Source organism: Lytechinus variegatus, chromosome 12, assembly GCF_018143015.1.
Source record: "Lytechinus variegatus isolate NC3 chromosome 12, Lvar_3.0, whole genome shotgun sequence".
NCBI lineage: Eukaryota > Metazoa > Echinodermata > Echinoidea > Temnopleuroida > Toxopneustidae > Lytechinus > Lytechinus variegatus.
Window position 1 is genome coordinate 12,968,761 of NC_054751.1, and position 144,179 is coordinate 13,112,939.

General features: G+C 36.4%; 5 protein-coding genes across 12 annotated transcripts; 2 read left to right on the forward strand and 3 right to left on the reverse strand.

Annotated features, from left to right (window-relative positions):
• Positions 1 to 1,287: 1,287 nt before the first annotated feature.
• On the reverse strand, positions 1,288 to 39,177 carry LOC121424671 (bromodomain-containing protein 8-like). 7 transcript variants are annotated; one of them, XM_041620410.1, is made up of 16 exons: positions 39,137 to 39,177; positions 27,934 to 28,120; positions 27,486 to 27,535; positions 26,641 to 26,844; positions 25,612 to 25,685; positions 23,876 to 24,027; positions 23,409 to 23,549; positions 22,960 to 23,068; positions 19,383 to 19,513; positions 18,771 to 18,902; positions 14,408 to 14,602; positions 13,721 to 13,902; positions 12,789 to 12,860; positions 4,341 to 4,587; positions 3,518 to 3,616; positions 1,288 to 2,311 (listed from the first exon to the last, which is right to left on the reverse strand). In XM_041620410.1, exons 2-16 carry the CDS (start codon positions 28,087 to 28,089, stop codon positions 2,225 to 2,227), a joined length of 2,031 nt encoding a protein of 676 aa, XP_041476344.1. In that variant the 5' UTR covers positions 28,090 to 28,120; positions 39,137 to 39,177; the 3' UTR covers positions 1,288 to 2,224. The 7 variants fall into 7 exon arrangements, with proteins under 7 accessions (XP_041476344.1, XP_041476346.1, XP_041476348.1 ...); XM_041620412.1 differs by lacking the exon at positions 39,137 to 39,177 and adding an exon at positions 32,204 to 32,341 and having other exon boundaries at positions 23,876 to 24,024; XM_041620414.1 differs by lacking the exon at positions 39,137 to 39,177 and adding an exon at positions 32,204 to 32,341 and having other exon boundaries at positions 19,383 to 19,468.
• Positions 29,080 to 54,319, forward strand: LOC121424674. The gene is made up of 4 exons (XM_041620417.1): positions 29,080 to 29,400; positions 30,255 to 30,669; positions 51,527 to 51,706; positions 52,318 to 54,319. Exons 2-4 carry the CDS (start codon positions 30,414 to 30,416, stop codon positions 52,605 to 52,607), a joined length of 726 nt encoding a protein of 241 aa, XP_041476351.1. The 5' UTR covers positions 29,080 to 29,400; positions 30,255 to 30,413; the 3' UTR covers positions 52,608 to 54,319.
• LOC121424672 (clarin-1-like) lies at positions 41,927 to 45,918 on the forward strand. Its single transcript, XM_041620416.1, has 3 exons — positions 41,927 to 42,836; positions 44,515 to 44,694; positions 45,258 to 45,918. The coding sequence occupies exons 1-3, from the start codon at positions 42,539 to 42,541 to the stop codon at positions 45,548 to 45,550; spliced, it is 771 nt and encodes a 256-aa protein (XP_041476350.1). The 5' UTR covers positions 41,927 to 42,538; the 3' UTR covers positions 45,551 to 45,918.
• A 4,887-nt stretch (positions 54,320 to 59,206) lies between the features above and the next one.
• LOC121424818 (M-phase inducer phosphatase 2-like) lies at positions 59,207 to 89,008 on the reverse strand. Its single transcript, XM_041620615.1, has 14 exons — positions 88,663 to 89,008; positions 85,867 to 86,085; positions 85,155 to 85,252; positions 71,828 to 71,879; positions 70,847 to 70,891; positions 70,141 to 70,372; positions 68,585 to 68,746; positions 67,884 to 68,006; positions 65,840 to 65,960; positions 64,917 to 65,152; positions 61,708 to 61,842; positions 61,150 to 61,311; positions 60,206 to 60,457; positions 59,207 to 59,841 (listed from the first exon to the last, which is right to left on the reverse strand). The coding sequence occupies exons 2-14, from the start codon at positions 85,989 to 85,991 to the stop codon at positions 59,707 to 59,709; spliced, it is 1,878 nt and encodes a 625-aa protein (XP_041476549.1). The 5' UTR covers positions 85,992 to 86,085; positions 88,663 to 89,008; the 3' UTR covers positions 59,207 to 59,706.
• Positions 89,009 to 97,059: 8,051 nt separating this feature from the next.
• On the reverse strand, positions 97,060 to 127,615 carry LOC121425404. 2 transcript variants are annotated; one of them, XM_041621449.1, is made up of 4 exons: positions 127,337 to 127,603; positions 117,529 to 117,677; positions 116,747 to 117,187; positions 97,060 to 98,511 (listed from the first exon to the last, which is right to left on the reverse strand). In XM_041621449.1, exons 2-4 carry the CDS (start codon positions 117,634 to 117,636, stop codon positions 98,263 to 98,265), a joined length of 798 nt encoding a protein of 265 aa, XP_041477383.1. In that variant the 5' UTR covers positions 117,637 to 117,677; positions 127,337 to 127,603; the 3' UTR covers positions 97,060 to 98,262. The 2 variants fall into 2 exon arrangements, with proteins under 2 accessions (XP_041477383.1, XP_041477384.1); XM_041621450.1 differs by having other exon boundaries at positions 98,352 to 98,506; positions 127,337 to 127,615.
• Between the last annotated feature and the right edge of the window lie 16,564 nt (positions 127,616 to 144,179).

A 144,179-nucleotide genomic window follows, 5' to 3' on the forward strand; every position in this document is an offset into this window, starting at 1 on the left:
TAACGCGTAGTATTGCAAGTGCGCGCAACGCAACCCTGCCAAATAAGGAAAGAAGCACTTAAGTGACTTTTCAGAATACCAAAATGCTAATTGACCGCTAATTGAGCTTTCAGAATACCGCCCCTGGTAATGAGGATTAATGCCTATCATGCCTCCTTACTCATACATTTGTTTTCTTGAAAATTCAGTGTGCTTTTCTTCATTTACTAAGGACATTGTTCAAATTTCCTATAGAAAATATGACAATGATGGATTTCCATAGAATTAAAGTTGAATGGATCATTTATAACCCTCCATAAGATGGGACCCAGTGCTCCATAACACAAAGCTAAGCAATTGATTATAATACAGATTTTAAAATTGATCGTATTACCAGTGTACAATAAACTGTGAACATCACTTATGATCAGTTGCTTAGCTGTGTGTTTACAGGACTCGGGATGGATAGCTAGTAAGAGAGAGATGAGATGGGAGGGAGATTGGGTGTGCACAGAGTGACAATGCAAGGAGAAGAATGAAAAATGAAATGAGTCCCATACAGCAAAACAAATGATAAAAGGACAAAAAGAAGTCGTGAACATTCTCACTTTTAATACAAAAGAACACAAACTTTATACCAAGGTGATGTACGAACTGATGCAATCAATACTAGTACAAAGAATTATTCAACATGATCAATGTACCAGAGTACAGATCGATTTCTATTTGGCCGCTGATGGCTTGTTACAGGGCCCTGGTGTCGATAATACAAAGCATAAAAAAAAATGATTGTAAAACTTTTCTTCTTATAGCAATTATTACAGTTACCACAGTGTACAGCCAAATTTAAGATCAATTGTGTGGTCAGTCCCTAAGCCTTGAGCAGGACCTAGATCCCAATTCTATTGTGATCACACAATTACATGAATAATCAATATTTCTTTTGATGAATTAAGATGGTGCTGTCACATCTAGGTCCCAGAAAATCAATATAAATGACTCATTCTCTAACACATGAATACCCCATTAAGCACCTACTTCAAATGATTCAACCAACGAGCTCCTGGTTCCCTATTATATATCTTACCAAGCAATGTGACATTTCTTTGTATGCTTGAAAGCACATGAAGATATTTAATGATCATGTGCTATATTACAAATACTGCATTGAGAAAGTTTAGAAAGTTTTAATGCACATTTGTAAAAGATGAAGATGATATGATTGTGCCATTGATCTATTATGACTATTCTGAGGCATTTATCTATAATCATAAAATAAAAAGGGCAGTGCGTTTTTTGACTATGGAACGGGTATATCAATCAATAGAAGCAACACAATAATGATGTTACCCCTAGGAATACAGATCCGATTAGATTGTTAAATAGTGTCCAGCCAAGTCACAGAGGAAGGTGATATAAATTCAAATGGATAGACAATAACAACTTTGTTCTTTTAAACTTGTGATCGCTTTACTCGATTTACTCTTCAGAAAACATAACATGCTTTCCATAATATATTCTTCAACTGCATCTCTAATGAGAGAGGAGATATCTTGGAGAAAGAAAACAAAATCATTCTTTCCTTTGAAGAAGGAAAGGGGGGATGAGTGTGATTTGTACCAAGATTCCAACAGATAGCGATGCACCGGTACATTTGCTATGATTCCAGGGGAATACCACATCCTTGAAGTTTGTACAGGAGCCTTTGGGAGAGGCCATCTCGTCCCGCCTTCCCCCCCCCAAAAAAAAAGAAGAGAAATCATTGCCTATGAACCAGTCACTTTTCATAACCAATCAAAGCTCTGTGCATACGGGACTGTTGAAGTATATATACTGCCTGCTTCGCTCATTCTCATGAAGATGGCACATAAATATGTGCTGAAACATTGAGTGTGGATGGTCCTTCTCACGACCAAATATATGCACACGAAATATAAATGTACGATGAAACTTCTACATTGAACGACAAAGCAGTTGCTAAATAGATCTTCTGAAGTAAATACTGAAGTATTAGGGATAATGTGAGAGATACATTGATAAATGAATGGTAGAGTGTCCATGTACAGACATTAATAAATTTGAATAATCTTCAACTCCTGTCCTTCACTTTCACTACATTTGTCTCCAAGTGAGATGTAGATGACCTATTTGTTTTCTTTCCTCATTTGACATTTCCACCATATTCACAGAAATAGTTGCTTCTTCAAGAAGAAGCAGATTGTGTCCATATGAGGTAAAAAAATGTCTAATATTCATCAGCTCTCGTCCTCCTCTTCTTCCCACTTGTCTCCTGGTGATCAGTTGAACTACGCCTTGCTTTACCTTCCTCATCCTACATTAAAAAAAACAAATGAGAGAGAAAAAAAAGAAAGACTTTTAAAGGACAAGTCAACCCCAACAAAAGGTGATTTGAAAATTTCATCAAAATCAGATGTGAAATAAGAAAGTTTTACAATTAAAAGTTTTGCTTAATTTCACAAAACAGTTACATGTATATGCACGTCCTGGTCGGTGGTCGGTATGCAAATGAAAAGACTGATGACATCACCCACTCACTATATCTTTTGTATTTTATTATATGAATATCATAATTCATATATCCTACATGAATTAAATCCTGTGTGCTATTTGGTTTAAATTGCATCATGTGACCAAACATATTCTCATTATTTCGCAATGATGATGAAAATGAAATGCCCACTGAAGAAAATTTACTATTCCTTGATGTCACAGATCATGCAATCTCTTGGACACGCCGGTCAGCGAGGTATCTATATTGGATAAGTCCCATAAAGGAACGATGCAGGCACTAATCTGCATTCTGCTGGTTTCGGGAAAAGAAGGTCAGTCAGCGCAAAGTGGAGGGAGGGGGTGGAGGGGATAGCAGCGAGTGCAAGACTAATCCCGCCATCCCCATTCATTAGGGACAAATAAGGATTTAAAACTTTGGACTACTTTACCACTGTTAAGTGACATGACATGACAAATTGTAAAATGAAGAATATTCAACAAAGTTAAACATATTTTTACAGAAAGAAAAAAACAGGAATCCGCAACTTTTTTCCAAGAAAACTGTTGATTTACTTGGCATGTGACACTTTCCTTTTATAAGCAAAACACAGCATTCAGATCAATAAGCATTCTACAGTATAATAATTAACTCTTCTCTTAAAAGCCTTATACTCAAACACAGAAAATGAATAAAAAATTATATTGATGCGTGCTTTCCATAGTTGAGGAAAGTTTCAATGAATAAGCCTCTTGATAATAGAAACTAGATATAACAATGTTAAGAGGACTGTCTCCATCCATGAAATTTTCAAATCATCCAGGTTTCTGATTATGAACACTATCCTGAGCAGAACAATCTCTATTGCTTGTAATGAATTGAAGACTATTTCACACAAAAGGTAGGTTTCATAATTTGGATTATTTCAAGAACTTAATTTTCCTTTCTATTTTATATAAAAATGATAAACAGTTCTCTCCAGGGCTACCATACATATTGAAACTATGAAACTATGAATATGCTACTAACCTTTGTGCCGACATCTGACCTCCTAGCCATGGTATCTCTTCCTCTTAAAACCTTAGAAGAGTCTGGTTGCTGTACCATTAATTGGGTTGAAATGAATTCCTGTTGAAAAAAAAAGAAATCATTTAAAATAAAATGGTAATAGTTCAAGTGTTAACCAGGAACTGGTTTTGTATAATTCATTCACATTTCAAGGATACATGGCAAGTTTTACAATTAGCACTTTACTTATCGTAAAAATGGTGTGCATATTCTATTTTTTTTTTCAATTACAGGTAACTGTCTAGATTGAAAGTCTACAATCTCATTTTGTTATAAATATTGGAGGCTTTCACCATGAGGAATTCACATTCAACATATTCTTATCAAAACATTCAACATTTTCAATTTTCTCACCTTTATAAAGCTAATGACATTCTGCATACTGACTGCCATGTTGTGTACATCATGGTCTGAACTATTACACATGATTGCATTCTGAAATGTAATTACTCCTCACTCACCTCTATAAAGCCAATGACATCATTCTGCATACTGACTGCCATGTTGTGTACAACATGGTCTGAGCTATTATACATGATTGCATTCTGAAACATGATTACTCCTCACTCACCTCTATAAAGCTAATGACATCATTCTGCATACTGACTGCCATATTGTGTACAACATGGTCTGAACTATTACACATGATTGCATTCTGAAACATGATTACTCCTCACTCACCTCTATAAAGCTAATGACATCATACTGACTGCCATATTGTGTACATCATGGTCTGAACTATTATACATGATTGCATTCTGAAACATGATTACTCCTCACTCACCTCTATAAAGCTAATGACATCATTCTGCATACTGACTGCCATGTTGTGTACATCATGGTCTGAGCTATTATACATGATTGCATTCTGAAACATGATCAAGATGTTTCGATGGAAGGCCTCCGTTGTCCGGATTGTTCCATTCTCTATCTTCTTCTTGATAGTGATAAGGTCCATTGGCTGGTGAACGATACTGCAGTAACCTGGGGCAATGTCCTCTGTAACAGGGTGGAGGAACACACTAGCGTACCTATACAAAATGGAGGAACAGATGATCAGAGAACACATGTAATCATATACTGTACATATACAGTTAACCTGCTTTTGCAACCAACTGTCTGCAAAAAACCACAAGTTCGATTTCTTTTGAAAAGTAATCTCTATTGAAAGGTGACGTGACATTTGCTCCTGCGACATTTGGTCCATTCTATCTGATAGGATATTGGGTTAGAGTTAGGATTGTAATCTAGTTTTTTGTTCAGAATAATGCAAATATGAGTAGGGTTTATTTAGTTTTTTGAGAATTGGTTTATGTTTGGATTAACATGCATATTTTCCTTTGGAGCAATTGTCGCCGGAGCAAATGTCATGGAACCCTATTGAAACATAACTTGCAGAAAGAACATTTGCTCATAATTTTTTTTTCTCCCTTTAGTAGTCCATATATACCATGCTATGAAAATTTTTCCACTATAAATTCCACACACTAAATGAATCACTAACTTCAACCCTTGATTAAACACTATACCTTACCCTAAACCTCACTCCAACCCAACATTAGACCCTACTGAAACCCTAACCCTACATGTTAGATGAAACAAAGCCCTGAACAATTGTCACAGGAGCAAATGTCGTGTCAGTGTATGGTGTTACATATAGCTGCTTGTGCAGCTGCATGCGACTTTACATACAATTCTATGCACAACTAGTACATGTTCAACAAGTGCCAAGCCGCTACACAGGGATATATCGTAATGCGCATGAAAGGATCATCTGTCGTGCGAATAATCATTTGCAACTGACAAAAACAACTTTATGGAGCACCCACCAGCTTCATTGTACTTATGAATATTGATTTGAAGATAGTCATGTATGATTACTGTTTATATGGATTCATAATGAGAGATAGCATTACAATTTAATTTGTTGTGAATTGCATGGAAAGTGGAGTGAAGGACTAATAAAATAAACAATATCATTCTAATTTATAAATTTTTCATTGTCTGATTTCACCCTTTGAACCCGAAAAGCCAGAATACTGGCTTCAAGTCACATGATTAAAAAAGAAAGGGTTAAAGATATCAGATGACCATTAAAAAATTACTTCATTTTACAGAATTCAGTTGATAACTTCAGTTTATTATTTTGTTGACTATTAACTTTCATTTATAAGGTTTTAGCATAAAAAAATGACCCAAAATATGCTACCCTACCAAGGGGCCTAGTGCGATAATACAAGGTGAGTCGTATACGGACTATGCGTAAGTTGAATTTTACTTCAATCAAAGTAGTGATTTTGAGACAAATTTGAGATTATCGTTAGCACAGGAAGCTACACAACACCAGCCGGACCAGGTAGATTACTAGCGGAGTAAGGTGCCGCTTACATGGCTGGGCTCAAATCATGAGAATAGAAGATCATTGATTTCAAATGTCAATTCCTTAATTTTGCCTATAATCTTTATATATGCAATTACTTCATGGTTCAAAGAGTTAATCACATCTTACTACTAACTGTGGACACCCCCTTCACATATTTTGCCTTTGTACCATGAACACAAACTTTTCTGGATTTATTTTTAAAGAACTAAAGACAAAAATGTGGAGCACAGTTGTAAAGGAGATTCTTGATTATATGATGATACATAATTTGCATTTTCGGGTAATTAAATACAGGATTTAACATTATGGTCCTAATCATCAGTAGGAAAATATAAAAAGTGTATCTCACTTTGGAATGAATGCTTGTAATTGTAGTGATGTTTTGGATTCAACAACTTTTCTGACAAGAGCAGCAAACGCTTAAGGTTAAATTGCTAAATCTAAAGTTATCAGCGAAGTGTTTTGAAACAGATGTTTATAAACAGTCAATGGAAACTTTCCTCAGAGGGACAATTTTATACAGGTGCTATCTGGTTGATAGCATTGGCAAATCAGCAGAAATTCAACAACAATGTCTTACAACCATTTGGAAAGACTTATGACTGTCCTCAGGCGCGGATCCATGGGGGGGGCCGAGGGGGCCTTGGCCCCCCCCCTTGGCTAAAAAAAAAGAGAGAGGGAAAGAAAGAGAAAAAAAGGGAAGAGGGGAAAGAAAAGAAGAAAAAGAAGGGAAGAAAAAAAGAGAGGAAAAGAGGGGAAAGAAAAAAGGAAAAGAGAGAGAGGAGAGGGGGGAAAAGAAGAGGGGGGAAGAGAGTGGAAAAGGAGAAAAAAAGGAAAGAGAGGAAGAGGGAAGAAAGAAGAGGGGAAAAAAGAGAAGGGAAAGAAAAGAGGAAAAGAAGAGGGGAAAGAAAGAGAGAAGAAGAGGGGAAAGAAAGAGAAAAAAAGAAGAGGGGGAAGGAAGCGAAGAAAAAGGGAGGGGGAGGGAGAAGAAAAAAAGAGGAAGGGGGAAAGAGAGAGGAAAGGAGAAAAAAAGGAAAGAGAGGAAGAGGGAAGAAAGAAAAGGGGAAAAAAGAGAGGGGAAAGAAAAGAGGAAAAGAAGAGGGGAAAGAAAGAGAAAAAAGAGGAATGGGGGAAGGAAGAGAAGAAAAGGGAGGGGAGGGGGAGAAAAAAAAGAGGAAGAGGGTGAAAAGAGAGAGGAAGAGGGGAAAAGGAGAAAGAGGAAGAGGGAAGAAAGAAGAGAAGAAAAAAGAAAGAGAGAAAGGGAGAAAGGGGAAAGAAGAGAAGAAAAGGTGAGAGGAAGAGGGGAAGGACGAGAAGAAAAAAAAGAGGAAGAAGAGGAAAGAAAATGATGTTTGAACCAAAAGGGCGCTGAAATGATGTTCGAAGGAATGTCAAAATGCTGTTCGAACTGGGGGCAGAATTGATGTTTGAACGGGGGGGGGGGGGGGGGGGGGGCCAAATCGTATTCGAACTAGGGGAGCCAAATTGATGTTAGACCTACATGTAGGGGCGCCGAATTGATATTCGAACTAGGAGGGCGCCGAAATGATGTTCGAAGGTTAAAATGATATTCGACCTGGGGGCCGAATTGATGTTCGAACGGAAGGGGGCGAAGTGATGATCGACCTACATGTAGGGGCGCCGAATTGATATTCGAACTAGGAGGGCGCCAAAATGATGTTCGAAGGGATGTTAAAATGATGTTCGAACTAGGGGCGCCAAATTAATACTCAAACTGGGAGGGGGGCGCCACTTGATACTCAAACTAGGGAGGGGCCGCCGGATTGATGTTTTCAACTGGGGGGGGGGCGCAAAATTGATACTCGAGCTAGGGGGGGGCCAAATGGTATTCGAACTAGGGGCGCCAAATTGATGTTAGACCTACATGTAGGGGCGCCGACTTGATATTCGAACTAGGAGGGCGCCGAAATGATGTTCGAAGGGACGTTAAAATGATGTTCGACCTGGGGGCCGAATTGATGTTCGAACGGGGGGGGGGGGGGGGGCGAAGTGATGATCGACCTACATGTATGGGCGCCGAATTGATATTCGAACTAGGAGGGCGCCGAAATGATGTTCGAAGGGATGTTAATGTTCTAACTGGGGGCGCCAAATTAATACTCGAACTGGGGAGGGGGGCGCCACTTGATACTCAAACTAGGGGGGGGGGCCGCCGAATTGATGTTTCCAACTAGGGGGGGGGCGCAAAATTGATACTCGAGCTAGGGGGGGGGTGATATTCGAATTAGGGAAGACAAATTGAGTTCGTAGGGATGTTCGAACTGGGGGCCGAATTAGGGGCGCCGAAATGATGTTCGAAGTGGGGGCGCCAAATTCATACTCGAACTATTCAATTCAATTCTTTTATTTCATTTCCATTCAAAACATAATACAAAGTAATATAAAACAATACAAATCAAATACAATTTTACAGAAGGGCATACTTACTTACTTACTAGGGAGGGGGGCCGGATCGATGTTCTAGGTAGGGGGGCGCCAAATTCATACTCAAACTAGGGGGCGCCGAATTGATGTTCAAACTTGGGGGGCGCAAAATTGATACTCGAGCTAGGGAGGTGAAATGATATTCGAACTATGGAAGGCAAATTGGGTTCGAAGGGATGCTAAAATGATGTTCGAACTGGGGGCCGAATTGATGTTCGAACGGGGGGGGGGGCAAATTGATGATCGACCTACATGTAGGGGCGCCGAACTGATATTCGAACTGCCGCCTTGTTGTTGGCTCATTGTTCCATATATTGAAAGTTTGAAATGCCTTGGCCTTGAGGTTTCTAGGCCTTGGGTTTCCATGCCTTGGGTTTCCATGCCTTGGCCTTGGGGATTAAAGCCTTGGTCTTGGGTATTAAAGCCTTGGCCTTGGAGGTTTGAGCCTTGACTTACAACACTGATGGATATATTGACAGATATTATTTACAGAAATTTTGAAGTTTACTTGCACACACTAAGAAATAAATGTTCAGAATTGAACCCCGAAAGGTTGATGCAAAATCAGCACCCTATGGGTTCAAAAATTCAAAAATTGAACCCCTGATTTGGGGTTCAAAAGTTGAACCCTGCGGTTGGGGTTCATTTCTGCACCCTGCGGGTTCAAAATTGCACCCCTAGGGGTTCAATTTGAAATTTAGGGGTGCAGTTTTGAACCCCAACCGCAGTGTTCAATTTTTAAACATAATCAGGGCCTACTCTGATGAGAATAAAACGAAATTGAAAGCATCAAATGGTTAAAATAGAAATCGATCGAGTTTCCCGCTCGCATTGATTATTTTTTAAAGTGATATTACATTTATTCATGAACACATCATTTTAAAACCATTATTCAATTGCCTCTTCTTCATGCATAGGCGGATCCAGGTGGGGACCCGAGGGGCCCGGACCCCCCTATGGGTAGAGCAAAAAAAAGGTGGGAAAGAAAGAAAAAAGAAGGAAAAGAAAAGAGAAAAAAAGGAAAGGAGAAAGACGAATTAATAAAATAAGATGAGAGGAAGACTTGGACAAAATATTTCATGTCACTATATAAAATTTTCGCTCGCGCTTAGCGCTCGCATTGCCTGTTAAGTGATCCACATATCTTGTTCAACACGGAGCTTAAATATCAAGTTTGGAAGTCAATATACAAAACATATTTCTCCTTGGAAATCGAACTTTCATTAATTTTTGTGATTTGTATATTGATTTTTAAAAAGTGCTCTGTAAAAATGTCAGTTTTATGGTCTGAATATTAACATTTTCCAATTGCGCTGCGCGTTCGCGAATTGTGATGTATCAGGTACCTATTATTTTCATGTATTCCATAAAGTTTTCAAAATATCCCTTTTCAGGTCTGATTGTCAAAACGAAAACGCATCAGCTAGCGCTGCTATGCTTGCATTTTTGATTGGCGGGTTATGTATGTCTCAATATTGATTGTCTAACAAACTACTTAAAATCCCCTTTTCATGACAGTTTATCAAAAATTTCGGCTCGCGATTTGCGCTCGCATTAATGGTTAAAAATATATCAACTAATTAATGATGCATCCTATTCATAAATAAAAAGGTGCTTGAAAAGTTCAGTGTTCAGGCCATAATATCATCAGATTCCGCACCCTCATTATGCATTAATACTAATATATCAATTTAATAATTAAATTGTCACTTTTGTTTTATCTCGCGCTTAGCAAGATGAATAGGAAGATATATAGTCATCATATTCATATGATAACATGTCCTAAGGAAGTCAAGTTCCTATGTCTCAAAATTAAAGTAATAATGAAACATATCAGCTCTTTATCAAGTGCGATTTATATCCACCTTACAAGTTTCCTACAAAGTGTTTGAAATATCAGATCGGAATATCAAATATTTTAAGCTCGCGCTTCGCGCTCGCTTTTATTTTCATGATAAAAGATTGTTTAGAATGCCTAGATTCTAGGTCTAAATCTAAAACACGCGCGCGCATTTTCATTCAGTTATCCAGTTTCAGATCACTATATCAAAAAATTCTGCTCGCCCTTTGTGCTCGTATTATTAATGTAGGAAGATCCCCTTTTTCATCCCTTTCATGATTCACAAAACATGAAAAGAGTATCCCGTTCAAGGTCGAAATCTCGATTTTTTTTATGCTCGCGCTTCGCGCTCGCATAATTTGATTGTGAAATATGTAATGTCTTCATTGCTAAATGCAAGCAGTCCTTAAAAGGCACTTTTCGATCAGTTCAAAACGTATATAAACATTTTCTACTCGCGCTTTGCGCTCGCATTATTAATGTAGGAAGATCCCCTCTTTTTCATGATTTAGGAAACATGAATAGAGTGTCCCGTTCTAGGTCTAAATCTAGAATTTTCCGCTCGCACTTTGCGCTCGCATAAAATTGTTTAGTTATACTGTATAGCTATCCTGTTCATGATTACAAAAACTGATTAAAGTTTTCCATTCTTTATGTAGAAATGTCAAAAATTTTCAGCTCGCGCTTCGCGCTCGCATTATTTGATTGTTGAAATATATAACGTCTTCATGGCTAACTGTATGCAATCTTTAACAGGACTGTTAGGACTAGCTTTCCGATCAGTTCAAAACGTTTATCAAAAATTTCTACTCGCGCTTCGCGTTCGCAGTAATTATTGCAGGCACATCTTTTTTCAGAATGTTCAAATTTTAAGAAAAAATAAATACAATTTCAAAAAAATTGCTCGCGCTTCGCGCAGGCATTATAAAATAAGGATTATGATAGTATACATTTATGTTGATTTAAAGAATAAAGCTAAGAAGTGACTTATAGGACTACCCCCTTCAAAGAAACAAACTAAAAAAAAAAAAACATCTTCGAGCGGCCGATCGGGGAAAATATGGCTGAAAAAAATTCAGAAGGCTGGATCCGCCCCTGATTCATGTGCCTATGAAATAAGATAATTTAACATGCATTTAAGGCACTTAATTATGATTGCCTGGGGGAGGGAGGGGCTGACATTTTTCCGAAAATTACACAGGGGAGCCAAAATCAGGTCGAATTTGGGCCCCCCTCCCTACAAAATCCTGGATCTGCGCCTGACTGTCCTACAAACCACTAGCAATTGTTTCCGGAAAACATGTACAAAATTTCTTTGTAACATTACAAGAAAAACTTACAATGACAACGAAAACTGCTGAAGAACTTCCTTGCATCCTCTCAACAAATATTTCAATACATATCAAGAACCCTAACATTTCAAGTATTTGCCTCTCAGTAAGACAACCCACTTGGATTATCAATTGTAAACAGGTGCACTCATAGTGTAGCAGGTTTCACAGAACATCATGTACAGTTGAAGTCAGGTTTACATACACCCAGAAATTAAAAGAAAAAATGACACTAGCCAAACATAAATTTTACTGTATCTTATACGATATGTGTGCTATCATGACAAATTTGATATCAAACAAATGAGTATGTCATGCCCCTTCACCACATTGCTTTGTCATCAGGAGCTGGAAAATATTTAGGTATTATTTTCCCCAAAAAATCTTCATATTTCAGACAAATTTAAAATAAAAACTTGACAAAAACCTTTCATCTTTGTGCTCATTACTTCTCAATACAAACATTCCAGATTACACTTTTTTTTATCAGTGGTGACATATCATGATAGAAAATGTAAAATAATTCATAGATGTGACATTTATACATTTCTATGAAACGATGTTTGAAAATATAATAACAAACAACAGAATACATTCGGCACAAATATCACTCTTTTTCTTTAAAGTAAAATCCATCCGAAATATACTTAAACTTTTGGCCTCAACTGTATCTTTCTTGGGCTAATATTACCATCCAAGACTTTGGGTGGTCCTTCTCAAGACCAACATTCACCCAAGATAGACATGGTGTTCTGTGAAACCTGTTACACTATTCTTCTTCACCATGGAAACCTTCAGAAGTTAGGTGCACTCATGCATGGGTGAACTTGTAAAAAGACAATGGAATTGAATCCAGCCAGCTGGATCATGATGCATGTGGTGAAGGGACTGACATCATTTTCAATCAATAGTTTCCCAATAAAGGAATTTGCTATCTCTAATCTCACTACTGACAGTAACCCATTGAATCCTAATACTACTGAATACTAATCAAAAGTGTTTCCCAAGAAATGCATTTATAATCCCTAATCTCACTACTGATATTAACCAATTGAATACCGAGTTCAGCAATTCCATTTGATTTTGTACAGAAAGTACTCATTCCACTAGGCAATGTGTTACTATGTGCATGCGGATGCAAAATCAATACTCTATATTCTCTAGCTTTTCATCCAACTGTAAAGAAAATTTAAAACTACAGGTAAACAAAATGTTTGTGAAAAATTAACTTACTTGTGGCTTGCAGCAGCCCTCCATACCAACATAATGGCCTTCCTCCACAGTCTATAGGCATGGTCCTCTTCACTACGATGTGAAATGAATGATTATAATAGCGTATATGTAATATCCACATTGATGTACATTTTATTGCATGCAACATTTTTTTATAATACATGACCATGCACTCTCATTTACTGCATTTGGGATACATTCATTTACTGGCATTAGTGCACATAATCCTGTACAGTGCAAGATAAAACCATGCATCCTTTATAAGTTTATACTACAACATCTTTCAAATACAATACTACCAGTTATCCAAAACAAATTTGTATTTTGAGTCTCTTAATCTGTTTTATATTCATAGACAAGCTCAACAACAAGAGGTTGTCATTTTCTGGAAAGTTTACTGTATGAGCCAGGATTAAAAATTAACATCTACATGGATTTTCATAATTTTTTTGCCCATTCAGAATATTGACTTCTTTATTTTCATGATGCTGGTGTTGTTTTATGTGCAGCAATGGCAAAATGCAGAAATTGATAAGTTTAGCAATGTTGGACATGAATAACCTAACCTTTTTTGTCTTTGTTTACTCGAGTGGGAAGTTAAATTAAGTACCAATCACAGCATACACATGGAGGAAGACACTGACCACTTTTAGTGAAAAACAATGGTGTCACTTTACTCACAAACAACACTGCCCAACTTTGGCAAAACGAAGCAAGTGACACATCAGTCAAATTTTATTTATTGTTTCTGAAACACCCTATGTATGTTGCAAGTTCAGGCCAAATTTGGGGAAGAAATGATCGTTCTATGGAAAGATATTGAAGTAAATATGCTGTTAAATTGCAGTGACGAACACACATTGCTCATTTACAATAAATGATACTTTTGAAACTTGCTTCCTTTTGCCAAAGTACGGCAGAATAGCACATACCTATGTGGCACAGAAGATGGACTGTTTGGTAATGAATCACTATAGAGGGAGGTCTGCAAATTGGCAACAGATGCATCATCACTCTCTGATGGTCTATCGTGATCTTCAGAATCAGCAGCATCACTCCTAGTCTCGTCTTTGAGATCATCAAAACTCATCACTGTGTCTTCGTCATCATCGTCCTACAGGAAACAAAACCATAAAAAAACACTTTTGATCTTGTGGTATACAGTTTAGTGACCACACAACATCATGATTAATGAAAATGCTTTTGTTTGAATATACATGGATATCATCCTACTTTTGTAGTGTTTCGTTTGCATGAAAGAGTATTTAACCCAATCCCGCGATTTTCCAAGCACCTAATCAAGTATTTAATCAAAGGTAGTATTTCAATGAGACTTAAAAGTAAATCCACTATAAAAAGTAAATTTCAGAATTGGAGGAGGGCACAGAATCTTTTGACATGCAAATAAAAGGTCCCAATGGCAACTAAATTTTGTAAAATATGACTAGCAGTTTTAGCCATTTATATCAAAATTGATAGTTTTGTGCATTCTAAATATGATGCTACTTCACAATGAATTTGTGAAATAGTCACATAAAAAATGAAGAACAAATTAAGATGCAAAGCCAGGCAATTTATTCACCGATACGTGTATTTTTGGCAGAATTCTCTGAACAAACCTGTCTAGTCTTTGTCCTAGTACTCTTCCTGGATGCGTTGCTAGGACGACCCCTCCCTCTCTTCTTCTCTATCTTGCCCTGAGTTCCTGGCGATACAGGCTCCATGTCAAGAGGTTCATGGTGAGATCGAAGGAGCTTGCCTCCTCCAGACTCAGCTTTACGAACTTCAGGATCCGGTTTACTCTCTTCCAAGAGCTGCAGGAATGATAGGGAGATTGTGATAAAAAAACCCTCTCTATTCTATATTGGATTAGGAGGAACAAGGGAAATTATACTTTAATGGGATAAGTTGGCCATCATTTCATATAGACTTGCAATCATGATAACTTTGCCATTCTTATAACGACCATGGTAACCTTAACTTTGTTTGGCTGTTGGGCTCTGTTACCACGAGAGTCACAATAACGGCAATACTACCTAAGTTGCAAATCTTTATGAAATGGGCCCATATTTCAAGATGAGGGGCCTGTAACACAAAGCTTAGCAATGATCGTAGAACATTTTTCTATGATTGATTGCATTGACTACAATGTACAATCAATCGTGAAAATCAAGCATATGATTTATCGCTAACTTTTGTGTTACAGAACCAGGAGTGGTGCTGATCAAGAAGACAAAAGGAAGTTAAGAGATATGAAACAGCATGTTGACTACATTCTAGTTATGACCATCACCCCCTTTCAGACTTTATCACCAATCACAATGGAGAGCACTATTGGTTATCAGGGTATTGGGATAAAATGGAAATATACTCTAATTGCTTTGCTTTATTTCTGTAACTTCTATGCCTGATCTAGAAGTGGATACTTTTTAATATGATGAAATAAACACAGAACAAAATGGAAATTTCAACAACGTGAAATATGTTAGAAATATTATAATAAAGCTGAAATATAGTGGATGGCTGGAAATATCAATACTGAATTAGTACAAAAATGAATAACAATATAAAAAGTTAGAGAAATTTGAGAAATTCATTGGTTTTTAACTTCAGGAGTGAATCAACGAAAATGATATGTTAAAATGATAAAGTGTAAAACATTGCAAATAACAATTTATCGAAATGTAATAAAAATACAGATTGCTTTGAGGAGTTTCTATAAATATGACTGAAAAACCAGCAGTCATTATTTGCTTCAAACTGCATCCAGCATGAAGTCACTGAAAATGCAAATGGCACAGGCATTACCTTCAAAATTGAGGAAAGATTTATCAAAATGAAAAAGATCTGTGCTGATACCCTGGAGGTATTTATTGATATTTATTTTCTCTTTATAGTGAATGTTAGTATCAATTAGGCAAATCTAACAGTTTTTTTTTCAAATGCATACAAGTTTGCATGAATATCACATCTGAAATTTACTGGCCAATATATCAAATAACACACAATACATGTAAGGGTTATAACATAGTAAATGAATGTAATGGTAATCTATATACTAGTATATTACTAGGGTGTAATGTTTGTTTACTTGTACAAGTAACTTAACCCTAATAAGACTGGGGGGGGGGGCTAAATCAGTCCCCCCTCATAATTTTTTGTGAAAAATCCGCCGCGCATTTTTTTTAAAAACTGCATTGCTCGCTGACTTTTTACTTTCAAGTCTCGCACAAGTTTTGAGGCCGAAATTGTGACCCCGGGTATGCGGTTCCGAAATTACGCAACATTTTGTAAGTGCATGCAGACCCCAAATTGCTAAAAGAGAGAGCGGAAACCGGGAAACCCCGGTGTAGTGGTCCACCTGCATTCCCCCAGATCAGTTATATCGGGAGGAGAGACCTGTGGGTCATAGTGTTTCAGTTCGCTTTTCGCCTCCCAGGCACAGGTGACACAAAACAAATAATAATAAAAAACATGAAATTGTGTACAAATCCAATGCAAATAGTGTTTTGAGCCAAAATTCATAAATGTATCATTATTTTTCCTTTAAGTAATTAAAATAAATTGATTTCATCTTGTTTATGGTCAAACTGATAAAGTCCCCAACAATTAACTTTGAAAAAAAACAATAAAAAACAAAAAGTTGAAAAACACAAAAATAAATAAGAAATTTCGAAAACAATAAAATACATAGGAAAATAAATGGGAGGTTGAAATTTTTTAAAAGTAAATTTGATCAGATCCCAATAAAGTCTCTGTGAACCAAAAATTAACATTTTAGGGGCATTATTCATTTAATTAGAGCAAACTGTTGATTTTACACATATATTAGCATAATTATTTGGCAATGAGATTTTTTTTCAGAATTTGATCTTATAGTTTTGTTGATTATGCCATGGGTAACTCGCGTGCTAATTTTTGTCGCGATCGCGCGATTGATGGCCAAGATCATAAGATAAGGGGGGGGGTCTGATTCAGCCCCCCCCCCCCCCGTCTTCTTAGGTGTCAAAATAGCCCAGTTTATTTAGGTTAAGTTTTGAAATAGATGCACATGCTGAATATATATGGTGAATACGAGTCTTCAAACAACGGGCAAGAAAATACTCAAGAATTTTAAAATATGAAATTAAAAACTTATAATGATTTGATAAAAAAAAAATCCCCTGCAAATGTTGTGCCTTCCTCAACAAATGCATGTCTAACAATTTGGGGGGATTTTTTTTTTGGGGGGGGGGATATCAACTTTTGATGAGATAAAAAAAATCACCATGTTACCAGAAAAACTGCCCATCCAAAGAATACTGTGTATAAATTGTTCCTTGCTCTGCAAATTGCAATTTATGGCCAAGAGCATGCATCGTTTTGTAGATTCTTTTGAGGGAGTGCAGAAGATGTCTCCCTTAGCTTGCACGCAGAGACCCTGATTGAAACTTTGATCAACAAGTGGGTCTTAAAGGACAAGTCCACCCCAACAAAAACTTGATTTGAATAAAAAGAGAAAAATTCAACAAACACAACACTGAAAATTTCATCAAAATCGGATGTAAAATAAAAAAGTTATGGCATTTTAAAGTTTCGCTTATTTTCAACAAAATAGTTATATGAACGAGCCAGTTACATCCAAATGAGAGAGTTGATGACATCACTCACTCACTATTTCTTTTGTATTTTATTACATGAAATATTTTTATTTTCTCGTCATTGTCATGTAAAATGAAGCTTAATTCCTTCCTAAACACATGGAATTCCATTATTTTAACATTTTGTGCTTCAGGCAAGGAGGTCCTAATTGTCAAATTCGTAAAAATTGAAATATTGTATAATTCAAACAATAAAAAACAAAAGAAATAGTGAGTAAGTGAAATCATCGACTCTCTCATTTGGATGTAACTGGCTCGTTCATATAACTATTTTGTTGAAAATAAGCGAAAATTTTTAATGTCATAACTTTCTTATTTTACATCCGATTTTGATGAAATTTTCAGCATTGTGCTTGTATAATTTTTCTCTATTGATTCAAATCACTATTTTTCTGAGGTGGACTTGACCTTTAAGTACAAAAGACTAGCACATTTTGAATTTGATGTTTCAATTTCAGGACCTTCAGTACACAAGACATTGTAAGCTGTGTATTCAGACCACTTAAGTTATTTTAATAAGAAGGTTTTGCACATCAGACTCTGCCTCCCACGATGGAAATTTTCACTCTTACTTGATTATCAACAAACTAGATTTTTTTTCTAATAAAATATATGCACATGAGGACATTAGCTGAAGATCACTATCAGCCTGTCAAATATAATTTGCTCTAGGTATAAAGAATGTTTTTCCCAAAACCTAACCTGAATCATCTTGCACATTGGGCTCAAAGAGCTGGGCAATTTCATGCCTAAATTGGAGTACATCTTTCAGGGACCTGTCTTACAACAGAGTCTTAAGGTATCTTGATCTTGCAAAGGGCAAGCATTTAGGTCTTTGAATGTTTGTACATCAGATCAGTTACATACCTTATAAGTTTTTATATTCTTAAAATTAACAACCATGTACAGATACATAATAACTCATATCTTACAATCTACATGTAAATAATAACAGAGAATTGGCCAGAAAAAACCTGTACAATCTCCCAGTTTTTTGGGGGTGACTTCTGGCACCAAAATGCTGTACAGTATAATATAAACTGGGATCCACTTTGCACCACTGTGGATATATATATTGCATTTTGGGAATATTTCAGTTGTTTTCACTAAATTCATAATGTGCCATTACTGAGCGCAAGCAACAGTGTTGCAATGAGGCCCATTCCATAGTATCCTAGAAGTACATGTACAATTATTAGTTGATTACACTATGAATGAAATGCATAACCAGGAAAAATGTAGTATATAATGTGGTATTAGAAGTTAATAACAATGAAAATTGAGATGTTTTGATTAGGCATGTGAATGATAATTTGAAATATCTTGGTTGTTGGCCCCTAACCTCTGTAGTTGTCTTATCTCCAGCTGCTTTCGCTGAAGGCTCCTCTGTCAGCTTTTCTTGTGCAACTTCGACAATATCTTTTTGGACGTCTTTTTGAACATCTTCTTTCGTTTCATTTTCCTTTTTCTTTTTAAAAAAGTGAAGGATACGACCAAGTAAAGGAATGTCAATAGGGATAATTATTTTCAACGACATATCACAAAACATGCTTACACTTCTGGCATGAGCTATCAAATTTTGAATGCATTTTATTTTTCATGCCTTGAATGAGTCATAAACTGAATCAGTCAATAATTTGAGTGGATTCTGCTAAATGCACATTATAGCATAACCTCTCTGCAATTGGGACGAGTGTCAAGTCTTAGCAATTGCAATCCATACAGAGCATACACAATGTTGGGCAACATCTATGAAATGCCATTAAGAATGAATGTTGCAATGTATTTATTAATTCCTTTTTTATATTCAATAACAGTTCCAATGAATGAAACAATTTTCAATCAATCATTTGTAAGTATACGCTCATAGCACAGTAAGCACACACACACACAACTTTTTTTCAAAGTAATATAATACATGAAATGCTTTTATAAAATATCTAAACATACACACCTCTGGCAGAATCTCCTCCCCTTCATCTACAATGGACTCGTCTGCTGCAGCATCTGCTCCTTCTCTGTCTGGGGTTGTTCCACTTTCTGACAGGGGGGATGGGAGAAGAAGCTTAGAAAGGGTAGGGGTGTCTGTGGGATGGGGGTAGTGGGCCAATGAATAATGGGATTAGTGTGTTGATCAATGATAAAGCAGTGGTGCTGACTGAGTACAAAGCGAGCTACATATCTCACAGTTTTATCTCATTTTCGTTTCCGTCAAGTGCTCAAAACTCAAAAGATGTGGATTAAAACCAATCAACAAGTGAATATTATCCAGCAGGGTTTCAAATACAATCAGTGTCTATTAAAGCATGACCCATTAGCAGTCCTGATATGGATGAAAGGCTAATAAGTCAAGTGGGCAATTTCCACAAGCTTAGCCTTTTCGCAAATTTTTTCTCCATCATTTTCTTCCCTTCAAGAACATGTACCAAGGCCAAGATCATTTGAGAGAAATTAAACTTTTCATAAGATCAAGAGTATTGAGAGTGATCATTTCGGGGGAGTGTTTCATCAACATTTTCATCTGACAAGTTGTCAGATCTGACATCTTTCTCTGATGTTGATTGGCTGAGAGGTACTGTTACTATGGTAACTCTCAGATAAAATGGGACTTGTCGGATAAAACGTCCGACAAGTCCTTTCATGAAATGCTCATCTGGTCGATCCCTAATAAAGTGGTTGGATGTGAATACTTTATGGAATTGCTCTAATACCGCCATCCACGAGTAATAAACAAGATTGCAGTTTATATTTCTTAGCTTTCAGCTAAAAAGAGATATAATTGGCAGTATAATCCATAAGTCTTGTGAATTCAGCACTTGATGCAAATGATATTTGTCTATACTGTGAATAAACAGTGATGTTACACACAAAGGAAAAATCACACACACATCTACACACACACACACATATACATTCATACAAACAGGGGATTAAATAACTACTTGATGAAAATGTGGCATGACATATACTACAGAAGAAAGAGGAAAAAGTTACTTGTGCTGATTGAAAAAATATATAATCCACACTATAGCTTTCAAAAACCAAACCAAAGAAACCCAAAACAATCTTAGCTTTTATTATATTACCGGTATACTTACTTTAAGGAAAGTTGTCATTAATATTATTCATATTTTGTTAGGCCTTAACTTGCAGTACAATTTTCCTTAATGATTTCAAATAATCACTGCAAATTGCACTGGTATTCACAAGAAAAATGTCTAATTATCTTGAAAATGAAGTCCTGTGATGAGGGAGAAATGATGATGAAGAATTAATATCCAATTCACCACCTTTACCCCATACAAAACCTTGCATAAATTTCTCTTTTGCTAATTGATCTATTTGCTATTGATTATCAGAAATTTTGAGAGTGTCATGAATATTGTTTTCATATAAAACACACTTGTACAGGAACACAAAGTACCTTATTCACTGCTACATACCTCTTATTGCATTTTACATTACATTTTTTTAAATTTCAACCTCCAATTTTAGCAAGGGAAGGCACACAGAAGAAATATGTGAGCAAGGGCATCAAAAGTACAGTCCGAGACTTCTCTTATCCGGTCTCCCCTTATCCGGATCTCTCTCTTTTATCCGGACACACACTTGCCAAGATTTTTTTTCAATTCAATCTAGTATGTGAGTAAATTAGATTGCAATCTAAACTCAATCCTATACGCAAACTCCCTTTGATTACATACATTTTCCAATATAGTCTACCTAAAACAACATTATTTTTCATGAAAATATCTCACCCAAATCACCAAAAGAACTTAGGCATGATAATTTTCCAGGAAATTGGGGCGCAGTGCAAACATTTCATCACGTTCTCTTTTTGTTTCCCGGGAAAAACAACACATGTCTCGCTAGCTAACGCTAGGCCTCAATACGGACAGCGCCATCTATCATGTTTAAGCCTACAGTCAGTATAACAATGGCTGACATTGCGAAACTGCGCTTAGCCACGATGATCTAATTGTAGAACTTAGTTTCTTCGAGTCATTCATTCTCTTTATTTTGAGGTATCCTCGATTTATATCTCAATTATTTGAGCAGGTAAATTTTCCAACAGTTTTTGCCACACTGCAGTGAATACTGTCTGTGTATGCCCACTACATATATGTAAATAGATTACATGCAGCTACTCGCGCTGAGGCAGCTGCGTGTATTTAATATTGGGTCTCCCAGATCCGGATAGGTGCTGGTCCCAACGTGTCCGGATAAGAGAGGTCGGACTGTGTGTCACACGTAGCCATTTTCACCACTTTATTTAAACACTACATAAATTTACGTCAGAAAAGGAAATGTAATAAAGAAAGAATGGTTTCATAAAATGTATGTTATAGTCTATTGCATGTTGTAAGCAATGATTCTTGACAATACATGAACTTCAAATACTAAATTATCCCCCATGCCGGTCGAACTTATCCCGGCTCTTGGCATACAAAATAATTTAGTATTCATTGTTCATATTATCCAGTATAGTACTGTGCATGACTATGAACTATTTATATACTTTGGGATTGCATATTTACACATACTTTAAAAAAAAAAGCAAAATGGGGATAGCATGTGCATGTAAATATAAATACTCTTGAAATAGAAATGTATGAAAAATCAAATCTAAGCTGGGGATATTGAATATGAAAGTGCATCATAGTTGGCAGTTAGCATGTGAATTTATGCTTTGTATAATAGATGGGGCTATGTTCATACAGTATGCCTGAAAAGTCTTAACAGAATATCAGAATTGCAAAAGTCTCACATGAAATGTACACAACGCAAACTGACTACCTCAATATATATTTTGTAAAGCTTCAACAAATATGATTCCTGGAAATGATTTATACATTGATGAAATGAATTAGACTTTTATTTAAGTATATACAGTTTCTTTGATGTGCAAGAAAGACACTGCATGTACAAGTTTAATGAAATCGCACAAGGGGAATATAAATTACCATTGACCATGAAATATAAGTTACCATTGACCAGGAAAGCAATTTCACACAGGTGCATGATACTCTCCTCTGTAGAAATTTTACATTTTCTTACACATTGATTCTTTGATATTAAAATAAATTTACACTGAATAATGCATATATTAGATAAAGTTTGTGTTAAGTAATACAATGAAAAGTTTCTGATTAACAGTAAAAACAGTCAAGAGTTTAGATTTTCAAGTATGGTTTTCATACAAAGAACTGATCACTTTGAGAATTTAAGATTTATCTACTTTCTCTGGTTTAATGGTAACATTTAAAATCAAGAATAAAGATTTAGAAGTGCAAATACAATCACATGTTAATATGTTAAATAAGAATGTATCAAACTCTGGTTAAAGCAGATATAAATATATCTAAAAAAATAAATATATAAATAAATAATCTTGCACCACTTTACAAAACAAGACATGACTACATTAAAATTTACATTCAAATTATGACATTGCTCAAATTGCAAGGGGGGGGGGTCATAATTAACATTAATATTCTAGAAGTTAAAACAGAATGATTGAAAAGACAAACCTTTGACTTTGGTTGTTGTGAGCTGTTTCTGTTTCTCTGGTTCCTTAGGGGGTGTGGTCTTACTGCTATCTGAGAAAATATGGGTGAATTCATCTATTGTAACAGCCTCCTGGAAGAAAAAAAATGTGATGGTATACGATTGGTTAGATCATTAATCATCATGAACATCATCATTACCATCTCCACCACCACCACCACAGACAACATCATGCATCATCACCATCATCGTCGTCATCATCATCATCATCATCATCATCACCATCATCATCACCATCATCATCACCATCATCATCATCATCATCATCATCACCACCACCACCACCACCATGATCATTATCATCACGATCAATCACTAACATCACCACAACTATCTATCATCATTATCACTGACACAACAACTATTAACATCACTAACATAACATTATCTGTATAAAATGGAATCAATTTACCGATGCTTGACCACCATCTTTCTTAGCCTTCTTCTCTTCTTCCTCTTGAGTGGTGAGTAGTGATGAGAGTAATGCAGGCTGAGACTGGTCATCATCAGGTATTCCTTGCTCCACATCTATGCTAGGGGCAGCTTCTGAACTCTGTTGCCCCACGGACAAGATTTAAAAAAAAAAGTTATGGAATGCAGTGTGTCTCTCTTGATAGGGGAAATTTGCAAAATGCTGTAAACTATTGGAGGATACTCTAAAGAGAAATAGATGGTGCACATATCACCACAGACAAATTAATGATAAAAGATGGTGATATAAATTCATCTAGGGTGAATCTTCTTCCTCTTCAAAATATGAGATTTTTTCTAGAAATCAGGACAAATTGTAAGCATAGAGAAATTACAAAAGGAAAAATATGTATTAGCTATTAAATATGTAGTAATACTAATTATGTTCATTAAGTCACCCCTACTTACTTCCACTGAGATGATTGGCTCTGATTCCACGGTAGGCTCCTCCTCCTCTGTAGGAGTGGTTGTGGTCTGAGGCTTTGAAGGCGTGGCCTTTGGAGGTCGTATGGGAGGACGTTTCTTGTTGGGGGACTGTAAACTGGCTTTCAATTTGGCTGCTTCAAAAACGGAAAGGAACATTGATTGTTTATCATCACCATATTATCTGGAGCTCATTTTCAAAAAGCCATTATCAAAGTCAATATAAACAAGTGGAATGCCTCTGGCTGTCTCACCTGCACCACGCAGTTCAATATAGCAGCAGTGCTGACTTTGAATACTACTCTAACTCGCACAAGATGTTCAGTGATACATGGTTACTCTTATGTCCACTTTTTATGAACTAGACCAATAAACTTACAGAGATATGATGGTTATTCAACAAAAAACCCCAACATGGCCAAAGTTCATTGACCTTACATGACCTGTGACCTTGATCATGTGACCTGAAACTTGCACAGGATGTTCAGTGATACTTGATTACTCTTATGTACAAGTTTCATGAATCAGATCCATAAACTTTCAAAGTTATGATGGTAATTCAACAGATACACCCAGTTCGGCCAAAGTTCATTGACCTTTGACCTTGGTCATGTGACCTGAAACGTGCACAGGATGTTCAGAGATACTTGATTACTATAATATCCAAGTTTAATGAACTAGACCAATAAACTTTCAAAGTTATGATGGTAATTCAACAGATACCCCCAATTCGGCCAAAGTTCATTGACCCTAAATGACCTTTGACCTTAATCATGAGACCTGAAACTTGCACAAAATGTTCAGTGATGCTTGATTACTATTATGTCCAAGTTTCATGAATCAGATCCATAAACTTTCAAAGTTATGATGGGAATTCAACAGATATCCGCAATTCGGCCAAAGTTCATTGACCCTAAATGACCTTTGACCTTGGTCATGTGACGTGAAACTCGTGCAGGATGTTCAGTGATACTTGATTAACCTTATGTCCAAGTTTCATGAACTAGGTCCTTATATTTTCTAAGTTATGATGACATTTCAAAAACTTAACCTCAGGTTAAGATTTCGATGTTGATCCCTCCAACATGGTCTAAGTTCATTGACCCTAAATGACCTTTGACCTTGGTCATGTGACATGAAACTCTGATAGGATGTTCAGTAATACTTGATTAACCTTATGGTCAAGTTTTATTAACTAGGTCCATATACTTTCTAAGTTATGACGTCATTTCAAAAACTTAACCTCAGGTTAAGATTTGATGTTGACGCCGCCGCCGCCGTCGGAAAAGCGGCGCCTATAGTCTCACTCTGCTTCGCAGGTGAGACAAAAACCAAGTTATCGATGAGACCTTGAAAATTTCCTCTTCATGTTTTGACAAAGTGTAACACAATGTCAATAATAGTAATACCAAACTTTTTTAAAACTATAGCTAGGCCAATGCACCTTCACAATCGAAGTAAGAAACAAAAGTCAAGAGGCTCATTAAAGAAGACATGCAATCGATGCAACTCCAAAACTTAAAGAAAATGATTGATTTTCAACCAATAAGAAGCACACATTCGAGACTTGCGCATCTTGTAAGTTGTGTTTAAACACAACTTTTGCTGCAATGGCTCCCTGATGTGCCAAAAAAAATCTGCAGCAACATATGTGACTTATTCATGTATCTGATAAGAAACAACTCACATGCAACAACTATCATTACCCCTATTCATCTTACCTGCTACTGCTGCAGCCTTTGCCTCTGCTGCTAACCTCTTGTTTTCTAAAGCTTCTTCTTCTAGACGCTTCTTTCTACAATCAACCACGAAACATGATAATGATTATTATATACTCAGGATAGAAAATTGATTTTAACACAAAATTAAAGTCAAATCTGCAATTACCAACCACATGTACAGAAGGATAACCATACATGTACAATGTATATAACCGTATAATTATTGCATGTTGGTTTCCTGTATATAGTTTTCCCCATTGAAACATCTTTATAGGAACCTGTCAATAAAGACAACCTATTCTTAAAGACCATTCTATTTGTCTTCCTTTGGTGATTTTTATAAACTGGATGATATTTCATTAATAATTTTTGCCTGACAAGTCGTCAGATCAGACAACTTTCCTTTATTCTGATTGACTGAGAAGCAATGATATTTTGGCTATCGGATAAAACGGGACTTGTCAGATAAAATTTCCAACAAGTAATTTCATGAAACGCGCTCTACATTTCATTGTACACTGTACATGTATATCATTTGCCTATCACAGGTCCGGACATATCCCACTGACTATACATGTACATAAAAGAGTAGCTGAGGATTTGGCATGCCATATCTAACCAAGCCTGATGAGAAACAAGGTTCTATCACTCCTCAGAATAATTTTCCGAATAAGAGATGAGGTTTGATCAGCCTCAATGAATAGTACATATTGTGCTACTTGCAACATATACAATGGCCTATCTTGACGGTCCTAATCAGGAATAGAGCTAAGCAGTGGCGGACCGTGACCAGAGAAGACAGAGCAATGGAGGGGCACGGCATTGTTCACAAACAATACAGTGCCCCTCCAATGATTGTCTCCTCTGGGTCAAGGTCCGCCACTGGAGCTAAGTAACGACAGGAGTTCAAACCCAAAACGATGCATGAAAAACATTTTTCTAAAGACTCCAAAATCTGATAACAGGCAAGCAAAAATCCTCTGGTCCGGCCTCAATTCCATTCCTGGTTCTGACCACATCACTACTTACTCCTGTATTTCCGCCCATATCTTCGGAAGCTGGTCATCCAACTGACCGCTCTGTATGTTGTGAATCTCTTCTTGAAGCTGCTTGAACTTCCTACGATCATCTGAGATCTGATGCCTTAGTTCTTCGATCCTTTCCTGGGTCATACGGCGGACCACAAGGTCAACAGGGGTCTCCACCTCTCCCTTATCACCACTCCTCTTCCTCCTGGTGGATGAAAAAGATGAGGAAAGAGTTCATCAGGAAATTATGAAAGAAATTATGAAAAAGGAAAGAGTTCATCAGGAAATTATGAGAGTTTAAAAGGGAGCAGGAAAGAAGTTACAGTATTATGCACTTGGGACACTCAATATATGAAATATAAAAGAGCTATTCTGATTGGTTCTTGGTCAGTGTTCTGAGCACAATGAATATGCATGCAAAAATGTTCTTGATTGGCCATTGTGATTCAAAACATTTGTGTTATTGGAGCCACGGAGACTTCACAAACATCCCCCTCAACCCAACAATCAAAACACATTACACAAGCCCTTGCTATGAATAAATAAATTTAAATTTTGAAATAAAGAAGGTTTATCATGCTTTAGTGTAATTCAATAAAGTATGCATAAAACATGACCACCTATTTTGAGGACCTTTCTGAAATGTCTCCATTACCCAGTCCATATGAAAGGTAGTAATGCTATTGAAATATCATAGCATGAGCAATTTGAAAAGTAAAGTAAGAATATGGACATGTGGAACTGCCCCTTATCTTTGGAAGATGATCCTTTCAAATCTTTGATAGCTAGTCAGGAGCTAGGATTTATCATGTTACCATCAAGGTATTTTCATAATGTTGCACTTACTTGGGTGTATCCACTGCCTCCAACATTGCTGAATATTGTATAGCACAATTCTAGAAATGGAAAATGATATGAAATATCAGAAACAAAGAAGGAAAACATTTTCTTCAATGACATTGCAAACTTTTTACATTCTTGATACATTTTCTTCAATGACATTGCAAACTTTTTACATTCTTGATACATTTTCAGTGATAGCAAGTTAGGTTAGTTAGGAATAAATGCATTTGTAATATTTTAAGGTTGGCAGCAAATAAGAATACCCTACTGAAGACTTCAACTTAACCATCTCCAAGACTAGTTAGCAAGGCATCAATGGGTATGGCTTTCAAAGGCCTTGGATTAATTCATTAAAGCCCTACTACTTCATACTATTACTACAACTACTGCCACCACCGCCACCACTACTAAGTACAACAACTATACAATACTTCTATAATGTCTTGAATACCTTTTGTGAGAACCAGTCCGATGGTCTGTTAGGTTCCATAAAGGGTTTGATAGCTCTGCTCACCGACACCCAGTTTTGATCTCCGCTGCGCATCACTGATGAAGCTAAACATAGCTTCTCTCGAATACTCCATTGCTCCATCGGTGTTGTAGCCATGGTGGGTGATTATACAGGTTTATCATTCATCCTGGAGACAAAAAGGAGAGGGGGAAAAATAATCAGAATTTGTCAAATGCCCAGTGACGTCAAACTTACACAGGAATTTTGGGCATATTTGCTCCATTAAATTCCCCCCAGAGCCCAGGAAAACTACCCTCCCCCCACGATTCCCCACCAGGTCCAATGCCAACTGTAATACAATGTATCATAGATGTAATTTAGGCTCTTGAGCCTCCTGATCGGGGGGATGGGGGGCAATTGGAATACATTTTTTAGAAGTCTGTGACAAATATCAGGCTATTCATACATTAGACAGGAATAACCGTCATTTCTGGGGATTTATTCAACAATTTCTGACATTTTACTATAATCCCCATTCATGTATTGGTGAGTGAGCCAACGCAGTTCAGCGGAACAACCAAAATACAGAGACTGAAGCTTTTGGTCTATTCCTACATGTACCTGAATGCGGATATTAATCTCTATTTAAAGCTCTTTTAGTAGTCATACATGTAAGATGGTAAACAAATTAAATATTCAATTAATAGGATGAACACTAACCCTAAACAAATAAAGGCAAGAGGTTATAAAACCCAAACTAGCCTTAGAAGAAGAGAAGTCATGCACACAAATATACATGTTCTAGCAGGAATAATATCATTCAAAACCTGTTCATCATGAGAGTTGCCCAATCAATTTTACCAGTTGAACATCACAGCATCATAACACCTTGGACAGAGGACCCATCAGTTCATCCAAAAAGTGGTGCAGAAATACAATATGAATGCCAATAATTCCTAGCACCATCAACGATGGAACTGATAAAATAGTCCAAGATCAGAGTCCAACATAAAAGAACACAATGTAATAAATTAAAGTAAGTACTTACATGTATTTTTATTATTTGATTATCACCTGATATTAAAATGGAATGTGAAGGAATGTATACTGAATACATAATAGAGGGCAGCCAGGATTCATATCTTCTCTACAGTATTCCTATTACAAGCAAGGTGCTTTCCATTTCATGTTTACTCCATTGATTAAACATATGATAATCAAACAAGGGGGCAAAGTCTTTTGCAAACACCCATTCCCATTGTGCTAAAGTCCATGCCATATTGAATATCACACCCAAGCAATTAAAAAAATTGAACACAATTCCTAATCTCTAATCATTCTTTCAAGGAAAAGAATCGTGCTCTACAAACTGGGGGAAATGTCACTTTAATGTGATGGAAAGGGGAATACTAGCTATGGAACATGTCTTTATCATTTTATAAACCTGTAATTTCTTCATTCTGTAAGGTAAGTTATTATTCAGTCTTCAATTTTATGTTACATGTAAGTGGATAAAGCGTTAAAAATTTGTGCACACCATGCATAAAAAGAATGATTTAATCTGTTATAACAGGTGTAACGCTTAAATTGTTGTTGTAGAATGCTTGGATAAAGGTTTATGTTAATGATTGACTGGCTTACAATATAGCATGTTTCTGTGCTAATAGATGGGCCTACTTTACAATGCAAATATTTAAGAAAGTTACAAGGGCACATGTAATATGTTCATAGTTATGAAATTTGGTGCTTCTCTAATTTGAGAAAAATTAAAATGAAACAAGTACTACATATGATTTAATACTTAATTACTCTGTTTGTTAGTTTTTGCTTTTAATCAAATGGACATCATCTGTGACATATTCTGATATTAAAGAAACTCATAAAATGAATACATTTTAATCATACTGTAAGTAAAAAAATGATATATTCATGAACTTTGATTAGAGTATAGAGGCAGGATTCTTTTGATTTGCACATGAAATCATGATTTTTTGAGCAATCATGGGTCTGACATGACTTAAATTTTTTTTTATGTAACTCCCAATCTGAGCACAAGAAAGAAAGTACTTTAGTAAAAAGTCAAGGTGCAATCTTTTCAATCTGAAGATTTCTCCTGCAAATCCGGACTCTATTTCCTTGATAACTTTCCTTGCTTGTCTGCAAGTTTTCCAAATTTTTAAGTCTTTTTATCACTACATGTAAAATGTAATCCGACTCCCTTTAGATTCATTTGCAGTTTTGCATAATCCTTTTGATATTTCGAACATGCAAGTTTTTCTCACACTAATGTTTGTTTCCCTTCCTCTCCCATTTTATTGCAGTTACAACCTGGGATCTAAAATCTACTTTTAATCGAGAGCTGCAGGACTCTAATAAGTAGCAGAATATAACATGTCTTGAGCATTAAAAAAACGCAACATTACAGAGAACGGTAGTTAGAGGCTTTGACAGCCCTATGAACTGAAAAACCTGAAACAACAATGGTTAAAAAAAGTATAGTAACTCTCTACGTGGTGGCATCGTCGTCTTCACTGGTCATTTTAGCATTTTCGTTGACATCGCTCTTCTCACCGAACTGGTCCGTGTGTACAGCCATCAGAAATGCCACTGGTGCACCTGATGATGTGAAGGATCCACCAAATGACCCTTTCTCGGGACTCGTCACATTTGGGGTCATATACGGGCACAAACAATTCAACTATGGGTATGGAGCACGGGATAGACAATCTTTTCTTGGTAAGATATTGAGCTTGAAGTCATATTGTGTATATTAAACTTTATCAACAAATTTGATGAAGTGAATGGGGTTGGGGGGGGTGAATTCTCATCATACTGAATGATGTAAATACCCGTATAATACCAACATACACTGCATGGAATTATACATGTATGAATTGGCATCCATACCAATCTAACAAGTGGAATGCCTCTGCTAGTCTCACCTGTATTACGCGTTTCAATATAGCAGCAGTGATGACTTTGAAAAACAACTACTGAATAACTATTCACAAAAAACAACATTAAAATACTTGTTTCATTGACCCTAAATGACCTTGACCTTGGCCATGTGACCAGAAACTTGCTGGATGTTCAGTAATACTTAATTACTCTTATGTCCAAGTTTCATGAATTGGGTCCATATACTTCCTCAGTTATAATGACATTTTGTTAAATGACCCTTGACCTTGACTAAGACACACAATGTTAATCTAGTATCATTTTACACTAATGTCTAGGTTTCGTATTAAGCTAGATCCATAAACTTTCAAACTTATGATGGCAATTCTACAAATGCCCCAACATGGCCAAAGTTCATTGACCCTAAATGACCTTTGACCTTGGTCATGAGACCTGAAACTCTATCAGGATGTTTAGTAATACTTGATTACCCTTACATGTATATCCAAGTTTCACAGACAGGGTCCATATACTTCATTAGTTATGATGACACTTTGTCAAATGACCTTTGACCTTGACTAAGACACACATTATTCATACTAGCATCATTTAGAATATAATAATCATCTAACAAAATTTCATTTAGTTTGACTAAACACTTTTAAAGGACATATGGACCTGTTAGTCTGCTTCACTCAAGTTGGTCTGAATGTGCAGTCTAAAATGTCTTGTGTACTGAAAGAATTATACTTCCATGTGTAAGTTTAGTGGCAATTGGATTTTTTTCTCAGCCATTAATTCTATAGCGCCCAGCCCTGCTAGCGCCTCTATTGGTATGCCCTTTTTAAAAGTAAACTTTGAATATTCATCTTACAAATTTAGTGACTGGATATCAGAATGATGCCTTGAAAAAAAAATTATCCTGACTTTTTCAAACCAACCTATAAAGTGGATTTAAATGATGAGTTCCTGTAAAATCGTCAAACTCAACACACTGCTTTTTATTTCATTCCAACAAGAAAGCAATTTCAGGGCATACATAATCTAAAATAAACTGAAATAGCGACTTATTTTGGGGTAAATTTATCATTTATAATTTATAGGTATTCCAAGAAACGGAAAAAAATGTATTTGACAAAAAAAGAGTATACAAAAAAAATTGTCTTAATTTAACAATCGCCAGTCTAGTGTAGTGATATCGGTGAAAAAACAGGTGAAATGACTCTACTTGAAAACTTGGTAATTCACCCCTTTTAAAGTTGAATTAAGAAGACCATTCCAAATATTGAGATATTTACCTTAATAGCAACCTTACAACCCCCCCCCCAAACACTAAGATTTACATTTTTCAAAGAGCTACCGTACCACATACCTTTCTTGCTGTCTTTAACTCACTTGCGAATTGCATTTGTATGTGTGACGGTGACCTCTAGCGTAATTAAATATAGAATACAACTTGGAAGGCCGAGAAGAAAAGTACGTTTGATTCAAGATTGTTCTGTGGAATGAGCTATAAGTGGAAATGATACAGAGAATACAAAAATGGAGTCAAAGACAAAAGGAAAGAAGAAAAAGACGCAAGGGGATCGCTGCATGGACGGGGTCGACATACCAGACCAGACCCCACTACAGTACACTCAATGCCTGGGTGTTGTGTGTATTATTGTATAGGCGTGCAGTGCGTGCAGAGCTGAGCTACATGTAGCCACCCAAATTACTTTCCAGCTACTCACTTGATGGAACATCGTGATAAAATAAATGAGAAATAGTGAAAATATCATTCAATAACTCACTGTTTGCAATCTTACATCATGATCTAAGAGTTCATGATAGTTATTCATTCATACTGTTTTTTATACAGGGAAAGTAAAGATTTGTACATATGATTCCTATTTGTTTGATTTGAGTTGCTTTGTAAAAATATTGTAAAATCATCTTACATCATGATTTAAGAGTTCATGATAAATTGTAAAATCATCTTTCTCTCTCTGCATAGCATTTCTGTATTACATCCTGGCACCTCTTGTACTAAATTCCCCTCGGGGATGTCACACTCAGAGTGATTTTTCTGTACACTTGTCTCTCGGGCTCTGACAGGTGGCTAATTTCATAGACTTTCAAAACGAAATATCCCCATTACAAATATTGCTGTGATTCTCATAAGGGAGGTGGGGGGCACATAACTTTGTATGAATGACATATTTTTTTTTTACATCCAAATAATGACTATGAATCTCAAAAGTTGGAACGGGCCAGAAATGCTCACCCCCCCCCCCCCCGGGATCTGCCACTGATTCCAATCTATAATGACTTTTCTCTGCAATACTGATGCTTTGAAATCAAGATACAGGTACGGAAGATTGATATATTGTAATATAAATTATGAACGTCTGACAAAAAGATAACCAACCGATCACCTGACCGATCAGCTGACCAGTACGCGAATCACATCGGAGTTGATCAGTCCTCACAGCGTTTGGAACGCCCACCAAGAATTCAAGAAAAAATACTGAAAATGTAAGTTTAACCTCAATCCATTAAATCTTAAACGACTTAAAAGTTTACTTATGATGTTTAGAACTAATTTATACCAAAACTGTTACCATCCAATTTGTATTAAGGCGTACATTTTCCAAAGTCCTTGGATGAAAATAGAAACGGCAATGTCTAACCGGTTTTATCACTTATGTCGCCTATGAGGTCCATTCATGTAATGTTTGGACCTCATTGGTACTAGGACTCCGGTACTACGAGTGGTCTCTGTCACTTGTTCACTGCTACCATTCTGCCTCTGGAGAATCTAAAGGTAGGACTATGGTATACCAATGCTGTATTGGGCACACACTTGAAAAAATATTTAAAATTTCCATACAGTTGCAATTTATTTTTCATTAGTGGGAATAATTTTTATATTCACCACAGCGCTCAAAAACTTGAATTTTGGGCATATTTTTGTGTACGCCCTCTATTGGTGGAAAGTAATATGGCAAGAAAATTTTCATTTTTCAATCTCTATTTTTAATTAAAGGTATTGTTTAACTTTGTGAGCAGCCGATTTAAAAAATTCTCAAACCAAGATGAAACATGTGTTCAAGGGCATGTATTAGAACTAATAAATCCTGAAAACGACCATTATTGAGAATGACAAGCTAAAACTACAAGGCAAACCCTGATTTTGTAAATGGGTGTCTTATAGACGACTAAATAGTACACATACGTGTATGGGATAAAATTAAGATCGTGTTTCCGGTCACTTGATATTTCAATTTTTGAAGCACTAAATAATTATTTTTGAACACAATTTTTTCTGGGCTTCATTTTTGTAACATATCACAGACACAGGTGACAAATGTGACCTTCTAGTTCTAGCTCAGATTTTTAAAAAGTCAAACGAATGTTAACCAATCACTTTTAGAAAAAAATAATAATAAAAAAAATTTACATAAGATATTAACTAGAGCCAAGTTATATGATTATATGATGAATAGTTGTGATGAAAACTGACAGTGTAAGAAAATCAAGCATTTGTCCCATAGAAAAGGAGAAAATAAGCCCAAAATTACCACCCTTATTTTGCCACACATGGAGATGTAACTGAGAACAAGGTTATATCATAACCCACCCATGGGTTCAAAGCATCTCGCGTGCGAAGGAATATCAGTCGTATGCACGCGACTCACACGACACAGTTAGTTTGCTGGGCTTTTGCCCACATAAAATATTACTTAAAATTTCATATATCACATTCTGCAATGACACTTACCGAATCATTTAGATCCTTCCGTGACTTCTCCTTGAAGTTTCTTTTAAAAAACATGTATATTTTCTTGATCTTTAGTGAAGATTTTACGGAGATGAAATCTGCTCAGCACGGATATCAATTTTCGCCTAAAGAGGGAGCGCGATTTATATTCATATCAAAGACATGACAAGGGAAAGACTAGGCACCTACACTACTTCTACACGCAAATCGACGCAAGGCATTACGCAAAGTCCGTGAAGTGTCAAATCTTTTCATTTACATATAGACTTTGGGATACCGTATACGTATTATTGACGGGGGGGTTCTTATTTTTATTTAGCAACCAGTCAATTTGACTATTTTCGCCATAGTATATATTATATTATTAGGTGATCTGTCAATCGACAGATCAACTATTAATTTCGTACGAATTTTCTTTTTTATTTATTCTTTTTTATTTTTCCACCCTTTTCTTGTTAGCGTAAAATCTCAAAATCTACATCATCAACTTTCTTCAAAATATCATCAGGTATGGGGACTTATCATGTCATCTGTATGAAACAAGTTCAAGGTCAAAAGGTCATCATGACGTCATCTAGACGCCATTTTGTAAAATCACATTATCAATCATATCTTCATTATCAATTATCAAAAATTAACAATATTTACATCACATTAAATTCAGGTCAAGGGTCAACTGCCCATGTCATCAAAGGTCATGTAAAGGTCACGACGTACGCGTACGCGCGCGTCAAAATTTTAAAATGCTCAAAATCACTTTTTGACCAAAACAGAGTACGAATCAGGTCATTTTAAGCATTTCAAAAATTTGCACGCGCGCACGGTTACGCGCGCGTTCTCGCGCGTAACGGCACTATAAAACATAGGATTGCCATTTTTTTTTATCAATGCACCGATAATATAATTCTGAACAATTTGATACCTTGATCAACCTTCTACGACAAGTAATAAAGGAATTGGCCTCCATCAAAGTTTACAGCACGCGCGCGCGCGCGCACTAACCATAGACAATATATGTGCAAAAACATGCCTATACAAAATTCATTATAGCTTTTAAAGTAGTCCGTTGACCCCCTTTTTTTTTTCATATTCGAATAGAGTATGGATGGGAGATGTGATTTCATGTCGCATTTGACCTGAAATTTTATCATGACGTCATCAAAATGGCGTCGGAACTCAAAATTCCCATTTTGCTACTTATGACGTCATTATAATTATGCAAATTTGACTTTAACTCTGTAAATATTGGTCAATTTTCGCTCAGTTTTCAATATGTTGTAGCTGAGGACATACTCTTTCTAATTTGATGCCTTTATTCACTTTTAAAGGAACTGATCATCCTGAAAAACTGCAAGTTATAGAGGCATGTCATTTTCGCTCATTTTGTGTGCAATCTCTATGGGAAATGACTTTTTCTCAAAACCGGATTCTACATTTCTCTGTTTCACAAGCCATATCACTATTTTATTTAAACGAATTTCTTTGAGCTTTGAGTATGTTGTAGCTGAGATTCTAAGCTATCAGAAGTGTTGCATTTATTTTTCGATCAGATGCCTGGATAATCCTTTTATTTTACTTGCAAAATTGGATTAGAGATCCTCTTAATTTGCTTATGTGTAGAGAGCTTGGCAATAAACCTGTCAAAAGTGGTCAGTATTGATCGTAAACAGCACACTCACCTTTGACCTGTGACTCACTATGAAGTCTCTGATATCTTACCTAGCTCTCTCTCTTTTCCCCTCTCTCTCTGCCCTATCTCTGCTTTTTTTTTACATCACAAGACGGATGAAAACTACAACTTTCCTTTCTGATACATTTATCAAAGTTTTCTTCTCGAGTAAACATGAGTTTTGTGAACGTCGTCAACTTAATACTTTTGTGGGTTTCTATCTCACTTGGAGCAAACGTCATAGCCTACATTGTATCTTCCACCTCATCTCATATACAAGTTTTGTACTACCGTTTTTTCTGTTATTCACCAAGAGAAAAATCCAAAAGAACGTTTGTGCTAGCCAAGTCAGTTTTCTTATAACATCTGTGTGGTTTTGTCACAACTTTTGTGTCAAATATTAGGATCGTACAATAATTGGAACATTATATTGGAGGATTTCTACTTGGATTTGTCTACATGCCTTAAGTCGGTAAGGTGCTTGGATATTGTCATTCAATCATATAACCAACGCCCGGCCGTTTCAGTATAAAAGTTAAAATATTGCATATCTGTCACATAACTTTCCCTTTTCTCGATTTTCAAGTTATCAACACATTCTTTTCAGAATGACAGAGTTAGTTTTCATCATGATGATCACATTACATGTAGATTGTATTCATGATTGATGAGAATCAGAGACAGATCACCTAATTCGTCCTCGTGATGAATTAAAATTCTAGTTAACGTTTGTTTTCTTAAAATGGAAAAAAGTCAAATTCAAATATTTATTTCTTTTAACGTTCGTTAAAGCTGCTGGTTTCTTTTCAGGCACGTACCGTATATTATTTTCATTTTTTTTATTAGTCATCTTTTTAAATTCATTGCAAATAAGTGTTATCATCACCAATAATAATCTTTAATTATGTTTTTGAAGGTATTTCATTCATTGATGCCCATAATTAGTAAATTAATTATAAGGATTGCCATTCAAAGAATTTAGATACAGCTATAAAATTACCGAGGAGCTGAATCAAGGTTGTGAAATTATTAGCGCCACCAACGGGCTTCCTTGTATTTCCGTGGAAGAGACAAGCGAAGTCACTTTCGAGGCCGACGTAAGCGAAATTTGCTTTTTTTTAATGATTATGATTTTAAAATAATTTCCTATTTGTTGCCTTCATTGCTACTTACCCGCAAGAGCCCCGGTGCGTAGCGAGAAGGAGTTTCGTCAAATATTACTTCAGCAATGAAGCGATGTTTGCCAACTACTTCGAAATACAGGGTCAAACACGGTCTATTGTAGTACGAGGTTAGTACATACTAACCTCGTACAATGTGCGAGTGATCATAACCTTGTTCATTGAATGAGTGGTCTCTCTGTCTCTGTTTGACGCCACTCATGGTTTCAAATCGTCTCGTGTATGAAGGATTCATATGCACCTGGTGCACGCGAATCTTTCACACCCTTTTTACAAAAATAACTATGACTTTACATCATAGCTAAGAATTCTACTTGTTCTATAACACTTACCGAACCATATGGATCATTCGTTGAATTCTCTTTGCTGTTTTTTAAAATAAAATAAGAGCATTTTTCGTGATCTTCACGTAGATAACTTCTGCTCAGCGTGGTTATCAATTTTTGCCTAAAGAGGGCGCGCGATATTATTCACCAAGCCGGTAGGCACTTAAGAACCAAGTTTGAAAGGATACTCGTAAAATTATGTCACTCTCTCCGATGAATATTCATTAGATCGTGGTCGTGCGTGTTCAATACACACTGAGTGCATGCATGCAGAGAGTTTGTATTGAACACGCACGACCACGATCTAATGAATATTCACACTGAGTGCATGCATGCAGAGAGTTTGTATTGAACACGCACGACCACGATCTAATGAATATTCATCGCGACAGTGATGTAATTTTACGAGTGTCCTTTCAAACTTGGTTCTTAAGTGCCTACCGTACCTTTGTTTACGGTCTTGCAAGCTAGCTGCATTCTAGGCGATCAGCATTATTTTCTTGCTCGTTCAATCCACTTTCATCATCATCTTGTCAAAAGATGGCGTACTTTACCAATAAGTATATACATGAGATGCAACCTGTTGATTTTTGGTACAATTTCCTATTATGCGCTGACGACTTGAATTGAGAATGTTCGATACGAAAAATTGCTTTTTGCTTGTTGTTTGCGTACTTTCCACCGCAGTATTAAGGACGGATCGAACGGAGTATCCTGGTTGAGACTTGGAGGTAAGCGATAAAAACACTTTTATAAACAATTTCCAATTCATTTTTAAAACAAACTTAAATTATTAAAATAATAATACGATAGTGGAGAAATACTGAAACGTTTGGCGTTTTTCATTCCCTCACATTCGTGTGATGAATGAAAACGTCAAAGTCCACTATGAAACCACATGCGTTGTGCGAGGTTAGTATTACTAACCTCGCATGTTGTGTGAGTGGTCTGACGCTGACTCTGTAATAATTCTTCGCCACGCGGAGTTCAGCAGAGCGCTAGCGCGACACAACCAATAAAAGTTAAAACAGTCTGAAGCTTTTTTTGGTCTAGTCAGTGATATGACATTAATTTCCAGATTTTCAACACCATTCTAATACTAATACAAAACTTAAAATCACAAAAGTTCCAAACTGCCAACCAAGCTAACGATTGACACTGAACTGCCAACTTACAAACTTAAAAGTATTCATATGGGACTGAAGACAAGAACCAACGTTAGTTCCTTGGTTGGTTTCACAGAAATTGTAAAGGAAATACCATTCATTTTTTATCAACGTCCATAGAAATCTTTTTAATATCTTGAAAACACATTTTATCAAAATTAAATGAAAAAATAGTAATAGGCTAATAGCAATATATTTACCATATACTGTGTGAATGGGGGCCGCCATTATCTCTGACTCTGTCTCTGTCGTTGAATCTGATCGCTCGCTAGCATAGCGCGCGCGCGGTATAGGTAGTTATCAACAAGTGTGCCTTCACGCAAAGACTAGCACATACAAAACTTGCTGTTAAAATGTCATTGTCATTGTCAATACTGAGCGAGAGAGCCTTCGGTAACACATGGCATGAGTAAGCTGCACATTCAGACCCTTAACTCGAGTGAAGGGTTAGCCCAGCAGAGCTACCAGCAGGGCCGGGCCGCGGAACGGTTTTCAAAAGGGGGGGGGGGGGGGGGGTTCTGACCATGCAAAAAATCACAATTGTAATTTGTATGGTAATTTTTACATTTTTGTACATGATTTTGGAAAAAATGGGGGGGGGGGGCTAAAGCGCCCCTCCCCAGCACCCGCTTCCGCGGCCCCTGACTAACGCGGGCTCCTCGAACTTTCTTTCTTTCTTTCTTTCTTTCTTTCTTTAATGAATAAATATTTGATTCCAATGAAATTTTAATGTGATATAGCTTTATCATAAACGAATCAAAACATTCTTTAAATACACCGTTTCGTAAATATGGGGGGGGGGGGGTCATCTATCTGGTGGAAGCGGGCATAAGTGGTACAAAAATATTTTGCTTACAGTATTCTTCAAAATAAGAGTAAGGGCACTCATCTGTACCATTTTATCCATTTATAGTATAGGGGACTTTGAGACACATTTATAGTAAAAGTAATAAAAGTATTTAAAAAACGAATTTTTCTTTAAAAAAATTGAATGTTGCATCATCTCCCAATATAATCACAAATTATTATACGAAAATCTTTCATTTTCATATGCAACATTGTGATATTTCAACGTTTTTGGAAGTTTCATAGTATGGCCTGTCATAATGCCTATGATCATTTCATAAATTATGGCACCCCCATTCCGATAATCATGATTCCATTTTTGATTTCATTCTCATCTCACCTTTAACCAGTGAGCAAATTAATCAGTTTTCATTGATCAAAACTAGACTGTTTAATCCCTATTTGCTCTTTTTATATATTTTTTTGTTTTCATTCTTCTAAAGTCATAATATACCCTTATCGTCCCCTGTAATCAATCCTTATTATTTTAAACGACTGAAGCAACTTCTGTAAGGCTCGCTAACTATACGCTAATTACCCCGAATTTTCTCCCATAATTACACTCTCTTGAAAGATGATTTGGTAATCCTTCTGTCTTCCAACTATGGAAAATTTGCTCGCTCTCTCGCATTTTGGATACTAACTGTAATCCAGTAGTTTATGTCACAACAAATCCATTAAAATATAGCCATAAAAACATCGCAGTTATATACCCCTGTACCACTTGAAAGTGGTTTTGGGGCAAAATTATTATTTTTTTCTACATGCTGAAAAGTTGCTCGCTCGCTATCATAATGCTCATTATCCAATTAATGCACCTAATGAAAAACATTTTTTTTTCATCATGTCTTCCAACTACTGTACTGAAAATTTGCTAGCTCGCTTCGCTCGCTCGCATTTTTTGTATTAACTTTAGTTCAGAAGTTTAAAACACAACAAATTCATTACCGTTGAAAATAAAAATCGTAAGAGGTCTAGCTTCTTACGGAAAGATAAAAAAGGATTATGTACACGATATGATACCCCCGTACATATAGCCCTGCAGATGTGGGGGTGTCCCCCATTTTTTTCCAGGTCAATAATATACTATCACCCCCAACCCCACTGCTTGGACAGGATTACGCCAAGCAGTGGTAGAGTGTGAGTCATATAGCTATGTGAGCAGGGGCTGCGAATTGCCACCAAAGCCTATTTTCATTTATCAAGTAGTAAAGAAGAAAAACTTGAGGTGAAAATGAAGAAAGGGACCGAGTGAGATAAAAGGTAGAAAGAATAAATAAAAAAATAGTGTAATAACAAGTACGGCCTATTATACCACTTGTGATCAATCGCCCCCCCCCCTCCCTCCCTCTCCCACGTAGTACACTGGCGTCATCCTAGGTGGGATTCATGATCTGAGAGAATTCTATATCTAATTAGAAACCAACATAAAAGCCCGGGGGGGGGGGCACTTACATTGACGAGTGGATACCATGCGCGACCAAAAAACACGTAAAAAGGATGTCTTTTTCACGATAGGGCACGTTACGTACGTAACGTGATAAGGGTGTCAAAAACACAAAAATAATGAAAAAAGGGTATCTACTTCGCTTGGAAAATTACGTGTTTAGGATGGAATTTGTTGGGATGATAAAAGAAAATGAAAATGTTTTATAATAAAGGATGTCCTTTTTGCCCCAACACTTCGTGTTTAGAGTCCGATTTGCGCGAGGTGTAGAAGCTAGGTGAGGTCGTACTAAACTAAATAAGGTAAAGCCGACGACCGAAGGACCCGTAATAATAAAACATTCCTGTACTTGTTTAGGGGTTCATTTCAGGGAATATTTGCCAAGAATATCGTTTTGTTTCCAATACTTGTAAAGGATAGGGTTTCACACGCCAATACTTGTTAAGGGGTGCATTTTTAGAATATGGAAATTACGTGTTTAGGGTGCTTTTCGAGACCCCATGGTCGCGCATGGTATCCACTCGTGAATGGAAGTGCCCCCCCCCCCTGGCATAAAAGTTATTGAACGATTTTTTAACCTTCAATTATCCTATCACACCCCATGCCAAGAATGGAAGAGTCTTAATTCCTTCACGGTCATAAAACCGCCACAGTCCAATAACTTTTATTGTCCAACTTTTTTTCTGTTCGCACGCCTACTCCCTTTATTCGTTTACCTGCCCGTAGGCACAGTATGCGTTATGGATCTATCTTTGATATTAATTTTGTCAAGTTCTTCATCGAGAGTTGTGATCAGATTGTTAGATGAAGTATTTTATATGCCTCCATCATTATTCAGCATTTGAGTGTGATTATCTTGGACGAGGAAGGTGCAGTCTGAAAGGATTGATATAAAAAAAAATCCTAAAAGAGTGCAACGTCGACCCCGATACGCGCAAAATACCCAACTCTAAAACTGGACACACTTCAATCCATTTTACGAATATGAAATTATGTTTATGTCGACATTTCCAGTGCTTTAATTTGAACATGAGACAACCGGATCTCTAATAAGGACTGAGTATATACATTATTAATCTGAAAATCTACTACCAGATAGAATTAATATTCTTCAATAAAGAGTTGAAACCTATGCAGCCTGAAGTTGGACAGATCTCGAACTTGTGGTGTCAAATTTGCAAACATTTCGCGCCGGATAGCAGGTGAACTACACTTATGCGGAAGTAATAACGCAGTATACTTTTAGTGGGTCAGTTTCATTATATACTGAAGTGGATTTTTATGTTCTGTAGTAAAAATTTTCATCAAAATGTGTCAATCGATATTAAAGCGAAGAGCTACCCTATTCTTCTTGGTGACTTGTGGAAGTATTGCCTGCATGATCTTATTGGGGATTGCTCTCGGTACAACCAGCTGGGTTAGGGCTTATCTTACTCGTGATATCACTATCTTCAATACCTCACAACCTCTAAGGGGGTTTCTGGGTTCGAATCCCATCGAAGACGATGATCCTGGGGCGTTCAATGGCGTATCCTTCTTTGGACTCTTCTATGGATGCAAGAAATTCAATTATGGACTGGGAGGACGAAAATACGAATGCTTTTCAAGTAAGTTAAATTCAATCTACTTTAATCGCCGATTTAGTTTATCAAGAGATAAACCTTATTGATTTTAACAAGTTATCACACAATCGGGCTTAGGGGTAATGATAGGCAGAGTGGTGAGGAAAAAGGGTGTTTCTCTGTCTATTACAAGTTGGATCAATAAATTCGATCCTCCTGTTAGTTCTTTGCCTCAAAGTCTACTTTTTCGGTACTCCTTTCGTTTATCTCGATGCATACCCACTTTGATTTCAACTCATTTCAATTTCTTCTAAATAGAATTTTTAATGCATATTTCTGTCGATCTGATTGTACTGATATTGTATGTTAATTTACTCAATAGGTGGGAAATAGTTGAATTCCATTGAATTTCTCATTTTTTCGTTTCGATATTTATGTTCATTATTTAAAAAAAAAAAACATCCTCAAAACATGCATGATTATGTGATGTACTACATGCCTATAATACGCACTGTACATCAAGGAAAAGGGGCAATATTTATGAAAGAAAAGAAAATCATCTCACAATTTCTTGCTATGGAAAAAATACTTCAAATGCCATTTAACTGTGAAAGTAACGAACGTTTGGTCTTGTGAAATATTGTATCGGTTGTATTATCCACATTGTACATAACACTGTGTTATATATATAGGCCTAAAAATATTCTTTTGAAAACACTAAGGTAGGAAAAATAATAGATGTCTAAAGTAGACATGATGATAGCCTATATTTGTTAAGGTCATCTGTCACACCAAACTCTTTCTATCATTAGGGTCCTTGACAGTTAAAGTTGATTGATCGTTGGTCAAAAAATCTTGTATTTTTTTTCAAAGTTTCTCTTGACTTGTTCCACTTGAGTTTTCGTTTCGTTTCCACCCTTTCCAAACTGTAGCCTCCATTGTATTCTATGGTATGTTGGCATACACACTCGTAATAATAAATGCTTTAACAATGGCGCTACTCAAGTGTCAATATAGTGGCTTGTGAAACCTTGGGATCATAATGCCCCAAAGTGAAAATAACAAAAAAGTTGCCGTCGCCTTTGTATTCATGCCTCAATTGTGCTCTGGCAGCATACAGTGTGACGTTGCGGCCATCTAGAAAGAAGTGGAGACAGAGTCTGCTGGGCTAACTATAATAAACCATGGATCTACAACCCCCACCCCCCCCCTTACTAGAAATCGTACATGGCAGGGGTTATGGGCATGGGCACAAATTGAAATAATGCATGACAAATTATACGTTAAATCACAAGTTAAAGTGGCCGAATATTTCGAGCAAGTGGTGGATCAAATTTTTGCATCCCCGATATTAACCGCTTATTATTGTTGAAACTGTAAATTTCAATGTGTACGTGTGTGTGTGTTGACTTGAGTTGTGTAGAAAATAACCATTGATGTGGCAGTTGCGGGCACTTTTTTTAAATGAAATAATCACTGACATTATTTTAGTGTTTTAATGGTCTGTTTGATATTAATTTGTTTTATTCTTTTCCTAACTCTCATCATAAAACAAATGATCAACAACAATTTATGGATACATATTAAATAATAATGTGATGACGATCCCTTTTACATTATTATAGCCATTCCCTGCGATGTTTTTGTTTTACAAAATTTAGTTTTCTGTCTGCTTTCTCTCTGGGACTCCAGTTATAAAACTTTATATATATATTTTCACCAGTTTTCAGCGAACACGCTACAGTCTACAACACGAGTATGGTGATCGTTGTCATCATCTTCCTCATCCCTGCTGCCATCTTCGCTCTCATCTCAACCATCTTCGGACTCGTCAACATCTTGACCGTTCCCATAGATACCTTACACGGACCAATCGGCCTCTACATCTGGAATCTGATAGGAGGTTTGTTTATTATACCCTTATATCTTTTGGTGGATTTTTTTTTCATTCTCATTTATCTCCACTCCAGAATAATATGTCTATGGGAGCTAGGGAAGGGGGGGGGGTGTTTTTAGTGACTTGTAACCCCCCTAAAAATAATAAAGATGAAATAAAATGCTGGATGGAATGGATGTAGTTCCAGACGCAGAGCAAAGCTGGTATTTCTGTTATTGTGAGATTTTTGTTGTTTTTGTTATTGGGGATGGGGGTGGGAGAAATCATTCTAGCCGACATTGACCATTATGCCAATTTTCCTTCCCAATACGTTTGAAGGAGGCATATTATGGTATGAACGCATCTCGTAATAAAGCTTGGTTTCCTCTTCCCCAGCTCCCTCCGGGCCTTACTCTCCCTCAAATTGGTCTTTGTGTATACCCCCTATCCTTCATCCACACCCCTCAATTTCAACGATTTCAACTAATCCATGTGGGGGTTCAGTATAAAGAATACAACGAATCAAATCTTTGAAATCCTTTAACCATGTTTGTGATCTTTGTGTTTATTTGTTTGTTTACATTATTTAGTTCTGTGCAGTGCGATATCCATCATCGTCTATCTAGTCATCTACATCACTCAAATCCGCTTTCAAGTGCTCAACCGTACCGATCGACAACCTCCTCATAACTTTAACACCAGTCGGGTCGACTTCGGATTCTCCTTCTGGCTCGTTGTCGCAACCTTCATCATCTTCTGTGTCAACATCCTTCTCGTCTTCCTCGCCCAGCTGGTGGAGAACCCGCACCTCCTCAGCAGCAAGAAGAAGAAAATGAATGTGAGCGGGAAGGGAGGCGACATCGGACTGGGCATCATGTACTGATAACAAAAAGTGACTGAATTCTTCGTTGATGCAAGTCGAATATGCTTGCAAAGCGCATGACGGATTCAAGAACACAGTAAATCTATTGAAAATACCCGCCTGCCAAATGACAATGAACATCTCGGAGGTCTTTGTCGAAATTGAACAGCACTTTGGTCGTATGTTCCGGAGGTGACGAAAAATGGCAAACGCGTCGCTTTATCAAGAGTGCGGGATGAAAATGCTGTTTTGATTCACTAGTTTTCGACAAAGACTTATTGGTTGTTCATTGTCATGAAGGGAAATTTGACAATATGTTCTTGAGTCCTTCGTGCGTTGTAGAAGTGAAATGTCCCTGATATCATCGAGAGCGATGTTGTGTGCCCCGACGTTGCATAAAAATGGACATTAGTGGGTTTTTAATGTCTACATGTCATACAGGATAACATTGTTTCACATAATGACCAAATCCTAAGATGGAGGGAAGGGGTTTGTAATGTTTTTAGATCTATATGAAGAGCAATAGATGATTGAATCCATAAATGATAACATTGTTGGCTCAGTCGGTAACGCGTCTGCCCGTCGAACCAAAGATCGTGGGTTCGAGTCCACCCCGGGCGGATGACTGAAGCCAGTGCGTTGTGTGTAAACGTCTCTCCCATGTTTCATAGATGCAGGCTATGTTACAATGGAAAACACTCCGTCCCTCGGATAGGACGTTAAATGGAGGCCCCGTGTAGAGGAGAGTCACCACCTTTGCACGTTAAGAACCCACTGCACTATTCGTATAAGAGTAGGGGGAAACCCCGGTGTAGTGGTCCACCTGCATTCCCCCCAGTCAGTTATATCGGGAGGAGAGACCTGCGGGTCATAGTGATTCAGTTCGCTTTTCGCCTCCCAGGCACAGGTGACGCCAAACAAATAATAATAATAATAATAATACGCATGTAAAAAGGAATCAAACGGCTTCTTAAATTTAATTTAACTCAGGAAATTGGAGTAGGAGGGACATTTTCATTTTATATTGGGCTGAAGAGAGTTTGAGATGGTTGTCTTGGAAATGATATTGAATGTGGATAATTAGATGACCAATTTGAAAATTAGAAATTGTAAAATAAATTTATCAACTCACACATAAAAACATTATTGTTTATCAGTCTATTAGTAAACATACAGGGCAAATTTCTTAGTTCATATTCACGTGGATTAATGTCATGTATGTATTATTTTGATTATGTAAGAGACTATATTATTCGAATTGACACTTTTCTCGAATGTTGCTGCTTATATAGACTGAATTATATTCGAAATTGTATGACATTTTATCTAACTTTATTTTCATTCACGTATATAAAACACAGTACTAAATGCAATGCTTCTTTAGTAAGTATTGAGATGCAAGCTAGCCTGATTACATCTTAACTTAGCCATTATATTCGTTATCATTACCTATTAGCCTTAATCTTGTCCATGCTTAGATATCTAAGATAACAAACAGTATAAGGATTGTTTATGCATTTTCTATTGCTCTGGCTGCGGGTACTGTACACAGTGTAGTACTGTGTAGTTCACACAATTATTGTCAGTGATAAATTGGACAGAATTACTAAAGTAAGACTGCAGCCCTCGCAGTACCTTTTTTTTTATATAGTTGTTTAAGAGTAAATATAATCGAGATTATAATTATTTTATTTTTATGTCACAACTAACAAGTTCAACATATTCCTATCAAATTCTATCGTGATTATTTTCTCTTTACAAAATATATAAATGAAGCAGAGTTAAGGATTAAAATAATCAAAATCTTAAAGGCTTAAAAAAATTTGTTTCGGGACTGGTTCAATTATTCATATTTTTTGTTAAAAGTGGCCGTTGTATGCACGAAAACACACGAAATAATATAGATAAAATATCACCGTTATTAATCAATGTAACTATACCATTTACACATTTAAAGGGCTCATGTTTTGGGATAGAACCTTTAACTGTTGTAAAACCGTGCTGTAAATAAAATTTATACGATAATACAAGTAATATTTGTCATTAGTGCATTATTTTGAAAGGATGTAGAAGATTATAAATACGTTGAAATTAATTTGATTCAAGTGATACTATTGTACATTTTAACAGCCTTACTTGGTTGAATTGCGTTTGTTTACAAATTGCTCTATATAATTGTGTCTAACAATTACATATTTGCACTGTAATGCGAAAGAAATTACCACTATAAATATACAGTTGAGAATAACTAGAATATTATATAACTTAAAAACTCGCAATATTGAGGGATCACATAAAAAAAATTGGTGTACGTGTGGGATGATGTCTATGATGTAAAACTTGTAGTAATATGCGATGGTGATAAAATTCAAAGGACGAAAGTGGTGATTATCTCCTTTTCCAATAATTCAAAGCTATAATAGGGGTCTAATATAATTAAGTTCATAACGGATTTGACTTCAAAATGACTTCAAGTTATTTGATGTTTCTGAGGTTTTTATTGCCCTTTTCACGTCCTTCATTAATATTTATACCATAGGCCTATATCATCTTATCATTTTGCCCATGGCAGTATTGCCGCTAGCCATTAATTACACACCATTCTAATCCAGACTGTTGGCTTATACGACAATCAATATATATTACTCCCATGTATTTAGTTATTTGCCCATTCTTAAAAGGTTGTTATTTGTTCGCACAAAGCGGCTGAAAAGAGAGTGAAACTTGGGCCCGCTGAGCTGTGAAAGAAAACCTTTAGTTCATACTGATTGCAATCAATGGATGCATGAGATACGAGGCGATGGTACCGTGCTAATGACTGGTATCTAATGATACGGTCGATAAGAGAAGTTATATACCACGGACACATAAAAGAAACCCAAAGTTTGTATAAAAGTTGTTCTCTTTATTCATGGATAACATCAGAACCCTTTTGGAGTTTAAATTATGCGAACGGATAATTCCACATCAGATAGATTAAAAAAAATAGGCTTACCGTTTGTAAAATTCCAGTAGTGATAATATCAAAAGTCTTTTTTTTTTTGGGGGGGGGGGTTATGGACAGGGAAATTTAATTACATTAAAAGAACAGAATATATCATAGAAACGGAAATAGTATTCAAATGGAGGCAAGTGACTCCCCAAATTTTTTCAATATTATTTTTTCCTTTACATTCATTGAATTCTTTAATGCAGTTTTCTTCGGTTTTATTTTTTAACACCTAAACGATTCGACTCTGTTTAAAAGAAATATATTCGTGCTGTTGTTGTTTCAGACGGGATGGTCCAGGATTCGTATTCTTTATGTGACACCACAATCTTCATCATATCATATTATTATCTTCTTAAGAGTGCGATACTCATCTGCCTTCAGAGGCGTCGATCCTGGGGCAGGGGGCGATCGCCCCACCAATGAAAATATTTGGGGGGCAAACATATCATTTTGCCCCCAATAATTCCGGATATGCATTAAAAAAAACAAGATTGTAATGTTCAACAAGCGAGATTGAAATACACAACTCGTTCTTTATTTAAAATCGTGCTCAAAATGTCCGCTTTTCAGATTGGAATATAAAAATTTTCAGCTCTCGCTTCGCGCTCGCATCATTTCTGTAGCAAAACCCATACTTTTTATGATTAAATAGGTGAATGTAAATGTCCCGTTTTCAGTTATAAGCCTCAAAAGAACTCCTGCTTCGATTTGCAATCATCTTTTCTTGGATATAAATCTTGTTCTTTATCAAAAACGTCCATTAAACTGTCAGTTTTTAAAATCGAAATATAAACATTTTCATCTTGCGCTTCGCGCTCGCATATATTCTTCTTTTAGATACAAATCTTAATCATTGGTACCAAAAATGCTTAGAATAGGACCTATCAAGTTTTCAGGTCAGAATATAAAGAAATTTCAGCTCACTCTCGGCACTCGTACTATCTGTGTAATGAGATATGTATCCTCTTCATGAGTTACTACAAACAGTCCTAAACAGGCACGCTTTTCCTGTCAGTATACTTAAAAAAAATCATCCTCGCGCTTCGCGCTCGCATCAATTTGTTGGTGAGATAGGTGTCTGTGTCTCATAAGTCATCTACATATATATATATATATATATATATATATATATATATATATATATGTATATATATATGTGTGTGTGTGTGGGTGTTTTGTACGATCGAGCGCCTTTGGAACGTTAATGATTTTGCCCCTCCCCCATCTGAAAAATGGATCGACGCCCTTGTCTGCCTTGAACAAACAAGGGAGTTCCAAGAACAAACCATGAACAGAGGCAATGAAGTGTATCTGAATCCCCTGTTTAATGTAGTACACAACTGATCCGTTACGAATTTAGCTCTGTATAATGAAGTCGAATCTAGAAAGGCCCTATACTGATGTTTTACCATTACTAACAGTTAAAGCCTGTGTATAGCTTTGGTAAAGGGTCAATAATGTGATTGATAATCGAATATCATCTAATATGACAGTCTTACTGAAGCGTAGAGACCATTAGATATTTTTCCAACTGCACTTCTCTGAGAAAATTTCAAATATTCAAATCTTGGACAAGGCCCTATATAGGGCCTTGATCTTGGATATATAGCGCCCTCCCTCGGCGATGCTTGTTTTAAATTTAAAAAATGGGCATTCAAGCACTTATCTTATAAATTTAGTGATTAGATATCCAAAAGTTACAGACAAAGAACATATCTTGAAAGTTTCAGCTCATTCCATGATTTGGAATAGGATTTAATTGAAAGACAAAAACACACAGATATTTTAATTTGATCGGGTGACCCGATCAAGTTAAATTTCCATGTAAAATCGCAAAATTTATCCTGTAAAACACATTTTCATTTCATATCCTCCACATCATAACTGTTATAGGGCATATCCATTCATATTAGCTAGCAATGAATTGGAATAGTGATAGGTGCATTTTGGTGGATTTACCAAAACTATACACAAGCTTTAAGACCACTAGTTAGGGGCCAAAAAAGTAAAAAGTAAAGGCCATATAGATGTTTTTTCTTTCTTCTTTTTAAAATACTTTGTAAGTTTGCACCTCATTCAGAGAAAGGAAAACAGGTATATTTGCAATCAATCAATCAATCAATCAAAGGGACAATGAAATACCAAAAGACCATTTTGCGATTAAATCAATGAAAATAAGATCAGTGAAAATGTTACTGAGAGAATTATAAAAAATATATCGTTTAAATTCAACATAAGAAAGGGAACCGATGCTAGACGAGAAGGGGATCGAGAAAAATATTAAGAGGAAAGAGATAGGGGGTGTGATGAGAGAAAGGGTACATGGGGGTGGGGGGGGGGGGGCGAAGATGGAAGGGCATTATACCAGCAACATTTCTTTTGTATGGTGTTTTATGGTACAGGAGTGATCAACATTGCCTATATCAGGCCTATCATCAAATACAAATATAATATGAAATCTGATAAATTGCTCTATTAGATGAAATGATTTCCAAATGTTGTCAGTTAGAAATAGAGCATAACTTAGTTTCTATCTTACCTGATCCGCAAAAATTAAACGGAATTCAACGAGTCAGTGATGGCTTGAAGATTGAGCACATCACACTCCCCGAATAAGCTTTCCATCCTGTTCGATAATCCTTACCTCATGCAAAAGCAACATGTGACGTTCAAGTCTACCAGAAATACAGAAGCAAATAAAGGAATAAGGATTTTTTTTTAAACAGAGAAATAATATTCTATTTTGAAACAAACAATCAATTAAAGAATGCTCAACTTTTGGCACATCAAAATGATAAGATTGATTGAATACGTGTGGTCTTTTGTTTAGGCCTATGCATTCAAATTAAATTTCTGCATTTTTTCCTCAAAGCCCACAGAACGATCGACGATGCCATGCAAATATCACGAACAACATGGTTCGTGGCAGGTCCGTTGTCCTATAAACCTGCCAAGACCCATCTCTGAATCCCCTCTTGTTTTCATCTTCCATGTCTTCCATCCAGTTTTCCAGGAGTACGATGGTGTATTCGAAACAAGCTACGTGATCGTATCCCTCGTCTTCATGGTATCAACCGTGATCTTCGCTGGCGTGTCTCTGTTCTTCGGAGTCATCAATGCCAAGATGGTTCCAATAGAAACCATACATGGACGACCAGGACTCTTCTTATGGAATGGTATTGGATGTAAGTCTCAAGTTTTTACAAAGTCCCCCTGCAAAAAAATACATCTGCCTGTATTCCTTATTCCTTTCTCCTCCCCACCCTTTCAACAAACCTTCCTCCATCTACCTCCGAAATTCATCATGGAACATTGCCTGTCCAAACCATTATCTCCTCTAATCTCCTTTATTTCCACACTTCTCCATCTCTCCCGCAGCCGCACCCCATTTCACCCCTCTTTCTTATAAAATATCTTCAAAATAACTAAACGTTTCAAGTTCAAAGACAAAGGTGGAGTCAAAAGGCAAAGGCTCGTAAGATGTTATATCAAAATCACTTGAAATTGAATTTAGTCCACATTGCTATCAATATGTCAGGCACTAGCGTACCTAAGGGGGGGGGGGCAGGGGGCAGACTGCTCCCCTGACGAGTCACAACTCATACAGGAGTCGTAACCCTGCCCCCCCCGACGAGAAAATAGACGTATGCCCCCTCTTTTGAACTTAGAGACCCTTTTTTATTTGCTTATCAAATTTTCGCGGATGAAATATGGTCAAAAAAATTTGCTCCCCTTTTGGAAAATTTTAGGTACGCCGCTGATGTTAGGTAATACAATTTTTTGGTTTTGTTTTCAGTGTTCTCTGGCCTAATTTCGACTAGCATCTTCGCTGTCCTCTACGCCAACGAGCTGAAATTCGAATGTCTAAGCGAAGCGGACCGTGAAGACAGGTTCTCCACTCATCGTGCCATCCTGGGCTACTCATTTTGGTTTCTCGTCGTCTGCGATGTCCTCTTCCTCGTCAACCTCCTCCTCGTCTACATCACCCAGCTTATCGACGAGCCCCCAAAGTTTCTCAAACGACGTCGAACAGCCGATATCAACGTCGAACCACCCATTGAGCTTAAAGATGGGATAATGTATTAGATCATTCTGCCTCCTCCCGGTGGAGTCATCATGAAGGAACTTCTCCAATGTTATTATTTGAAAGAGTATGTTTTAGGAAACAGTTACCATAGGAAGTGCGTCTCAGCCAATCAAATTCTTCGAGGAAAGAGGTAAGATCTGAAAGCTTGTCAAAACACAAATGTTTGGTGAAACACTTTCCTGATCGATCAAATGGTCCAGTATCAAACTTGTGACATTGAGCTTCGTATACTATCCAGAAATTGCCCACGATTTTTTGTTCCAATTATTAACATTTTGGAGAATCTTAACATTTTTTTACAACCACAACTTGAGTTTATCACAGTCAACAGGCCGACACAGTTACAATGGTTTCAATGACTGTTATAGCAAGAACCATTTAAATTTTTATAATTATTATACTCAGAAAAAAATTGTGCTGAATATCGTGAAGTTTATAACAAAAAAACTTTTACTTTCTCGTTTTGGTGATTCTCTATATTCTTTCAGAGTCGCTCCCCGATAACTTAGTCCAACTTAGATCATTTAGACAAATTATATCTGATATCTAACATACAAACAAGGCTCTAAACACCGGGCGTTACACACGAACGGGTACCATGTGCCTAAAGAAAAGCAGGTATGAAATGGGAAGTAAGCAGGTATGAAATGGGAAGTTAGCAGGGCCTGAAATGAAGCAAAAGCTGCGAAGACTGGCACCCCTGCTATAACATCCAGAGACTGTCCTGGACAGTTCTGGATAAATTTGTCAAAGTTTGGGTATTGTCATGTTTATTGGAATAATTGGTGGATCAATGGATCATGCTAAATGATAAATATTGTACATTTCCATGTTAAAAAAATAGGGGAAAGTTGTTTGTACTTTGTATTAAGTATCTCGAAGCTGTAGGGCGAAGATTGCATGAGTTGCAACAATTATTGAAATTGGCAAGGCCAATAGTGGCTGAATTAAATGCATTCATTATGAGAGAAGTGGTAGGAAATTAGTTTGGACATCCAGTATGGATTCTAATACGTGCCTTTCTAATAATGACAGCGTAATGGACAATAACCAAGCGAAAGTTCCATCACAAATAACTGAAAAAAGTTACAATGCATGATTGCTACACACAATTTAAGTGTACAAAATATTGACACAAAAATATGAGGGTAAGGTTACTCCCACTATCCTGAATAAATGATTTATGGAACTGCGTTAGTAATAAGTGTGTGTAATTATTCTAATGTTGTGTATTATGTTTTATAAGACAGTGATGTGGGTCCATGGTATCTGATAAACCATCCTCATCTTAAAACCATGACTGGTCAATAGCACTGGTCATTAGCACATTTTCCTGTTATAGCTAAAATAAATGACTGGTCACATGACAGATTTCAGCCAATCATTTGATTAGGGTTCATGTAAACATTTTATAAAATCATCTTGCCAGGTGGTGGGGAGAAGATAACTAATAGCATATAGCTGAAGTGTTGTCTCTCTCAAAAGAAAAAGAGCAAAATGGAAGGAAATTATATATAAGATAATGGTAATCATTTACATATATATTATTTACCCAGGGTAACTTCTTGACCATTTATATGCTGATTTTCTGTCCAAGAATAAAAAGAGAACATTGTATAGTGTCATTTGCTGAATTGATCTGTGTGAGAAATCTGTTTAATAAGAGTATAGTTTAATGCTTAATAAATGGAAATTAAAACCTATTCACTACTTATTTTGTTGTTGTTGATAGCTGTACTAAGGCTCATAGCAGAAAGAGTTGCAATCAAACATCGAACACAATTCCATAAAAATCAGAGATTTTTCCACCAATCAAATGCATGCATTCAGGTTCAACACTTGATACCCCCTGCAACGTCAGGCCCCTGGGACCCTGTTTCATAAAGACTTGTTATAATAACAAGTGCTCAATTGTTATAACAAGTCTAATATCAGCCAATCAAATTGATTGATATCAGTGGCTTTAATCTGTAATTGAAAATTCAATATTATAAAAAATTTTATGAAATGGGCCCCAGGTCATAAATAACACCAGGGCCCATTGTAGAAAGAGTTGCAATCAACCACAACTCTAAAAATCAAGCGTAACTTGATTTTCAACCAATCAAGCATTTGGGACTTGCGACTGATTTTTTTACTTGCGTTTAAACGCAACTCTTTCTGCAACGGATCCCAGGGATATGAATGTAATATTTTGAAACATCCTTACACAGTCAAAAGCCACTAAAAAATTAAGAAATGCAATTCATGTCTTTTTTATGAGGTTTATTACCATTCACACAACAATAATAAAAATATTTCTATTATGATATGAGTTGTACAAGCCTATGACTGGAAAATAATCCTGTACTTGTCATACGATATAAGTCACTTGCTCTATACAATATTCATCTCAAATTTATTGGCACATCTTAAATAATACAGATATACACTCAAGAATATTACATGAATACAGCTTTTTATAACAAAACCCCCTAAAATTCCTGAGGTATATTTTCCACTTCTTGTAGACATTTTCTTGGTGATCAAATATATTCATTCATCCAAAGGTATGGTTTCAAACTTTGTACTATCACTAGTCTGGTTGCAATGTCAGGCAACTATTTGCCAACCTCCATGTTTGCATACAGAGCTTTCTATGCAATATTCAATTTAATAAAAGGAAAATCTTTCAAATACAGGTTAACTTTGCATAAGTCAATCGTCCTTAAGTGAAATATTTGCCACAGTCAAAGCAAGTTTTTCAGTCAAGATGATTAAAAACATCTCTTACATACCTCTTGTAGGTTGAATTTCTCCTCAGTTAAACAGATTTCTGTGGTCCAAACAGATTTGACCTGTGCAAAGTTACCTGTACTTAGACACTGGACTGTTCATCTAGAATATATCTATATAAAGGTAGCAACATCTCATGATTTGTGATTCTGTGTCCATAATCCAATTAATACCTGTATATCTTCAATGGCAAAAATCTAAATGCTACTTTTGGTCCACCAAATTGGACCATCCATCGCACTCCTCTTTCTGATATAAAGTTATCTGATGCCAACATAGAACTATTGATAAGTAGAATTTGGCTATCCCAGTTCAATTTCGATACCAGCACAATATGGTGTATATCGCTATGTCGGGTCAGCACATAACAAAAGTATACACACCACGTTGTGGCCAAGCAATTAAGTTTGTCCACTTATTTAATACTAATATTCTATTCTTGTATAGCACATATGCTGTCAATCATCTCCAAGCAAATCCGACTTTAGATATTATTACACTGGCTTTAGATGATTTTGTGCCAATAGTGTGCAACAAATCAGGTTTTTACTTGAAGTACTGTGGCTTTCAGATTCACTGCATTGATACATTGAAGCTTGAAGCTACTAACATAGTAACTCGGACTAGCTCCATGATTAAAGATTGATGACAAATTGACGAGGCAAGATGAGTGAGGACAACAATTTCATACCTGAAATATTCCTATGTTAAAACAGGAAAGTCTTTCAAGTTCTCTATCCATGTGGCAAATTGCAAAAAAGAGCAGGATATATATTTTTCTAGTCTGGAAAAAAAATGACAATTTTGCCAGACATAACAAGTAAAGCACATGTCTGTTGTCAAGACTAAAAAAAATCATTGTAATTCGATTTCCAGTGACAATATACCATTAGATACAAAAATTCACATTAATTTGATAGCAGACAACTGATATAATTCAAAACAGAGTCGGTGTTACCTATTTGACAGTATGGATTGAAATTAGTAATAGCATTCTTTTTTTTTCTTTATGGATGACATACATGTATAAAGGGGATACACACTTTCCTGGTATTATCTCAATCATACTAATAGAATTGTATGAACATGGCAGTGGTATATAACACAACACACACCATTAAAAAAACCCACTCATCTCTTTATGTCTTCTAAAATCATTGCGCAAATTAATATTTTGGATAATAAAATATTTAATTTCATCGCTCTAAATTGACCCCTCCACATTGAAACAGCCAATTGACTTTAACGGGATTTCATCCACTGTAACATTTGCTTTACCTTAAAACAGGCTCTCCCCATCATTCCAAATTTCCATTACTGAAACCTAATGTTCTGTTATTCTTTTGATTAGATGATTGGCTTCTGACTACTTTACTATTTCTAAACCTTACTTAGAATAGAATTCCCCCCGAACTCAGAAATTTGAATAAGTGCTCATTTTATATGTAATTGAAAGGTAAAGGGAGATAACTTGTCTTTAATGTGAGAGCGCCGAGTTTTAAAACACATGAAATAATTCCATTTCGAAGTCATCCTTGGGGTCTGTAGACTTAATCCAAATATGGACGTTTTCAATAAAATCAAAACAGAAGTTTATTTATAAAATATACCCATTCTGTACCAAAAAGACTACATACAATGATTCCTCACATCAAAGAAACCCCCTACTTCAAACAGACCCAACAATAATGATAAAAATAATAAAAATAACAAAGAATGTGCTGCATAGGGTTGCAATCTAACATTGAGTCTATACAAGCCAAGAACAATGCCGGAGTATTATTATCAGGTTTTCACGTGCAGACCGGACAAGGGGATTTCAAACACTGCATTTGTTAAGTAACTGACCCTACAAGAACAACCCAACATGGGTTATACAAGAGATGAGAATCTTGGGCATCTTTTGTAACAATTAATTTTTTTTAAGGCAGCACAAATCCATGTACATCCCACACGAATAAGAATTCCATAGCGAGTTTGTAATTGTGACAATATATAAAGCTGCTAATTTTGCCAGTTTGTGGACCAAATTAAAACAATACCATTACCAGTGCATCCTATTGACACAATTAAATATCAAAAATTCAATATTCTATACAATGTTTACATAGGAACATAATTTATTGCTATTTACACACCTACACATATTGCATACTCTTTTTACTCTTAAAAATATTCACAATTATATTAATCTTTTGTACAATATGATAGTGGCAGAGCAAATGAGAGAAAATTAGTGGAGAAATTAGAATAATGACAAACATAATTTAAATTAAAATCAATGACATAAACATAATTATCAAAACTTGAATAGTGGTTTCATAATACAGTTAAGTTTAAAATTAAAAAAAAAAATGAAAGAAATCATATCAAAACCACTCATCATGATCGATTAAGAATGCTTGGAATAATAGAATATACAATTTAAAATAAACATTGATGGAATTCAAAATAAACCATTAATGAGAGTCCTGATCAATTTTTCTAAAGTTCTTTTATCAAGAGCAAAATCGAAACCAGAGGGTTATGTCATCCATGATATGAAACACAGAGGGAAGAAAATCAAATTCATATCGTACAATGGCAGCTTTGGTTTTTTCAATGTCAATTTCCTTTTCTTTTCTCTCATTTTGTTTTGTCTTTTTCCTGTCCTCTGTAATTTGAACTGTAGATATATTAGCAATGGTCAACTAATCACAGTTAGAAATATTTACAGCTAACATGATGTGGAACATTAAACAAAAATCACAACTACTGAAATTAATGAATATAATTATTGAAAAACAATAACAAAGTTCAAACCACATCAAACAATATGTAGCCACAAACGTGAATAGACATATACAATAATTATGAAAAAATAAATCCATGTTTTCTCTAGAGGTTAAATCCAAAATTAAGATTTGTTTTCTTCTCAAATCCAAAAAAGAAAAGAAAATAAAACTCTGTATTTTTTACTATTCTGAGCTAGGAATCGCTGAAATTAAAGTAAGATTAAATTTTCTCAAAAATTAGTCAAAACGATGACTTAAACTAGACTAGCTTATATTTTGTGATTTTGACACAAAAAATACCTGAAAAGGGATATAACATTTTGGTAATGAATATTAATATCAGCCCTTGCTTTACCAGAAAAAAAGAGAGTATACTACCAATTAGGGATTTAAAATATTCCTGATATGTATATATCAATTAAATTCCATAGTTCTCTTGACTTCTTCGGGATAATAGCTCCCATATAAAACCAACACATAAAGCTATAACCTATAAAAAAACTATTCTAAAAATATATAAAACTATAGCCTTTACCTTACATTATTCTGAAAACTCCCCCTACATTACCACCCTTATCTAGGGTCATGTAGGAAAGGCAAAGATATCTTAAATCATGACATATCAAGAGACAGCTGGGGTGGTATTCTCAACATTGTCTTTTAATCAGTAAAAGGAAAAATAATGACACATTTATGTATTTTGGCTAAAAAAACTATCTGCATTGGATTAGTAAAAGAATTCACATTTTTGAGCAATTTTTGGTCTGCATGCGCTTACAAAATATTGCATAATTACAGAACCGCTTACCTGGGAGCAGCAATTTTGGTCTCAAAAGTTACGTGAGACTTGAAAGTAAAAAGTCAGTGAGGGACAAGATAAAAAAAAAATTCGCGGCAGATTTATTGCAAAAAATGTTGAGGGGGGTGGGCTGATTCAGCCCTCCCCCCTCAACATTTTTCGCAATAAATCTGCCACGCAAATTAGGATTGAGGGCAGAATAAATTTTGAAAATTATCTTCTTAATATAAAAGGTAAAAAAAAACACTTCTTAACACATTACATTCCAACAAATTATTGCTAGTTCAGAATAGTGGGGAATATTGTGAATTACAATAGGATCTTATACTTACAGTTGTAAATATATCAATTATGGTGGGTTATAACGCATAGGAATAGGAAAGTATAGGAAAACAATTCACTTCCTTACCCGTAATATTTGATTTCCCTATTGCATACTTCATATAAAGGGGTAAAAAAAAAACAGGGAGAGGATAAGAATGCAAAATTGTATTAAGACAAGAGATCACACACATATCTGCATGAAAGCAGTACCTTTAAAGATCCATCTATATCCTTTAACTCTCTTGATCTGATCTCAAGAGGGCGACATACAGGTACGAAGAGAGACTGGGAGCTTATGTTAGGTCTTGCTCCTCTCCATTCATGACTTTGACCAGGCACTCTACACAGAGTTCATCAAAGTTCATTAAGGGTGATGGATTGTGGCTCACTATCCTGATTTCATCTCAAGAGGGCGACAGACCGATGTTAGAAGAGAGACTGGGAGCGTATCTTCAGTCTACTCCTCTCCGTCCATGACTTTGACCGAGCCCTGAAGTATCGGAGTTCTTCAAGGTGATCATCGTGGTTCATTGGGGTGTAGGTTCGGGGTTCACAAAATTCCTGCAAAATCCAATGTACATGTATTCACAATAACATATATCGTAACGATTTCGAAAGACATGATAATTTCAACATTTCTTGTTCCTGCTCATGTTCAATGATAAAATCGATGAATAAAACTCATATTCATTAAAAGATTTGAATGAATGAATGTGACAATTCCTGTGAGTGAGATTGTTTGTCTGAACACGTTTTTTATTTTTTCATGTTTGTAATATTCGTATTTACATTGTAGGGCCTCCAAGGAGAACACAACAGTAGTATACCATTACCAGTTAGTAATGGAGCCAGCCTACTAAAAGAATACTTATAAATAAAATAAAATCAATCAATCTAAATTCAATCTTTGAAGAAGAGTACGTACTGTGCTGTGTTCATAGAAAGCCTTGTAACCTTCATTGAGTAGATAGAGCTCAGGATAATAGAGAGCCGGATAGTTCTCAAGGTTTGCTGAACGGTCCTGAGTACGGAGGAAACGAAGCATCTTGGGACCTCGTTGAGATGAAAACTCACAATGAAAGACAAAGACCCGTCTCCTGTTGTGCGGGAGCGGTGGTAGAGGGTTCTCAAGGAACTTCTTCTTCAGTTCTGACTCTTCATAGATATTGATTGCACCCTGAAATAAATCAAGTTCAGACTGAACATTTTAGAGGTTAACGATTACACTTGGGCCCCATTACATAAATGAGGCAGAAGCTTTTATATTTTGTTCAGATTTTTTTCTTTAAAAAAAAATGAATTTTTGTATTAATCATTTTTCTTATTTATATTTATTCATTCACTTATTAATTTTTTTAATTCATTTTTTATTATTCATTTATTCATTTCTTTTTTTGGGGGGGAACTAAAAATCTCTATCCAATAAAAGTGTTAAATTCAAACTTAAGTTTATGGTGTGCTCAAACTCATGTCTTACACGTCACTCAGTCTACACTGCTGGCATAATTAACGAGCCTGACATTTTATACAAAATCTGTGAAGCAAGCCTTTGTGTTCGGCGAACTTCTGTTCAGTTTAGCAGGTTCGCTAAAGCCTACGACATGTATTACCGTTTTCATGAACACACACAAAAAAAACTGCCTAGTGAATTGGGTTGTTGCAGATACTTGTATTACTAGAATTTCCCATGCCAACATTCATCTATAAACTGTTAAGGTAGACTATTACAAAACTATGAGAACAGCTTTATTACATCATTGAGCATTTTCACCATGAAAGATACCATTGTATTTCAAAGTTACCATTTCAAGTACATCAATCTCAAATTGTGACACATGTAATGGAGACTGGAGTCATTTCTTCACTCACCTTTATATGTCCTCCATTGAATTCATATGGATATCTACAGTCAATGACATGACATTCACCAATCTCCTGGCTGTATTCTGACCTGAGTAGGCAATTCATTGTCTCTGGACTAATACACTTTAGATCCTTCTGTTTGCCTGTAACCAATGGTAGACAGCAAGCCTGCAAGAGCAATAAACAATTGAAATATCCATGTCAGCTTTTTATCCATGCATATATGGGATCCCATTAGGAAGAGGGGAGGGGGTGTGAGGTGCAGTGCCCTTCAGGATGGGTGGAGCTTTAGGTGTTTCATCAAGTAAAGCAACAAATGTCACTCGGCTCCAATTTATTTGACTTTCATCATGAAATGAGCATATGACAGAGAAAGAAACACTAAATCTTCTTCCCAATAAAAGTGCAGAGCTAAACCATTCTATCAAAATTGAGAGGAAAAAGTTGTCACATTCTTAGAGTATAATTCAAAGCCTTACTTGGAAAAAAGGGAAAAATCATCTCTTGTTAATTAGTAAGAGAACTTTCAGACCACCATACAAGATGAATAAAATCTTGAAATACCTTTGTACGATCTCCCGTTAAGTTATTTTGACTGCCCTCTACTGATAAAGCCTGGTCAATTCTCCTGAAGTAGGGATCGTTAGGGGACAGCATGGACAGAGAGCGATTGAGACAGGACCTGCTCTTTGGTGACGTCTAAAGAAGGCAATCAAATACAAGATGAACTTAAATAAAAGGAAAATGATTTAAGAGAAAATTTAAGACAGATTTTATTAGTATTTTACAGGGCTGTGTAGCTTGATACTACAAGTGTAAATGCAGTAGTTTTGCATTTAAGTTAGGGTGTGTTCAATGATGATTTTCAAATTTAAACAGCAACAAGAAACAAGATACTAAATGCAACACAAAACTGACAGAGCTGCCAACCTTCAAAAGTAAAAAGTAGTAATCCAGAGACCAATTTCATAAAACTTTTTCCATAAAAAAAAATCTGGCAAATTTATTACCAGAGATTTTTAATGTGTAGCAGGTAATTTTCAATGGCAAAACTTTGTTTGCCAGAGTTTTTGTTATTTGCATGAGTTTATTTAATTGCAAAAAAATTATGCAACGGGTCCCAGAAGCTAAAAAGTAAAAAATTAACAATTTCATATGCGACATGCGGAGGTAATATGAAGAACAAATTCCTTGAAAAGAAACGAATCCTCTTTCTTTAAAGGCTCAGTTTCAGAATCATCTCTGACTCATCACAAGAAATGTCAACTCTGGCACACATTTTTCAAAGTGATGTGTAAGCTTCCACTGCAAGAACACACTGAAAGAGATTTGAAAACTCAATTGTCTCATTTTGTTGCATTTGCGATGCTGAAGGTCATAAAATTGAAGTCGATTGTCTTTCTAAACACACCTTGTTAGGGATTTGAATATTTGCCTGAATCAATATGTGAAAGAAGTTTACTTTCAGGACCAAGAATGGGAAAAATGAACGTACACTTTGTTTCTCTTTCTATCTTCATTTCATAATTGCATTTGGTACCATGATTCATATTGTTCTTTAAATTTGAAAATTGACATTGAACACATCCTAAGACAGAGTCTCAATGGGTACACGACTATCTATTCATATCGTTGGATCAGCATTGAACTACCTAAAACTACCAAGTATGGAGCAACTCCTAATATGAAAATCGCTCCTGTCCATGCCCATCCGGGCCTGTATAGTATCCAGACAGCCAGGCCAGCGCATCTGTAGTTTTCACTTCCACGCTTTGTCGCTTTCTGACGTGTAACTGAGTGGACTTGTCAGAATCACCGTCGTGGCGCTTCAGAAAATATGTATCCAGTTCAATGAAACTCCGATATCCCCGGGTACTATTTTTCAAAACACTGCACGGCACCTGTCTTGCCATAACTTTGATAGTGAAAAATTTGCTTTTTTATTGCTTTTGAAGATACCATCCTAAATTTGCCAGAAAATAAATTTTGTGAACTCAAAATCACAGATTTTTTTCATTTCAGCATATTTTTTGGTGACCTCACTTCTTAAATCTGAACTAAGCCACTGGGTGCTCTGTTTTTCAAAGATCCGTCAAATAGGTAGTAATTGAGCATGTTTTCAGGCAACTTTTTCTGGACCATACGTCAATCATATGTAACGTGTGATGTCTCATATGAAAGAAAAAAAAGTGAATGTTTTCTGAGTAGACAGCATTAAAAGCCAGAAAAACCAACTCAAAATGGCAAATTGCTCATGCAAATGAAAATTTGGTAACACCACTTTCCTTTGTTCTAACTCAGTCATGCATGCATTACAACCATTGAAATGGGCTTTAAATGAAAGAAGAGAAGCATATCTTTCCATTCACGTACATTTCATGAAGTAAATTAATGATCTTGATCGTATTAAAAATACAGTGAATCTTGGTATCATTTTTTGGGGGGATGCACTGTATAGCCCCACCTATATGCCAGGCTTAAGCTTAACTCACTTTCTTTTCTAATGTATTTTAATGCATAGGATATCATTGGTCGGTTTAGAATGACATTCATTGATAATACTGTAGCACTAATTCATCATTGTCTGGACAACAATCTTTCCCTTTGACTAGGGTAAATATCCATAGCATTATAAAGCATGACCAAACATATTGATGAACTACAAGATAAAGCATAGCCTGGATTTTCAGTGAAGCTCTACAAAATGCATTTCATGGGCAAAACATACGTACTGTTTTGCAAACTATTGTCATAATAATATCATAAATTGCCATTTTTTTTTATTCTTTGTGAAAATCTTGACATTTCTTTTGTCTTTTGACTAGGCTTCAGCTAGGAATTTATCACAAACACTTGTACTTCTTTGGCTTGAAAACTTTTCCAGGACCAGGATTAAATAAAAAGAACACGTGCCCTGACAAAAACATGACCAAAACTAATTGGTTTTGACCAAGATATATCAGGAAATTGCTTGATGCATGAAATGACAGCACACTAAGATAAAAGCTACATGTATTTGGAAAATTGTGCCTATTTTGTTTTTAATCTCAACTTCCATGGAATCTACACAAAAATTTACAAGAGGTAGAGGGCTTTATGTATCATCTCTACATAAAAAAATTTCTTGGTTTTAGGCTTAAAAAAATCAAAATGCACAAAATCGTTACATTGACAGACTTGATTTAACTCATAAAACTGAAAGTAGAGGCTCTTTTTGTCAGTCCATTTCGGAAACTGCTATATAAGTTTCAACAGGTCTTTTACAATAGCGTGGATCATTAAACATCAAACTCAATAAGATTACTCATCTCATTCTGTCAATTTCTTCCTAAAATTCTTCATTGGTTCAAGGAGTTATACAACTTTTTTAAAATGTAAAGAAAACTTAATCTCATATTGGCTGACTTATGGCTTCCGAGCTTGAACACATATTACCAAATTTATTAGAACCAAACTTCTGTTAAGGGCAAAAAGTGTGTGGTTCTGGAATGGAACAAAATAGTAACCCTGTAATAGCCTTGCAACAAGGCTTCATTGACGTGATTTTGTTTTATTTTTCACCATTATCAAATATCGAAAACTGCTGATGGAGATGACATAGGTCTACTTTGATACATCTGCTAGCTTTTTGAATCTCGATTTTGGGGGGAGAATATCCATCGGTCCATATGTAATTGATGTATCAGACTCTATTCAGTATCAGACCAGATTGACTCTAGAGCAGAAGGCTTTGACGAAAGACTACCCGTCACATAGCAACCAACAAACCTCACCTTCTTTTCTGCCTGTTGATGAATGGTGATTTGAGGACTTGCAACAGATGAGCTGCGGGGACGTTTGTTTTGAATAGGACTGGGCGTGTCCTGGGGGCGCTCTGTGCGCTTAAGGAAGGATGAGTTTCGCCTGGCTAGTACTGGTTGACTGGGAACCTTGAAGATGCCCTTCCTGCATCTGGGAGCACCAGAGGGCGTTGTTCGCAGAGCGTTGCAGTCTGCGCCACGATGCAGAGCTAAGAAGGACAAAAACGTAATTTAGAAGAAGGGATGTTGCATTATGATACTTGAATGGGAAGTAAACCTCGCAAGAATTTCATAAATTCAGTTAAGGTAGATTGTCAAAAGTCTGAGCCGCATAGATCTCTACCCGCAGGAAACCAACGCCTCTTTAAATTACCAATTCTCACATTTTAAAATAGATGACAAAATTCAAAATGTAGGAAAGCTTCCATACATAGATGCATATCTCCTTTTTAAGGATTCTTGTTAAAAAACGCATTACAGACCATTAACAAAGTTCTTAAAGAGGGACTGTAAAAAGGTCAATCACAGCATAGAGCAGGCAATAAACCCATGTACCATGGATTAATCTTGATGATAATGTTTGACAAATCAATTGAAAATAAAAAGAGAAGAACTAATCGATGTGTCATCTGTTTTTTTTTCAATCACGCTGAAATTTGAGACTTCAACTAAACAAGTTCTGTGTAAAATGATCTCTTTGCATTAAAAAACATTCATGCACCACCTAAAGGCCAAATTCATCATGACCAAATATGTTGTAAAAGAAAAGAAAGGAAAAGACAAAATGTATCATTACATTGGCTGCAAAAAATTTCGAAGTGTCTCAACAACTTTCCCTCTAGCTGCGAGATGGATAAAAATAAGACTGATCCGCATGTAACTTCTTGGCAACTTACCGTTCTCTGACTGGGAGGATTCAGCTGAAGATACATGGCTTGGAGACCAGTTCGTCTTGGTGGGATTGATGAGGGTCCCATGGATTAAACCAGCTAATCCATCAGGTGCAGAGGAAGAACCCTAGGGTGAGGAGGATAGGACAAACAACTATTGAAAAGAAACATGCATACCATCTTGATACTAAGACTCGTCTGACAGAGTGTGAGTTCCACCAAAGCAATGCCCAAAATGTTGTCACATGCTTTCATGTAGAACCTTATATGAATATAAGAACAATATTCTTTTTCATTCAAAAAAAAAGAAGAAAAATAAAAAGATAAATTGCTACAATCGCAAATTTAGCCACTACCCCATCACCCATTACCATCCTCTTCTTCATCATGAAAATCCTTCTCATCATCCCTACAATCATCTTCATCAACATTATCAAGGGACAAGTAGAACATGGCTAAAGATAAGCGAATACAGTTGTAGAAAAGACCAATTTCATTTCAAGGTTATATGTCACCATATTATTACTCAGATCCAGTACAGTAACAACTGAACTTTGTGAAATTATTCAATCTAAGCTGAAAAAGAGATCACAGTCAAGATAGCCAACACATGTAGGACAATGTCAGTTATTGCTGGGGAAAAAGACCCAACAATTTTGTGAAATGGCATGCTTATTTCTCAGCAATTACACAATATCTTCCAGAATCCTTTTGGCACATATTTTTCTTAAATTCATAGACACTTGGGTGGTCATTTTATCGAATTCTATATGAAATCAATTTTATATTGTTACCACATCAGTCATTTATTTTTAATCACAGGCTTCAGTGATCTCCTTTTATGGTTTTACAGTATTGCAAGTTTTAGATGTTCCTTGTAATTCACAATATCATCATAGTCACTACCATCAATATTAATGCTATCAACCAACACCATTCATCATCACCTTAATCCTCATTCTTATCTACACCAGTATCTTTGTCAATGACATTGATATTTGAAAACAAACAAGTCAAAACATATTGATGCACTTGTAAGCAAACTCTCTCGTTTCACTACATGTATACGTCGAATTAAGATTTATCTAACACAGAAAACAGTAACTGATTTATACTATTCTATGTTTGTACCACACCTTGATTATTGCAGTATTATTTTGGGAACCTCAACGAAGCATAATATTACCAAACTGCAACGAGCTCAAAATAGATACGCTAGAATGATTTTGAATGTCGATAGATATACACCAACTAAGGTTCTGTTACATACCCTAAATTGGCAATCCGTCCAACAACGTATAAAATTCAATTACTGTATAATGATGTATAAAATAATTAATAACCTTGTACCAATGTATCTAACGAGACTTGTTTGCTTTAGACCAATTTATTACTCTACAAGATATGCTGCAACCAATCCTTTACATGTCCCAACACCTAGAACAGAATATATGAAATCAACTTTTTCTTATCAAGCAATCGTCATTTTTAATACCCTTCCTTTAAATATACAAACTTGTGGATCATTTGTCATTTTTAAGAAGCATTGTAAACAACTAAGTTTAGAATTTTAGTTCATTTTAAAGTAAACTGAATACATTTTAACTGAATTCCGATATAATCATATGTGATAGTCATAGTGGGCTTTTAGTGGGGTTGGGGATGGGGAGGAATTGTTGTTGTTGTTTTTCTTTCTTTAAATGTTTTATTGTAATCTATATTTTTATATGTGTTTACCTTTTTAGCATTTTTTTTACTTTGTTAATAATAAATCGAGGATCGCCATTATGACGTTATCTGGCGTTAACTGATTTTATTGTATTACTCTATTTTTAAGTATTTCTATTTTATCATGCTGGTGTGATTTGTTGTTGTTCTCTGGTTTTTATAGTTGCTTTCACTGTATGTTGTATGTAATGTTTTACTCCTTTACATTGTATGATATTGTAATATGTTTGTTTACATTTAACAGGGCTCTCTTGCAAAGCAGTTGTATACTTAAGAGACTACCCTGGGTAAATGAAATAAAACAAAATAAATAAATAAATACCTCTTGTGAATATGGTTCAAAGCAATCCAAGAATCCATCATCGTTATCATCATCATCATCATGGGAGCTTGTTAGACGATCCTCTTGAAGTTCAATAACATCATCCTCATCCTCACCATCAAGCTGGAGATTTACATGAAAAAAAAACAGACCTTTTTAATTTGAAATAGATCATTCTGAAAAATCATAATAGTACGAAATTACAAACGAGCAGACATACAGTTATTAAAAAAAGATTGAACAATAAAGTGATGCCTTGCAAAAATTAAAGCTCATCATACACAAGTAGCAAAATCAATAGCTGAAAAGGTTTACAAAAGCAGAACTTGTTCGCTACGATAGGGAGATCGATGGTAATCATTGCTTCTTTCTGTCATTTTAAATTTTCCATTATCATTTTCACCATCAACAACACCACTCCTATGACCACCGACACAAAGTCGGCAACCACTCTTCTTCATGTTCTGGAGACCCGTTGCAGAGAGCACCATAGGTGAATTACAGTCTTTATCTGCTAGGTCTACTAGCAGATAGTGACATTCAAATTGTCAGATCATCTAACACCTTCATGGCAAGACACACTTGGTCTACTATCAATTTGTTCCAATCAACATTTGGCCAACTATCACTTGGCCTAACTATCATTTACTCCAATGCCCAGATGGTTTGATAACCACCAATAGGCAATTTAGCCCACTTACCAGTGTGGCTGGAGCTGATATTGGTCTAGATCCTGCTGGTGCAAAACTCAGAGATGATCTTGACGAGGCTTGCCGAGAGGACAGAGGTTTGGGCATAACGAAGGTGAATGCTTCTGATGGCAAGGTTGCTTCTTCAACTTCATCAGGGGATGGTAGGTCAAGCTGGATGGAAACGGGAATGAATTGTAGTGAAAGGTAATCAGAGTAGTCATCAGGAACTTTTAGTGGTAGGGTCGCAGAGATGCCAACTTTTGGAAATCAGAATTAGGGAGGATTTGCAATCGCCACCAAATTATGTGCGCATAGCGCACATCTCGAGCGCGGAGCACTCGACCCTTGCGGCCGGGGTCCAGGGCCCGCCTTAGGGCCCTGGAAGCTCTGGGTTTCTAGATGCTCTCTGGTGCAATCTGACCTTTGTTTTGGGGCATTTCACATGTTTTGAAATAAACATTGTCCCCACTTTTTTAACATTAAAAATATCAAATATGCATTTTCACATGTAAATAAAAAATGAGGGGACAAAAGAAGTACCTGTTCAACAACAATAATAAGGAGGAATTATCACTATCGGTTATAGGCAGGTTATGTTCCACTATAAATCCAGTCAAGAAAAGCTCAGCGCTGGTCCCTTGCTTGGTGAAATAAAGACAACAGGGTACTAGTGGAGCTCGAAGATCTTGTCATCGCAATGTCCGTAGGCCTATGCCGTTTGCTCCCGAACGAAAGTGCTTCCGAATTATCATCCCTGCTAAACTGAAATGTCCACGCTGCAAATTGCGCAAAATGCATGGTAAATTCCTATTTCCGACTTCCGAACACACAGGTACTGGAGACTGTATTCAGTCATATACTTCTGAGACCATTTCTTGGTCTTCTTTTGTTGATTTGCCGCCATTTCGTGTCAATATCAACCCATCAATACGCCGAAATCACACACGACAAATCCAGTGGCCGCGAGCGCACACGCCTCGCGAAGCTAGCCGGGCCTACCAGCCTGGTGCACAGTGGATTCCCGTTGGGCATATCACATGCACCAGCTTTTCGCTGCTCCTTATTTGTCTACTTTTCACACAGAATTTAGTAGCAGCGAACGTAATGGAGTTACTACATGCTAAAGTTAGCAGACGATACATGTCCTTCCAATCCAATTTGATCAATGCAAAAAAATCGTAATTTCGGGAGGATAAGGATGGTAATCGTAAGGGCGGGAGTTGGGATGAATTTTCAGGAGCCTCCCGATGAAATCGGGAGGGTTGGCATCTCTGGGGTCGGAAACTTATCTACCACCATGCCATAGAGGTTCAGGGGAAAGAAAACTAATCTCTTTTATATATCAAATGCAGAATATTGTGCATTTTCATTACAATTTTTTTTCAGGTTCAAGACATCCAATTATCAGAACACCAGATTCAAATCTGTGATATTCAATCAGAATCCCTCCCCCAATAACTCTGACATGGCTAAGCCACTGACTCTGGGCGTTATTGCAAAAGGTATCCAATGAAATATGCGATATGTACCCAAGCCATCAAACCTAAAGATCCTCTGATACATACCTTTATATTATCAGTTTTTCCCTCTTCTACTTCCTTCTCACTATCACTGTCTTTCCTTCTGCCAGCTGGTTTCATCCATAATCCTTCTTCCATTTCTCCTTCCTTCCTGGACTCGACAAGCCCTTGCTGTCGTATTAACCTTGGTCTATGGAACATCTGAAGCGATGGGCTGTCCTGGTGTTGCTGTAACCGCAGTGGCATTGAGTTGAACCGTCTAAACTGAGTACTATGCCTGTAATACATGATAACAATATTAGTATTAGTATTACACTTTGTAGAGTGCACATATTCACATGGCTGAGTGCTCAAGGAACTATGTAATCATATTACCATAGCTGTTGCATAGCTGCCATCCCAGTGCACAAGTACTTCAAGGAATGACTTTTCCTGTTTGGTAATCATTCACTACACGTGGGTCCAGTGCAGCACACTGTGGATGTACATGTATATCTTGTTGAAAAAAATAAAGCCATCCTGGATGACCCTCAGATTGAAAGGCAAGAGTCAGAATCACTAGATTATGGTGCTTTCAGAAAATAAGAAACTTCAACCCTTTTTAACAGATATCTATAAAGAATGTCCAAACATTGTAATTAATAAGAAAGGGGTATTGAATTCTTATACACAACCTTATTCTATATTTTATTCATTGGTCTTTGTGATTATGATACAGAAATAAATGAATGCAATGATCTGTTATTCTTACCGTGTTGATTCGTGTTGTTCATCGGAGGGGTTGATTGGTTGAAATCTATGGACAAAAACAAATTTGAGAAAAATGTAAGACATCAATCATCAGACTACATCCCCTCCACTTCTCTAACACCTATACATGCATAGCCACAGGCCATTATTCTTTCCTTTATATCTGTCTTTGCGGAAAATGACTTCCAAGAAAATAACTGGCATTAAAATCAAGTTTTGATTACAGCCCCTGTGTTTCAAGACTTGTTCTATATTCCCTGGCACTTAGTTGTACAATACCCAGATATTGGGCACGCTTTATAGAGTTACAAACTTACATCTATGGTTATTTTGCCATTATGCCAATTGACAACTACCATGGAAACCTTGATTGTTGGCAAAGTTACCATAGTTTTGATTCTTAACGAAACAGGCACCAGATATTACTCATGTTTATATTACTACCAGTTTATGTATGACAAACATGCTCTTTACATTCTTCAAATATCAGCTGAATAATATTTCATAGGTATGATCAGTTCACCTGAACCTCATCTATGCTCTTGACTGAAGTTGCTTTGAAAAGTTCTCACTGTTCACGCGAGGTATGCATACCTTCATTAACAAAACAATTTTAGTTTGTTTAAAAACAGCATTTAAAAAATGGGGTTGCACAAATGCATGATGCAGCTTTGGGTAAGGTTCAAAATTTAGCTAAGCTTCATATACAGGTGCAATATAAAGAGGGACTCAGTTTGAGTTCCCTGATCCTATATCTTGGACCCTGTCGAGTTGGAATTTTCTCACTTATTCCTACCATTGTAACACTGTAAGGTAGGTATATCGTCTAAAACACCCCCCCCAAAAAAAAAGTTTAGAGATGAAGTATCTATACTTGTACCCAATTTTATTTTTTTATTGAAGCTTTAATGTCACAATATTTAGAGGTTACCATCCAACGTGTACCCTGAAACCCTGGAAGTGGAAGGGTTGTTCTACTTACTGTCCATGAATAAGAGGGGATTCACATGGGCTTGGGGTTCCTACACTCACACCTGACAATCAAACAAAAGGAGGAAAGTGTCATGAGGCAAATAGGAAACCAAAAAATTTTGATTTAAAGGGAATATTTAACTTTGTGAGCAATTTAAAAAATTATCATATTGCTCTTTGAAAATGTTATGAACATTCGACTAACAACTCAAAAATACCCATGTGAAAGTTTGGGATCATAACATATTCGGGAAGTGTTTTTAAAAACTGAAAATCTGAGGCAATGTTTGAAGAGAAAAATGCACTTCTCGACGGTTGATTCATGATTCTGTGTCCAATTTAAATCGATATTATATAGCGCCACCTTGTGATGTATGTAAGAAAGTAGGCGGAGCTTACCACGGCGGAATTCAGTTCTCCGTGATCTGTTGTGTTCGAAGTTTGTTGGGGGGGGGGGGGGGGGTCTGTGTTCTCTCGGTGTCCGCTCTGTGATAAGCGCATGTGCCTTGAAGTCTGTAATAGCTCTATGGTGAAAGGGTTTAGTTGTGTGTGTATCGCTTGCATTTCATTGGGGAATCTAATGTACTGTCAGGTGTCGAACTCGTGAGTGTCCATTCCGCCTTTGGTCTGTACATTTTGTATATGCTATAGCCTGGGTCAAGCCACATCTATGCCTCGAATGATAGACCAATAGCTCTCTGGATAGACCATGGGATTTTGACGAATTTATATTTTGGCGACATAAATTAGTAGCAAATAAAACGGCAACAGAAAATAACGCTAAATAACGGCCAGGTCTACAAATACATGAAGAATCCCAGAGCTGCGTACAGTGTTGAGTAGGGATTTTTTTTTTTTTGTTATGTGGATCATGGAGGGATGGAGTGTGATTTTCCAGAAGCTATATTGTGCCCCTCCCCCAAAATTACCTTTCTGTTCTTTGCTTTACCTTTGCATAAACTACAATACGTACTTGTGGTTCTTGATTATTCTCTTTTACCTGGTCACGATATAGCAAACGTCCGTCGACTGGTTCGATCGAGATAAACTGATATGGACGATAAAAGAGGCGAATGCACTGAATATAGCTCCTTGTATGTATCCGAGCGCAACTCTTGTCATGATATGTCGATGTGCATGTTTACATGCACGGAACATAGCTGGGAATAAAGGCAGCCCGAAAGGCATGTGACCTCCCCTCCTCCCCCCCCCCCCCCCCGTGCCCCTGACATGGAAACTTCATCATCCACCATCGTGTTTGTGTGTTTACGTTCTCCACGAGCTCCCCAACAAAGATCATCCCATCCATTGGCGGCAGAAGCCAAAAAATTTAGGGGGTGTCCACCTGAATTTTCATGGACACAGGTAAAATATTTGACAAGCGCCCACAAAAAAGGGTTATCAACCTAAATTTTAGGAGTTGCTTACCTAAAATTTTTGACAAGGAAAAAAAAGGTCATCAACCTAAATTTTTTTTTTGGGGGGGCAACACACGTTTCAGGGGGGTCCACGTGAATTTAGGGGGGATCACGCAGGAAAAAAAATTGAAGTAAAAAAAAAAAGATTATCAACAAAAAAATTTAGGGGGGCCGTCCCCCCCCCGCTTCCGCCGCCTATGTTCCCATCAACAATTTTCGGTATAGGCATATCTTCACGTAAGATACTTGGGAGAAACTCCCGGGTCCTGTTGCTCCCCCCCCCCTCCGATCGATCGGGGCCTATCCGTTTTAGACTATTTTGGAACATGTTAGATATAGGGTAGTAATTTGCAAACCCAAACATCTCAACTCCCGAGACCCTGGAATATCATGACTGTATAAGACCTACAAATTATTATGCATAAGTTTGTTTGTTTTGTGTATTTGATTTGCATGTATGACAGTGTGTTTTTTTGGAAGGGGTAGCCGTATTTAATTTTATCCATGATTGGGGTCAATAATTCTTTACATTTCTCCGCCATATAATCCGCTCATGACACCTTTCAAATCATATCACATTTCTTTTTCAATTTCCACTTCTCTCCCGCTATTTTATTATTTTCTGCTTCCCTTCGCTCTTCCTTCCGTAAATTCTTTACAGTATAAAGACGCAATCTGATTTTTGTTACACAATCCTATGAACCTTACGTGAAGATAGTTTGTTGTGTTCTTTTCTAGCTCGTAATACCTGAAAACCTGTAAATTGGTTATTGATTTTCTTTATACAATTTTTTTATAAACCCCTCATTATTTCAGCGTATTATGAAGCATCCTTTACCTTCAATCTGGCATTGTTTATATATATCATCATATCATGTTCATTTTAGGAAAATAATGAAAAATGAAACAATGTAAAAATCTTAGTTTGAGTCAGAATTTTAAACAAAACTAGTCACACCGTCAATCACGAAAGTTCCCGTTTCTGCTCGATCCAATCACTGTAATTTTTAGATTCCATGGAATAATTAGTCCATCATCACCACAGCCATCAAGTAACAGTACACTTGAATTCGTGTATTTTAAAACAAATGCTTGTGAATGAGCATAATTGTATTTCCGTCAATATTGAAAGGCCATCTCTAACAGGGTAAGACCCCCCCCCCACCACTCTGGATATTTTATCGTCGGTTAATATGCGTGACTGTCGGGATAAGGGAAGAGAGGGAAAATAGAAGGGAAAAGGGTGGGGAAGAAGAGAAAGAAGAAAAGTGGAAAAGGGGGAAAAATTAAAAGAAAAGAGGTTGTTGGACTGACGCCTACTGGAAAAATGATAGAACTGATTGTCACGAAGGAATGTTCCTCTACTCCATGTATATAGGCTAAATACCATCAGTGTAATGTAGGCACACAGGGCTGTTCTAATAAAATGCTTTGAATGTATAGGTTTTATGTTTAAATCCCTTAAAATTAAGCCCATCATTTTTTACGTACAGTGATTAAAATTGCCCGGCCGTAGGTCCCAGTCGCGAAAATTGTCGTCATTCAATTAGAGTATTCAATATATTCACAAAATTCTTATATACGTGTTGGGCATCACTTTTAAAATAGTCCCTTTCAGATCAGTAAATTTAGTTCGCAATATAGACAGCTTGTTCTTTATTGTTGTACAACGTCCAGTCGTGATCAAGTATTTATATCACAAAATATATTGTTGAGATGATAACCTTCGTATATACGTGTAGATGAAATAGCTTATTGTGTTTCGCGCTTGCAATGATTTTTTTTTGAGGTACATCGAATTTGATATTTACATTTAAAGAATAACCTACTTAGAATGTTTAGTTGTCGGGTCATAATATAGAAAACTTCAGCTCGCGCTATTCGCTTGCATTGTTTCAATGAATATCCCCCATGTCAGCAGTGACGTATCTAGAACAAACGAAGCCCAGGCAAGTGCTAAAATCGCACCCCTTTCAAATTGTAGGTCTATTATATATATACTCGGCAGTTGACCAGTCAAAACAAAATAATAGTTTAGTCCGTTTCTTTTAATCGTGCAAATGATGCGTATCTAGCGTAAACAATGTATGCGAGCGCTAAGCACGTGCCTATTACGATCGTATAAAGGAATATTCTAAGCAATTTTTGTAATGATTAACATAATGCATATCCAGACAATGAAAGCAAGCGCGAAGCGCGAGCCGAAAATTGATATTGAGACCTACAATCGGGACATTTTTCACGATGCCTATCTATAATTAAGCAACTCATGCAAGCACGAGGGTGAGCTGAAAAAATATATTGAGGGGAAATTTTAATAATAATAATTATAATACTAACAATAATAATAATTCATAATAATAATGGTGGCTTATATAGCTCACAGGTCCACCTTTCGGTGCTCATGGCGCTTCAAAAAAAAAAAAAAAAAAAAAACACAACACACACCAACAATATAAAGCGAAAGGGTATAGATTTTGAATTCTCCTGAATGTTAGTGGGAGATCATTTAGTTTTCAACTGGGACTTGAATGTTTCTGTTGATGAAAATTTGACAATTGATTCCATAGCTTTGGTCCTATAACAGAGAATGCATGGTCCCCCATTTGTGCTTTGTTCTGGGTGTAGGGAGCAATAGAGCATCAGATGATGATCAGAGCTACATGAATGCTAATATTTTGAGATAGAGCTTCGGAGGTATATGGGGAAGAGAGAATATAGATTGAATGATGTATAAGTAAAAGAATTTTGAAGGTGATTCGTTTATCAACAGGCAGCCAATGTAAGGACTGAAGGATTGGCGAGACGGAGTCATACGTTTCAGTGTACGTTAGGAGACGGGCAGCAGAGTTTTGTAGACGTTAAAGTTTCGTCGAATCTTTTTGTGGGAGGTTACAGAACAATGAGTTTGATAAATCTAAACGAATGGAAATCAAAACATCGATAATTTTTAGGACTTTTGTAGGAATTCATGAAAAGGATACGTATCTCATTGGGGTAGGCCCTAATGTGAGCGCGAAGCGCGAGCTGATTATTGTTTTACACAAACATGTATATCCTCACCTAAAAATGTCCTTTTAATTATCGTTTGTAAAACTAATGGAGAGTTTTTATCTCCCTTTTGACAAACCAGAAAAAATATACTTCCGAACTGTTTGCAAGAATTAATGAAAAGGTATAAAAAACAAGTGGAATGCCTCTGGCCGTCTCACCTGCATCACGCGGTTCAATATAGCAGCAGTGCTGACTTTGCATACTACTCTAACTCGCACAAGATGTTCAGTGATACATGGTTACTCTTATGTCCTCTTTTTATGAACTAGACCAATAAACTTACAGAGATATGATGGTTATTCAACAAAAAACCCCAACATGGCCAAAGTTCATTGACCTTACATGACCTTTGACCTTGATCATGTGACCTGAAACTGGAACAGGATGTTCAGTGATACTTGATTACTCTTATGTACAAGTTTCATGAATCAGATCCATAAACTTTCAAAGTTATGATGGTAATTCAACAGATACACCCAATCCGGCTAAAGTTCATTGACCTTGGACATGTGACCTGAAACACGCACAGGATGTTCAGTGATACTTGGTTACTCTAATGTCCAAGTTTAACGAACTAGACCAATAAACTTTCAAAGTTATGATGGTAATTCAATAGATACCCCCGATTCGGCCAAAGTTCATTGACCCTAAATGACCTTTGACCTTAATCATGAGACCTGAAACTTGCACAAAATGTTCAGTGATGCTTGATTACTATTATGTCCAAGTTTCATGAATCAGATCCATAAACTTTCAAAGTTATGATGGGAATTCAACAGATATCCCCAATTCGGCCAAAGTTCATTGACCCTAAATGACCTTTGACCTTGATCATGTGACCTGAAACTTGCACAAAATGTTCAGTGATGCTTGATTACTATTATGTCCAAGTTTCATGAATCAGATCCATAAACTTTCAAAGTTATGATGGGAATTCAACAGATATCCCCAATTCGTCCAAAGTTCATTGACCCTAAATGACCTTTGACCTTGGTCATGTGACGTGAAACTCATGCAGGATGTTCATTGATACTTGATTAACCTTATGTCCAAGTTTCATGAACTAGGTCCATATATTTTCTAAGTTATGATGACATTTCAAAAACTTAACCTCAGGTTAAGATTTCGATGTTGATTCCTCCAACATGGTCTAAGTTCATTGACCCTAAATGACCTTTGACCTTGGTCATGTGACATGAAACTCTAATAGGATGTTCAGTAATACTTGATTAACCTTATGGCCAAGTTTTATTAACTAGGTCCAAATACTTTCTAAGTTATGATGTCATTTCAAAAACTTAACCTCAGGTTAAGATTTGATGTTGACGCCGCCGCCGCCGCCGCCGCCGTCGCCGTCGGAAAAGCGGCGCCTATAGTCTCACTTTGCTTCGCAGGTGAGACAAAAATTATGCAAACTCGTAGCTATAGATTAAAAGTTATGACATTTGCGTTTGAAAAAGGATTTTATTTTTATAAGGAATGTTTGTTAGAATTCAAGGAGAGAATATAAGTAGATCACTAATCAAAAGTTGTCACGAATATTCATCTCTGGGTAAGGACATGCAAGATCATTAAAGGTGCATAGGACGGGGGTATTAATCACACCGTCAGCGGTATTCCTTTTCTGCGTCTTAATTCCTTTGTCTTTTCTCTTCATTTTTTGTTTTCTTTTTTTTTCTTAGCATCCCGCTTTCCATTTTGCACCACTGAAAGTGGCTCCCGGGGCACGTGCCTCCCTTGCCGCCCCTGCTAGATACGCCATGTAAGAAAGTCCACTTTTCATGTCGGAAAAAATATCAGCTTGCGCTCTGCGCTCTCATCGATTGTCGAGTTACATATATAGAGAGAGAGAGGGGGGGGGGGATCAGCTCGCGCTTCGCGCTCACATTGATTGATTGCTTACTCATCCTATTAATGACTTCAAAAAACGTGGTTAATATGTTCAGTTCTCAATAATACTCATAAAAAATTATTGTACATGACAGAAAAAGTGCTTAGAATGTCCGAGTTTGGGCGGAAAATTAGAATTTCAGTTGGCGCTTCACGCTCGCATCATAAAGTTATGCTTATAATATATCCATCCAATTTTTGGTTGAAAATGTGATTCGAATATACATTTTTATGTCCGAGGTTTTTAAAATGTACAACTCGCGCTCGCATTTTATTCATTGGTGAGATTTGTATGACATATTTATTCATGAGTCACTGCAAAATGGATACTTTTGTAGGTGAGTATGTTAAAAAATTACTTCTGTGTTTCGCGCTCGCATGCATGAATCATAGATACGCATCTTGTTCATGACTACAATAACTGCCCAGAATATTCAACTCTCAGTTCTAAATAAAAAGTATACAATAAAATGAGCTGAAATGTGATATATATTTAGACCTTATGAGATATGGTAAGATAAGACTGTATTAGAACTTCGATCCTTAGTAGTACGTCAAGCCCTCCAATATATAACAGATAAATAAATGAAATGAATAATGCCAAAACTGAGAAAGCTGGTAATGCCCCTTGGGCCTTGGTATGGCGAAAGAAAATGTGACTGAGAGTGTCGAACACTTCCAAGACTCATGGTCGTCTGACGTCGGTACGGTAGTATACGTTTGTAGAATCAAGGGCTATACCAACAAACATTTTGAACATTTACCATGGAGTGTAGCTCGTAAGCAAAACTATAAATGAATAAAGAAATAAAATAAAATAATCACTTTTGAAAATGAACACCACTCCCTCCCCCCCCCCTCTCTCTCTCTCTATTGCATGGTTGTGGAAGTTCGTAGAGTGTTTTTCGTTTGCGCGGGCGAGGGGCTCAAATAAAGGATTATAGGTATGTTCGTTTTGATCACACGAATCAAGCAGTAAAACGATACATTGGCACCTTGAGCACCTAACAAGATGGACACGTGTGTTATATAAATCTGATATTATTTTATTACTATCATTATCATTATTTAGAACAAATACGCTACTTGCCCCTTCCAATTCCCTCGTCTCCATTTTTTTTCAGGTGGCCGCGGGTTGGCTTAATCTGTAGCGTTCCGTTCCCGCTACCCCTTTCAATAATTTTAATTTTTTCATCGACCATTCTGGAGATATACGATTTCATCTCTCCGATCCGCTTCGTCAGTGTGTAAATGTGCTGGCGTGAAGAGAGGGGGTCGCTGGCAACCAACCTCCAACCTCGGACAAGATAAGAAATTGAAGGAGAAAAAACAAAGCACATTTTGATTTTAGAAACGAAAATGTCTGCTATGTTCTTGTGTGTCTTTTCCCCCTGTTTATATCCCATAATGATGTAATGATATTCATTTCAAGATTTCAAAAATCACATGTTCAGACCCCCCCCCCCCATTCCTCCATGTCCAGGGTTGCACTTTGTGAATAATTAGAGAATTCAACCACGTCACACTATCGTTTTTGTCCTTTCATTTTACGTCTCTCTCCCAATTTTCTCTCTTTCATGTGTTGTATAATAGTGTACACTTTGACGTCGAAATAAGATTTGCAGACCAACGAAGGGAATGGGAAAGGTATCGATAAATGGAAGCGAGGGGGGGGGGACGCCCTCCTGAATTTAAATAAGTGGGGCAGTTCCCCCTTAAAAAGGAAGAGGGAAAGAAAAAAAAGAAAAGAAAGAATAAATATGGAAATAAAATAAGAAAAAGTTGAATATTACGATTTACTAATGATACCAAACTAGCAGTTTTGACAAAGGAAAACAATTAAAATTTAAAGCAAAATAATCATACAATCAAAAATATATAAAAAAGAATCCCCTCCGAAATGAAGGTGTTTGGATCAAACCAGTACATTATAGCATTGTACCCCCATATAAATCTCGGAGGTGATTTAGCACCACCGCTTCCCAGGGTCATGTGCATCGGTGTTTCCACAGATCCAAAACAAACTTCTCGAATTTATAGACATTTCCTGGAATTTCTAGTTTGATATTTAAAAAAAAATCGTACAAATAATGTAGCCAGCCGAAACAAAATTAAGGACTTAAAACCCGTTTATTCATGCCTTTTTTGAAAGATCAACATAATTACGAAATCCGTTAGCGCGAACAGAAAATTTTCAGCAAACAATTTAAAAAAATATAACATGAATGTTGATAGTTGCTATGTTTAATTATTGTTTACTTGTAATCTTCGGATTTCCCGAAATTTCCTTGATTTGTTTCATTCAGAACCCTTCCTGGAAAAGGTCAAATCTCCCGAAATTCCGAAAATTTCGGGAGATTTGAAACCGTGCATCCCGGGAATAGCTTTATACATGTATAACCCTTTATAATGCAATTTTATATAAGGAATTTCACGAAAATGCTATTGAAATAAAAATATAGGGTTTGAATATAAGATCGAGGAACTTTTAAAACTCAACTCTCTGCGTTTACTAGCATTTCTTTATTTTATTCTTTAACTTTATATGCCCTGTCGCCGAACACTATGTGTCTTTCCACATTTTTTTAAAAATCCGATTGAATTGATATTTTTAGGTTGGTGCATGACTTCATATTTTTTGGTACAAAATACCATCTTGACGTCTCAGGATTCTGGAGTTTCTTGGGCTTTTCTACCTATGCCTATATAGAGCAAGGGGAAACAGAGAGGATCAATAAGAAAGGATATAAGAAGAAGAATAAATGTGAATGAAATAAGGAAAGAGGAACGATTTGAAAAACAGAAAAATAGAAATCATTATGCAAAAAAATTCAATCGCGAATATATAAAAAAAAATCAGCTTGCGTTCTACATGCGCTCTTATCATTATTTAGGAAAATATGCAATATTACAGAACAGTTTATCCAATGTTCAGCAAATTTCAGCTCGCTTAGCGTATAATCTTTACACTTACCATAAGACCGTATTTTAGAATGACCCGATTCAGCTCTTCATGTCAAAATATTAACAATTTTCAACTTGTGCATCGTGCTCCGCGCTCGCACCATTCTGTTGTATAATCAATGCAAATTAAATAGTAAGTTTGAATCTCGGCTTTCAGTCATTTTTTTTAAAGCAATATGCTTACAATATGACAATCCTCGATCTTGCTAATTTTTAATTTATCGTAATAGTTGGATATGGATAATTTGGTGTGTGTGTGGGTTGAATCATAATGTTTAATTACACTCTATGATTCATGCCAAAATTTTAAACAATGTTATACGAGAGAACATAAATCAAAATGTTTAAGATATCCATACCCTGCTTGATTACCAAGAGTAGAATGACCCGTTTAAGATGTACATGTACATAAAACAGTTCGCGCTCCTATATTTCCTTTCAAATCGAAATATAAGAGTGAACATTAACTTGCGCTTCGCGCTCGCATCATTAATTTAGGCCATAGTAGGTCCATGATTATAAAAATAAAGCTACGATGTACTTAAAAAATCAGACTTTAGTTGCATGGGACATCCCTCCTAAATGATAATAAGTATTGTATCTGCTGATGTGAAACGTGGATGGAAATATTTCTTACCATCCCCGAAGGACCTAAAAATATACATTCTGGCACTGGCGGCGGAAGATACAACGCTGCCAATCCAGAATCTAATATTTTTATACTTTCGCCGCCGGCCGCAGAATGCAATTATTTTTATGTCCTTTTTATGCCCAAGATGTACCTTTATATATATATATATATATATTATACTGCACGAACTCTTTTTACTAACTCTTTTTAGGAATCACATTACATTGGTTGTTTGGCTGTGTGCAGTTATGTGTTGGAGGGGGAGATAAACAGCTTTATGTTGTGCAGGGGTGGATCCAGGACTTTCTAAAGGGAGGGGGCACCATTTCCTGAGAAAATTTTGACACGGCAAAAAAATAAAAAGGTTTTCATCTAAAAGGTATTTCGCCAAAAATTTGTCAAGCAAAAAAAAGAAGAGGAAAGGACCTCCCGTTCAAGGGGTGGGTGGTGCACACGTGGGAAAAATGTATGGCATATTTACCTCACAAGTTTTGATTACTACTCTCAAAAAGGGGGTGCAAGTCGGATTTGCCCCCCCCCCCTCCCCTCCTTGACCAGCCAGCGCAGTTGTGCTCGGCCCATCAGAGCTCAGTCTTAAATATATGAAATATTATAATCATATGACTACACATGCATTAGAAATGAAAACATTATGTCCTGCATTATGTTCATTTTTCGAGCGATATGAGAAGAGTCTTACGTAATACCAAGTAATTTGCATACCCACATCACCTATGAAACGTTCATGCATGGGATGAAGGCATCCTCCCCCCGGCCCCGGATCCTCCCCTCAGTTCACGACATAGGCTACTACACAGAGCTCGAGAGACCACATGTCCTTATTCCATTCGCAAGTACATGTATGATATGTTTTGGATCGCACATATTCTTATGCTACACTTTAGATTTATCTTCAAGTAATACATCGACCCAAATTTGCCACGTTACTATCATCCCGGCGAGGAATCAGTAAGTCCGCAATTTTTCTTATCTAAAAGGGTCTGTACGTATCTTGTATTGCGCTCAGATTCTGTTTCTCTTCTTTGAAAGTGAATTTCTCTGCTTCGACACCCAAGAACCGGCAAGGCGCTACATTACACGGCACGGGCCAGCGGAACATGCGCTGCATGTAATGTTTACAATTCTCAGTGCAGCCGCCGACACCGGCCGTAGAGGCCCCCCCCCCCCCCCACTATTCACTGTTGGTTGATTGACAGTTCTCGCTTGCGTAGCCGTTAATACTAGTACGATCTCAACGGCAGAGGGAGTCGTACAATTTATTTCAAATTGGCGAAGTCTCAGTGATTTGAAAAATCGTCTAGTAGACGCGATCCAATATAATCACATATTCCCACATACTAACAACTTTTCATCCGAAATAAAGATGATTTCTAGGGTTTCTTGGAACAAATACATAAACTCATAAACATATTTCATCTTAGTTTGAGAATTTTTTAAATCAGCTTCTCACAAAGTTAAACGATCCCTTTAAGGAAAAAGTTAATAATGATATCAGCAATTGTCTATGGCCAGCCATGGCAAAAGAGACGATTAATAATTGTAAGGACTGATTTGTCACTGCGTCACCCTTTCTATTACAGTGATGAGGATCTTGAACCTAAGGCCACTTCTAATTTAGTTGTGGTAAAAAAAAATATTCCTATCCTATCAATATCTTAAACTGGGAAACCTGCCTATGGTGTCCCCAAATGAGTCGATACCAGGAAAATATTAAACTGTTGCACGCACAAAAAGAGAACATTTGTTCAGTGGCGTAGCTAGGATTTTTTTCCCGGGGGGGCACTGGGGGGTCCTTGCTTTTTCAGGGGGGGCACCGGGAATTTTTCCGGTGTGTGTGTATGTGTCCACAAGGGCGGATCCGACTCTTGCCAATAGGGGACGGGGCCCAAAATTATCTTCACCTATATCAGTCACTTCTTAGTTTTATTCTTATAAAACAACATAAACATAAAATAATCTCATAAGCCTTACAAAAAGTGCGAGCGCGAAGCACGAGCGATTTTTTTTTACTTTAATGTATTTTTTCCTGAAAATTTAATTTTCTGGGCAATGTTATGTGTGATCCTGAACAAGATTCCTATGTACCCCCAAGCGCGAACAGAATTTTTTATCAACTGTTCTAGCATTATCAAAAAGGGACCTGTTAAGGACTGCTTACAGTTACCCACGAAGACGGTACATATTTCAATAATGCGACCGCGAAGCGCGAGCAAATTTTTTGACATTCCGACCTAAAAAAAAATTCTAAGCACTTTTTGTATTTATTAATGGGATAGGTATGTAACTAAACAATTGATGCGAGCGCGAAGCGCGAGAGGAAGAAAATTGAGATTTTAGACCTAAAAGCGGGACACTCTATTCATATTTTATAAGTCATAAATAGGATATAGTCAATTGGTATCATTAATAATGCGATCATGAAGCGTGAGCAGACAATTATTGATATTCTGATGTGAAACTGGATAATTTAAGTACATTTTGAATAAAGAACATGCAGGCTATTGCGCATGGTTTATATTTAGACCTAAAATCTGGGCATTCTGAATACATTTGTTTAATGGAACATTATGGAATACACGTAGACAATATGAACTTGGCAAATCAAACAATGTGAACACGCAGCGTGAGCTTAAAATGCTGATATATAGCCCATAAAACGGACATTTTACAGAGCACTTAAATTTGTAAATGAAAAAAAAATAATGAAAGCTCGATGTCCGAGCTAAAATATGTTTTGCATATTGACTTCAAAACTTGCTCCACATCAGCCTATTGAGCAAGATATAAATCCCATCGAACAGGCAATTATGGCGCGAAGCGCCAGCAAAAATTGTATATAGTAAAACATGAAAAGATTTTTTTTTAATTGCAAGTCTTCCCCTCACATTATTTCATTCACTCGTCTTCCTCCTCTTATTTTCCTCTTCTTTTTTCTTCTGTCTTTCTTCTTCTTTTCCTTTTTTCTTCTTTCTCCCTCTTTTCTTTTCTTTTTTTTTTTGCTCTGCCAATTTTTTCTGGGGGGGCACCTGGGGGGGCACACCAAATCTCAGGGGGGGGGGGCACGTGCCCCCCCAGAGCTACGCCACTGCATTTGTTGGATGTGACAGGGGTCGAAGATAAAATAATTATAACATACAATTCACTAACGCACAATGAGAACAATGCCCATTCTAAAAGTTAGTATTCCTACATGGTCTGTATCACTTTCAGGAAGAGTGAAATATCAAGACCCTGTACGAGACTAGAGTCCAATACAATATTGTGTTAACAGTATAGTTAATAGTCCCTCCTAGTCCTACACCAAGGAACACATCAACAGCCCTTGCTGTAATGGCTCTTGATGTCTCTATACCACTTACCAGAGCTATGTGAGGAATGCCTCGACAAACTTGGAGGGGCAGGAGAAGTTTCATCTATACTTGACATTGACAGTCTTCTCTTGGGTGTACCACCCATGCTACAAAAAAGATAGACAAAGATACATGGTAAATTTCTCTTACCTATATTCTACACTTACGGTGTGTTGCAAGAAAATATTTGCAATTACATATAATTTCAAATATCTATTGGAAAATTACGATTGATACACCTATTGCAAATATTGGGAATTGAATTTTACTTCTTGTTGCAAGAAGCAGACTGGCAATCAGGTGGGAGCGTGCATGTGAGATTTATGATTGGTTTGGGAACCAAAAACCAATTTGTGATAAATTGCAAGTTTCTAGCAATGTCACATGAGATTGTAACTTCTATCTACACACAATTTAGATTTTAAAACAAGATCAATCAAACACTGCTGGGGCCGTAGCAAAAAGCTTAGTAGTCATCGTAGAACTTTTATTTTTTTACGACTGATTGCACTGACTACAATGTGCAATTAATCATGAAAATCAAGCGTATGATTAATCACTAATATTTGTGTTACAGGACCCAGGTCTTTGAAATTTGGGCGCCCATCCAAAAAACTGAACTGTAGTGAAAAAAAATGTAGAACTAGGAAGAAATTACCCTAAAATAAGTTAGGAGGAGAACATGTATTAATGTTAAACTTGTGAATAATCTGTTTCTTACCACGAGAGTGTGACCATTGACATTGATAATGCTGTGATTGGACTGGCCTGGGTCTGGGAGAAGCATGGTGAGAATATGTTGTCGCTGCTTAGTGGCAACGTTAGCTTCTTCTTGTTGCGTTCCATGGTATCACACTCGTCCAAATGATCCAGCTTGATTCAGGGATGACTAGCTTTAACAGAACTCTAAAGCAGATTGACTTTGACTTGAACGAGGAAACTGATCAAGGCAAACAAATAGGAAACTGATCAAGGCAAACAACTAGGAAACTCCTTTGAAGTTGTATTTTAAAAAAAATGGGATCTAAAAGAAAAGAGAGAAATAGTAAAGGTGCAGTAAATCAAAATGGAGGCATTACTCACGAGTCATGATAAGCATACTAAGGCCTACATAAATCCAGATATTAACCATTACTATTATCATTGTACCAAATTTGTTAGGAATCCTTTCAGATTTCAAGAATTCTGTGATATTAAAGTGTTTGAAAGATATACCGGTAATTGGATTGGACGTAGACCATAGAACTACATGTACCAGTACCAATTTCTCAGAAAGTATTAATCTTAAAGCTAAATGAAAATGATTAGTTGCAGTGAAACACTGATTTCATTAGAAAGTCTGTAAAACCAAGGTTAAGTATTACTATATCATCATGGATCTAGATCTGGTACAGTTACATAAACTTGACTTTGTGTAATCATAAATTCTAAGCTAAAAAAACCATGACACTGAAGATCGCCAACACAGAAACGCACACATGGGACAATGTATATTATTATTGCTGGAATAAAGACCCAATGGAAGTGCCGAATCCGAGCTTATTTTTTCCAAATCCTTTGGCACATATCTTCTATTAATACAGACACTTGGGTGGTTATTATGTTGGATTCTCTAACAAGTCATTTTGAGATCGTTGCTACAACTGGCATTATAGTGATGCAGATATCAGTTCGCTTTTCGCCTCCCATGCCAGGCACTGCCAGAAGTGACGCTAGACAAATCATATCAATGTATATTAAGGTCCCCTAAATCAGGTTGTGTGACCTGTGTTTCTTTGATTTGCGATCATTGTTACCTAACAATTAACATGCCTAGTAGTAATAGTAACACAGGTCGTAACGAGTAACGTTAGATAGAGTCTTACTCTTAGACTACCGGTATGGTGAGGCTACCACATATCGACCACCTCTTTTAAAACCTGACCTTCTTCTTCTTCTGTATCCTTCCTCCGCTGTATCGGAGATCCGCAGTTTGATACTGCATTAATGTTAGCGTTACATATTTTGACATGAGAGTAAGGTAGACCGAGAAAGGTGATCTTATGCAAGAAATTTAAGACAAGTAGGTTGAGGTCGTTTCTGGAGGAATCTGCTAATTCGACGTCAGGTAGAAACAGGACGGAAGCGGTAAATTGTTGAGGTTCTTGATCATTGAAAAGCACAGAAAAATACTGCAGTTCCTCCTCTTCTTTTATTAAGTTTAGAAGTGTTTTCCTGTGTGTGCTAAACGCTGGGCATTCTCTAACAAAATATACAACACTTTACAGTTCGGAATGGCAGAACTTGCAGGACTTTGATTCAGAGAGAATAACCTTCTATTCGTTGGGTATGTACCGCAGGATAATTGAGCTCTGATGGATATAGCTTTCCTCAGGAGAGGGCTGAAGACTTGCTTTGGGTAATAATTCTTTTTATCTCGTTGGGTCATGCCCGACCATAGACTTAGAGAAGATTTTTAGCAATTGCAATTTCAAGGGCAGCATAGTGTTGTTTATAAATTTTTCCCAGTGACTAGCTTCTTCCATACTTTATATGGAATGCGATCTCTAAGGATGTTAGTGAGACTTGGAAGCTCATAACTATTGAGAATTTTTATCCAGCGACCCAGCGTCTTACCAATGGTGTATTGTTTGCTACACCATTCAACAGGATTCTTCTTTCAGTGCGCTCATCTGAAAGGCTTGCATATTGCCCAAGTAAGAGAAGAATTTCATAGTCGTTTCGCTTATCCATTGGGAGGATATCGAGCAATAAATAAACAATTTCGTCAGCCACACTCCTTGGCAAACAAAGCACTCTTTTAAAAAGAAATGATCGAGCCTTGTTCAGACTGGACAGCATGTACCGTAGTTGGTAAGTTGAATAATCTGTTAAGTTGACCACCTTGCGCGCGTTAAAATTATTGCGTACTCTAAACGATAGGAAATGGCTTTAGAACAAATATCCGTCGAAATTAAAATTGTCGAATCATGTGCCGGAGCTTGCAGTGGAAGTAGTGAGATGATCATTTAGCATGTTGACATCATACAACTGATTTGAAAGAGTAAAAATATTTTGCCACCGTGACAAAAATCGGCCGTAAATTTATTGTAGGCCTACCGCGGATGGTCGGTTTCAAAAGATGGTTGCAAATGAGCATGATTTGATGAGCAAATGTAGGCTAATCGTCGCATTCGTTGTTTGTCGATTATACGCTTATACGATCAGAGTCGCCAAGCGAAATATGGGAATCTGATCTGCTCAATATTCTGCACAAATGAGACGAAAAACTGGGTAAAATTGATGAATATTTTTGCAAATACAAATAACGATGCTTAGAATAGATTCTAGGTGGTCGATCGATAAGCATGATAAGGGGGCCTAGCCTACTACTAGTACTAGTTCCAACAATATTTACATTCATTAGATTATACTGCCCAATAAAAACAGATGGAACAAATTTCGATCTTTGTCTAAGCTTTAGTCAACAATATAGGCCATCGATTTAACGTTACCGCCGCGCCGTTTTCGAACTTACTGAAGTTAAGCTTGGAAGTTGAGCCTAGGCTGAGGAACGTCTACCACTACCAGTACAGTGCTGGGCGCCTTCTTCGCTCAGATTCAGTCACTGCATGTCATCCACACCTGCACACGGCTAACAAAAAACAAAGGCCTTGTCTTGACTCTAAAACTGACTTTAAAGTAACAGAATTACTAGCAAGAAAACCAAATCATGCCTTCGTTATACAGCAGCACCAGTGACGGTACTTTCATAAGTTCCACGACCTACAACTACCTCAAAATCAATAAATTATTTCTCCTTTTGTGTATCACAGAGCTCTCTGCACACACGGAAGTAAATTGCCGCCGAGCGTTTGAATGAAAACACAAGCGCTAGCTCGCCAGCTGGGGATGGGTTCAGGGTGGGTCATGTGACAAAACAAAGGCCTGACAACACATTTTTTAGGAGAATCGCGGGCCGGGAAATTCGAAAATCATAATCCTGAAAGTGAAAGCTTATAAAAGTTCGATTTTGTTCCTCATTGATTCTTCTAAAAATTCAAGGTATACTTTAGGTCTCTTTGTCATATCAACTATCAGACGCAAATGACCTAACGAAATTATACATAGATGATGAATGTGGCCCATATACGGCATATATACTATTCCTGACTTTCGAATCCCCGGTTCGAATAATAAGAAATTGCTGCCATTTTATATATGCTAGGCCTATATATTCCAGTCAGTAAATTTTGTTATTAGAGTAATAAGGAAGTAGTTATTATTGTTATTACTTATTATCATTATTATTATTGTTATCATCATCATCATAATCAATATCATCATTAATTATGATAATGATCATTGTCAAATTGTTATGAGTTTGTTTACTTGGGATTAGAATTTAACTATCGGTAGGCCTACCTTTGAACATGGACCTGCTACTCCATGCTTTGAAAAATAAATTTTAAAGCAAGTCGTAAAGGCGAGAAGAGCTTTAATATTAGCTATTGATTCAAAGTTAATTGAAAAAATGCAATTGTCAGTTAATATTCAGTGTCATTAAGTTGACCATCTAATTTTACCAATACTTGATGGTCAGAGCGAAATCAGGGGTTATATAAAGACATAAGTCAAATTGTGGTGTTACACAGAAAGTTCTTTATATTAGAACAATTGCACATTCTGATTGCATGGTCTATTGGGATTGGGAGACAGGACGGGGTTGATTTGTAGCATGGAACTGGCCATGATTGTAGAGTACTGGCTTCTGGTTGAGAATTTTAAAAGGACAAGAAACAAATAAAGTACATGTGCTATTGAAATTTATGTTTAGACGGTTGCAAAAAGACGGCGAGCTTATACAGTAACACTTCTTGGCTGAAATGAGAATATGTTAAATCGGGTATAAGTTGATCAAAGTAATGGTTAAGGATTAATTGTCATGCATGAAATATGGCCTATGGTCAAATTGAGGTTAAAAGATACAGGCCTATTTTTTGTCAGGACTGGAATGCAGCTGTGTGGTCGTATTTGCAAAAATGACAGGTTATTTATGAAAACCATTAACAGTGCTTAAAGGTCAAGTCCACATAAGAAAAAATGTTGATTTGAATCAATGGAGAAAAATCAGACAAGCACAATGTTGAAAATTTCATCAAAATCGGATGTAAAACAAGAAAGTTATGACATTTCAAAGTTTCGCTCATTTTTAACAAAATATAGTATTATGAACGAGCCAGTTAATCTAAATGAGAGAGTCGATGATGTCACTCCCTCACTATTTCTTTTGTTTTTTATTGTTTGAATTATGCAATATTTCAATATTTACGAATTTGACGATATAGGATCGACGGGCTTGCCTGAAGTACAAAATGTTAAAATAATGGAATTCCAAGTGTTAAGGAGGAATGAAAATTCATTTCACATGACAATGGCGAGAAAATAAAAATATTCCATATTTCATATAATAAAATACAAAAGAAATAGTGAATGAGTGATGTCATCAGTTCTTCATTTGCATACCGACCGAGATGTGCATAATATAACTGTTTTGAGAACTAAAGCGAAACTTTAAAATGCCATAACTTTCTTATTTTACATCCGATTTTGATGAAATATTCAGTGTTATGCTTGTTGAATTTTTCTCTTTTTATTCAAATCAAGTTTTTGTTAGGCTGGACTTGTCCTTTAAATAAGAAAGACGCTATACTACACTTTCTAAATTCATATGTAGATCACATGCACTATATAGGCCTATACTGTTACCAATAAAGGCCGTTTTGATGCTCTCATCCCTCATTCTGAAATGCAATGTACTCTTTAATTGCCTTTCTTCTGAGTTCTGACTTTGAAGATATCCCTACCCGTGTTTGTTTGTCCCTTTTTCATAAGAGATATGCGCCGTAAGTGCATTGAAGTTCCCAAGTGTATTGGTCATAGAAAATTCGAAAGAAAATTAACACCAATGATTGGTTCAAGAAAAAAAAACAAAGTAGATACAGTCATGCTGAGGAAAGAACTGAAATATGAACAAGTTAGGTGCAAAACAAAGAGATTTCAAAATAGTGCAATACCTTTTATGATTCATAATTCATAATTATTTCATTCTCAATTATGTCTGTGCAATATACCAGTCTTTCACCTTTAGTCTTACTTTGCTTCATTATTTGTTATCTATGCCTTTTCCTTAAGATGTTTTTTAATGTGTTAAAGTCAGTCAGGATTGGTAATTTTTAATAATTATTATATGCAATTTGATTAATTAATTAATTTGATTTTTAGAATCTATAATGAAATTTATTTTCCTCAAAATGGTATCATGCTATAATTATTATCTCTATATACTGTCTTTTAACCTGAAACGTTATATGTTAGACAAAATATTTGCAAGCATGCAAAAATTTCAGCCATTTTTTCATGGCTGCCATGTATGCAACTGGACTTGTCAAATGAATACCATTATTGAAATTGAAATTGAAAAAGGATGAGTAACCTATATATCTAACTTTAAAAGTAATGAAAACTAATCGCTGGACAATAATTTTTTGCATGTACTTGAAACCGGGATATTAAGCCTATTCAGGCCTACTACTATTATCTTGAGCACATTATGATCTCACTCAGAGAGATTTTTTTTGTACACTGTACAATGGGTATTATACGCGTATTTGGAAAGAACACAGCTAATCAGTGGCGTACCGTGGGTCACGGCATTGGGGGGGCACCAGCAAAAAATTTGAGTCACTTAGTAAGTGCGCGAAGCGCGCTGTTGCCAGGTATACTGACCTAGTAGAAACAAGGACAGTACTTGTCATTAAATGAATATGTATCTCACTGATCAAATAATGCGAGCGCGAAGCGCGAGCTGAAAATTTTTGATATTCAGACCTAAACAGGGACATTATAAGCAAGTTTTTGTAATCATGATACGTACCTGTCTCGCTAAACAAATAATGCGAGCGCGAAGCGCGAGCTGAAATTTTGTACATGTATATATTGACCCCAAACAGGGATATTTTAAGGACTATATTTCAGGAATCCATTAAGAGTATACATATCTCACCATAGTCATCTAATTCGAGTGCCAAGTGCTTGCTGATTTTGTTCGAATTACATCTAAACACAATGAAGCAATTGTAGTCATTATAATCATGATTAACATACGCATCTCACTAATCAAATATTGCGAGCGCGAAGCGCGAGCTCAAAATTTAGGAAATTCGAACCTGAATTGCTCAAAATTTAGGAAATTCGGACCTGAATAGCGGCATTTTAAGGCTTGTTTTTAGGAATTCACGAAGACCATACGTATTTCACTAACCAAATGAGGCGTGCGCGAAGCGCGAGCTGAAAATTTTTTATATTCAGATTCGAAAAAGGGACATTTAACATGTTTAAGGACTGATTTTAGGAATTCGTGAAGAGCAGACATATCTCTCCAATTCACTAATGCGAACGTAATCACGGACAGGTGATGTTTTATATGAAGACTTTAACATGGGGCAATCACTTTAAGTAGTCATGAAAAAGATGCATATTTCACATAAAACAATAATAACTCGAAGTGCGAGGAAAAGTATTTGGTGTATATTGACTTGAAAATGGGAGGTTTTAGTACAACAGTAATATATGTCTCGTTAAACAGACAATGCGAGCACTAGGAACAATGAAGACATAGAAAATTATGAAATTGATTTTTATAAAGTTATGAAAAAATATTTCCTATGTAATAGAACATAACATAATTATAATATAATATAACATTATAATGAACAATAATTTCTTCTTTCCCACTACGTTTCTCTTCCTTTCTCCCTCCTTTTCTCCTTTTCCCCGTTTTTTTTTTGGCCAGACGATTGGGGGGGGGGGGGGCACGTGCCCCCCATGCCCCCCGTAGTTACGCCACTGCAGCTAATACTCACTGCGCTTGGTCGTATTTCGGAAGCCAACAATATTTATTGAAACTGCATAATCGTTATAATATACTTCACTTCTCCTTAGAAGTAATCGCAACATCCCTTTCCTCCTCCAAATGAATGGGTCTGCTCCTTTTCTTATTAACCTAAAAAAATAAGTCATGGTACTATGATAAAGTAGCCTATACTCTAGGCAGAGGATGCACTTTCTTTGCTATGACGCCAAGAAAGCGATATGTCTGATGCGGCGAGACTACCAGTGTGTGCGTTATTCTGCTGAGGAAAACAACTCGCCTTTAGGTTGCGTATAGTCTTACCGCATCAGACGTATCGCTTACTATAGGCCTTTGTTTCACTTTAACCATGCATGTTGACAGCATCGAAAAAGTCAAACAAAGACTAAAAGATGAATAGCTTCAGCCTCCGCTTAAATGTATTACTTAACTTTGTGAGCAGCCGATTTAAAAAAAATTCTCAAACTAAGATGAAACATATGTACAAGTATGTATTAGAACTAAAAAAAACAACTTGAAAACAACCATTTTTTAGAATGAAAAGCTAAAAATACGAGGCAAAACCCAAGTTTGTAATTAGGCGTCATAACGACACTTGAATAGAACACATAAGTGTGGGATGAAATTCAAGATGCTGTTTCCGGTCACTTTTTATTTCACTTTTTGAAGCACTAAATAATGATTTCTGGACGAGATTTTTTCTGGGCTACATTATCACACATACAGGTGACAAGTGTGACCTTCTAGCTCAGATTTTTAAAAATCAAATCAATGTTAGCCAATCACAGCGAATGAACAGCACCATTTGTGGAGCGTTGTGGCCCAGTGGATTAGTCTCCGGACTTTGAAACAGAGGGTCGTGGGTTCAAATCCCAGCCATGGCGTAGTTTCCTTCAGCAAGAAACTCATCCACATTGTGCTGCACTCAACCCAGGTGAGGTGAATGGGTACCTGGCAGGAATTTATTCCTTGAAATGCCCCAGCGCTGTAATAAAAGGCTGCGGGGCTAAAGCCAGGGTATATAATATCCAAGTCCTTTGGAAGCGCATAGAGACGTTATTTATAATGTGTTGTGCGCTATACAAGAACTGTCTATTATTATTATTATTATTATTATATGCATCTATACTTTACTTATCATGGTAAAGTAACACGCAAGCACAAACACACGCACACACACACCCTCACACACAGTCTCTTACGCACACACATCCTCCCTTTACTTGTTCATAACATTTTATGGAAGGTTAAAAGTGCCACCCAGATTCATCTCGTTATGTCTACCTCTCGGGTCAGATGACGAGATCTCGGATCTCGTCGTGTCTGCATCCTGTTAACACGATGATCACCTTTTTTAAAAAAAAAACAGGATGAAGACATGAGGAGGCCTTATTCTGATCATCTCTCCCAAGGGATAAAGACAAGGCGAGATCCAAGATAAGTCATTATTTTGACGATATCTTTAACAGGATGTATATAGACATAATGAGATCCAAGATCTTAATATCATCTAATCATTTAAAAAAAAAAAGTTGACATGACAAGAGATGGTTATCTGAACATCAGGATGGTACACTTTTAAAACACAAAAGGCGAAAATGGTGGAAAAGGGCCGAGGAGTGACAGTTTTTCACCCTTATTAAGAACGCCGTACTCTCCCTGGTCCTTACGATGATTTGTCCCTTTATGTCCAGCATGCCAATAATGACTACAGCATTTCTATATATTTTAATTTGGGATAAAAGAGCACTGTTGATAACATGCGTTCCCCAAGAACACTAGGTTGCCGTGACCGTGAATGGAAAACGTTATTAGTCAGGCACACCTTTGGGTTACGGTACCTCGACAACCATCACCAACCCAACATAAACTCATCCGCACGCACTCCTCCTTACCATAGGGCTACCTTTCCCTAACTCTAACACACACACATGTACACACCCTCACATGTTCCCTCTATATTACAACCAGACACACAACCACACGGTCCACATTAAAATACCTTCACACATACGCGCACACAACCCTAGCTCCCACACGCAAATCAAACACACCCGCACATTAGCACCGGCATTACACCCACCCACCCCCTCTCTCTCTCACACACACACGCCCTCACGATTGACATACCCAATCTTTACTCCCATTAGCTCTATCAGTTTCTTCATCTCTTCACACCTCATCATGTTTTAGGAGATCCATGGCGCTATAACCTTTTGGTGACACGACATTTGCTCCTGCGACAATTTCTCTTGGCTTAGTTTCGTTTAAATGTAGCTTTAGTGTTGCAATATGATTCCATGGTTGAAGTTGGTCATTCGATTAGAGTGAGGAATTTTGAGCAGAGCAATTGTCGCCGTAGCAAATGTCCTGAAACCATATTTTTATGATCTTTACTTCGATTTCATAAAGAATACAAAATTATTCCTATGTAAGATTGACAGAGAAAAGGAAAAAGATGTAACTTTGATATAAAGAAGTGACTGTGCCAATTCCAGCACCTTTTATTAGGTTCGTGTTGATAATGGTCAGATGATTAGGGGATGATTATCTTCTACAGAATATAGTACAGAGCAAAATTCAAAATGTATCTCACAATCAGTTTGATCATTTATATGACAATTCAATACCATGCAATTTATGTATCTGATATTACGATGATACAACATGTACAGAAATTAACAAGTATATTTTTTTAATGGAGTCTACTCATTCTGGATTCGCAGATATTTTTCATACTTATTAAGAGTATTTCAAAGATGAAATCGTAATATGGCGAACATATAATTACAATAGTGATGAATAATTAGTTAACGAAAAAAAAACTATTTCACAAAATAAACCACTCAATGAAAATATGGCATGAATTTGCAGAATAGAAGATTATGATAACAATGGTAATTAGGTCTCATTTCAATATGAAGCGTATATTATTTTCTATCTAAATATGGCAATATAATTAGGAGCGTCGCCTGAATATTCTTGTCTGTCGATGTTTCATCAAAATGTGCTATATACACTGCTGCTGTAACAATGAATGAATACGATGAAACATGAGAATACTGAACATTGCAATAACAAAAGAGAACTGAAATGAAGTTAAGAACCCGGATGATTTCAGCGACATCCCACCCCACTTCTCAAATACAAACTAAGAAATACTGAATACACTGTTATTTCTCCGAGTCCCCTAAACAAAATAAACCCTTTTGATTAAAATCATTATCACACGCCTTATAATATTATCCTCCGCGTTCATACACGACAGAAAAACTTCAATATTTACATGCAACATACGCTAAATTCAAATGTAGTTCATAGCATGAAATAATGATATCAACATCCAGTGACAGTAAACGTATTGAATGGCGCCAGCAAAAGGTCAAATTTGGAAATGTCTATGTTCTAAGATGAACGCTCCAATTCAATGTACGATGTTCGAAATCATTGGTATGAAAGTGAATGGAGGTGTCGGGTTGCCCGCCTAAGCTTGGATATACGCAGAAGCGGATCTAGAGGGGGGGGGGGGGGGGGTGCAACCCCCCCACAAAAAAAATCCGGGGACCATCTTTTTTAATCTTATCTTTTTTTAACTTGTAATTAACTTAATTTTACAAATTTTCATGGGGGTTAATTTGGCAACGACCTCTATACCAAAAAAAGTGGTGTTTTAGATGCAAGAAAACGCAATTTTCACACACAGATTTTCAAAAATTTTCCCTACTGTGGGAAGGGGACCCCCCCCCTCCCACTCGCTCGCTCCGCTCGCTTGGACTCAGTAGCTACGCTCCCTCGCATACCACCCCTACCCCCCCCTTTATAAAAAGCTGGATCCGCCCCTGATACGGATATGTGTAAGAGATTTTCTGAAACTTTAAGTAATCCATTCATAACTTTCATAAATTCCATAAATTCTAATACTCAAATTGACCTACAGGGGCTGGACACCGAGGTCTATTATAAGAGTATGTAGGTGTAAAATGGTTGTTTTTAAACGATCAGACGATGTACGCGCGTAAAGTGAAAAGTTGCATGAGCAACAAAAATGACATATAGTTTTTAACAGCCTTGTCCAAGCTGTCCGGTCGCTTCAATCTTCTTATCGCCATTAATGACGCTCATTTGTTAAAATTGATATGTATGTGACCTGAACTCTCTGTCAGCAGTTCATCCTTTGGTCACAGGCAAAATACTGTACGCCAAATGTTTTGCATCTGTGGTGAGTCTAACATTTATTTTGATGATTTTTCTTTGTTCTCACTCGATTAAGGATAGTTATGATTCAAGATCATAACAAAAATGCAATTGAGCTCAAATGGGTGAAAAAAAACCTTAAAAAACTTGGATGGCAAATCACATCACGAACACAGAAAGAATAACTTTCAGGAAATACATTCAATTCAAACTCCATCTAACGATCATTCGGGTAGGAAAATAAAGTTTTATATTTAGTTCTCTGCAAAGTCTAAACGATCCCATTTAAAAACCACCTGTATTTACATTTATGCCGGCTGTCGTGAGTCACAGACGAATTTACACGTACACTGCATAACCTGTTGTTTACGTAGATTCAAAGTCTTTTTTTAAATATTCTTATTGTAAAATTGTTAATTGTCATCATTAAGTAGGATATTAAGAAATTTTGTCACACTTTGTTGAAACACCGAGTGATAAATTGGGTTAACTAAGTACAAGACATATATTGCTTACGGAGTGTTTAATGAAACATAATCACTTTTTAAGATTTTAAGGGATCGTCATCCCCTGACAGTTTATTACGTTCTCCTATTATAATAACCACTTCCGCGTTTTCCTGTTAAAATTATGTTCTCAGAAAATATAAAATAAGCCATTATCAAACACTATCAGTTAGCCTACATACAATGACGATCATAGTTTGACACAAGATTAAATACATGATAAAATCAGTACTGACTCAGACAATAAGTTTGCTGTTGTATAAGCTGTACCCAATCATTCTTACCAGCGCATTGGATTCAGATATGAGTACAAAAATTACAACAATTATCAAATTCAGCGTATGAATGCCATAATAACCTTTAGCTGACAGTGATAAACGCATATCCCTAAGGAACCAAAAAAAGTGGATAGGTCGAAAAAGATGATGAACTAAAGTAAATTACATGGTCAGACAAACTGTACACCGGGATAATTAGTTTTGAAAAGACACCATTGCGCCCAAAATCAATTTAATGACATCGACGTACAGGTCGGGTCAAGGTGACAGGCGCCCTCTGCGGCAGAACAGCAGATGCCATTTGCGACACACTGCCCTTCAAGGCCACAGGAAGGGGCATTCAGTTGACACGGGGACACATCTTCGGTCATACAAGCTGCAGCTTCGGGCGTGAACAGGTAACAGCCAAACTGTGGACTACAGCATGTACCCACCATCACGCATCTTCCCTGACTTCGTGGACCGCATGGTCTGCACTGCACAGAAGGAGACACAAAAAAGATTGGAGGAAGAATAGGTAGAAAAATGTGGTTAATCCTTACTGTAAAAAAAAACTCGAACATCAAAATGACTGCAATTTTCTGTTCTCAAGTATAATCCAAGCAATATCACCGCAATATAGAGCCATGAATCAACTCGGTAAATGAACTTGAAGTTGATAACGAGTTTGATTAATTAAAATTGATGCTATATCTGCAATATTTGATATGAATCAAAATATCTTATTCAATACATGTATGATGATAACAAAACATAAAATTAAAAACGATTTAATGTCCTATGAAATATATAATATGAACAAATTAAAGATATGAAAGAAAACTAAATATGAGGCCTGAATAAAACAATGTTGACCTTAATAGATTAAAGAAAACCCCAACCGGGATCCCTTAAATACCTAAATGCCGAAATACAATTTCAAGTTATGGTCGAAAAGACGTAAAGTATCTAGAAGCTCTAAAAAAAAAATGATGGGATGAATGGGAAAGACAAGCGGATAAATAATGAATAAAGTGGCAGGAGGGAGAATACCATATTTTATCCATCAAGATTATTCTACTGCATAAGATCATGTTGCTGTACACAAGTTCTCTCTGTATTTACCATGTAAAATCAGGGAGTTGAGAGTAGATAGATTCGAGGTAATCTCTCAAAGGGAATCAATGCTTGGGCGGCGTTATAAAAGTGTTGAATAACTGTGTTGATTGTTTAGTACTCTTCGGCTTCTTGTCTACATTAAATCTACAACTGAGGTGAAGGTGTCTATTTTCTTTCTGGTTGTCAAGTATAGACCAATATGTAAGCTCTCGGTGTGCATCCGTTGCGGTATATAACACTTTCATACTTGGAAAAGCAAACCAAAATGCTAAAAAAAATCTACATGTAGGTCTACATATATCACAAATAAACATGAAACGGAACTAGAAAATTTCCACTACATTAGCTGATTCACGATTTCGTAACTGTTGTGATGAAGCCAGTCATGCTCGTGATAGTGAGAGCGCACGTGTGGAAGATACCAATGAATACCTATGTTGATGTGGCGCCATTCTTATAGAAATATTTTTGATATCGGAATGCGTTTATTTCCTGTTGGTTCGGTAAAAGTCATGTTTACATCGCTCTTATACATCGGCAAGTTGGATAATTATTGAAGCATCTACATCGGCTATATTGGACAAAAGAGATAGGACGAGGGGTTATCAAACATATAGCAGTTATAGTTGTCCATTGATATCAAGGGGTGCAAAGGGAAGAGATATGATTGAAAGAGAAGAGACGAGAAAAGAAGAGAAGAAAACAAAAAAAGAAGAGAAAAGAGAAAGAAGGAAAAAATGGCAATTGATACATAGTGGGTGGAGAGGGTACAGAGAATTAGATAGAGAAAAGGGTTATACGTAAAGAGAGAGAGAGTGGGGGGGGGATGTCGGAGAGAAAGGGGGAATGCATATAGCTACTATTGAAAGAGGCAGCGGAACCGGAGGGGGGGGGGGATTCAACCCGATTCAGCCCGCCCCATTTTTTGCAAGGAAAAGTCCACCAGTTCGCCTTCCTTTCCCACTTTCAAAACCATTCCACGTCCCCTGTGTAGTCATAATGATATAATGCGAAGAGATAAAATATTATACTTTCCATAACTACAAGTAAAATGGCAAATAAAAAGATGGCATCATTCTGTGCATTCCACATTCAAGCCTTGGAATGGCATATACATCTCAGGTAGATCAGACACGGATATTTTTTGCCACTGCGTGAATGACATTTCGACAATATTTTTTTATCTGTGCCTCAAAGGATAGCAATTGCGAATATGACCTGGGTTTCTCTATCCACGTATAAATCATGAATCAATAAATCATTCTTCAACATTTATCATCGTTTAGTGATGCCGTGCGTGCCGAAAGTGAAGCAATCTCGTTCCACTGATGTTGGTATAACTGCTATGACGTTGCCAAAGTCATTTAAAATAGATAGGACGTTGCTATCTTCCACAGTAACGTGCTATTGGCTTCAGGGCACGTGCTCCATGAATATCGCGTCACAGTCACATCGGTGAAACTGCTCCAGAGCTATCAAAGCTATTACATATGACATACCTTTGCTCGATTTGGAGTCGGTTTTGTGGTATGACTGTAACATCATTTTAAATGGTATGTCATTGGTTAAGTATTGAAGTCGGTTATGGTGGTGTGATTATGGTGTTAGGGCCTACATAAGTTGCTATTTTGGAAGACATCTATGGTATCTTAAAGTGGAGATTTTTTTTTTCATCCGACCACCCTCCCCTCCGTCAGACGCGATGAATAATATAGCAAAGTGAATCAATAAATCAATGCACATGACACCTCCAGTGTTGGGTGACGTTGATAGTGACACAGGCAACATTAATAAACAAACTAAACGATTAAATGAACCGTGGAGTGAAATTAAGTGCAATAGAAGTATTAACAAAAGACTATCACCTTGAGTCAACTCAATGATCGGAAAACAAAATAGTTAAACTAACATCTCATTTTAAAATTTAAACTTGAAGTGATCTCTTGATTGTGTATTCTGTATACTGTTGCTGATTCAATAATTGCAACAATCCGTCATTTCGTCAGTTCAAGTCGTTGGGGATATGAAAAGTGGGTTATTATGCAGAGCATGAAGTCATGTAAACAGATTCCTAAGCATATAAGCACCACCGGCCAAAACATTAAGAATCGAGAATTTTGAAGTAATTTCACAAAGTGTAAACTCGTTGAGGTGGAAAAGATGTTGAAGGAGGACATGGAGGATGACCGTGATGATGATGATGTTAATGATGATGGAAATGATAATAACGACTGAAATCGAAATTGAAAATTTATTTACCACAATCTTCATAAAAAATACAAATCAAGAACTATAAATATTTCAATAAAATACATTATAACACAAGTGAGTATATTTAAGAATAGTGGAAGGATCACTGAAAAGTTACAAAGAACACAAAACACAATTAAAAAACAAATGCAGTCAAGAAACACAGAATGCCGGGAACAAACATAACATGTATATCTTTATATATCAGTATTACTATTAGTATTCGACTTTCTGCAGTAAATGTATTTTAAATGTCTTTTAAAATTTTGAAGGGTTTTGCATTGTTTAATTTTTGAGAGAGCTTATTCCAAATAATGGGATCCCTCCATAAACATATATTGTTTAAGAAAGAATAACCATATATTGCACGAGTATCAGCTGAATTTCTAGTATTATATCAATATATATCTCTTTTGGTTTTAAAAATATTGTCAAAATTATTAGGCAAAAGGTAATAGGAATACACAAGAAGAGATAATTGAAAATCATGTATTAAAGAAATTGGGAGTATATCTAATTTTAAGAAAAGAGGTCTGCTATGACTTAGAAAGGGTTTATGGCATATTATACGAACTGCTCTCTCTTGAAGAAGAAAGGTGCGGTTCAGTAAGTGTTGCATGCAGGATCCCCAAATAATTTTGTGATAAGATATGTAAGGTAAAATCAATTATTATACAATGTATGAAGAATATTTTGTGGTAAATTGTCTTTAAGTTTACTCATTATTCCTATTGTTTTGGGAACTTTCCTTAAGACCTCATAAACATGTGTCTTCCATTTTAAATCCTTATCTATACCAATTCCTAAAAATTGTGTAGTATTTACATGTTGAATTAAGTTGCCATTAATATATTTACTACTTTTGCAATATTTTTCGGAGAATTGAGCAGCCTCACATAGGTCTTTTCATAATCAAGTTGTAATTGATTCGCTTCAATCTATTTGCTAATCTTTGTAAGTTTTGAATCAAAGTTTTGAGTAAGACATTCCACATCACTGTGTTTATAAAGTATATTGGTGTCGTCTGCAAATAACATACAATTTAATAGTGGAGACACTGAATTTAAATCATCGATGTAAATAAAAAAAAAGTATGGGACCGAGGTTTGATCCTTGCGGAATACCGCCAAAGACAGTTTGATAATTAGAGTTTTTAGAATTGTACACTGTAAATTGTTTGCGGTTACTCAAATAACTGTGAAATAATTTTATTAAAAATAACACCACGGATTCCATAATGAAAAGTTTTTTAAAAAGTATTTGTGATTTATGGAGTCAAATGCCTTTTTTGAAGTCTAAGAACAGTCCAATAATAATCTCTTTGTTTTCTATTGCTTTTGACACATTCATTAAAAAATCTAAGATAGCATGAAGAGTGGAATGTCCAGCTCTTAAGCTAAACTGTTCATTACAAAGAATTTTGTTTGTAGCGAAAAAAAGTTTTGAAGTCATGTGTAGATGCATCATTCCTAAATTTTCAAAAATCGTGGAAGAAAATAGGTCTATAATTTGCAAATAAATCTTTTGGTTCCTTCTAATGTATAGGAATAACTTTAGCAACTTTCAGACCTTGAGATACAATACCCTTTGTAATGCATAAATTAAAAATACTGCAAAGTGGTTTAGAAATAACATGTATATCTCTTTTAACAAGAGTGCAATCAGAGTCAAAACCAGGAGCTTTCCCATTTTTGAAAGAAAAAAAAAATAATTATTTCTTTTTTCTGTGTTAGGTAAAAAAAATAAGGTGTACAGGGACAACTTTTACCACAAAATGATGCAAAAATGTTTCAAGTGTTACTATTATTCATCCCAGCTATTTCATGACCAACATTCCTAAATAATCAATCATTGAAACCTTCAGCGATATTCTTGGATTCACTAATAAGTGTACAGTTACATTGGAATACAGAGGTATTTTTATGGAGTCTTTTTCTTTGTAACAGATCATTAATTTTCCATGATTTATTAATGTTTCCTTTAAAATGTTAAACATATGAAACTTAGAAAAGTAGTAATCTCTTTTGGTATCAAGTATTTGTTTTGTATAAGAATTTCGAAAATTAGAATAAAAATTCTTTTTTGCGTGTGTTATGTAGGATTTTTAATATACCTTTTATACAAATAATTTTTTTTAGAACACATCTGTTTAAGTTTTTGTTAAACCATGGTTTAATGAAAATGAATGCAAGGAATGCTCCCCAGGGAGTGGAAATTGTACACTTTTCGTGCGGGATTGAAATGAATCCAATGACCGGGGTAATAATATGCCGTAACGCGCTTTGAGCCATTCTGGGAAAAGCGCTTTATAAAAATTGGCTATTATTATTATTATTATTATTATTATGGTTTATGATTTTTCTTTCTTTTAAATCTTCTGAGAGGAAAACATTTATTATAAGTTTCAGAAAAAATCCACAAATTGTTTATATATATATAAAATTTGGCTCTTCCTGATATCTGCAGAGCAGATGGTCAAAATCAGTTGAAGATAAAACAATCAGAAAACAGTCAATATAGATATCATTAATCTGATATATGAAACAGGTTCATCTTCATATATACCTTTGAAATCAAACATGGCAAATATTGGCAAATGGTCAGATATGTCACAGGTTAGTATTCCTGTGGAAATATTGCACGTGATGGTAATGACAATGATGGTGTTGTAGGTGATGATGGTGATGATGACGATGATGCTGCTGCTGCTGATGATTGTGATGATGATGATATTCATTTTTAATTATTACTAACACTACTACTCACGATAAAAATAAGAAAAATAGTAGTAGGTAATGACCATAATATTTTTAAGCGAATTAGCTAATTAGGTAAAAACATAATCCAAACACTGAGACTAGAAAATAAGAATAACAATTTTTTAAATGGGACTATTGAGCTTTCATTTTTTTTATTCATGTATTCCATGTATTCGAAAACAAATGAAAAAAAGTTCCATATTCTGATTGAATGTCCGTATACATATAGGTATATTATTCACAGTCCAATACTACCAATAAAAAGAGGATTCGGCCAACCATATAGCATTAAATCACAGCAGACAGCTTTATTAGGGAGAGAATTACATTGACAGTGTAAACGGTGCAGTGGCGGATTGATTTGTCTCTTGATAGCAACTCTCTTGGCTCAAAGGATGCTCCCATCAATCAAACCAATGTGACAATTGAATACACCCACGCTATATACGCAACCTACGGTATTCACGAGTCACCAATAAGAAAGCAATTTCAACTATTGATTCATCATTCTCTTCCCAAGCTATCTCACTTATCTCCGATCGTTTACATCTAATTCTCCGTTACGGAGAAATGATACAATAGAAATTCACTATATACTCTAATGAATATTGGATGAAAGGTATATTCCCATGGTTTTTTTAATTACAAAAATGAATAAGAAAGACTAGAATTGCAATCGTATCAAAACGATGTGCATGCAGTTTTTTTGTTGAAGTTTTTTATGTTAAGAAGTTTTGAGGCATCGATGCTTGTGATCGATTAAATAGGGGCAAGAAGGAAGGGAGGGTGGGGGGGGGGGATGGGGACCAGGGCTGAGTTTGTGTTTGAATTTATTTGGGTGAAGAGGCCGAGGTGATGGGTTAAAAAATATATATGCTGATGGCTTCAATTCGTTTAGGTTTTATTAATGATTTATTTATTTATTTTTGTATTTGGAAAATTTCTCTTATGTTTTTTTATTTGACACTGAAAAAAAATCAATATGTTGGAATTTTCTGTAGAAGCTTCTTCTTCATGCATTGAAAGATGTCTGACATTGTGTTTTGTTGTAGCATTCATGAAAAAATTATGTTAAATTTATGAGTTGTCTAAGTATCTGAAATTTATGAGTTGTCTAGGTATCTGTAAAGACATCAAAGTTCTATTTATTATATATATTTTATTTTGTATATGAATTGAAGTTGTCAATAAAAACTACTCAAAAAAGGAGGTGCCGTGGCCGAGTGGTCTAAGGCGCCAGGCAATACATGGAAAGTCCGGGGTTCGATCCCCGGCCACGGCACCTATGCCCGTGAGCAAGGCATTTATTCTACAGTGCTCTTTCATCCTGCTTTCCAATAAATGGAAATGCTATATGCATTATTGGTAAAAAACAAAACAAACAAAAAACAAGAAAGAAACAAAGCCAGATAGAGAAAACTCTGGAGGATGATGTATATACAGTAACTTCTATGACAATTCATACGTGAAGTTAGGTTTCCCGCTTGGAGCCGATTTCTGCCATAGACGTTGTGTACAATAAAGTTACTGATAAACTATGCATTGTATAGTATGCTACGCGATCAAATCGGATTATCTCAAAATTTTATGTTATAACCTATATATGTCGTATTTGGTATCAATAAAAATTTCAATGCGGCGACATTGCTACGACCTTTATTTGTGCACAAGCAACAAACCGGATGTAAACGGGATATAAAGTAATACGTTAAAATGAAGGTTTTCGCGATAAAAATGAAGGTGACGTACGTCAGCTCTTAATTTGTCAGTTCCTGACAAAAAATGTCGAAGAACAGTTGTGGTATACATCAATCTTGATATCTGCCAAGTTGGATAGGTTTCGGTTCAATAATAAATAAGTACGAGCGAGTTGAAGTTTTTTTTACATTATTGTGCATTTTCTTTCGTATTTTGAGATTTTCAGGAGCACTTTTGAGATCTTTATGCATAAACTGAATGGGATTTTGGCAAAAGAAAAAAAAGAAGATTGCGGAATCGGAATAGAGAACAGGACATTGACACCATTTGGCGTCAATGCAAAAAGATGAGATAAAGAAGACGATGTAATGGAAATAAATGCCGACATATAAACATTTCTAGCATGGGGAAATGAGTAAAAAAGATCAGGAAAGGAAAAAATGGTTAAAATATATATCTTATAAATATAATCGATCACGAAAAAAGGTTTACTTTTTTCGGTTTTTTTTCTCGCTCCCGGCTTTTGAGCAATTTTGTTTCACATATCAGGTTTGGTCCCCTCCAATTTATATGGATCAATACGCCACTGGATTGAACAAACCATTGGGTGAAATAAAAATCGAATTCTTTTATTATTTTTATTTAATATGATTATTAATCTTGTTCATACAATATTCGTATCGTCACTATAATAATCCTTACTATAATTTGGCTAATCTTGTGTGTCCTTCCGTTTGTTTGAAGCAGCTTTTCTCCGTGGTTTTCCACTCAATAGAGCTGGAATTTTGTCTACACATGGTTAAATTGTTCACAGATTGTCATGAGGGGGTTGTTTGTGGTATTTTGGTCGCATTATTTAAAGTTTTTTTACACTTCGTAACTTTTTGGCATTCCTTTTCGCAGCCCTGAGTATAGCTTTGAAGTTCCCAGTCCCTTTTACCTCTCTCGGGTCAGCGAAATACAAAGCGTGCATGCCATCATGCCGACCGGGTATGGTACAGTATACGGTATGATGCGCTGGCTGCATTATACAGTTATATGCATGTGTGTGCGGCGCTGCTGAAACGTAAACAACATGCATACCGTAATCGGCCGATGTCCTCAGTGGTTAGGGTTACCGTACCGGTGAGTACAACTTTCTGACTCACCTATTTATTTATTTTATTAATGATAAATTTGTTACTTAGAAGGCTCAAGATCTAGAAATCTAGGAATTATCGTGATATTGGGAACCACCGTTCACTTCATACAGGAGTGCTTTATTCAGTCACACCATGAACCTACCACTCTGTCAGAGTGGTAGGTCCATGGTCACACGCACGGTTCCCCATTTCCACCTCCATTCACTTCGTACAGTGCGCGTACACAAATCTACGAGTGGTTCCCCAAAACACGATTTGGCCGAAATCTATAGCCTAGGCTACTATCAAATGCTGGTCATAAGTGGTAAGAAAGTTTTTATGTTATAGGCAGTGTATACAGCCACATACATGTGGCCACACGCGTGTGGTTATAATATATCCAATACTAGGCCGGTAAGCACAAAATAGGTACCAATCCTGCAGACGCAAGCTCATAAATATTCTTAAATATTCATAGGATTAGGATGAGGGTTAGGGTTATGGTTAGGATTAGGATTAGGGTTAGGATTAGGATATTAGGGTTTCAGCTTGCGTCTGCAGGATTGGTACCTATATAGTGCTTACCTACTACTAGGCCCCGCTGAGGATACTATGCAACCGGCAGCAGTAATCGCAAACGCGTAACACAACTCACAAGCGATGTGTATTTCTTGCGACGGTACGTGTTGCAAAACTTCATCACAAAGGTTTTATCTCCCGATTTCTTTGACATACCAACAATATTCTCACTTCACTGTCACCTGCTTGCTGATCAGGTGAGAATGAAGTGAGAATATTATTTGTAGGCCTAGAATCTATGTCAACATCAGTGAAATAGGGAGATAAAACCGTCATGATGAATCTTTGAGAAGGTTACCTTTTCTTGATAATTAGGTCAATCCAATGACCTACCTACCCAGTTCCATTAAAACTTCCTTTATATTAAATCCTGTATTTTAGCAGATTCAGCTACCTGCCACTCAATTCTCCAAGGCCAAGCTGTGCCAGTGCTCTGTTGCACACAGTTCAGTGCATGGTTAGTATTTTGACGTAAGACATAATATTTATATTGAATGATTGATGACGCAGTAAATCTAAATTCCAACATGTAATGAAGTTGTTTGGTTGAGTCTGATAATCAACTCAGTGCTAAGTTCCAAAACCCAAAATTAAAAATTTCTTAATAGATTTGCTATTAACCCTTATATTTAAGGGCAAATTTGATCAGATTTTCTTCGGAACATTGGTAACACTGGCATTTTCTTTCTTTGCTACACACATTCAACAAAATTAATGTCTCTAAAATTCATTTACAAATATAAATGAACTATATTTAGTATTATGTTCGCCAATTCATATGTTAAACTTTATTTCTGTGTGATTAACAAAATACTAATGCAGTGTGATCGTAATAAACAAGCATCAAGCATTGGTAAAATGATTTTACAGAATGTCTCACTCATTTTATCACCCCCCCCTTTCTCTCACTCTCACTTCTTTTCGACATCCTGCCATACTTATATATGATTGAGCAACCTTTAATTTAAAAAGTACAAACAACCGCAGTCTAATGTACGTTGTAAGGTACATGTGCAATGTACTTACATATTTATTTCTGACCCAATAGTCATAACATTTCTATATCACAATAATTGCCTCCTGACTGCTTACTGAATACACCGTGTTCTAAATACATTTTTCCATTTTATAGTTAGATTTGGATTTCACTCTGTAATGATTATTGAAGTTCTTCCTCCAGTTCAACCCAAGATGCTTAACTTAATTGAACCTCCTATCTATATTGAAAGAGATGTCTGCTTTGAATCAGTTGTCTAAATATATTTCAGCAATAAACTGCTTGGCTTTCAGTGTGAATAGGCAGTCTAGCTGTACATACAAGATTGTCACCCCCTCCCCCCCACACACTTTGATAAAGAAAAATGACTCCTACCCCCTGTGCTGCCACGGGTAATTGCTGCTAGTATTATGATAATAAGTATATCATAATTGGTATCATCCCCATTATTGACATTTCAAAATACTTCTTTTACTTTATCACCTCTTACCGTGCCCAAAATTGTTTTGGAGTTTGGTTTGACAATAAATTTCATTTGTCATGGTAAATCAGATTTTTTATTTATTAAATAAATTGTAATGAAAAATTTACAACATCTTGCAATTCATTAAATGTGAAGCTTCCAATTTCGAGCTTTCGTACAAAAATATCAAAGTTGATACTACATGTATATCCATGGACCCTACCAAGGTCCATGCTTTATCTCATCTAGCATAGATAAAACGCTGCCCTAATTACTTCTGCGCAAGTAGCTGATTCGAATGCCATTCTTTCGGTTGTAAAGCAAGCTTTCTTAACCCGATGACCTCAAGTATTTAGCATTGTTATACCAGCGAGGATATATCTCATATCATCTCTAACTTGCCATAAAATCATTTTCAAGAATTTACATTTCCCTGCAAATAATTACATTCGACCATTGAAATATTTGTCCTTGGTAACCGTTTCCATGGTAACTAGGCTTTTATCGGTTCTGTTGAGCCTTTCATTCTCTTCTTAGTCACATGCGTTCATAATACTATTCATGAAGAAGAAATCGTTGAAAAAAAAAACTCGTTCACTACAATATAAAATATAGTTAGTATAGTAAAGGATCAATGGGATAAATACTAGTCAATATTCGAATGTTTGGATGACTCACTGTCCTTTTTTCAGATGAAATTTAGTCTTTGGATGAACTGAATGAAACTAAACAATATTCATTTAATTTTAAGTGGTCCATGAAAGGTAAGTTAAAACATGGATACGCCTTCAGCATATAATAAATCGAATTATTGACTATCGTTTTTGCATTCCTATTTCAAAGAAAGTCTAATAGCTAAAGATACACCACAATAACAATTCATGAATTTATTCTTTGTGAAAATCTAAATTTTTCATAAAAGTCTATAAAACAACGTAGCCTATTCAATATCCCTCTTATACGAAGAATGCATCCTGAATTTTCTATCCCATCTCAGGTTCAAGAGTTGGTTTTACACCCCTCCCCAATATAAACAAAATAAATGAGCAAAAGAGATTAGGATCGACTTTATAAAAATATTCATCTTGGCAGTTCGATTTTAATTTTTTTTAAACTTTGATTTAGGTCATATTTGAAAAATAAGAATTAAAAACAAAATCGGTGTATGGAGTTTTGCTAAATTTATTTAGAAAACCCTCACTGTATAACTCGCTACAAAAAGGAAAAATGTTTCAATCTCATTAAGAAGTGTTCCAAACTTTGTTCAGATGAAATGCAAAACAGATCATTTTTGAAAAAAGAGCAATACCATATTTCATTGATTACTAAATTCTGAATAAGTTTTTATTATCATAGCCTTGAAATCAACTCAAATTTTGCCATTGTTTTAGTCTCCATTTCAATCCAATTAATATTTGATTTTTTAATTGTCTATTATTCATTACTTTCTTTTTGTATTTACATTTTTTTTCTATTCTATTTTATTATATTTGTTAAATTTTTATGCTCACTTGCTCTTTGAAAATTATTTATTATCTATGTACATCACAATCCTTACATGTACCTGTTTAAATTGCAATTGTTGCTTTTACCCACTTGTCAATATTTTATTGTAAACGTGCTAATTTCAGCCTTTTGGCTGTGTAGCATATATCGTTTTTAAACGAAATAAACCATGATTGAATTGAATTTGAATTTGAAAACAGGTTTTATAAATAGGAAACCTATAAAATAAGAAATAAACTATATAGTATTTTTATTAGATTAATTGTATTACACAACAATGTGATTACTTGTATGTGTATATCAGTGATGAAAATTTTGAAATTAAATGGAAAAAAAAGTTATCCAAAACACCGCGAGCAATACCACGCAAATGTCATGGGGGATCAAATAAAGGGATTTTCCGGGGTTCTTTCGGCGTCGGCTGCATACAGTGTGCCGCTGCTGATGATGTTTGATTTAATTAAAGTCTTTTCCTGCCCTTTCGTGATATTGACGACGGATGTTTCACCCAAATATCATCATTGAACTCTGTTGATGAAAATAACACTTGGGAGTTAAGGTAACCAAGGGCAACGTGGCCCGTGAAAACACTCCGAAATGAGGGGATGTGTGGCCTTCGGGATACGAATGATATCTGATTTAGTTTTCTAGACTCCTCAACTCCCCCTCTCTCCAGTCTCTTCTCCCATTTCCCCTCTCATCCACTCTTTATTCAGTCTCTTACATTCCATCTGTGATAATAACTTCCAACGCGCTTCTGTCACCCTATTATTTTCGTCTCCATTAATGTTCCTGCGAATAATAACCATAAAATGGCAACACCTGAACATTTCATTTGCAACCATTTTCACTTTAACACGATGTCTTACTACTGTCTAAAAATCAAATATAAAAGAATGCAGAACAGAAAGTGCATAGTGAACAGATATAATTTTGTTTCTGTTTATGGTAACTCCTGTAAGAACTCGGCAGGACAGCGTTTTGCTGGTAAACGCCAAGCTGGTATATAACCAATTACCTATAGGAATCATTTTACGTCTACGTTTATCAGCCATCGTGGCTGACCTTATAGACGACAGATAGTACTCTCGGACCTCTTAATCAAAGTGGAGACAATGGCAGAGTAGGGATTCGAACCTTGCGATTATGACTCCAATGCTCTAACCAGTAGACCACGCGACCCGTAACCACTAGACCACATGACCCGTATATAGTAACGAGGTCCCGAACGAGGTGATCATAACAATGGTGCCAGTTAGATACCAGAACGTACATTTTTGCAAATATTCTCTCAACAGTCTCCTTATTTCGGCACATATCCGTATACCAAAACATTGTTAGTACCACCCCACCTCCGGGAGAAAGCTCTAACAGGTTTGTTAGACAAGCTGGATGCCAAGCCTGAAATGGGACCGCGCACAGGAACGATTTGCGAAAGCTAAAAAAAAAGAATAAAATAATAAAGGCTCCCAAGAGGCAAAATACAACTATAAAGTTTTCTGAATGTGGGTGTACGGGAAGGAACCATATGTGGTAAACTTTTTGTGCGGTATGTGACAAACGGCTCGTACAAACCCTTTTTTTAATTCCGTCGAACCAAAGAAAAATGAAGAACAAGATTCTTGATATTTATCGTTCAAAATACAACAAAATAGAAATTAAATGAAATGCTTCAATCAGTCAATACTAGGTGCACAAGATTAAAGTTTTCTTTTAAAGGGCCTACACTGTAGTTGTTTAACAGAAGTTTATAAGTATAAAAATTGTCAAGCAACTGGCACTTTCAATACAGTTCGAGCAGATAGTGAGATTTGGCCCTTGCGCCACTTCAAGCATGTCATACTACTTTCCTGTCGTGGCCGCACCAAAGAAACCATCAATATCGACCAAACTAATACCATTATTACCAATGATACATCATCAATCAGATTGGAATACATTCTTGCGGTGTGACTGGACTATGGAGACTAATCACGACGCTCTCATAGATATAAAACTGGCAAACAGATACAATATTGATGAATAGAGTACTTCGTAAATTAGGTTCTCTGCATAAAAGAGCTCTTGTTGAATACCAGGAGTGCTTCTGGATGCTTGTCACTGATTAATAACCAGGTATATGTGTGATGAAATTTATAAATGGGATAACGTCACGATTAAGTGTAGTTTTATCATGCTCTGGCGTAATTTTCTGCTTCAATGCGAAGTAGTCCCAATTGGATGTGTACAGAGGCTTGGCTTAATCACACCAAAAAGTGCAATGACCGAGTTCCGCAGTAATTTGAGCGGGAACAAAATTACATCATAATCATAATTCCGTTTGAGATAATTTGACATTACTCTCGCTTGAGCGGGGCAATTATTCGGATTGGATCGGCGTGTAAGTTGTCAATTAGTCGAAGCGCAAAGCGCCATGAAAGGACAAATATCATAGAAATCACACCAAACTACATGTGAATAAATTGAAAAAAAAATGAATAAAGGGAGGCACTATCACTGATATAATATTTTCTATAATTACTAAAAGTAAAAAGCTGACGATCATCAGAGATATGCCGGATTCATCAATGGTTTATGAATCAAAAAATAGTAATGTGAAAAGTTTGACAGCAAAAGATTATGCTAGTACAGAAGAGGGTTATCGAGTGCGAGCGGTGAAGAATCGAATTACATGTACTTTTTTGCGGGCTTTTTTTGTAAAGAAAAAAAAACGTTTTCATTCATTTTTCACAAAAAAATTATCTCAAATATTTGATACTTAAATACCGTACGATAATGCAACTAGGAACGTTCACATGTATCTGTTTAGATATTATGTTGACACCATTTCAAAATCACAAAACTAGCTCTTTAAGGAAAATGAAAATGACATTTTGTCATTTTTATTTCCGAAGTTATGACAGATCATCGTTTCCAAATATTGGCATAAAATTTCACAATTTATAAACATGATACTTCCATAATGCTATTTACAGACCTGAGCCAACACGCATCAATGTGGCATGGTTCAGTCTGAGAAAATGATCTTCATAATGTTCGGTCTTATATTGCTCTCTTGTATTCGATTCCAGGCGCTGTTTTGTGTGATTGGGCACGGAGCCAGTTTCAAGCTTTCCAATGTTTTATCCCTAATAGCCATTGATTGGTTTCTGCCATAGATTAAAGGGGAGTATCTTGTTCTGATTTTTTATCGTGTGTACATCTAGGTCACAGGGAGTCTGTATCAACAGAATTGGTATAAATCACAACTGCTAATACAATAACCTCCACACTTCTTTGAAACAAAACTGGTGCAATTCAATGGGCGCGGTGCGACCAGCGATATTGGGGTTAATTGCTTCTAAACATCCTGCTCTCTCAAACCAATAAGGATTTTCAATGCAAAACCTCAGTGCTAATCGAGCCGCCTGGTATGTGACCGCAGAGAAGTGTTTAAGTAATAGAGATTTGTGCTCAGTAACACCAAAAGGTGTTTAGGCAACACTGGTCGGTGTTAAAAGAACATCAGTTTGAGTCTTAACTGGTTTCGTTATAGGGAGTTTTCACTTCTCCGACACAAGAAGTCTTGTCGAAAATTGATAAATCAAAACAGAAGTTTCGTCCTGAAATCTGGGCAAACAACACATTTCCACTTTTTCGTCAGCTCCGAAAATTAGGACGAAACTTCTTTTCCTGTTTTACAAATTTTCGACAAAGTCCTCCAAGTTTTTTTTGTCATATGACTTGGTGGACATTTTCAATCTATTTACTGTGTTCTTGACTCCGTCTCTGTTGAAATTGCGAAAACTCATTAATGTTGAATTGACAGTGGAGCTTCTGCAGTGTAATGCCTGAAAGAAATTCCTTGTTTCAAGGAAATGATTAATCATGTTTCTCGATTATTCTTTTTTGGATTCGTATGATATTGATAAAATATAAAATGATCATACATTAGCACTAATCTTTAAGTAAATTTGCAGAATCTATTTAAAGTTACCATAATAATAAAAAAAAACCTATCAAAGATCATCAAGTGGAGAGATGCCCTAGGCCCATGCATATTGACTGGATATTATAATTGCACATAAAAACAAACACTCTTTATTATTAAGTTCTCTGTTTTAATAAGTAATGCATCTAAACATATATATTGCCATTTTATACCGATTTTATTTTTGTGTATTTTTATATCCAGACTAGCGAGGAGAGCTTCATAACAGAAACTAGTTTTTCTTTCAGTCATCCTCAGGCACTAGTCGGTGGTAATTGATTCCTCTTGTACATATTCTCGTCTTTTGCATGGAAATATATTAAATAAATAAATAAATAAATATAAACATGATGACACGGATTATACTGATCTCATTCTATAGATGTGGTTGCCACTGGGTAATTCATCTAGGCCACATCAATGTTAAGTACCTATCCTCTATACAACCATATTTCCATTTGTGATATTCCGGTGCCCATTAATCTGGCGGGGTGTTGATTTCAAACCTCAAACGTATAGACTGCATGAGAGTAAACTTCATAAACCACTACACCCATCAAAACAAATATTTCTGATAGATGGCTTGTGACATATCATTACAAACCATCATATTTGAATGATGTTATGAATCTCAAGTAACTTCGAACAAGTAACCCATATTTTAAGGTGATCTCTATAGATTGTAGGTTTCATAGTCCTTAATGATACTTATGCTATTTGCATTGATATGTAAGTGGTTAAATCTGCACACCATGTCACGTCATACATGCTTAAGTGCGGTATCTTAGATTAGCTATAACATTTGACGGCAGCTAAAATCAGGCTCGCATTGTCTCATTCACATTCGTTGTATTTTACAGTATGTATAAAGATGAATTACATGCAAATGGGGCAAAGTGTCCAAATGTGTTATTGTCGAAGCGAAATAAGGCCATGAGCTACAGTTATAAGCCCTAATGTACGGTGAAAGTGTGACATTATTACGGTTAAAAGACTTGCCGGTAGAGTTTTGTTTGTCGGCAAATTCGCATCATTTTTCATTGAGTAAATGGACGTGATGGGTGAAGTGAATTGAAGGCAAAAGAAATCAGTCAATATATTCTTATTCTTTAATTGAGAAGATGACAAAATGGGATGCGTAATAAATCCGATAACTTGGACTTTGGCTACGGACGGTTTTCTGAATGCGGTAAAGTTTGAAAATTCAGCCATTTCCACTTTTGTCACGAGATCACAAAATTAATCCGAATGTAACACAAGCTATTCTGCAAAGTTCTACAGATATATTTTATGACTTGACTTTTTAAATCTAAATTGTGATGTTTCCAATCCGTATATATCATTAGAGATTCTGGATTTTCTAGGCTAATAGACCAATGAATTCATGATCCACTTTTAAAATCTCATCCGGCACATTCATGGTTTGCCTGTGGCATTATAGGATCCCCAGTAGGCAACTCAAGCTACATAAGCTAGAAATTAAATGAGACAACCGGGCTATGACTTGACATGTTGAATTCTTAATCATAATTATGGATATTTAATAATGCATGAGGGATTTACGGCCTGTTTCGTATGGTAGATGAAGACAAACTTGTCATTGAAGGTAAGATTTGCAAGACTATCCGACCTACTATGAGATCAATATCTTTTCAAAGTGTAACTCGGTCTCTTTTTTTTCAGCCAACACCATTATGTAGTCCTGAAAGGACTGTTTGTTATTCTTTCTTGATTGTATGTTAGCTCTGAAAAGAACTGTCAACGACGTTCAACCAGTGTGTTCTGGTCGTCATCATGAATGATGATCCACTTGAAAGTTCGGATATGGTCAAAACGTCGTTAATAGTTCTTTTCAGAGCTAACATACAATCAAGAAAGAATAACAAACAGTCCTTTTCAGGACTACATACATGGCATTTACTGTAAGAACTTCCATTATTCTCTCCACCATGGAAACCTACAAAGATCATCCTAAGTAACGATGATGCTGTTCAATTCGACTGAATGGTTATCAGCCACCTCCCACCAATTCGACATTGACGATCGTGCACAACTTATTTCATATAATCCTGTAGATTCCCGTTCATTTTCTTGTTTAATCTTTGCTAGTGAAAGTTTAACTTGGGCTACCTATTTATCTCTGGGAAAATAAATGTTACTTATTAAGCCTCCTACTTCAAGAATGTCTGGATGGAAATAAAAAATATTTACATCTAATATAATAAGGGAGATCATGTATTAGTCACATAAAAAAATCCCTAAGCACCCACCTTATCAAATGATCCGGACGATTCGAATTTCGATAGCCTGTCATCATCAACTTTGGTCGCTGATACTTCGCTACCCGATCTCTTGCCGAAGAAAAATCCATTCCGTTTGCCAAAGAAAAATCCGTTTCTCTTGTCCTCATCGATGGGTGTTTCCGCCTCGTAGTTTCCTAGAGGTGAGTTTGGTGAAGCGCCCTCTAATATGAAAAGTTGATCAGCCGAGACGTCCGCAGGAAGCTGCGGCAATGGTTCTTGGAGGCCGTAAGCGGTGATGTCTGTCCTGTCTCTGCTTCGTGATGATGGGTTGTGTTTTCTAAGCACGTTTCTAAGATTACTAAGAAGCTCGTCTTTCCACTCTTCGTTGCTGATCTTCTCCTCTGACGGCCCCATCTGATTCTCCCGCCATTTTTGGATAAGCGGTGATGGTACTATATTCCTGAATTGCTGATGAGAGAATATAGGAAGAACCGGTTCACCATCTTTCAACCCATTTTTAACACTTCAGAAGTACATCAACGAAAAGGATGGCAAAACAAGAATGAGCAAAATAGTTTATCTTTTGGTCATTAGGTTTATTCATAATTCTTACGGATTCCTCGACACTGATGTTTAGTCGTCGTAGTCATATATTGTAAATCAAATTAATGTGTGTAAATTAAAGTATCCCTAATTAGCACGGAAAATTGCATATAATGGGAAGATACGATCATGCATCATAATTAACTATTAGTCTCTAAACTATCTTGTGAAAGTATAAATTTTACAAAAAGTGTCATTCATGTTACCTTTTGTTGCATAAAGTTGTTATCCCTTTCTCCATAGACTGTGACGAATGATGCTAAAACTATAGAAATTGACAATAAAGTCCTCAGTATTCGTCTTTCGTAACCCATCTTACGGTTCGGTACCTTCTCCTCACGAATCGACCCGCGATCTGAGGACAAATAGGAAATGAGAATGCTGCTAAGTTATAATGAAAACTGAGCAGAACTACGAAACAGCAATCTATGTTTGGTAATGAATGAAAGCAAGATTGGTAAAAGAAATTAATGTTAATTTTTTTGAAATATATATATATACGCTACACTATTCTCGATATAGCGTTGGCCATGTTCATAGTTGTAAGAATACTGTTTTGAATTCATCTTTTTCGTCCAAAAGTGAAAATATAACTGGACAATTGCGTTGAAAACATGAATATTTGTCTTAAGGAAAAGCCACAATTGTAAAATTAAATTGGCATTTTGATAACAGATGCTGAACATGACTTTGTTCAACTGCTCTTTCTATCCCTAGCCATGTCCCTATAGCATACTTAAAGGGGAAGTTCACCCTGACAAAAAGTTTATTGTAAAAATAGCAGAAAAAATAATAAAAAATATTGCCGAAGGTTTGAGAAAAATTCATCAAATAATTAAAAAGTTATTAGAATTTCAATTATTTGATTTGTGACGTCATATGCGAGCAGCATTCCTACATAGCGAATGGTAAAAAAATCAATGAAATGTCATTTTCTCAGAAAATTGAAAATGGTTTTCACTGTAACTTTTGTATATCAATAGACAAATCATTTCACACCCGATCATGAAAAGAAAACAAAATTAAGTCATCAGGAACCATACCAAATTTGAAATTCATACATTTTATACTATATAACACATGGGGCAGCTGCTTGTTTATGACGTCACAAATCCAAAATTTTGAACTCTAATAACTTTCTTACTCTTTAACGGATTTTCCTCAAACCTTCACCAATATTTTTACTATTTTTTTGCTATTTTTACAACAAAGTTTTCTTCAGGGTGAACTTCCCCTTTAATCGTACATTCTGATTTTTGCGTAGGCGCGCGTATTTGTGTTTTACTCTTTATATCATTTTTCTAGTTTATAGACATGTATAAGTGTAAGTTGTAAAGAATTTAGCAAAAATATGGCTTCTCATCCTTTCGTTTCTCATTTCACTTTTTCACATCCAAGGGTGGAACCAGGACATTTATATAGGAGGGGGGGGGGCAAGACAACCTAAAGAAGACGAAACTATTTCCTCACATTTATAGAACAGTATACTATGGCGTTAGATAAATAAAACATCTTATGCTCTCCCTTCTTTCCTCTTTCCCCTTTTCTTTTTATTTTGCCTCCCCGTCTTGTATTTTCTTTCACTCATTGACAAATCATAAAGGAACATCCCCAGGGTGTCGCCCTTGTACACCAACGTCTGAATTTCCTTGGCTTAGCCAACTGTTCATTATCCTCTTTATACATACAAAAAAGAAACAAGGATAGCCATTTCTTTATAAAAAAAAATACGTTCACGTGCAGGAGAATGTGCCTTAATTTCTGCTGGCTTTTACTTTGAAGCATTCAAGGGTCTTTCCTCTCGACGAATTGATAGCTATAAAAATGACGAATGTTCTATACACATTAAAAACACCATTCAGTTTACGTTGTATAACATTGAGAATATTTGAAATGTCGACATAAATCTAACAATAAATTCAAGCAGATCATATTCATAATTCTTTTAAATATGCATATTCATAATTCTTTTAAATATGCAGGACCTAGAATTTATAACAATTTAAATTCAGTAATTCGTTCCTGTTGAACTGCCTCTTCATTTAAAATTTTACTTAAAGGACAATTAATTATTGGTTATTTATCTTGATTCTTTTTCCCTTGTCTAAACATACTCTCCTCTCCCCCTCTCTCTTTCTACTCTCTCTCTCTCTCTTTTGTTTGAGTGCAGTGGGTCATGGATGTGTGTTGAATGTGGGTGATTCTGTGTTTGATGTGTGAATGTATTTTGATTACGTTATGATTATTAGTGATTAGTAGAGTACTTTTAAAGGGGCAACTGCCTACAAGATTTTAATCTTTTTGGTTGCCTCTTACCATATGTTGATTTTTCCTTTACTTGAATGTATAAATTGTATTTATTTGTTGTATGCGTTGTTATATTTATGCATTTATATATTATGTTATTTTACATTGTATTTTTTACACTGTATTTTACATTGTATTTAAATATTTTTATATGGTGAATAAATGAATTGAATTGAATTGAATTCATGCACGATCACAACACTTCAGCTATTCATATTTAAGGAATAACTTTATACCCGGAATGACTTGAGTCTTCATGTGACGTCAGCCACTCCCACGCGGCAACTAGAACAAATGATTTCTTTATACCTACTTCCCCCGGTCACGAATTGCGACGCGATTCAAACGACGTATTTGATCGTGTACTAATCGTAGTGATCTTATCGGATCATATCAGCTCACTCGTGGTAATCGTGTACATCGTAGAAAGGTTTTGAATGACTCAACGACTTTGGCCATCAATTACGAAAGGCCAATCGTGGGGGTCGTAAAGGGTGAAGGATCGCACGACAGTGTGGGGAACGAGGTAATAGCGTTTAGTGTTAAGCCCCTTTCACAATAATGTGGTGCGACTACTTACAACCGTTGCGATTCTGTGCAGCATATATTGTGACCAAATGACCGCAAACAATCGCACGAACAATAATTGTGAAAGCCCCCGTAAAGTCACTTTCACAATGGTGGTGCGACTGCTTACAGCAGTTGCGATTCTGTGCAACATATGTTTTTACCAAATGATCGCAAACCATCGCACGAGCTATTGTGAAAGCCCCTTTACGATGCCATGCAGTGGCGTAGCTACGGGGGGCCTGGGGGGCACGCGCCCCCGATCTTTGGTGTGCCCCCCAGGTCTACATATCAGCATTTTTAGCTCACGCTGCATGGTCACATTGCTTGATTTGCCAAATTCATATTGTCTACGTGTATTCCATAATGTTCCATTAAACAAATGTATTCAGAATGCCCAGATTTTAGGTTTAAATATAAAACATGTGCTATAGCCTGCATGATCTTTATTTAAAATGTACTTAAATTATCCAGTTTCACATCAGAAAATCAATAATTGTCTGCTCACGCTTCACGATTGCACTATTAATGATACCCAATTGACTATATCCTATTTATGACTTACAAAATATGAATAGAGTGTCCCGCTTTTAGGTCTAAAATCTCAATTTTCTTCCTCTCGCGCCCGCGTTATTGAAATATATACCGTCTTCGTGGGTAACTGTAAGCAGTCCTTAACAGGTCCTTTTTCGATAATGCTAGAACAGTTGATAAAAATTTCTGTTCGCGCTTGGGGGTACATACGAATCTTGTTAAGGATTATACATAACATTGCCCAGAAAATTAAATTTTCAGGAAAAAATACATTAAAGTAAAAAAAAAAAAAAATCGCTCACGCTTCGCGCTCGCACATTTTTATAAGGCTTATGAGATTATTTTATGTTTGTTGTTTTATAAGAATAAAACTAAGAAGTGACTGATATAGGTGAAGATAATTTCGGGCCCCGTCCCCTATCGTAAGTAAAATAGTAAAATTGGAATTACCGCTTCGTACTCACCGTTTTCCCCTGCTTTGCACTGAGATCGAGATTGAGATTAAGATTTATTGTGACGTCGCAACAATCGTACTATTGCGTGCGACTCGTAGCCGATAACAGGTGTGAAGGACAAGCCTCACCTAAATTTCAAGTGTATTCATATCATTGTTAAAATAAGGAAATTTGATTTGCCAAAATAGTTCATCTCGTTAGCAAAATCGGTTCGCAACGAATTACAATGAACGTTTAATGATATCCAAAGACTTAAGGATTCGATGACCGTGCATTTGTTACAGTGATACGGTGAATTAAAGCAAGTGGAGCACACGAGAACCAGACGTTGCTCTGTTCACGAACAGATTGAAGTGAAATGAAAAAGAAGGACAAAGACAGAAGATAACAACCCTACGTCAAGAACTTTTTCTTAGATCATGAAGGCCCTTCACAAGCTCAACAGAACATTCTTAATGAAATGTTATAACCGGATATCCTGGGCGAAGTGTGGGAATTCGTTGGTTTAAAATGACAGCCTTCTATCTCGTCACTGAAGACGTTGTGAAAGGTGTGTATAGAGGAAATCAATGTAATGCAATTAGAGACTCACATAACAGTACTGAATGTTCGTAAACATCAAACATGTAAGATGATTTCATTTCAAGAATACAAGGCAACACTTACACCAAAAGATGGGACGAAATATTATTGTATTCATCAAACATCAATCATCACCATGCACATACCTGCTAGTTATGATTTTGTTAAACACATTTCATATACCAATTGGTAGTCATTTCGTGATTTTTTCTTGTGGGGGGGGGGCGAGACGACCCTCTCTAATCAGCTCCTGTAAAAAACAAGAATCCAGAAATCGAGGGGGAACACGCCCTACCCGGATAATCTTATACCAATTCTACTAAAGATGAATAAAACTTCTAGACCTCATCTGCTACATTAAAATTAACATTTCTCGATCATTGTATTTGTCATGTTAACAAAAGATAGATATAAAATTGATATTGTCCGAGAGACCGCGACTACACCGTGGTCACAACATGGACGTCGCAGAACCACCTTCGACGAGTACTCGCAGCAAAGAACAACGAATATCATCGGCTCATGACGACCAAAATTGATGTTCCTATAAAAGAATGAAGCAGTCATCAGTCATCACGTCATTATAATGATATTTTTCTGTTCTTCTTTAGCTTGAAATAAAAGAGAAGAAACCTACACGATCCCAGCCTGCGAACTCGGCTATCTGTATTCAAAGGTAAAGAAACAGACTTTTTAATACCAAGTTCCATAAACTGTCAATATACTCCTTTGGCAGGGTAAATCTTCAAATCATTGGAGAATGAAATGCACTCGAAGTAAGACTTACACAACATATTACCCATCTCACTGGAGCGTCAAGATCACTGCTTCTCCTTCACGGGTAACATGACTATTGAGAGCAAACATCTCGCTGTAGAGGCATGCTTTTAACTCAACTATTGACGTATTGACATGTACATGGAAGGACTAGCATACTACAAAACCACTTCAGAAATAGAAAAACGGGGGAAGGAGCGTAGGAAGGAAAATGATGAAAAAATGATCTAAAAAGAAAAACTTTTGTACTACGATCTAATTATAAAGTATTGTAAAATATAATACCAATACTCCTCACTGCTTGTGTTGAGCAAGAGTAATGGCTAAACAATAATACCTGACTGCTTATCAGAAAACGGGTGGGCGAATAAAAGGGACTGAAGAAATACCTAATGACGTCTTTGACATCATTCACACGTTTCAATAAAATATTGGTCTTAAATTGTAACATTACGTACGGAATGATGAACCTAAAGAAAAGGTCGTTTGACATATTATTGATATTCAACTGATATATCAGAAGTAATAAATTCGGAAGTCGGGAGCGTAAATATTGACAAGACCAGGCGCCATACAACCCATACTATGTCATTTCATTTTAATCCTCATTTATGGTTAAGATAACAAAAAGGAGTATAGGATATTTCAGTTTATCCATTCATGACCTTACATTAATGGTTTCGACTTCTTTTTGCTTCATGTATTAAAAATCATCATGAATTTCCGAACTCCCCCAGTGATGCCCTTCTGAAACCTTTCGTGGTATCCTACTATCTCATCAATCTAATCTGCTCCGGGTTAAGAGGCAAATACTGTTGTTTATTATTTGTTACATTGGTGGAGCATCATTATCCGCTTGAGTCTTCTTGTCAACTTGTTTTACCATCAATTAGGCTCCCTCAGAGATCATTGATTGGGGGACCCTAGTCGCTTGATTACCCGTTTTATGGTTCGCCTCGCACCGATGACTACTCGGTTCGTCCGACGCAGAATTGGCGATAGATCGACAAAATGAATTGAACAAAATACATGCGACGAGCATTGTGTCATCGTATTATCCCTCATTTTTACTTGGGCTATGTTTGGAGAAGGGTTTCGCTAGATGAAGAAAGAGGCGCCATGAATGTTTTTAACAGGTACGACTTTTCTGAAAATGTTGAATAAAGAAACAAATATGGAGAAATATTAGTCGACATGGCAGAGCTGATGTTAACACAATGTCTCTTTTGCATGCTTTATACATTAATTAGAATCTCTCGTAAATTTATGCTAACCTTACGACCCGTTTTTGTGAAACCCCTTCTCCTAGGGGTCAAGAGATACTGTAGCACATCTCAAGGGCAGTGCCAATTAATGTTAAGATCACGATTGGTAGAATGATTTCATGGTCAGTGCCTTGATTTGTCACGGTAGTAGTCTTTGGTCATCCAATTGAATACAAGTATCACGGTAGAATGAAAATTTTAACATTTATAATAGAAGAAGCTGCGATTCATTATCATTGCATGGGGAAGTTCTTATAACGTAATATTTATATTCGCAAAGATATACCAGATGAATCCAATGAATATTCACACTTTTGATAATAAGTATTCTGACCATTATTCATATAACAGATATATAACAGATAATTTCAAATTACTTGAAATTTCGCGTCGAATGAAGGGACAAAAATAATTCAGTCATGCCCTCAAAATTATCGTCTCAAATGGTTATATGACAGGAAAGGAAAAACGAATGTTCGATATATAAGAAAGTAATCAGTACATAAATACCTCATCAGTATAATTTATCAAATTTAAAGGGCGTACAAAGTTAGTAAAGGCATCACTGGAACATTAAGATATATTGTTGAATTCAAGTACAATCAAGTCGGTTCTGAAAGTTTCATCGAGAGCGATGGGGCAATGTAAAAAAGGAATTCAGCAAATTACGTGACACGCATGTTAACTGAGTTGAAAGTAAAATGAAAACACGCAATGAAAGGCATAATGATGATAATATCACTTCCCAGGAGTAGAATTGAAAGCATTGAATAGAAGAAGAATGATACCAATAACATGTTTAGAAAAGTGTGATCGTGTGAGATGCTGAATGTTCTCATAGTCTCATTCGTGCGATACGTGTCTTCAAAGCTAATGAATCACTTCCTTTTCCTTGAACATGTTGAACGTGACGTAACAATGCAGAAGGTGGAAGTAAGGGGGGGGGGGGGCAAGTAGACTGTGAATAAAAGAGCACTTCAAAGAAAATCAAAAGCGCCAAATAATTTTCTTCTCAAAGAGAGCAAACAAAGCTTATCATAATATTTTGAGGCAGACCGGTAAACAAGCATTGATAACCATTCTATATTACGCGGCAACGTGAGGATAGTAAGACCGAAGATGATTTGGAACGAAGGTCATAAATATTATCAACCTCCCACCCGGGAATTTGAAAACTTTTCTTAGCCAACAAAGAATCCCCGGAGACGAGGTAGGACAGGTACTAATGGGCACGCGTCTTTTTGTTGATTGTGTGTTTTCGTGACTGTAATTCCAGAAGACTTCCAGGTGATTCTCACAGGGATAGCAACCAATAAGTTATGGCCAATCCCGAGAAAGTCTACCCAGATTGCAGAGGCGTGTATAGACGGGTAGAAATAAAGAGACGAGAATAAGACTGAATCGGCAAGGATTCCCGCATACTCTTTTTCGGGCATGTAAGATGTGCCCCATCGTTTAAATTCAAATCCACCATGAAATACATACCCATTTTCGTGGAAAACGTACACTTAAAAAAAACCCTGATATTACAGAAAAAAGATTTTGCAGAAATCAATAATAGAATCATTCTGTAAATTCATAGAACAGGAATTTTTCTGCAATTTAACAGAACAGGTCTGTTTAAAAAGGGAAAAATGGTGTATTCTTCAAGGAAATTTGTAAGGTTCCATACACCAAATACCAATTTCCTGTAAGATTACGCAACCTTGTAAGATACAGGTGTTCTCGAGACTCTGCTGCAGGAACTTCTTTTATTCTAAGGATACATTTTCTAACAGTGTAGCTTATCAATAATTTAGTAAGTTTGAAGTAAATGAGAGGAAATGATTGTTTTGGTGATTATAAAAGGAAACAAACGAAAGTGCTTGTTTATATAAAAGGAGAGTTAACACACTAGATGGTATACCGATATCCCTCTGAAAGCCTCCCCCCAAGGCTAGGTCTTTATTTTCGTGGAAAACGTAGCTTATCAATAATTTAGTAAGCTTGAGGTAAAAGAGATGGAATGATATATTTACGCTGGATCGTATCATCTCGCGGTAATCGTTAAAGCTTGAGTATATTGTAATCTAAGATCTTCCCCCAAAACATCTTATTTCTAATAATTACCTCATAAACGTGTGATAGAGGTGCAATCTTATATTACGGAAGATGTCATTTTGGAGTTATGTACTTCATGAAAATAGAGGTTTAAAAAATATCATGCGACAGTAAATGCAATGATTTTTTTTGTCATCAAAACTCGAAAATTCAAAATCAATCAATTTTCATTTTCCTTTCATTTTTCAGAAAATAATGTATGGATAGAAATGAGAAAAAACAATCATACTGATGGTAATACACTTTGTTTTATAATGAGCATTGGGGAATGGCGCCAATGTCATTGCTGAGCAGTGCCTTCAAGGCCTTGCGGATGTTGCCTTGAAGTATCCTCCTTTCATGAATACTGAAATACCAAGTACAAAATTAAATCGCAACAAAGAAACGGATGTTTTTTGTTTTCCTATTAAGAGAGCAAGAGCATCGGCATACACGAGACAGTCTGTAATCATTTAATGGGAGATCATTTGAATTAAAGTTCCCCCGAACAAAGGAAAATGTAATTGATTACATGTTAGTGAATGAATGTTAGGCAATGGATGTTCAAAGTGAAAGTATAGAAGATCAAAAGGCTTTATGGTGTATATGGCTGACTGTAATTAATAGGATATCTGGAAACAATGGGAAATCAGTGGCAAGGCTGATGAAAGATTCTCTGCTCAATGACCTTGGCCATCAATACTGCAGATTGGGTACACGAACTTATCATCTACATGTACTGGGGTTCTACTTTATCAAACAAATAGTCATTTTCACTGACTTTTTGATAAGCCAACGCAAATCCTTGTATTTGATTGGTTCAGAGCAGATTTGTCAATGAATAATAACGGACAAGATGTCCATGAAACGCTCCCCTGATCTGAAACTTTACCGCTATACCATCTCGTAGTTCAATAAAACCGATAAAACAAATTAATCAATACTGCTGGAAAGAAGACAGTGACTTACAGTATGGTCACAGAGTTTTCCCATAGTCGTCTATGAGAACATTTTTTAGGCACTATCAAAATACCCAAAGTCATCATTGTGAAGATATTTTCACACTGTGGACACCTCGACAGTGTGACTGTTAACAGCGTGTTCACACGGTCAACTGTATATGGGAATATGTGATTCACACTGGTGAAATGCTCAAGTTAACAGTGTTAAGGTGTTTTCACACTGTGTTTCACACTGTGGCACACTCTCTGGGACACTGTGTTCTTTCCAGTAAGGAATCAATCCATCATTCAATATTAATCTATCAATCAATCAATCAATCACTCCATCGTCACTGTTTGAATCTTGTCCTACAATATATTATCGACCGTAGAATGTTGCTATCTCAGGCATGAACATGTATATGTTATATTTACTATCTATATACGTGCACGCCTTGATGTCGAGGTACAGCAAATTTGCCAGCCCGCACCGGCACAATGACAAACCCTTTAAAGTTAGAGTAGTAGATGATCAATCTAAACCGACATTGTTTGTTTCTTTCAAAGTACACACTCGAAGGTTTGGTGTTGGTGCTAGGTTGAAGAATCGTCTGATCATTTTGAAAAATGAGCCATCCCCTTCCGCCCAAATGACATCTCACCCGGCTTTTTACTTGCCACGTGCCAAGTCGAACTAAACCATTTATCTTCACCAGAATCCTCGCAGCCGTTTACCCCATCAGCAACTGCCTCATCAGCCACGCCAAGAATGCTCCACCGACCTATACCTCTTCCCCTGGATCATCCAATCAAACATATCCTGGTATACATTCAACTGCGATAGGAGAAAAGTAACCCCCTGCAAGCTCTTTTTTTTCAGAGTAAATACTCCAACTTCCTTTGGCCCATATAGAGATCATCAGCCCCGATTTGAGCCGGTTGGGCAACAATTAACCTTTTCAGCAATAGTTGCTAAATCACACGACGTGACACTTGCATGATTCACCAAAAGGGGAAAGGAAGGGTGAGGGACATCGACCCTCACACTACACAAAGGTTCTAATAACTTGTGCAGGAAAGAGCAGTGAGGACCTTTGGGCGGTAGCGGTCAATCGTTATGTTGCGATACCCACAATGACTAATTGGATAGCAATTATGTGGAGTTATTGATTAGCATAAACCATCAATGTGACGTGACTTAAGGTCATACTTTAAGCATTAAATCAACCGTGTGATTAGAATGACTTGAAAATTACTAGATGTGTTTGATGTAGGAAGTTGTCACCAAAAACAACAAACGGTGAATTTTGCTACTGTAGAAGCAGTACAGTCACCGGCCACATACCGGCCATAGTAGTATACCGACCACAATGTTTGGATATGAAGACTTTGTTTCATTTTGTTTGGTTTGAATGTTAATTGATGTTAGTTGATTGATTTTTTTTCTACTAAATTCGGGCTTATAAACAGCTTAATGCATGTCATGTGTCTGCACAAATTAATATCTGTTTAAGTAAATGTTAGGATTAGGGTAAGGCTTTGGATTAAGATTTGGGTCAGATAAGTATTCAATCGTAAGTAAAATTCATTTCCCCAAAAGGCGAAAAGCGGAGATTCCGTAAGAGATAATACCATTGCCTGAAGCATTAATGATGAATACTTCCACTTACGTCATTAACCACAATGATTCATTGATACTTCCGAAAGCCAATCCATACATAAAATCTTCGTCATCGCAACAAGGAATTGTATTCCTTAAATGATTGTACTGAAAATTTATATGTAGATAAAGTTAGATTGGAAATCATATCGACAAGATAAGATGTGCGTATCACTCGCTTAATGACAATCGATAACAACTTCCTGACTTGAAATGAAAGAAATATCTGAAAGAAGAAATGTATCAAAGTTCTGTTTAGTGAAGTAGATATTCCTCTCAAATGAAGATTTCTATATACATGTAACGTGATATATGGTTTGTTTGATGTCATTCCTTCATTTTGAGTATATGAAAACATCTTCTGTGATCTATTAATACCATTTGAACGATATGATAATTTCTACGGAGGAAATAATCGTCTTAGGGTTTGCATAGGCAATGACCTCAAACGAGCCAACTGGAAATAATGTGGAAATGAATACAAATATTATACAGTAATGACAAAAAGCTACTAGGGGAGGGGCGAGAGATAGTGAGATAAGGAGAAAAAGGAAGAGAAACAGATAAAGATAGAGAGAGAAAGAGAGAGGAAGGGGGAGATAAAGAGAAAGAGAGGGGGAGAGGGAAGTATGGGTGTATGTACATGTATGGCTGTTGGGGTGTGTATGTGTGAGAGTGGCCGAAAGAAAGAAGTGGATGGAAGTGGAAAATACTTAGGGATGAGTGTGGAGTAGGAAAAAGAAAAAAAAAACACGAGTAGAAATATACGTTACCAGTGATACGTGGTAAAACGGAAGAGTGGGGGAGAGATGGTAAAATAGGAAGAACGAGAGAGGGGAGGTAGAGAGATTATGGAGGAAGAGAGATCGAGAGATACATGTAGGGGAGGGAGAGTTTAACACCCTCTATTGATCAGCCTCTTTTTTCCCATATTTCCTATTGTGATTTTACTGCAAGGCCTTCGAGTATCTCTATTAATTAATCAACTTGGAAAGAAAAAAACCGGTTCTGACGGTTGAGCAACAGCATGATACAACGGGAATAAGCTATGATTATGTTTTTTCAAAAAGAGTATGTATCGTAATCTCTAAATGACATTGACATTATTACCACATAAAGTAGAAACACAATGTCACGAAACAAGTCTTATTTTGAACATTTCTGCTGAGATATACGGAGTGATACGACAACTCACTCTTTTATGTACCAGAAAAGAAAGAAAAGAAAGGCCTCTTAGAGATGCTAAATTGCTCGCTCTTAATTTAGAAGCATTGTATTTAGAGAGTTTAATCACTGTCTCATGAGCTGTATAATGACGAGTTATTTTTCCTAAAGCAGTACAAGATATTTTGTTCAAGCACCTTGGCAGAAAGAAATAATTCATTGCCACATGGTCTATGTTCACTTCGTCTACTTTGGTCTCATCCCACATGGCCTAATCCTATAGTGAGTCTCCTACCAGTTTGTCTGCTAACCTTTGGTCTAATTGTCATATGGTTCAATTGCCATTTAGTCTAATTTCAATTTAGGCTATACCCATTTCGTCTAATATCCATTTGCTCTAACACCACTACATCTGTTTACCAACACATTTTCCATCTGAAAAGAGCACAACGAATAATAGAGGGAGTAAAAATGAGACAACCAAGACATTATACAAAGTGATATTTTGACAAAGTGAGTATTTGGCTTAGTGACGTTTGACCTAAATAATAATTAGACTTAAATGAGGGGAGTGGAGTGAGCCATGATAGTGTTCCATTGTCTGAGGATTAGACCGTCTCCATATCAAACAAGAGAATACAAATCGGAAATGGACAAAGATTTGATCATGAATCGGGAAAATAAATTCAGATGTGATATCAGTGGTAGATATGAACCTATTGCAAATGAGATAAAGATGGACCAACCGACCTATTGAGGATGATAATGCTATTCCGGGTCGTCAAAAGAGAAACATGAATCAATTCAAGGCTGGTTTAGTTTAGACACACACATTCACTCATACGCACATGTGGAGCGTTGTGGCCCAGTGGATTAGTCTTCGGACTTTGAAACAGAGGGTCGTGGGTTCGAATCCCAGCCATGGCGTAATTTCCTTCAGCAAGAAATTCGTCCACGTTGTGCTGCACTCGACCCAGGTGAGGTAAGTGGGTACCTGGCAGGAATTTATTCTTTGAAATGCCACCGCGCTGTAAAAGGCTGCGGGGCTAAAGCCAGGGTAATAATATCCAATGGAGCGCATAGGGACGCATTTAGCAGTGATATGCGCTATATAAGCATGTTGGTATTATTATTACGCACACGCACGCGACGCAAACACACAAGCGCACCCAATAGCACAAAACGCACAGAAAAGGGACAGAAGTTGTAAGGGAGTATTTGATCAATATATTATTAAGGATTGTTTTGTTTGTCAGACGTACCATGCTTTTATCGTAGCTCAGTCCTATGCGAGCGTCCATGGACTTAAAATTGACCAATAATTAAATCTCCCACTCTCGCTTTAAGCATTGTCATTATTCCATTTCCAGGGAAGGGTTTGGGCAAAGTAATCCTTCATGGCTGCAGCTAATTGAACGCATAGATAATGCTTATACTACGCTCAATCATAGGAATGCGGAAGCTTATTTTACTGTCAATTTTCGAAGATGACCTTGTATTTCGAAATGGAAATTACTGCAATAGTAACCTTGATACGCTGCCTGTAACTGAATGAAATATGACCCACAAGGAAGGGCTTATAGCCATTCATCCACCATTGATTACAGATCAATGTTAATTAAATCCCCTTAGGAACCATGCATGCGACATAATGTAGGCTGACAGAGTGTTCCTACTTAAATCAATGTATGCCGATGACGATTAGCCTCTTTAATCAATATCGAGATGCAGATAATTGAACTGATTAATAGTAATACTGGTAGAAGTTTTATATAGTAGTAGTAGTACAAGAAGTAGAAGTAGAAGTAATAGTAGAAGTAGTAATAGTAGTAGTAGTAGTAGTAGTAGTAGTAGTATAGTAGTAGTAGTAGTAGTAGAAGTGCAGCAGCAGCAGTAGTAATAGTAATAGTAGTAGTATATTTGTAGTAATAGTAGAGAAAAACATACCGCTTTACTTCTTTTAGGCCTATTAATAGACAAAGAAAAAAAAGATGATCGTCCAACACTTCATAATAAGTATTGAATGAGATGTTTTGATTCACGTTTATGTACAGGCCATGTTTTGACTGAAACAATGCCATTATTCTGTTTATTACATTTGTTAATATCATATCGATTGATAAAGTTGTTGTTTATGTTTTATATCTTGAATCAAAATATCATTTCCATTTGAAATCGTAATCTCGAAACTAAATAAACCACCACTGATATCGAAAGATATGATCTAAACGACGGTATGTTTGAACCATGGTTTTGCAGAGAATCATTTGTATATTGCTCACACAAAATTAGAAACGACGAGGAAAAAGTGAGTGGGGTGTGTGTGTGTGGGTATGTGAGCGAATGTTGATGATTTTGTACTAATTATTTTCACGCCCTCCTTCTCTTGTGTCAATCTGATTTGCAGATTTCTTTTGGTACCTATGTAAAAATTAAGTCCCCATGAACAAGTGTGTGTGTGTGTGCGGGTTATGTGTGGGTGTATATGACAAAGTACATTTTTTATTGTATGTAGAAGCTTGATGTAAAAAATTACTAGGGGTGCAATATGATGTTTTTTATTTTTGCAAATCATTCAATATTAGGTTACATAGATATACACATATTTATTTAAATGTATTTCATTCTATCATTATTTGCTTCAGTTCTTTTTTTTTGTAAATATAATTGCATTTCGCTATTGATATGAAATGAAGACTTTTAAATTTTCTTTGTATTTATCTTGAGTGTATTTGAATGAAATTCTTCATAAAAAACATGTTGAATAAAAAATATATGAGGGGGGGGGTGGGTGATATTGTCAATGGAGGGAAAGAGGGAGAAAGGCAGAGAGAAACCTGAAAAGGTAGATGGAGAGATATGAAGAGAGAAATATGCGTGTGGGTGTGTAGACGATGTGTATTTGCATATATACATTAGGTATATGATAGAGAGAGGAAAGGCAGCAGAGGGAGGACAGAGTGTGTGAAAAAGAGCGAGAGATAAAGAGAATATCAGGAGAAGATTATGGATGTGGGAGGACAAAAGGTAAAACAACATTAACGGGAAATTGGAAAGAATAAAGAACAATAAAATAAGAAAAATATTGGGGAAGAGATCTATAGAAAGAGTCAATTGCGAGAATCAATAAGTCGAATTTAAAGTGTTATGCAGATTTCAATCTTTGTATTTCATTCGGATGAGGAAATACCTTTCGACACCCCCTTTTTGACAATTGTAGCAATCTCACCAAAGTGAATTTCGAATGATCTAAAGACATGTAGGGTAGTGAACCTACAAAAGCGGGAGAAGAAGGACTATGAGTGTGCAAGTGTTTCAAGTGCATATATACTTTATTAATGTAAAAACAATGATAATTCATTAATTTATCCGCCAAGCTTTGAATATGAAGTAATTGAACAATCATCAATGTAAAAAAGAAGTAAATTATGAATCTTAGTGATGCTCATTCTTTTATAACTTGGGGGAGGAGTACAATAAAAAAAAAAAACTGTATGCGAACATTCCCAGTACTGTTTTCATATTAAAATCGAATGGATGAGATTACGTTGGAAAAGAAAGCCAATCCATGTCAAGATTGTAAATGATGATATGCCAGAGGAGAGAGAGAGAGGGGAAAGTCTCGATTTTCTGTCATTTCAATCAGAAAGTTTCACTTCGTCTACTCTGATATTATGGTCCTGTGTTATGTATCATCTTATTGCCCACAGTAACACTTAAAAGAAAATAATTTTCAAACTTGAATTCCAGTTTTATTTTCTCATTTTTTTTCATCGCGTATTCCTAATGCATGCGTTGCAAAATAATAAATTCATCAAAATATTGTAGCACTCAAACAGTGTGATGGGAATTCAGAAGGTCTAAAATGTCTGAACATTAATATTTTCGAAGAGTCAATCTTTTACATATCATGATTACTCAATTGAATTACTCACTTATGCAAAGTATAAACCATGTGATTCATTTCTATACCGCCCTTATTTAATGAAAATTCAGCACATTCATGTAATTGAATCGAAAATGTAAAGAAAAAAAAGGATTTTACCGCTTTGTCCGAGTCACAGTTGTACAATCTCCCACCCTTGACTTCGTGTGTAGTTTCTGTCTATGAAGCGCAATTTTAATTAATAGGGTGGATCTGTTAGGAATATGAGAGTCATGAATTGACGAAAAATAAAGGCCAATATAACCATAAATGCACCGTGCTTTTGACGAGCCTGAGCATCAAGGTGTAAGCAAATTCAATTGATTTTTAGCGTGGGAGTAAACGATCAAATTAGTGAGTGTCGAGGGCGGTATGATTACGACTAGATTTGCTTAACCATCATCTCTTATCTGATAATCTATTTATGAATTAGGTGCTGGCGGTGCTGTAAAATTATACATTCGTTTCATCAATGGATGTTCCCTGAATAAGATTGAACATTAATTTAGAGGAGGAAAAAGACCAGATGAATCAATTCATGATATGAGACAATGAAGCAGTATAATAATTGTAGAATATTACTTGGTTGACGAACCGAACTGTAAATTGGAATAGATCTTTTAAAGCAACGACATCACTTCCGGCATGTTAGGCACAACAACCGATTGGAAAATAAATAGAATAGGGAAAGCATTCACATTACACATTGCCAGCGGGGGAATGTGTTTATTTTGACAGCACTTCAAATGTGAAGTTTATTATTTGACAGATGAAAGCAATCGGATCGATCGTAATGCCACTAGCGAGCTATTCACTTTGATTGCTCGATCAATTATTAGAGGAAAATACAATAACATCGAACAAACTGATGTTATAGGAACTTGATAGCTTTTCAAACCTTATGCGCCAGAATTTATTTTCTTCGTCTCACTTAACACCATAGGTGGCAAGGAGAAATTTACACCTCCGCCCAACAGCTCTTCTCTTCCCTTTTGTATTGTAGATTCGCTTTCAGGTATGAAGAATATTTTCAAGAAATAACATTTTCTTGTCTTCAAATCGTGTGACCAAACGGTTGATTAAGAATGTCGTTAAAATATTAATACATTATTTCTACTTCCCTATGAAATGTCATATTTCGTTCGTGATACCAGGATTTTTAATTTTAGATTTTTTTAAAAGAACAGCGCTGGCGGAAACTGTTCACAATCGTTAGATATTTTTTTCCCCAAAGAAAGAGATATTCACAAAATGTATCGCCTCAATTGTATTTCTCTTCGTATGCAGAAATAGTGTTTTTAAATGATGTATACGTGCAGTATTACAAGTTCCCGAGACTTTCAATACTTTATCGTGATTGACAAGTGTGTTTTGAGTTCTACACAAACAGACTCATAAAGCTTGAAATAAGCAGGATTTCTAAACATCATATGACTTAATCATTTGTTGATTTTGATAAAAATAAACTGATTAATTCCTAGTATGATTCTGTCTGAATAGCATATCCAGGTAAAAAAAATATTGGTTTAAACTAATTCAGATTCAATGCAGTTGATTTCCTTTTCTCTGAGCACCAATATGTACATGGATAATTTGTTTATCACTCTAGAAGGATATCTTCAAATAGACAAGTTAAATTGTAAGCATCAAATATAAGCATATCCACTAATGATGTATACGACGAAATTATAATGATAAAATATAAGGACAAAATACAACTATATATGATGCTGATGGGCTAAGTCTTTAAATTGCTGGATATAGAAAATTACACAGTTTCAAATTAATTAAAAGAGCCATGGGGGTACACATCATGAGTTAATTTTGCCAGAAAGTTCACTGAGGTTGCGGTTTATTATCCCCTATGTAGAATGATATAATGCAAGTGCGCTGTTTAATAAAGGAGTGGGATGGAGAAGTCCCAATAGAAGAACCAGGCTGTCCCGTCGGTATCTTTAATCTGAACATGCCGCTGATCTTTTAAGCTAATTCTGCATCACTACAGCACCGTTTCCTTTCCCCTAAGCGCATTTAGCTGGCGTCTCTTCATCGAAGAGGTGATAATCTAATAGCCGAGTGATTGGGGATGACGTCCGTTTAGGCCGCGCAGCATTGCTGTCGGTATGCTCCTAAAAGGGCGCAAAGGGTTGTCCACTTACAACGGAAATGATCCAAAACGGAGCAATCGGCAGCATTCAGAGGGGTCGAAAGAAAGAAATCGAAACCCGAGCTGCTTTTGTATGAATGGACTTTTATGGAGCGATGATCCCTAAGTCCGCATTTATCATGTTAGCCGCCCTCCACTTCCGGCTTCTTGCCGAGAAGAATTTAACATTTTCATATCAACAAATTTCAGGGCCATTTAATCTGTACACAAATTTGCTATCAGTGATCCAAATATAGGCTACATTATCACAAATCGCAAACATGTTATCATAAAACAGGTAGTTTGAAAGTGAAATGTTGCATTTTTCCCTGCTGCCACTTCTTTGATTTTATTTGATGGCACAATTCATACGATTAAATAATCAGAAAGAGAGAGAGAGAGCCAAACACCCACACACACAGGGAAACAGATATACATACATAAATTTTTGGTGTAGGGTAGTATATAGAGTTTTAAACTTATTAAAGAGTACAGAAAAGTGCTGCGATGTGTACTCAGCCACGTAAAATCTGTATTTTCTTTCAATTATAATCTCATTGCTGACTCTGTCGCGGGTTCCGATTTTACCCTCTTTCCTCAAATTAAGAATCTTAATTCGGTCTATTCCTTCAACACGAACCAGTGAACGCTTTTCAGGAGGACGCCAATACCACAGTCACAACATCGAAGCCGACCCGACATCGATCAAGAGTACTACATTATATCCAATGATATGCCAACGTGCCATTGGTCGGTCGGGAGTCGTTTTCGTTGGTGTGACTTCGGCATATAAGCAAGTTTGAAGAGAATCAAATCATCGATAAATTGGGACAACCGTAATTACAACCGAGGACTGGCGAATAATGTCAGACTCTGCATTTATATCCTTAAAACAGCCATGGTTACCTGTGAAGGAGGCAGTTCTAGTTAATACCCACCGATGACTCTCCTGGGAACACTTGATCACGTTAAGAAGGAAGGGGCCTTGGAAACTGACTCTAATATTACTTTAACTCAAAGAGATTGCTCATATAAACAAGGTATCATGCAAAATAGACTAAGAAGTACTTTACCCCAAGCCCGGTCAAAGTAAACTCACATCGTATATCCATGTACGAACTTATTATTTTGTTTACCTGCAACACTGTACCTGGAGATTAGTTGATTATTCTTGGATATCCATACAAAATCTGAATAAGTAAACAAAATTTAGTGGACTTTCATTTCCAACTTTCATTTCCGCACAGTGGTGCAACACGTGGAGTAGGAAGGAATATATTTTTATTGACTATTTAGAAACGTGCTGCACATGTTAAGAACGTTTCCCATGCCGATTCATTTCAATTTCATCAGTTTTACCTCTCGGGGAAAAATGTCCCCAAACCAGTTTGACTTCAACGTTACGAATTTGGCAGTAAAGTGATGTTTTCTAAAAATAGGACCGTTTCTCAAAGACTGAACTTACAAGTGGTTAGGCGACTTTGAGGTGTTATTGCACTCTTCTTGCAAGCTGTTTCCATCTCTTTATTGCCTGTGATATTGGGGCAATGAACCTACCTCTTTCTCCTGTTCGCTTGAAGTCATAAAGTCACATTCATTCCTTTATTTCAAACATTAGCGAGTTTTCGCTGAACGACGCGGCAGTATAGAAACCATTTTAACATTTATTCAACTTTCGTGATATTAAGAAATACAATTCACAATATCAAGAATTATATTACTTGATATCAAGAATTGAATTTTTGAAGACAGGAATTTGTCCATTTGTCACGCAAAAAATAAGAAATCCACAAATCACCAACTTTCATGATTTATCATGACTGAACATTATATTGAATGAACAGGTAAATCCGTTTCCGATTTTCTGTGCAAAATTGCATTTTATGGAATTCATATAACATGCTTCATATGGAAAGATTCTAACCTGAAAGAGTACAAAACTTACAGTATGAGAGTCCATAACTTGATTATTTTGGCGGACTTTCGGCAACGTAATCCTCTCTTTTAAGAGAAAATGAATTGAGATGCAATACACAAAATATATGTGCATACAATTGATATAGTGGATTTAAAGTTTAAAAGGGTTTTGTTTTATCATGGGTTATGATAATAAATTTGATATACATACATATATAATATTATTTATATATACATAACATAATTTCCTATCACCGTGATGCAATGACAATAGCGACTATTACCATTATATACGCGCCTGCACAGCAAAAACTGTGGTGTTAACCAGTGTACTTAGAGGACCACACCAGTCACTTTACATCGGTGTTAAATTGACAGTGTTAGTACAACACCTATAGGTGTTATTACAACATGGTAGTTACATTTGCACTATAATGTATTATTTTCAATCTCAAGGGTGTAATTTAAACACCTCAGGGTCCTCTTTTAACACCAGCTGGTGTCAGTTTTTACACCACAGTTTTTACAGCGTGGGGAAGAATGGAGAGGCTCTATTATAACGGGTAAAATATACAAAATGATTTTTAAGAGACTATGTTATCCTAAATCCTACGAGACTTCGCCGAACATTACTCTATTATATGAAATATATGTGATAAGGATTAATAAAGTGACTTTTCGATCTATATTGCGTCAATGCTGAGACGCCGATTTCGATTTTATTTTCCTTTGGCGTATCATTATTATCAATCATTCATAGCGGTTCAGCCAGTATTCCGCAATATTATATTTCGATTAAAAATCACCAGCTGCCATGAAAAGAAATATGTGCACATATCTAAAAAGGCAAAGTGAGTAGGAGTATATTACAGATATGATTTAATATTTATCAGTGCTGCAACATGCATCGAATGAGCAACATTATCTTCCCTATATACCGTTACAAAAGATTTCTGCCAACAGAATACGTGTGGATAGTGATGACAGCCCACTGTCTAACATCGATGAGATCATCCATCTAATTTCTCATGAATCGTGCTCATTATTTCATTTAAAAATGATATAAAAGTAATCATCCTTTTTTACTATTTTCCTCACAGAAATTATACAATTTCCATAAAAACAAGAGTTTATTTCTCAATTTCAGATCATTGCATTCTTTCTAAAATTGTAATTTCATACAGTGACGTCAAGATTGGAGAAAAAGAGTGGATTTCGAGAACGGATGACTTTCAGACTCAAAGGCCCGAATTCACAAAGGTGGTTTTTGCAGAAACCATGGTTTCAACCGTGGGTTTTGCTGATTTTGCGATTCACAAAGGTGGTTTCAAATGAAACCATGGTTTCAACCGTGGGTTTTCGGCATGATTTTGAGTCAACTGTTTTAGGTGGTTTCAAACCGTGGGTTTTAGGAAAACCATGGTTTTTAGGCACATTGACCAATCACAGATCAGTATTTCGGTACATTGCTGAGCAAGTGCATAGACGACGATTAATCAGCTTTGCACGAAATGGAGAAGAGCGAAGCGCTTAATATTGGTATTTGCCGAGCTGTGAGAACATCGTAAGTAATTTACCATTTTATAGTGACAATGAATATTTTCTTCTACGTCTGCATGTATTTGTTTGTGAAGAAATATTATAATTAATGCTGTAAATGCATGCAAAGTTAAGAGCGGAACGGTGTTCTTGGGATGGAAAAAGCATTATCGCACGCAAGTTATTTTCCAGTCCCACGCGTGAAGTTTTGTGTCCTGTCAAAATATAACGAAGAGCTGTCCCACCGACTCGCTCAGGAGAAGGCATTGTCATTGTGATATTATCTTGCTGCATAGCGATAACATGACAAAGCCGCCAAAGTAGTCAGACTTTCAACCACAATTGTGCAAAATTCAAGAATTAATTTGTACCTTATCTTAGTAGTCTAATTAAGTAACTGCACAAAATTGCAGAATTGCTTTTGAACATTTTGGGGGCCGGGATTATATCGTCCCAAGCTGGCCCCCATGTATATTTTCCCGTAATACATTTTGGGGGCAGGGGCAAAAAACGCCCGATCCCCCCCCCCCTGCAGCGCCTGTGCATGTGTACTATACATGCAATTTTAGCCTGAATGATGAATCGAACATCTACAAGTCAAGAAATTGAAGCCTATTACCACTTAAAACCAAGCTACACACCATGGGAAATAGATACATTTATTTCAAAAAAGTAGAAGGGCAGATCCTACGATGTAAAGCAGCAATAGACATTCTTCTTTGATCGATGAATTAACAGGCTTAGTCCTACAGCATTGTTGGAGTAAAAAAACTCAGCCAAGCTCGGCTCCTTGACTGTACTTGCACACTTCCGTTGGGGATATATTCGGGTCTGAAGCGCCCCGGCAGCTACGGGGGCCGAGCTACTAATATTGCGAAGAAAAGCACCGAATCTTTAATCCGTTTTTCGCTACTCACGATCAGAGAGAAAGTTGACAAACCTCAACAAATCAGGCATCTACACTAAGTTTTACTCTTTCTATGAAGAAATTGAGTTAAGGGAATACAAGAGAGTCTATCTTCTGCGACAAAAATGAAGAAAATAAATTATGATCACAAAATTAAGTCAGTTGTTGAGCGGGGTCCCGGGGTCGAGTCGATCGCCAATACAGTACAGCAGCTAATACATCTGTACCTGGGAATCGCAAGATACTAGTAGCTAGAAGCGCATAAAATTACACCTTTTTCATTTTTTTATATTTCAACGAAAAAAAGTTGTAGTAATTGAAGAATCAGACCGTATTGCCACTTATGCCAGTGCTAGCTGTAGAATGTAAGTTTTCAATGAAACTGAGCATGCTCAGTACGCGCTAAAAAGGGGAAATCCCTGGTTTTGAGGTAAAACCCATGGTTTAAACCATGGTTTCATTTGAGTCCACTATTGAAACCATGGTTTCATTTGAGACCACTGTAGAAACCGTGGGTTTTAGAAACCATCGTTTGTGAATCGCAAATGTTAGAAACCATGGTTTTTCAAAAACCATGGTTTCTAAAACCCACGGTTTCTAAAAACCATGGTTTCAAACGAAACCACCTTTGTGAATTCGGGCCAAACTGTTGCTTTCTAAATGCAATTCACCTCTACACTTCTGTTCTACATAAACAAAGGACAACGCAATCATGTCAAGAGCACATGCTTCTTTCCTTTCGACCTCAAAGAGTTCAGTATATAGAAATACAACTGGTTTACATTTCAGTTGAAATAGATAACGGAAACATTGTAGCTTCCCGGTATCGACCAGGTCGTCACCCGTTCAGTTCCCCTTTCAGCTGAAAGGCGATTCTGTTTCTGATTCAGCTAAAGTTACGGATCGATGTTGGACCGTAACTTGTCACCGGGTACACCCGGACATTCTTTATGGCAGCGGCAAAGATCAGGAAGTCGTCTGGAATAGCTTTCTGTATCTTAAGTATCTAATTCGATATAACCATTCTACGTGGCGACAAACAAGCCACTTGAGACGATTAAAATATATTTTTCCATCGTTACTTTGTGCCTCTCAAATGACAGATTTAAAATAATTCAAGAGAATAACAAGGAACAAATATACATTATGAATATTTATATATTTCCAATTAAGGTTACAACCTGACCAGTTGTTTATGAGAAAGCATGTTGTCCTTTAAATGGTAAAAGAAAAAGAGAAAGAAAATAGCATGGTCAAGTCTGAATTCCTAACAGAAAATAGTGAAAGCTATAAAGTAGCTGGTATAAGTGTCGTTTTGACTTCTGGTGAATGGGTATTAATCTCCTTACTTAAAAAAAAGCAAAAAAAGCGTATCAAATCAAAATATAACAGAAATGTTTAGCTATTGTAACTTCCAAAGGTTTTTCATGGCGTAGAAAAAGTGTAGAAATTTTCTGGTGCATGAAGTATTCTTTTGTTGGTCCTTTGCCATTCGAACTTGATGTTTCAACAAGTGTTTTTCTTTCCTCTTCAAGAAAAAAATATATAAAAGCAGGTTATACCTACTTTGTCAGGGTGCCATAATTATGCACAGTGCAGGGTACATGTCTCTGATTGGCTGAAAATGTCTCATAGAAGTCCTCACATGTACCAGGAATCTGCCGTACAAGAAAGTACAAATGTATGCAATGCCAAATTGAGACAGTAACGTTTTCGTGGTTTATAAAACACAATTTGAATTTGACTTTCACGGACTCAAAAGTTTGGATCAATGATTTCAAGCCCTGAAGATTCAAGAATAATGAAAATATCACGACCTTGGTGAAAAAACGGCACATTACCTACTTCCGTTTGTACTTGGTTGTGTAGACGTCAAATCGATAGAATGCGTACAACAAGGAATTAGACTGCCAAAGACAGTACCATCATTGATTCGCTTTAATGCTATATTCAGAGAAAGGAACAGGTAGTATAGATTCCCACCTTTCCTCCAATCCTCAGCAGGGGAGGAAAGTGTCATTACTTAACGGGGCATTTCTCCTGTGAGGACCTACCCGTTCTGTAAAACGCAACGCCAATAGCAAAGCTTCACCATTGTCTGGATCTGAAGCTGGAGCAATATATAAAAAGTAAGATAAAAGGTTACCGATACATCTGTGTGTGTGTGTGGGGGGGGGTGAGTTTCAGTTGGGGCGAGGGGGGATGGGGAAGTTTGGTCTTTAAGCATTTGTATAATAACTGATTTCATTTTTTAAAGACATATATGACTCATGATTTTATTAAGTTAGTGAAAAGAAGTGAAAATATGAAGTGTAAAGTATTATATATGATTTGAAATGTTAAATTGAAATGTTATGTAACTTTTTGTTCATGAAATCAGAAAAAAAACATTATTAAAAAAAGAAAAAGTCAGTGTGGGGGAGGATTTTCGAAAGTGTGATTATTAGGTATGTAAGGGATAGCCGATTTACACTGGCTGACGGCATTCGCGTTAAGTTGAAACACGTTGATGTCAAGCGCGAAATTTGGTCTAGTCAATGTCGTCGAGAAAGATCAAGAAATTTCCTGTCTAGTCAACACAAATGTTATTAAATTTGGGCTCTTGAGTATGAACAATTTTCCACTTTCACTGCACTCTACCTGCATGTTGCATGCTATCTGCTTTCCTTTGACATCCCTTCTGTTTTTTCGTTGTCTTTCACTCTAACTTGATTCCTGTGCCGGGATCACTATAAAGTTGTTGAATGATCTAAATTTCTTACTACAAGGGCTGTGATCGTGAGCTTGGTAAGAAATAATGATTGTACAAATACCTGGAACAGCAACCCCTAAAACACGTCCGCCATTTTGGATGTTCTCAGTGTATTTTTTATTACATTTAGCAATGGAAACGATAAACGGATATTTTTTCCATCTCACTTCATTCATTTCCAGACATATGTAGATCATGTAGATGTTCAATCCATCATGAAATATAGTCATAGTGATAAACACTGGGGAAAAAACAAGGCAATTTGACCTACTTTCAATATTATTGCTAACATTTTTCGAGCTCAACATGTTAAAAAAGATTACAAAACCTTACAAGAAAGCGTGGGATATTGTTCATGTAGCTTACGTTCTTTGCAATTTCTAATAGTCTCTTGTGGATGATCTTACAAAGTAATTTAGACTAACCCAACGAAGGATCAGGATTAAATGACTGAAAATCGGTCAGATTCATATTCCACTGTAAATAGGTTGTAACCAAAAAGAAGCTTTTAGAAATGGTACGAAATGAAAGATGTCAATATCATTTTTCTTTTTATCTTGTCCCATCTGTAGTGTAAAATGGTTTTAAAAGGGTAGCGCAATGGGAGCCAAGAGAAGGGAGGAATAATCTTCAAAATGGGTCAAATTATCTTCAGGATGTTGATTCAGCCTCGCAGAACGATAGAAATCAGAGCGGACAAAGATTAACTCTGTCTATGTGTACTTGCTGTGAGGAACAGAGTAGAAACGCAAGAATTCAAGACCATTTACATCTCTGAGAGGGTATATTACAGGCAGAGCCTGGCCCCGGACAACCCGAAATCGAAGCACTCCAACCTGTTTGCTTTCACCATCGAGTCACCATGTAGAAGGAGACACGAGTTTGTGGAATCGAAGAATAATAAAGATGAATACAAATAAATACACCATCACAAACTCTCACCCACGCACACACACACGTGCACCCGCGCACACCTACCCTTCACCCACCACTCACATCGCTCATACTCACTCGCCTATTTCCCCTCCGAGTTCACCTACATTTGTATTATGACGAAATAAGACTGCAATACAAAACAATGCAATCCGTGGAGAGTCGTAGCAAGAGCGGTTCACATCAAAAGAAGATGAAGCAACCTGTTATCCGATGATCATATCTTTGGTGAGGAATGTTACGTGTCAAAGAAGTATCGCCTCCATTGGAATAAAGAGTTGTAAAATTCTACGCCTTCAGAGGCTACCCACCAGCTAAGAATGACCGACTAAGGAATATATTCATTCTTCGATTGAATAGATCAATAATAATCAATTACAAATCATATGGGCAAAGTACAGTATTCT

What these genes read in the sequence shown, in the direction of transcription:
- LOC121424671 (XM_041620410.1), bottom strand. Translation starts at nt 28,089, where the DNA reads ATGGCTACAACACCGATGGAGCAATGGAGTATTCGAGAGAAGCTATGT. An exon ending in GAGGCAGTGGATACACCCAA is followed by an intron (nt 26,845 to 27,485) that starts GTAAGTGCAACA and finishes TTCATCCACCAG; the next exon opens with GAGGAAGAGGAGTGGTGATA. An exon ending in CACAACAACCAAAGTCAAAG is followed by an intron (nt 19,514 to 22,959) that starts GTTTGTCTTTTC and finishes CCCATCCCACAG; the next exon opens with ACACCCCTACCCTTTCTAAG.
- LOC121424674 (XM_041620417.1), top strand. Translation starts at nt 30,414, where the DNA reads ATGGTTAAAAAAAGTATAGTAACTCTCTACGTGGTGGCATCGTCGTCT. An exon ending in GGATAGACAATCTTTTCTTG is followed by an intron (nt 30,670 to 51,526) that starts GTAAGATATTGA and finishes TCTTCCATCCAG; the next exon opens with TTTTCCAGGAGTACGATGGT. An exon ending in CTTATGGAATGGTATTGGAT is followed by an intron (nt 51,707 to 52,317) that starts GTAAGTCTCAAG and finishes TTTTGTTTTCAG; the next exon opens with TGTTCTCTGGCCTAATTTCG.
- LOC121424672 (XM_041620416.1), top strand. Translation starts at nt 42,539, where the DNA reads ATGTGTCAATCGATATTAAAGCGAAGAGCTACCCTATTCTTCTTGGTG. An exon ending in AAAATACGAATGCTTTTCAA is followed by an intron (nt 42,837 to 44,514) that starts GTAAGTTAAATT and finishes TATTTTCACCAG; the next exon opens with TTTTCAGCGAACACGCTACA. An exon ending in CATCTGGAATCTGATAGGAG is followed by an intron (nt 44,695 to 45,257) that starts GTTTGTTTATTA and finishes TACATTATTTAG; the next exon opens with TTCTGTGCAGTGCGATATCC.
- LOC121424818 (XM_041620615.1), bottom strand. Translation starts at nt 85,991, where the DNA reads ATGGAACGCAACAAGAAGAAGCTAACGTTGCCACTAAGCAGCGACAAC. An exon ending in GAAAAACTGATAATATAAAG is followed by an intron (nt 68,747 to 70,140) that starts GTATGTATCAGA and finishes GTTTCCATCCAG; the next exon opens with CTTGACCTACCATCCCCTGA. An exon ending in TCAATGGAGGACATATAAAG is followed by an intron (nt 60,458 to 61,149) that starts GTGAGTGAAGAA and finishes GATTTATTTCAG; the next exon opens with GGTGCAATCAATATCTATGA.
- LOC121425404 (XM_041621449.1), bottom strand. Translation starts at nt 117,636, where the DNA reads ATGGGTTACGAAAGACGAATACTGAGGACTTTATTGTCAATTTCTATA. An exon ending in ACAACTTTATGCAACAAAAG is followed by an intron (nt 117,188 to 117,528) that starts GTAACATGAATG and finishes TTCTCTCATCAG; the next exon opens with CAATTCAGGAATATAGTACC. An exon ending in CGTCCGGATCATTTGATAAG is followed by an intron (nt 98,512 to 116,746) that starts GTGGGTGCTTAG and finishes CCTTCTGTGCAG; the next exon opens with TGCAGACCATGCGGTCCACG.